Genomic DNA, 144179 nt, shown 5'->3' on the forward strand with positions numbered 1-144179 from the left:
GCCGCATTTTATGATTATGAGATCTGGCAAATGGATGTCAAAACGGCATTCCTGAACATCTTTCTTAAGGAAGAATTGTATATGATACAACCGGAAGGTTTTGTCGATCCTAATAATGCTGACAAGGTATACAAGCTCCATCACTCCATCTATGGGCTGGTGCAAGCATCTCGGAGTTGGAACATTCACTTTGATGAGGTGATCAAAGCATTTTGGTTTCTACAGACTTATGGAGAAGCATATATTTACAAGAAAGTGTGTGGGAGCTCTGTAGCATTTCTCATATTATATTTGGATGACATATTGTTGATGGGAAATGATATAGAAGGACCTTGGATGATCAAATCATAAAGGCCTGTTTGAGTAAGAGTTTTTCAATGAAGGACCTTGGAGAAGCTGCTTACATATTAGGCATCAAGATCTATAGAGATAGATCGAGACGCCTCATTGGTCTTTCACAAAGCACATACCTTGACAAGATATTGAAGAAGTTAAATGTGGATAAGGCCAAGAAGGGGTTCTTTCTGGTATTACAAGGTGTGAGGTTGAGTACGACTCAACGCCCGACCATGGCAGAAGATAGAGAAAAGATGAGTACCGTCCCCTATGCTTCAGCCATAGGCTCTGTTATGTATGCCATGCTGTGTATGAGACCTGATGTGAACCGTGCCATAATTTTGGTAGGGAGGTACCAAAGTGATACAGGAGTGGATCACTGGACAGCGGTCAAGAACATCCTTAAGTACGTGAAAAGGACTAAAGATATGTTTCTCGTTTATGGAGGTGCCGAAGAGCTCGTCGTAAAGGGTTACGTCGATGCTAGCTTCGACACAGATACGGATGACTCCAAGTCACAAACCGGATACGTGTATAATTTTGAATAATGGGGCAGTCAGCTGGTGCGGTTGCAAGTAAAGCATGCTAGCGGCATCTACATGTGAAGTAGAGTACATAGCTACTTCCGAAGTAGCACACGAAGGAGTGTGGATGAAGGAGTTCATCACCGACCTAGGAGTGATTCCCAGTGCGTCGGGCACGATGACTCTCTTTTTTGACAACATTGGAGCTATTGGCATTGCCAAGCAGCCCAGGTTTCACAAGAAGACCAAGTACATCAAGCGTTGCGTCAAATCCATTCGTGGATACATCCAGGATGGAGATATAGATATTTGTAAAGTACATACGGATGTGAATGTCGCAGATCCGTTGACTAAACCTCTTCCACGAGCGAAACATGATCAGCACCAAAACTCTATGGGTGTTCGATTCATCACAATGTAACTCGATTATTGACTCTAGTGCAAGTGCGAGACTGTTGGAAATATGCCCTACATGCAATAATAAAGTGGTTATTATTATATTTCCTAGTTCATGATAATTGTCAATTATTCATGCTATAATTGTATTAACCGGAAACCGTAATGCATGTGTGAATACATAGATCACAATGTGTCCCTAGTGAGCCTCTAGTTGGCTAGCTCGTTGACCAATAGATGATCATGGTTTCCTGATCATGGACATTTTATGTCATTGATAATGGGATCACATCATTAGGAGAATGATGTGATGGACAAGACCCAATCCTAAGCATAGCACTAGATCGTATTGTTCGTCTGCTAAAGATTTTCTAATGTCAAGTATCTTTTCCTTAGACCATGAGATTGTGCAACTCCCGAATACCGTAGGAGTGCTTTGGGTGTATCAAACGTCACAATGTAACTGGGTGATTATAAAGGTCCACTACAACTATCTCCGAAAGTGTCTGTTGGGTTGGTACGAATCGAGACTAGGATTTGTCACTCCGTGTGACGAAGAGGTATCAGTGGGCCCACACGGCAATGCATCATCATAATGAGCTCAGTGTGACTAAGGAGTTAGTCTCAGGATGATGTGTTACAGAATGAGTAAAGAGACTTGCCGTTAATGAGATTGAACAAGGTATAGGTATACCGACGATTGAATCTTGGGCAAGTATCACACCGGTAGACAAAGGGAATTGCGTACGGGATTGGTTAAATCCCCAACATCGTGGTTCATCCGATGAGATCATCGTGGAACATGTGGGAGCCAATATGGATATCCAGACCCCCGTTGTTCGTTATTGACCGGAGAGGTGTCTCGGTCATGTCTGCATGGTTCCCGAACACGTAGGGTCTACACACTTAAGGTTCGATGACGCTAGGGTTGTTATGGGAATAGTATGCGTGGTTACTGAAGGTTGTTCAGAGTCTCGGATGAGATCCTGGACATCACGAGGAGTTCCAGAATGGTCCGGAGCTAAAGATTCATATATAGGAAGTGGAGTTTTGATCACCAGAAGAGTTTCGAAGATCGTCGGTATTGTACCGGGACCACCGGAAGGGTTCCGGGGGTCCACCGGGAAGGGCTACCAGCCCCGAAAGGCTACATGGGCCAAAAGTGGAAGGGAACCAGCCCCTAGATGGGCTGGTGCGCCTCCCACCGCATCCCAAGGGGCAAGAGAGGGCCAACCTCAGGGCATGGGGGCTGCCTTGGGCAGCAAGCCCACCCCTAGGGCACCGCCCCTACACCACTTGGCCGCCGGCCCTCCCCATCTAGCATTGCCGCACCACCTAGGGTGGAAACCCTAGGGGTGGTGCACCCGCCTCGCTCTCCTCCTATATAAACCTAAGGGCTTTGGGGCTGCACATACAATTCATCTCTCTCTCTCTCGGCACAGACCTACCTCTCCTCCTCCTCGTCCTCCGTAGTTCTTGTCGAAGCCCTCTTGGAGTACCACCCAGCTCCACCGTCACCACGCCGTCGTGTTGCAGGAGTTCTCCCTCAACCTCTCGTCTCTCCTTGCTGGACCAAGGCATTGGAAACGTCACCGGGATGTACATGTGTTGAACTCAGAGGCACCGTTGTTCGGCGCTTAGATCGAAATCCATCACGATCTGAATTGCTACGAGTACGACTCCATCAACCGGGTTCTACTAACGCTTCCGCTTAGCGATCTTCAAAGGTATCAAGATGCTCTACCCCATTGCTCGTTGTTGGTTTCTCCTAGATAGATCCTTGTGAAGCGTTGAGGGTTCGAGAACTACCAAAATATTTATCGGTTATGCTATCAGGTTGAGGGTCCGAGAACCTACTCAATGTAATCAGCTGCATGACCTTTCCCGCAACAATCAACACATATCCGAGAAGTTCCGCAAACTCATCTACCTCAGACCTTCGAAAAACAAACATACTAGACTTGTTAGATCATCCGAGCTATCTCCACCAGTACTGCAGAAAATTCACGGCACTATTTGCCAACAAGAAAAGTATTGAAGCGTTTCGATGTCCGTGTCCTGAGATACTAAGGAAGTTGAACGTTAACGATGTGTCGACAACCCCTTGGATCTCTACTCCTCGTTAACAAGAGGAACCAAGTCAGAACTCCGTCACATCAACATCATATAGATTCAAAAATACTCGAGTGATCCTAATTTTTTTTTTGAGCGAGAAGAGTTGTAGAATTAAAATTCCTAAGTCATAATTCCTCACCAGAGCAAGGAAGAGGAGTAAAAAGTATCATACTCTCTGATATATAACTAGACTCAAAGTAGTTTTTCACTAGACTTGACTCGACCAATTTTGATCAATCGAGGGGGCTCCAAGGTTCATACTGCTCTGATACCAACTTGTAACACCGAAGATGCGATCCTATCCTTATTTGGGCTCGAGGGCCTTGAGAGGGGTAGAATCGCATCTCGTTGTTTCGCACGAATGAATATCATTACAAGTACATGTAAAGAAGAGACGAGTATATGGAATTGGCTTGCACTCGCCACAAGCTAATTATGATCATCTTAATACAAAATTATATTCAATCACAATTTAGAAGAGCAGGGACCGACTAAAACGAAATCAAACGAGTAAAAACAACATCCATCCTTGCTATCCTAGGCTGCCGGCATGGAACCCATCCTATGATCGATGATGATGAAGAAGAAGAAACTCCAAATAGAACAATCATCACGGTCACATCAAAGTATTGCTTTACCTATACCTGCAACTAACGTTGTAGTAATCTATGAGCCACACGGACTCACGATCTCATTTTCAAAGGTATCAAGACTAGCAAAGCTTAATGGGTGAGGTATAGTTAAGTGGTGAGGCTGTAGCAAGCACTAAACATTTATTTGAGTGCCTAACATGCAAGTACAAGAATAAGAAGGGGTCTACGCATAAACGAACGTGAGATAAAAATGATCAAGAAATGATCCCGAACACGTACTTATGAGTCAAACGTAACCCCACCGTGTCCTTTCTCGGAATCAGAACTCACGAGTAGAGACTGTCACGGTTACGCACACAGTTGGCATATTTTTATTAAGAATACTTCAAGTTTGCTATGAACGGGTGTTAAACAAAGTTTCCAAGTTACCACATAACCGCGGGTACGCCTCTCTCAGAATGATTAAACCCTGGAGGGGTGCTCCAACTAGTCCATCACAAACTACCACAAGCTTCATCGAATAACCTCAACTATGGAAGACCCGTAGTCTTCTTGAACATTCCAATGGAAAACCTCAACCTCGAGATAGCCCAAAGTATCCCCGGAATCCCGCAACCAAGACGTTCGAGAAAGGTAAAACAAATCCAGCAAGGCTGCCCGACATATCGACGAACCCGATAGGAGCGGCGTTTCTCCACTAGTAGAAAATGCCCCATTTGTCCCGGATCCAGAGGCCCATTAGCCCTGGTTCTTGAACCGAGACTAAATGGTCGGGACTAAAGCCCATAACCTTTAGTCCCGGTTCCCTTACTAACCGGGACAGAAGGGTCTCCAAGTGGCCTCTGCAGGTAGCTCGGGCAGGAGGTTCTTTAGTCTCGGTTGGTCACACCAATCGGGCAACATGGCATCCACGAGCCAGCATCTGGTCAGAGCTGGGGTTTTTGTTTTGTTTTGAAATGGGGGAGGGGTGGGTTTGGGGGGGGGGGGGGGGGGGGTTGGAGCGTTAATTTAGTGGTTTCATATTGTGTTAGCTAGCTAATAGAGAGAAGTGTCCTCTGTTTCTCCATGCTTGGTCGAACAACAAGTTTTTGTATATCTATCCGACGCTATTACATATATACAATATAACATCTTTTACAATTAATCCAAAACATCAACTAATTAATAACCAATGACAAATCCACATGGCATTCTCCGTCTTTAGGTATGACGTGATCAACAAAGAATCCCGCAAATTCCTCTTGAATTGCTCGTATGCGATCATATGGTAGGAGTTGATCCCGCATCTCGTAGATCTAATTTAAAGAAGGGGGTCAATACATGTATATATATGAATAAAACTCAACACAATTGTGAATATTATTTCCATACTTGAAATTGTTTCTCATAGAAGACGCGCTCAGAGGTCGAGTGGCGAATGAACTCACATATGTAGTATGCACATAAAACAGTGCCTTCTTTCTGGTACATACACTTTACGAGAATAGAGTTCAATCAAACTGATAAGCAAGCATGGTAATGATATATTGATGAAAATTTGAATCAATTAGAGATGCGCGGAACTAGCTAGTACTACTTACTTTGGGGTGCCTAAATCGCAACTCTTTGTTTAGACCGGGAACCATATTAGCGAAATTCGTCCAAACCCTGCCAGGCAAAGAAAATGATTACTTGATATCAGGAAATTAACGAAAGTTGCATGCTGATATGGTCTCGGTATATTGACTGAACTTACTTCTTGAGCATTGTAGTAATTTCCTCATAATCCTCTTCGGCTTTATGTCTTGAGTCTAAGACATTTACTACTACCCTTCCAACGTGAATGGATAGCAGAAAAAGTGGTCTCTGCGCACACATATATAACTCATCAATTACATTACTTAATTAACCTCGAGTAAGCGAAACCGAGTTTACACAAAAGACAACAACACTCACTTGAAGTTGTAAGGAAAGATTATTTCCACTTTTTTATATATAAGGAACGAGTTTAGAAAGTTCTCCTCCGTCTCTTTGATTGAGTTTCGTACCGTCAATTCATTTACGACATATGGGCTAATGAACCCAACGTCGATGATTCCTTCTTTTTTTAATTCGACGATCTTCAATCTGCATAATATATATAGTGAGGATAATTATATATACATGCAATGAACGAGCTGAGCTAGAGACTTAACTATAGAAGTAATACTTACAAACAGTAGGAAGCCATGAGTTGTTTGTCGAGGGCCAGTTGATTGTATAACTGAAATAACTCCTCAAATTGAATAGTAATCATGGGAAGTCCAATGAATTCATGCTCTGGTTTCACTACCACATACATAGCTTTTTTCCCAAACTCCCTACAGGTTTTCATGTACCACTCATGCAATATGTGCATCATCGTTGTTAGAGCAGGATGACCAGGTTTGACGAGACGCTTCCCGTGCACGTATTTATATTGTTCTTTTGTTACATCATCCCCCAAGTAATCATCAGGATTGGTACCGGGCACCATCTCAGGATGATTAGCAACGATCATATCGAGCTCGGGAATAGTTTTCCCACTTCTTCGTTCTGCTAACCTTGCATCACTAGAAGTAGTTCCCAACCGCACCACTTGTGCATATGTCTTTTTAAGAATGCGGTCATAGTTGGAATCCGGCGGAGGCGATGGTGGACGCAGCAGTTGATTGATAGTGCGCTCCACTCTTACCGGATCTAGCTTCTCCTTCGGAGGTGGAGTTTTCTTTGCAAAATGGGCCCTCAATTCGGCACGACATATCTCCTCGTTTTCCTCCTTGGTCCTCTCATATGGTAACTTTTCCAGATGCTTGAGAGATGGACCGAATTTCCCGCCTCTGCTTGTACTACTAGACGCCAGCGAGAAGGAGGCGTATCTCTTCCGCTTAAGAGAAGGAGGCAGACTGCTCTGGCGCACCGGACGAGCCGGAGCGGCGGCGTTTGTCTTCCGACGTTGCCGACGAGGCGAAGGAGGAGACGGACTGCTCTGACGCGCTGGAGTAGGCAAAGTGCCCTCACGCGTCGGAGGAGTGGAGAAGGAGGTAGAGTGCCCTGATCACTCGCCGGAGGAGGAAGAGCAGGAGGAGGGGGAGGAGGCGGAGTGCCCTGACTAGTCAGAGGAGGAGGAGGAGGCGGAGGCGTCTAGTTTGGAAGCTTGACGAACTTCTTCTTCCATAGACATGTACTCCCCACAACACGAACCAACTGAATCTCCCCTTCACCTGTAGGGTGGTCAAGCTCGAGGTGCTCAAAATTCTCCATTACTTGATCCACCATCACAACAGCATAGCCATGTGGAATCAGAAAGCAGTGAGAAGTTCCGTTGGGTTGAGGCGGTTCAACAGAGCCGACAACCGCCATGAAAGTGAGGTTCTGACATTTCATCATAAGCTCGCAACGTTGAGCCTCCGTGATAGTATCCACGGGGTATCTAGGAGCCGTGAAGTCATGCTAAACAGGCTCCGTGGAAGCCACGCCGCTTCTTCGCTAGGATGGTGGGGTACCTTCTAGGATAGCTTTGTGCCACTCAGATGGTTGGTCGGCAGCTCGCTGGCTCTAAGTTCCTCTAGCTTTTGCAGTCTTGCTTTGATCTGTTGCATGTCGCTCAGCTCCGCTTTCTTCTTTCTCTCCCAGCTTCTGTAACCGCTTGCGTTAGGAAACCCAAACTTCCATGGAACGGAGCCTGGTGTGCCTCGTGTTCGTCCAGAGTGCTCAGCATTCCCTAGGGCCTCAGTCAGCTCGTCATTCTCTCTGTCTGGAATGAACGTCCCTTCCTGTGCTGCGGCGATACACTTCTGAAGCTTGATCATGGGTATTGCAAGTTGCTCATCCGTCCAATGACACTTCCCTGTTTCAGGGTCCAAAGTTCACCCAACCCCAAAGAACCAAGTCCTTGAACGCTCTGGCCAGTTCATTGTCTGTGGTGGGACCCCTTTAGCAATCAGGTCATTCTCAGCTTTGTCCGAGAACGGTCGGGCTTTGAGGTAGCCACCTGACCCCGTGTGATGGTGATACTGCTTCTTTGCGGCATTGTTCTTGTTTGTCTCTGACATTTTCTTACTCTTCTTTGCTGACTTGTAGGCCACAAATGCGGGCCAGTGATCTCTTATCTTCTCAAATCGTCTGACAAATTCTGGAGTCTTCCTTTTGTCGACAAACAATGATTTCAAATCATTATTCCACTTCCCGAGTAGGTGTGCCATCTTATTAAGAGCACACGCCTTGACAAGTGGCTCTAGAACTGGCTTATTCAGATCTTCCTCCGGCGGTAGGGTGAAACTTGCCTTCAACGCGGTCCAAAGATAATCTTTCTTCCTATCGGTGACATAATCACCTTCAGGAACGTCGTTGCCCTTAGGCTTTTTCCATTCCTTGACGCCGATCGGGATGTTGTACCTAACAATAGCTCCGCACTGAGCATAAAAATGCGTCCTTGGTTAGCTAGGGTTCAATCGGTAGTTCATCGGCCACGATTACTGTGATTGTGAAATTTTCATCCATGCGCAACCTTCTCTTCGGGCCTCGTCTCTTTACCAAAGTTTGGCTCGATCCGGAGGGCTATAAAAGAATAAAGAATGAAGTGTTAATATATGTACATACCTTCGGGCTTAATTAATATATATACCTCGCCAGACTTTGCAACATCTCCCTCCTTCGTTCGGTCACCGAAGTCGTCATCATGGTCTCCTTCTTCCTCCGGCCTTCGGTCACCAGAGCCATCATGATCATGTCCTTCCTCCTCCATTGTTAGATCATCCGAGCCGTCATTCTCTCCTTCCAGACCATCGGTGTCGTTGAGATACGAAAAATAATCACCGACCATTATCTCCCCTAACAACTGTTCTCTTTGATCCATATAGTTTGTGCAAATAATCACCGAGCATTATCTCTCCCCAACAACTTTTTATCAGTATAATGAAATTTTATATATTAAGATTTTGTTAAATCTCAGGTAACCTCAAATATTTCAAAGCTAGCAACATATAGATATAAAACAACATCGGTCGATCTAGCGAGCTACATTAAAATAGATAATTTGTATCTTTCTTATATTATCCGTTTAGTGCTACATGACTAGAATAGATAACCTTTTCTATTTCACCTACAAAAATGCCGTTTAAAAATGTCGTTTGATATGTATTTTTTCTAGACTTTGGCATGTGTCTCCCTGGCGCCAGATGACACTGTCTGGATGCTGCACCATTGGGAACTTTTGTCGAACTGATGAATCCTACTTTATACTTTGCTAGAGTTGCACGTTACAAGATATTTTATTGTTCTCCTCTCCTGTTGCAACGCACGGGCCTGCTTACTAGTGATATACAATGCAATAGATCTCAAGAGGGAAAAAAGGTTTTGTTTTAGTTAGAACTTATAATCAACTTAATACATCTCGAATTTAATCTCGAATACATCTCTAGTATAATCTATATATGAACAAAATTTGTATGAACAGCAATATGCACGGGCGGCGGCGGCAACAAGCAGAGCATGCGCAAAGGAGGATCTCACCGGGGCCAACGGCCTCGGGGCGGCAACGATGACGGGCTCGGGGCGGCAACGACGACGGGCTCGAGGCGGCAACGACGATGGGCTCGGGGCGACGGCGATGGGCTCGGGGCGTCGACGGCGGCGAGGAGGACTAGATCGGGGGCGACGACGACGGGCTCGGGGACGGCGGCGACGAGGAGGAGGACTGGATCGGGGGCGGCGACGACGAGGACTGGCTCGGGGGTGGCGGCGAGCAATGGGAGAGTTTTGGGGGAAATTCCGACAACTCCCGCCTATATGCAAAAACCTTTTGTCCCGGTTGGTGGCCCGAACCGGCACCAATACCATTCTTTCGTCCCGGTTGACTCAGCAAACCGGGACTAAAGGTCAAATATCAGTTGCCAAATGGCGGGGAAGAAGATACCTTTACTCCCGGTTTGCGGAACCAACCGGGACGAAAGGGTGCCATTTTTCCCGATTTGTTCCACCAACCAACACTAAAGTCCTTTTCTGGTCCCGGTTTGTGCCACAAACCAACACGAAAGGCATGTGCCTGGCATAGCCGCGGTGCGGTTAGATGTTTAGTCCCACCTCGCTAGCCGAGGAAGATGTGTAGTGGTTTATAAGCGCTTGTGCGCACACTATCTCAAGCTCCTCACATATGCACGCTTCCGGGCCTAATCTGTCACTAGCTATTGGGTTTTCTGCGGGCCTGAATCCTGGCCCAACTGTCTAGTTGGGTTTGTAGTCGTATTCAGGCCGTGGTGGCCCATTAGTTGACAATTGTTTTAAAGAATATAGTTTTTTGTTCCTACTTACTGTTTTTCAGTGATTCTTTCATTTTTTGGAATTATTTGAACTCCAGACCTTTTGTGTGTTCTAAATGCACCATTCAAAGCCACATCATCAATTTTCAACTATTTCTAACTTCATTTGGTATTTTCCATGCATTTATTGATTTTTTTGAGCTAAATGACCCAAAACTTGAAAAGCACTACAAATGAACTCTAAAAATGTTGAAGGTTGGCATGGTATCATCATTTCACCCACATAGCATGTGCTAGAAATTTGAGAGGGTTGCGGCAAAAACTGGACGCACTTCATGTACAAATCGGACAATCTCTTTCGAAGTATCACGTTTCATACGAAAACTCATCTGTTACAAAAGGGATTTCATTTTTTGGAATTATTTGAACTCCAGTCCTTTTGTGTATTCAAAATGCACCATTCAAACCCACATCACCAATTTTCAACTATTTCTGACATCATTTGTAATTTTTCGTGCATTTATTGATATTTTTTTAGCTAAGCGACCCAGAAATTGAATAGCACTAAAATTAACTCTGAATAGGATGAAAGTTGGCATGGTATCATCAATTCACCCACATAGCATGTGCTAAAAAGTTGAGAGGGTTGCGAAAAAACTGGACGTACTTCGTGTACTAATCGGACAATCTCTTTCGAAGTATGAGGGTTTCGTGTGAAAACTCATCTGTTACAAAAGGGATTTCATTTTTTGGAATTATTTGAATTCCCGACCTTATGTGTGTTGAAAATGCACCATTCAAAGCTACATCATCAATTTTCAACTATTTCTTACTTCATTTGGTATTGTTTCGTGCATTTATTGCTTTTTTTAGCTAAATGACCTAGAAATTGAAAAGCACTACAAATGAACTCTGAAAATGTTGAAAGTTGGCATGGTATCATTATTTCACCCACATAGCATGTGCTAAAAAGTTGAGAGGGTTGCGGCAAAAACTGGACGCACTTCGTGTACAAATCGGACAAACTCTTTTGAAGTATGAGGGTTTCATACGAAAACTCATCTATTACAAAAGGGATTTCATTTTTTGGAATTATTTGAACTCCAGATATTTTGTGTGTTCAAAATGCACCATTGGAAGCTACACCATCAATTTTGAACTATTTCTGACTTCATTTGGTATTTTTCATGCATTTATTGTTTTTGTGAGCCAAATGACCCAGATATTGAAAAGCACTACAAGTGAACTCTCAATACGTTGAAAGTTGGCATGGTATAATCATTTCACCCACATAGCATGTGATAAAAAGTTGAGATGGTTGCGGCAAAAACTGGACGCACTTCGTGTACAAAATCGGACAATCTCTTTCGAAGTATCACGGTTTCATACACTCGTCTATTACAAAAGGGATTTCATTTTTTGGAATTATTTGAACTCCAAAACATTTGTGTGTTCAAAATGCACCATTGAAAGCCACGTCATCAATTTTCAACTATTTCTGACTTTATTTCGTATTTTTCATGCATTTATAGATTTTTTGAGCTAAATGACCCAGAAATTGAAAAGCGCTACAAATGAACTCTGAAAATGTTGAAAGTTGGTATGGTATCATCATTTCACCCACATAGCAAGTCTAAAAAGTTGAGAGGGTTGCGGCAAAAACTGGACGCACTTCATGTACAAATTGGACAATCTCTTTCGAAGTATCACAGTTTCATACGAAAACTCATCTGTTACAAAAGGGATTTCATTTTCTGGAATTATTTAAACCCCAGACCTATTGTGTGTTCAAAATGCACCATTCAAAGCCACGTCATCAATTTTCGACTATTTCTGACTTCATTTGGTCTTTTTCTTGCATTTATTGATTTTTGTTAGCTAAATGACCCAGAAATAGAAAAGCACTACAAATGAACTCTGAATAGGTTCAAAGTTGGCATGATATCATCATTTCACCCACATAGCATGTGCTAAAAACTTGAGAGTGTTGCGGCAAAAACTGGACGCACTTCGTATACAAATCGGACAATCTCTTTTGAAGTATCAGGGTTTCATACGAAAACTCATCTCTTACAAAACAGATTTCATTTTTTGGAATTATTTGAACTCCATACCTTTTGTGTATTCAAAATGCACCATTCAAAGCCACATCATCAATTTTCAACTATTTCTGACTTCATTTGGTATTTTTCATGCATTTATTGATTTTTTTAGCTAAATGGCCCAAAGTTGAAAAGCACTACAAATGAACTCTGAATAGGTTGAAAGTTGGCATGGTATCATCATTTCACCCACATAGCATGTGCTAAAAATTTGGGAGGGTTGCGGCAAAAACTGGACGCACTTCATGTACAAATCGGACAATCTCTTTCGAAGTATTAGGGTTTCATACGAAAATTCATCTATTACAAAAGGGATTTCATTTTTTGGAATTATTTGAACTCCACACATTTTGTGTGTTCAAAATGCACCATTCAAAGCCACATCATCAATTTTCAACTGTTTCTGACTTCATTTGATATTTTTCACGCATTTATTGATTTTTTTAGGTAAATGACCCAGAAATTGAAAAGCACTACAAATGAACTCTAAGTAGGTTGAAAGTTGGCATGGTATCATCATTTCACCCGCATAGCATGTGCTAGAAAGTTGAGAGGGTTGTGACAAAAACTGGAGGCACTTCGTGTACAAATCGGACAAACCCTTTCGAAGTATCACGGTTTCATACGAAAACTCATTAGTTACAAAAGGGATTTCATTTTTTGGAATTATTTAAACTCCAGACCTTTTGTGTATTCAAAATGCACCATTCAAAGCCACATCATCAATTTTGAACTGTTTCTAAGTTCATTTTGTATTTTTCAGGCATTTATTGATTTTTTTTTAGCTAAATGACCTAGAAATTGAAAAGCACTACAAATGAACTGTGAATAGGTTGAAAGTTGGCATGGTATCATCATATCACCCACATAGCATGTGCTAAATAGTTGAAAGGGTTGCGGCAAAAACTGGACGCACTTCGTGTAGAAATCAGACAATGTCTTTCGAAGTATCACGGTTTCATACGAAAACTCATCTGTTACAAAAGGGATTTCATTTTTTGCAATTATTTGAACTCCAGACCTTTCGTGTGTTCAAAATGCACCATTGAAAGCCACATCATCAATTTTCAACTATTTCTGACTTCATTTGGTATTTTTCATGCATTTATTGAATTTTTCGAGGTAAATGACCCAGAAATTGAAAAGCACTACAAATGAACTCTTAATAGGTTGAAAGTTGGCATGATATCATCATTTCACCCACATAGCATGTGCTAAAAATTTGGGAGAGCTGCGGCAAAAACTAGACGCACTTCATGTACAAATCGGACAATCTCTTTCGATGTATCAGGGTTTCATTCAAAAACTCATCTGTTACAAAAAGGATTTCATTTTTTGGAATTATTTGAACTCCAGACCTTTTTTGTGTTCAAAATGCACCATTCAAGGCCACATCATCAATTTTCAACTATTTTTGACTTCATTTGGTATTCTTCATGCATTTACTGGTTTGTTTTTTGAACTAAATGACCCAGAAATTGAAAAGTACTACAAATGAACTATGAATAGGTTGAAAGTTGGCATGGTATCATCGTTTCACCAACATAGCATTTTGTGTTTGCGCCAACTAAGACCTTTGGGATGGTCCACGGTGTTTGCAAATTAGTCTTGCTGAAAAAACAGAAACTTTCGACCTCAGTCCACTAATTTTTTAAATTCACTCAAACGTGCTTTTGATCTCAATTTTTTACACAAGATTCATAGGCAATTTACCCAGATTGTCTTAATTTTTCATAATTTTTGGAGTTACATAAGTATTTGAATTATACAAATGACTTCCGACTATTCTGTTTTTGACAGATTCTTTTTTCTTTGTGTTGTTTGCATATATTGATTTATCTATGGGTTGTATCGGGGGGTATGAACCATGGAGAAGTTTGAATACAGTAAATATTACACCAATATGAATAAAGAATTAGTTCACAACAATACCTAAAGTGGTGATGAATAAAGAAAGGGCTAAATAACCATTCAAATTTGGAAACTCTATATAATGGAACAAACAGAAACTAGATATATATAAATTGGTGCAAGAAGTACATAATAATACATGCAAGCAATACATAATAATAGCTAGCATACATATATATACAAGTGTTCGCCGTTCTAAACACTACTCGTCTGTATCTGAATCTGCATCAGAATGTGCCAAAGCTGGTTCTTCGAGGTGACGCTAGCCATATCTCACGGTTTTAATCTTGCGTTACAAGTCTTTTGCAACGTATGCATCTTTTGCTGCATACTCAAGGTTGATAGGGTCAAGTGGGGTCTTCCCACACTTCTTGTGCTGAGCCTTCGGGAAAGCCTTCTTCATATCATGGTACTCCTCATCGATCAACGCGACAGCCATATCAGCCATCGAAGTCCTCGGATAATCAAGCAGGAATAGGCCTTGGAGATCAATGTGGCACGCAGCTGGTATCTCAATACCAAAGTTGCGCCTCATATTCATCATGTCGTTCGTTATGTCAACGCTAGTGAAACGTATGACGCTGCGAAGGAAGTCCATCAGTTCTGTACATTGCTTGTCACTACTGCAACATCAACAAATTAAAAATGAAACAAATGTTACATACTTCTCCAACAAGGAAAAATGTTTCAATACAACTAAACAGAAATTTATCATAACGATTCAAATGGAACATATTGCTATTCTATGCAATTCTCATATCCTATGCCAATATTGTAACATATTGCTATCCAATGCATTTTTCATATCCTTGGATCAAAGAAAGCCTATGTTGTAATATATCCAATGGAACCTAGGGAGATCAATATATGATATCCAATGGAACCTAGGGAGATCAATATATCCAATGTTGTAACACATATTGCTATCCTATGCAATTTTTTATTGTTATCAAATGGAACATAGAAACTCCATATTGCTATCAAATGGAACCTAGAGAAGATCAATACATGCAATGTGTATATCCTTGGATCAAAGAAAGCCTATGTTGCAATATATCCAATGGAACCTAGGGAGATCAATATATGCTATCCAATGGAACCTAGGGAGATGAATAATCGAATGTTGTAACACATATTGCTATCCTATGCAATTTTCATATTGCTATCAAATGGAACATATAAAGAAACTCCATATTGCTATCAAATGGAACCTAGAGAAGATCAATACATGCAATTTTCATAACCTTGGATCTAAGAAAGAAACTCCATATTGCTATCAAATGGAACCTAGAGAAGATCAATACATGCAATTTTCATAACCTTGGATCTAAGAAAGACTATGTTGTAATTTATCCAATGGAACCTAGGAAGATCAATATATGCTATCCAATGGAACCTAGGGAGATCAATATATCCAATGTTGTAACACATATTGCTATCCTATGCAATTTTCATATTGCTGTCAAATGGAACATATAAAGAAACTCCATATTGCTAACAAATGGGACCTAGAGAAGATCAATACATGCAATTTTCGTAACCTTGGATCAAAGAAAGACACAAAACTTACCTCGCCCATTGGAAGATCAAGACATACTATTTGAAATACAGTTGGATGACGGCAACACCTTGATGGTTGGGCGTGAACTCCAGTTCAAGCCCCTAGAACGCCTCATGCTCCGGCGCGGCGTCAACCCACTCCCGGAACCATGACATAAAATTTGGCACCACCCTGCTCTCGTTCGTGTACCCGCACGTGAGCCAAGTCGTGCCATGTGCACGCACCTCTCCGACTAGATATGTCATAGTGGAAGAAGAATGGAAGAAGAGAGGGGAAGAAGAGAGGAAGAAGAAAAACAGAGGAGAGGAGAAGAACAGAGAATGGCGAGAGACTCTGCTTCAGTTGCAGTTTTCATCGCTGAAAACGAAGCGGGAGGGCGAACCGTTTAGACCTTTAGTCCCGGGTTGGACGAAAAAACGACACTAAAGGGGTGATTCGAAGAGCCGCCACCCCGGTTTGATCCACCAACCGGGACTAAAGGTCCATACGAACGGTTGCACGAATGCCCGCCACCACACCTTAGTCCCGGTTTGATCCACCAACCGGGACTAAAGGGGATATGAACGGTTGTCGGCCTATTAGTCCCGGTTCTTGACTGGAACCGAGACAAAAGGGGTGAGACGAACCGGGACCAATGTCCCATGATGCCCGGCCGGTGCCCTGGCCTCACGAACCGGGACCAATGTCACCATAGGTCCCGGTTCGTATGTGAACCGGGACTAATAGGATTTCAGGACCTGGACCAAAGCCGTCTTTTCTACTAGTGCTCGTTCCCAGGACACGATAGATGAGCACAGCGTATAGTGACCTGATAGAAATCTCCCGAGTTGCCCGAGGTTGGCCCCGCACACAGCTCTAGTTTGTACCAACTGTCGGCGTCAAAACCGGCAGATCTCGGGTAGGGTGTCCCAAACCGTGGACCTTAGATTGATGGATTGCACGAAAGTGGGGGAGACAAAATTTACCCAAGTTCGGGCCCTCTCGAGGAGGTAAAACCCTACGTCATGCTTGATTATATTGATGTGGATGATGATTAGAGAGTCTACCTTGAGATCGTGTATACTAAACCCAAGGTGGAATAATATATCTACATGGACGAGGAGCCTCGGTTTATATAGTCACCGGGGGGCTATGGTTACATACAACCGACCGAGTCTACTTTACTTGGTTTCCACGTCGTTCTTTAGTGTTTTCGTTCTTGTGTACGAGACAACCGCATAGCCCGGCCCATCATATGCACGGCCCATCAAACCTACCTCTTCGTAGTAAGCCGATTACCTGAGGACCCATTAATCCCGGACTCCCTCACCAACACTCATGAGGAGCACTGGCCCGAGGGTTGCTACTTCTTCAGCTTGCATTGGTTTTCCCTTGAAGAGGAAAGGGTGATGCAACAAAGTAGATAATTATTTCCCTCAGTTTGTTGAGAACCAAGGTATCAATCCAGTAGGAGGAACAGGCAAAGCCTCAATCTTAGCACCTACACAAACAATCATACACTTCCACCCAACGCTAAAAAGCGGTTGTCAATCCCTTCACGGTTATTTGCAAGGATGAGATCTGATAGATATAGATATAAAAGATTGCTAGAACTAAAAGTAAAATAAAAGTAAATAAATGCCACCAATACATTTTTGGTATTTTTGGTTTATAGATCTGAAAGTATAATATGGAAAATAGACCCGGGGGCCATACGTTTCACTAGTGGCTTCTCTCATGAAGGAAAATAATACGATGGGTGAACAAATTACTGTCGAGCAATTGATAGAAAAGCGAATAATTATGAAGATACCCAAGGCAATGATTATGCATATAGGCATCACGTCTGTGTCAAGTAGACCGTAATGATTCCGCATCTACTACAATTACTCCACACATCGACCGACTCCTGCCTGCATCTAGAGTATTAAGTTCATGAAGAACATAGTAACGCATTAGGTTAGATGACATGATGTAGAAGGATAAACTCAAGCAATATGTTGAAAACCTCATCTTTCTATCCTAGATGGCAACAATGCAATATGTGCCTCGCTACCCCTACTTTGTCACTCGGTGAGGACACCGCAAGATTAAACCCAAAACTAAGCACTTCTCCCATTGCAAGAATTACCAATCTAGTTGCACAAACCAAACCAATAACTCGAAGAGACTTGCTAAGATATGAAATCGTGCATATAAGAATTCAGAGAAGATTCAGATAATATTCATAGATAATCTGACCATAAACCCACAATTCATCGGATCTCGACAAACACACCGAAAAGAGTATTACATCAGATAGAACTCCATGAAGATCATGAAGAACATGGCATTGAAGAACAAAGAGAGAGAAGAAGCCATCTAGCTACTACTATGGACTCGTAGGTCTCTGGTGAACAACTCACGCATCATCGGAGAGGCAATGGAGTTGATGTAGATGCTCTCCGTGATCGATTCCCCCTCCAGTAGATTACTGGAAAAGGCTCCCAGATTGGATCTCATGGGAATAGAGGCTCCGAGGGACAGAAAAGTATTTTTTGGTGGCGCTTGGGTATTGGGTGAATATTTGGGAATTTATAGGACGAAGATTAGGGTTAGGAGGCCTGCAGGGGGCCCACAAGCCAGGGGCGCCCCCTAGGGTGCGCCCTGCAGGCTTGTCGTCTCCCAACAGGTCTCCTGTCCCCTTCTCCAAGTCTCGCAGGTTTTTTCTGGTCCAAGAAAAATTATTCTGGAGATTTTATTCCGTTTGGACTCCGTTTAATATCCCTTATCTACAATACTCAAAAACATGGGAAAAACAAAAACTGGCACTAGCCTCTAGGTTAATAGGTTAGTCCCCAAAATAATATAAAATAGCATATTCATGAATATAAACATCCAAAACAGATAATATAATAGCATGGAACAATCAAAAATTATAGATACATTGGAGACGTATCAAGGGTTCATTAATTATCCACGGGGTCTAGAAAGTCCCTATGCAATTTTATAAGTTATTAGGCAAATGTAGTACCAATGTTGGGCCTTGCGAGAAGAGTTTTATCCCAAAACGAAAATCAAGGGGGGCCCATAACAACCCGAAGCATGTTCCGAGGGCTCAATACAAAACATAACATCGGTACACAAGAAACTAGGGCGGCAAATATGGCACAAAACACCGAGCTAGAAAACCAAGCCTTCCACCTTTTACCAAGTATATAGCTGCATTAAATGAAATAGCGATAATATGGTGATATATCAACGAATCCATGTTGTCACATGGAAGGCAACTGCACCTGCAACTAGCAACGCTATAAGAAGGGTTGAGCAAGCAGTAACATTGCCAAACAAAGGTTTGCTTGGATGTTGAGGGGGTTAGAGGCTTTTCATGGCAAAGTTGGGAGGCTTGACATAACAGGTGGTAGGCAGCGAGACATAGCGATAGAAAGGAGACAACTAGCATAGCAATGACAGTTGTGGTATCTAGGGAAATGATCATCTTGCTTAAGATCCCGCTTGGAAGAGGAACAAATCTATGAAGTAGATGAACCAACATAGTCGAACGAATCCTCACACTCTGCAACAATTTCGGAACTCTATCGAGGAGAAACAATCCGGAAACAAACAAATGACACGGTAAACACCACACCATATTCATAGCATGATGCACAACCAAATATGATGCATGTTCACTTAATTATGCATGACATGACAAAGCACAACAATTTCTTACTATATAGGATGTGCAAATGACGAAAAGAATTAGGTGTCACGACGGCGAATCCGAAAATGATGCCACGACAACATTCCGGTGATCTAGCAACTCATGGAGAAATAGGTGCAAAAGAAACATAGGATGTGCAAACGCGCAAGTGATGGTGGGGTGATCCCGGTTACCGGGTTCCCACATGTCGCTGGCATAAAAATGGAGGTACTTGCAACGAAGATGGCATCTACAAAACGAACAACGACACAAATCATAAAACAATGCATTAACCCATGGGCATCGACTCGACGGATACCTTCGAAATGTGCAATCGCGGCGGATTGGGTCGTCGATGGAAGTAGTCTTTCACGTCGTCGTCGACATCATGCAAGTATTTGCATCTGTGATCTTGTCAGTTCCATGGCAACAGTAGACTAGGTTCGGTTCTGTGACACTTGACGTCCGTGTAGTCGATCTTGCGGTGGTCGGGGCGATCTTAGCGTTCTTTGGACTTGGTGATGGGGCCTCAGTCTTGCGGTGAGAGGTGAAGCGGAACTAGAAAATGACCCAAATCGAAGAAACACAAAGGCCTTGGGTCAACCGTGAATTTTTTGGTCGAAGCGTCCAAATGGCCAATGTGTACCAACTGCATCCAATGACAGAAGAGGGGGACGACAACAACGGCTACAACAGGCAGTGGCGGCAAGAAGTGGAAGGGGGCGTGCAGGGTCAATCGTGCACGTAGTCAAAGGGAGGCAGCGGGAGCGGCTGAAGATGTTGGTGGCTGTGGTGCATGGGTAGAGCAGTCGAACGTCGAAGGGATATCGCACAACACGAGCAAGAGGCGGCCTGACAAAGGGTGCGGCTAGGAGGCGTAGGTGGTGGCGGCTGCAGGTGAGCAGCGGGGCTCCCAGGCCGGAGTTGAGAAGGAGGAGGCAGGGTTGGAAGAGGCGCTAGGTTTGAGGAGCTTGCTCCGGCGGCTCGGTCGGGTTCTTGGGATGGCCGACAAGTCTCCGAAGCAACAAGCAGAGGACGTCGCAAGGATCGGAGAAGAGGGCCAAAGGGCGTGGACAAGGAGGAGGCTAGAGGGGCGACGAGGTCCATTAGCGACGATGTCGGTTGCTGGCGCTCGGGCACGGGCGCCCCTCGGGAGCGAGCGGGAGGAGGCGTCTCCGCACTCCAGCAAAGAGTAGAGGAGGATGTAGGAGGAATCGGAGAGGGGCAAGGGACGGTGTGCTGGTCGGAGGGTTTGCGGGAGCTTGGCAAGGAGGAGTCAGGTCGGGAAAGGGGCGCTTTGGGCGAGGAAAGGTCGGGCGCGGGATGAAAGAACTCGCGAGCGGGATCTTCTGTGTGTCGGTGTGTGTGCGCCAGCGCTGTCAGGAGGAGAGCGAGGGGTTCGAGGGAGATCGAGAGGAGGGGGGACGAGGGGATCGGGAGGTCACTCCTGGTGACGGTGCTAGGAGGGAGGAAGGGATCGATTGGATGCTCTCCATGGCGCTACGGTTAGAAGTGGTTGGTCTGGGCCTAATGGAACCAAACGAAGCCATACTGGCTGGGTGTTCTCTTTCTCTTCCTTCTCAAATCTTATCTTACCTCTTATACCTACTAATAAAGCAAATAGTGCTTCTTCTATACGTCATCCAAATTACCTTCAAAGTTGACTAAAATTACCCACCAATGCCACCTATAAGTCATAAAAAACGTTTCAAACAGAAAAATCTCCTGACTGGGCCGGCGCATGTAGGCACCTCCTATATTACGCTCGCGTTGAAAAAGATGTAGCACACCTGTTTGGGCCTGCCCATGTGTGGACGCCTGTTTTTTTAGTTTATTTTTTTAATTTTTCTTTTCAGTTCCATTTTGTTTTTCTACTTTAAATAATTTAGAACTTCAAACATATTTTCTCAATTTTAAGAAACTAGGAATTTCGTAATAAAATATCCAAAAAACATTTTGTTTTTGAGAATTCAAAAACTACTCTGGAGTTTTGAAATTTTTTTGCATATAAAAAATGTTTAAACTGTGATAAAATGTCCGTAAAATAAAAAAGTCAACGATTTTAAACAAAATTCCGTGTAAAAATCTTAAAAACAGTTTGTGCCTCTGTTTTTTGTCTCATTTTTTATTTTTATTTTTCTGTTCCATTTTTTAGTGAACTTTGAAAAAAGTGAACTTTGAAAAACTTTTGCAATTTATAAAACTGGGAATTTTGAAATAAAAGTTTGAAGAAAATATAAAATGTTTGTGAATTCAAAAAATGCTCAGGATTTTTGTAAAAATATTCACATATTCAGAAAAATGTTCATAATTTTGAGAACAATGTTGGTGAAAACTATAAAAGTCCATGATTTTGAAAAAAAGTTTGTGTGTTATTTTTTAAGTGCAATTGAAAAAAATGTTTGCTAATTCAAAACATGTTCATGCATTTCAAGAAATGTCCTAAAATTTTAAAGACATAATATGATCAGCACCATTGCAGATTATAATTGTTTTTCTTCCGTTGCAACGCACGGGTCCTCTTGCTAGTCTTCTCTAATTACAGAAAATATTAAAGAAAGAAAAGGAGAGAAAAGAAGAAATTAGCGAAGGAATTTGGGATGGAGGTAATTTTCCCAAACACAAAAATGATTTTGATCGAGGAAAATAGAAATAGACACAAGTGTGAAGTTGAATTCAAAATCATTGGAATTAAATTCAAATAGGTTTTAATAGGAGGTGGGTGCTACGAAGTTTAACAAAATTTGAGAATTTTTTGTAGATCTTGAGAAAGTGATGAAACAATTAATGGGCAAAGTTTGAAGGCAAGAATTGAGATAGAGAAAGCATGGATTTTATTTTGCAAATCCGGTAACGTTAATTCCAGTTAAAGGAATATTCGTTATAGCTTGCTAAAATATTGGGAGGATATGATATAAAGAGAAATCACCGTGTGAATTTCCCTCACTTTAAATGGATCAAAGATTCATACAATTTATTTATTTAAGTTGCAAAAACTAATGGCATGATGGCACGATGAAATGATGCAATGCAAAAATAAATAATTAAAACGGCGGTCACGACAAACATGGAAGGCATCTAGAGCTTCGGTTCCGGGCTATTACAGGCGCAAAGCACGATGTTGTCTGATGCGAGTAGCCGATCGGGGATGAACACGTCCCCGGTGTGGATGTCATCGTTGACGAATACTCGAGCCATCGATCCTTTGGCGACCCAATAGAGGAACCCTCAATGTAAGCACCAATGTGAGTGTCAAAACCGCCGGATCTCGGGTAGAGTGTCCCAAGTTGTGGGTCTTGGATCAATGGGAAACAGTGAACGGAGACACGGTATTTACCCAGGTCTAGGCCCTCTCGTGGAGGTAAAACCCAATGTCGTGCTTGATTGTATTGATTGTGTGTATGATGATTACAGATATGAGATAAACCCTAGATGATGGTTTTGTCGATGTCCCTATGAACTATAACCCACTGGCTTATATAGACACCAGGGGTTCATAGGGTTACATATGGTCGGTTACATCAGGAGATAAACATGTCGATCCGACCATCTTCTCTTGGAGGACACACCAAGGCACAAAAGGTTTCCTCCTTGAATACGAAGTTATTTGATAGATCGACCTTCACGCAATAGCCACAAAGCAGCCCACCAGCCTGGCCCATGGGAGATAGGCCGACGGCCCGAGGACCCCTTAGTCTAGGACTCCCTCACCCTCACCTCGTCCCTATTTCCCCAGTTCATCATCGATGACTCGATCAACGTGATCGACATCCTAAGCCCGACACATCACCTCACACCCCCTTAGTTGTACGACTCTACAGAACTACTATCGAGTACCGAGGGTGACACCTTGTAACACAATTCTGATGCTAACTACGTCTGAGCAGTCCCCCTCGCGCTCATCGGGGAGGCGTCTCCTTTCACCATCGTTGGAAACATTTTAGATTGAATACGTTTATGCAGGCCGGGGGTAATGGTTCCTTTGCTACTAAGCCAAGCCAAAATTTGGCGCGAAGGATTTTTCATTTCATCATCGCAAATGGTTGTGTATGATGACTCGTGTGCTTAGTACATACAATGAGTTTAGATTTCCATTTGTAGAATTGGGTAAATTGCCATTTCTCAAATTGGAAACATTGGCATTTGTCTATCTAGTAAAATTTACATTTAACATCATTGTAACACTAGAAATTGTCAAATTTCGCAGGAACAAAATCACTATTATAGTGCAATTTTGCAACTGAAATTCAGTACACATAGATTACATTCATAGATGAAGTAGTGGTCTTTGTACAAAACAGTTCAACACGGCAGCTGAACCGAACAATCTTTTCCTCAATTATTGCCAACCACGTACTAAAATAGCAAGTTCAACTATATATACTAGCCTATTTAAAGTATGTGGTACAGTTCAATGAACTGAACAAAATAGCCCCTAAATACTAGTACTATGGAGGGGCTTTGTACTACTTCCAACAACCTCTCCTTTTCCAAGCGCGTTTAGTAAGAGTTAGAGGAGGATGATCCTACCAACGAGTTGGAGGAGTCAAATCCACCACCAGTCGTTGCTGCCCTCCGCCGCTCCTGACGCGCCTCCTCGAAGCGGCGGGACTCGGCGTGGATCTTTTCATTTCGCACAACCACTGGTGCATGAGCTGCGGCCACCGCAGCGGTGAGCCTCTTTGTTCTCGACCTGCACTCCTTCAACTCATGTAGGAACTTGATGTAGCGCGCAAGGCCGTTGACGCAAAATCAAAGCGGCTGGACATTGTCGGCGGCCTCCTCCTCCCGCCTTCGGGCCGCGATGGCGGAGCGGGCGATAGTCGTGGTGGCCGACAGTGGGGTGGCGAAGCGTGTGGTGGGTGGCGTGTGCACACCCAACAAGGACGCCATGCGCACTACACGCTTTTGCGGACTCCACCACCGATGTGGTGCAGCCTCCGAGCTCGAGTTGTCCTCTCGCGGAGTTACGGTGCGACGATAACGGACGGGTGCCATTGGCGATCTGGGGACAAGAAAATTAGAGAAGCTACAAGGAGAGAGGGGATGAATGCGGTTGTAGACACCGTACATGAGGGGTAATAAAGTAGGCAGCCAATCATTGGGGGTTTGTGGGATTTCGGCGAGCCGGACGGGAAGCTTGCGTGGGAACTTGCGCGGTTGCACGGGAATGGGAAGGCCTAAAGAAACGCGTGCATGCTCCCCAAGCGTGCATTGGAATCCTCAAGGGGCAACGTGGTGACAAGACGGGACAAAGGAGGGATAAATGACAATGGTTAATAATAAAAAAATGTTTGCATTTTATTACATAGCAAACGAACATTTTGTACGCACCGTCACGAACTGCTCTACGTATGAGGCGACAGATTGAGGCGACCGCGGCTCGCTCTGCCCGCATCCATGCGTGAGCGCTGTGTGAGCATCCCTCCATGTTTGGTGCGCCATATACACATGGTTGCGATGCACCCGGTGTCGTGGTGCAGTTATACGTGCGCCACCATGCACTTAAGGGCTGCAAAAACTGCCATGCGGACGTGCCGAAATGCTAGGCCGTCCGATGCCCACCCATTAATTCCTACGGCCATTTACCTTCATCTCTTCCACCTTTTGATCGTGCCACACAACACAAGAAGCACACCCACAATGAGAAATAATGGAGAGAGGATGCACATCTCTTCATCACTTCAACCTTAACGCACGGATCCAATTGCGGCTGCCGGCGTAGGGCGACAATTCACCATTATTGTCAAAGTGCACACCCACATTAGGAAGACATACCTATCGGTGGCATACATCAATGACCTGGTCTATGTGGAGAAATCCATCAACAAATTGGAGCATCTGCTTGTTGAGGATTGATAACCCACAAGTATATGGGATCGCGATAGTTTTCGATGGTAGAGTATTCAACCCAAATTTATAGATTCGACACAAGGGGGGCCAAAAAATATTTGCAGGTATTAGCGGCTAAGTGGCCAATTCAACCACACTTGGAGATTTGGTATCTGCAGCACATTGATCAGTAGCATAGTAATATGATAGTAGTAGTAACAGTAGCAGCAGTAACGGTAAAAGTGATAGCAGTTTTGTAGTAGTTGTAATAGCAGTAGCAACAATAGTAACTTAGTAAGCACAATATGTGGAAAACTCGTAGGCACTGTATCGGTGACATTGCCGGATAATGTTCATCATATAACAGTCACAACATAGGGCAACACAGAACTAGCTCACATTCATCAATCTAATGTAGGCACGTATTTCGTAAATAGCCATATGTGCTTATGGAAAAGAACTTGCATGGCATATTTTTTCCTACCCTCCCATGGCAGCGGGGTCCATAAGGATACTAAGGGATATTAAGGCCTCCTTTTAATAGAGAACTCGTGAAAGGACGTGGATGTCGCCTAGAGGGGGGGTGAATAGGCGCTTTAAAATAATTACGGTTTAGGCTTGAACAAATGCGGAATAAAACTAACGTTTAATTTGTCAAGCACAAAACCTACAACAACTAGGCTCACCTATGTGCACCAACAACTTATGCTAAGCAAGATAAACAACTAAGTGATAGCAAGATATATGACAATAAACAGTATGGCTATCACAAAGTAAAGTGCATAAGTAACGGGTTCGGGTAAGAGATAACCGAGGCACACGGAGACGATGATGTATCCCGAAGTTCGCACCCTTGCGGATGCTAATCTCTGTTGGAGCGGTGTGGAGGCACAATGCTCCCCAAGATGCCACTAAGGCCACCGTAATCTCCTCACGTCCTCGCACAATGCTAGATGCCGTGATTCCACTAAGGGACCCTTGAGGGAGGTCACCGAACCCATACAAATGGCAAACCTTGGGGGCGGTCACCGGTACCCGTACAAATTGCTCGGGGCAATCTCCACAACCTAATTGGAGACCCCGACGCTTGACCGGAGCTTTACACCACAATGATTGAGCTCCGAGACACCACCAAGCTTCTAAGAAGCCAAAGCATCCACGAAGAACAATATCTAGGGTACTAAGTACCAAAGGTAATAAGCTTCTCAAACTTCAATTCCACGTATCACCGTGGAGAACTCAAACTGATGCAACTAATGCAATGGCAAGAACACACGAAGTGGAAAAGTCCCTCACACTCAAATACCTCCACAACAACAAAAGCTATGGAGAAATATAAGAGGAAGAACAAGGAGCTCACAAAGAACTCCAAGATCTAGATCCAAGGGGTTTCCCTCACATAGAGGAGAAAGTGATTGGTGGAGATGTGGATCTAGATCTCCTCTCTCTTTTCCCTCAAGAACAAGCAAGAATCATTAGAGGGATTGAGATTTAGCAAGCTCTAAGAAGGTCAACAATGGGGGAAGAACACCAGCTCAACGGATAGAATTGACCAAGGGGGAAGAAGACCCCCTTTATATAGTGGGGGAAGGAGTCAGACCGTTACCCCCACTTACAGCCCGAGACCAATAGTACTGCCGCTGGCTGCAGTGGTACTACCGCTGACCCTCCAGCGGTACTACAGCTTACCCTCCAGCGGTACTACCACTGGCTGCAGCGGTACTACCGCTGACCCTCCAGCGGTACTACCGCTGGCTGCAGCGGTACTACCGCTGGGTCCATGGTAGCGTAAAGATACTACCGGGCCAACCACCGCCAAGAAAGTCTTCGCAAAAAGTCCGACGTAGTACAGCCGCAAGGATGACGGTACTAAAGTCCTGGAGTGGTACTACCGCTGACCAGGGGCGGTACTACCGCTGGGCCAGCGGTACTACCGCCAGCTCTAGCGGTACTACCGCTATGGCGAGCAGTATTACCGTTGAGCCCATGAAAAAGCCATAACTTTCGCATACGAGCTCCGAATCGAGCAAACCCAAGCTTGTTGGATTCAGGACGACAAGAGCTATCCGGCATAAGAGCGGAAATCTTAAGACCATACAGATATGAAAATGCCAATGATATAGAGATGTGAGACCTCTATGAATGAAGAACCGGTAAAAACTCCAACATCGGAAACATCATAGTAGATGCATATGGACTCCGTTTTCGATGAATTCGAGCTTGTCATGAAGATGACCATAAGCTCTAAAACTCACAAAGAGAAACACCAAATAAGAACCAAGAAGTATGATGAAGGATGGAAATGGTTTGAGCTCTCAACGAACGATACGATCAAGCTACTCACTTGAGAGCCCCCCTTGACAGAACATCAATCTATCCTAAAACAGAAAACCTATCAAGGGCAAACCTATACCATGCACCTCGTCCTCTTGAGCTAGATGATGATGATCTTGGCTTCCTCAAGATGGACCACCTTTCTTGATTGTGTTGGCTTGATGAAGACCAGTTGATTGCTCCCCCATACTCATTATGGGTGAGCCACTTTTCAGCATATCTTCACAAGTCCATTGCCACCACAATGGACGGCAAGCTTCAAGCATGATATATTCTTGCTGATCCACTTGAACTTGCACACCACAATCTTGATGACGATCACCACTTGACGTCATCCTTCATGGTTTGTATGAGATCTTCCTTTTGACGCAAGCCCATGGAAACACACCTAACCCCCCACATAGAACTTTCACGAAGACCATGGGTTAGTACACAAACACGTAGTGGACAATGCTTACCATACCATGGGATCACTTGATCCCTCTCGGTACATCTTGTACGCTTTGTGTGTTGATCATCCTGATTTACTCTTTGTCTGAGATCTTGATTAACCTTGTTTCTCTATGACCATTCTTTGGATAATACCTTGAATACCATCTTGGTCATCATATAAACTCCTTGAACCCAACAGATGAACTTCAAGAAGTGCCTATGGACAAATCCTATAAATATAACTTAAGGCAACCATTAGTCCATAGGAATTGTCATCAATTACCAAAACCACATATGGAGATATATGCTCTAACAACTGGAACAAAGCATTAACACATAATGAATACATGAACTCCTCAAACTACGGTAATCACCGAAATGAATCCCACTTATTGTCACTTTGCGGTATGCAGATCATAACACATAATAGGTGCATATAACTTGCAAGATCGAATCAGGAGCATAGATATATTGATGAAGACATAAACATTGCAGATCTGAAATTATGGCCCTAGTGACAAGCATTAAGCATAGCAAAGTCATAGCAACATCTATCTCCGAACATAGTGGAGGACCAAGCCCTAACAAAACTAACTCGATTACATGATGAATCTCATCCAGCTCTTCATCGGAATTGGCAATGGAGGAGGGTTGGTGATGACGAAGAACGAAGATTCCCCTCTCCGGAGTCCCAAACGGACTCCAGATTAGGCCTCCCAATGAAGAACAGGAGGTGGCGGTGACTCCATATCATCAAACACGATGAAACTTCATCTCTGATTTTTTTTCTCTCCGAAAATAGGAATTTATAGCGTTGGAATTAGAGTCAGAGGAGACATGTGGGCCCCACTAGACACCAGTCCACGCCAGTGGGGCCTGGCGTGCCCTGATATCTAGTGGACTGTCATGGCTCCCCTCATGTGGATCCTGGTTCCAATATTTTTTATATATTTCATAAAAAATCTCCAAAAAGTTTCGTTCCATTCCGAAAACTTCTATTTCTGTACAAAAACAACACCATGGTAGTTCTGCTGAAAACAGCGTCAGCTCGGGTTAGTTTCATTCAAATCATGCAAATTAGAGTCCAAAACAAGAGCAAATGCGATAGGAAAAGTAGATACGATGGAGACGTATAAACTTCCCCAAGCTTAACACATCGCTTGTCCTCAAGCAATTCAGTTGACAAACTGAAAGTGATAAAGAAAAACTTTTATGAACTCTTTTGTTCTTGTTTACATATACATGCTTAGAGAGCACTCAAGTTTTCAGCATAAATCATGACTAACCATATCGACAATAACCCTTAGAAACTCGATTAGCTCATATCAATGTCATAATCAACTAGCAAGCAATAATAAGATATCTCAAACATCAACACTTTGTCAAAATGATCAAGATATAGTATGACAATAATGGTATCTCGCTGGCCCTTTCTGAGTCCGCAAAACATAAATGCACAACACCTCTAAAGTTTAAGCAGCGACTAGACATTGTAATTGATGGTAAAAGAGATCCAGTCATGCTGCAAACAATGATTAACTAGACACAAAGCATAAGGATGACACTAGTTCTCTTAGGTATGGTCCTTATTTGAGAAGGTGATGACTCAAAGTAAAAATAAAGTAACAAAATAGAAAGTCCCTTCGCAGAGGGAACCAGGAATTTGCAGAGGCGTCAAAGCTCATGGTGAAAATAAGAGATAAATTATTTTGGGAGGTGCACCCTTTGTGTCAACGTTACAACCAAGAGTTATCGAAATCTTCCATGCTAAGCAAATTAGCGGCGGTTCCCATGCGGTAAAAGTAAAGGTTTACTCCCTCTCCACCAATCAAACAAACTCCATGGCTAGCCGAATCCACGGGCATCGTCCATACCAACAACAATCCAGGGGGAGTTTTGTTTAATTATTTTTAATTTATGAATCGGGATTTGGAGTCCCTATTACTAGCTCCTCTCGTGCAAGGACGAGTGAATAAACATTCATCATGAGAATAACCCACTTAGCATGGAAGATATAGACCACCGTCTGTCGCTCCATGTGCGATCAAGGCACACAAAACATAAGTTCGTTTGAAATATTAGAGGTGGCACATGCAAATTTACTTGGAACGACACGGTAATACCGCATATAGGTAGGTATGGTGGACTCGTCTGGAATAACTTTGTTTCAAGGATTTTGATGCAGAAGCAATTTTCCCGCTTAGTACACGTGAAGGCTAGCAAATAGGTTGGGAAGTGACTAACTAGAGATCGAAGACGGTCATGAACATGCTTTGTGAATGATCATCGTTGCGTACTAACTCCTGCTCGTCCTCGAGTAGGGAAGTGTAAATGAATGAATTTTTCATGTGGAATGCTACCTAGCATAGTTGTCCTTTGCAACTTCTTTCACGTGGCATGAATATTCAGATCTGTAAGATTCAAAACAATAGTTTGCTATTGACACGAAAACAGAAATACTTCTCTCATTTCTAACATGAAGGACATGGTGCTAACATGAAGCACAAGTGCGGAAAAAGATAGTAGCATTGTCCCTTCTCTCTTTTTCTCTCATTTCTCTTTTTTTTATTTGGGCTCTAGGCCTCTTTTTTTCTTTTTATTTTTTATTTCCTCACATGGGACAATGCTCTAATAATGATGATCATCACACTTTTATTTACTCACAGCTCAAAGACCGCAATTATAATGACTCCATAGGAAATGCCTCCGGCAGTGTACCGTGATGTGCAGCGATCTAGTATGATCATGCAAAGGCAATATGAGAGTGACGACACAAGTCATGAGACGGAACGGTGGTAGTTGCATGGCAATATATCTCGGAATGGCTATGAAAATGTCATAGTAGGTAGGTATGGTGGCTGTTTTGAGGAAGGAATTTCGTGGGTTTGTGCACCGGCGAGAATTGCGCGGCGCTAGAGAGGCTAGCAATGGTGGAAGGTGAAAGTGCATCTATACCATGGACTCACATTAGTAATAAATAAATCACATACTTGTTGCAAAAGTTTTTATTAGTAATCGAAACAAAGTGCTAAACGCATACTCCGAGGGGAAGGGTTGGTAGGTGTAAACCATCGCGCGATCCCGACCTCAACACAAAGGATGACAATCAATAGATCAATTATGCTCCGACTTCCTAACATAGCGGTTCACCATACGTGCATGCTACGTGAATCACTAATTTCAACACAAGTATTTCTAGATTCACAACACCCTACTAACATAGCTTTTAATATCACCGAATCCATGTCTCAAAACTAATTTAGAGGAATCGAAACTTTTCTTTCTACTCAATGCACATTAAAGATGGAGGTTTTTGCATCCTCTTTGGGTACCTAGCACATTTGGGACTACTTTCATAGCATAAGCCAACTACCAAATCATGCATCGCCGTGCTCTAAAGATATAAGTGAAGCACGAGAGCGAAAGTATCTAGCTCAAAAGATATAAGTGAAGCACAATAAGCAAAAGTATCTAGCTCAAAAGATATAAGTGAAGCACAATGAGCATTCTAGCAAAATCACGATGAGTGCATGTCTCTCTCTCTCAAAAAGGTGTGCAGCAAGGATGATTGTGACATAACAAAAAGAAAAGACTCCTATGGTACAAGACGCTCCAAGCAAAACACATATCATGTGGTGAATAAAAATATAGCTCCAAGTAATGTTACCGATGGATTGAAGACGAAAGAGGGGATGCCTTCCCGGGGCATCCCCAAGCTTAGGCTTTTTGGTGTCCTTCAATTTGGCTTGGGGGGGCTTGGGAATCCCCAAGCTTGATCTCTTTCCAATCCTTATCTCTTTGTCCATGAGAACGTCACCCAAAACTTGAAAACTTCACAACGCAAAACTTAAACAGAAACTTGTGATAACATTAGTACAAGAAAACAAACTACCACTTCTTTTGGTACTGTAGCAAACTTGAATTCCATGTATATTGGTTTTGGGCTACTGTATTCTCACTTTTCCATGGCTAGTACCCCCCGATACTAACCATAGTTTCATCAAAACAAGCAACCAACTCAACAAAAATAGAATCTATCAAAAACAGACCAGTCTGTAGCAATCTGTATACTTCGTATAATTCTGGTACCTAAAAAATCTGAAAAATTACGAAGGTCTGTGGAAAAAGCGTATCAATAAGAAGCAAAAAGAATCAACACAAAAGCTCTTTCTTAATAAAAATGAAAAATCATCTCGTGAGCGAAATGTTTCTGTCTTTTTCCAACAGGATCGAACAACCATCACCAAGACTAGTCATAAAGGTTTTGCTTGGCTCAAACACAAAAAACACAATCACAACAGAATTATGATGGTGTGGACGCAACAAAACAGAAAGAAAAAGATAAATTCATTGGGTTGCCTCCCAACAAGCGCTATTGTTTAACGCCCTTAGCTAGGCATTGATAAATCAATGATGCTCACACAAAAGACAAGAATTGAAGCACAACGAGAGCATCATAAAGCATGTGAAAATCACATATAAGTCTAACATACTTCCTATGCATAGGAATTTTATAGGAAAACAAATTGGCAAGACAACCAATAGTTACCAAATATAAGGAAGAAGAAATAGAAAATAGCAATCTCAACATAACAAGAGGTAATTTGGTAACAAGAAAGTTTCTACCACAATATTTCCCTCTCTCGTAATAATTACATGTGGGATCATATTCTAATTCAACAAGGTAACTATCACATAGGATATTCTTTTCATGATCCACATGCATGCAAAGTTGACGCTCTTTAAAAATAGTGGGATTATCATCAACTAAAGTCATGACTTTTCCAAACCCACTTTTAATAATATTGCAAATATCATATTCATCATGAGGCTTAAACAAATTTTCAAGATCATAAGAAAAATCATCGCCCCAGTCATGATCATTGCAACAAGTAGTGGACATAGCAAAACTAGCATCCCCAAGCTTAGGGTTTTGCATATTTTTAGCATGATTGTCACTAATAGAATTTATAGTGAAACCATTGCAATCATGCTTTTCATCCAAGGAGCCCTCGTGAATCACTTCATAAATTTCTTCCTCACAATTTTCATATTCACGCATCTCAAGCAAAACTCCATAAACATAGTCAAGTGCACTCAACTCACTAGCAATTGGATCAACATAATTGGATCTCTTAAAGAGATTAGCAAGTGGATGAGGATCCATATCACTAGATTTTCAACAAGCGAAGATGCAAGCATATTGAAGGCACATGGCACACAAGCGAACAGAAAGCAAGCGAGAGAAAAGGGCGAATGAAAAGGCGAACGAAAAAGGCAAATGAAGTGGGGGAGAGGAAAACGAGAGGCAACTCACGAACAAAGTAAATGCCAGAGATGAGTTTACGACACTTACTTGGATGAGTTCTTGACTTGATCTTCCTCCCCGGCAACGGCACCAAAAATCCTTCTTCTACTTCTCGAACAACAGCGCGAGAAATTGACATGTTGACGGATATTGGGCTTGCAATTGTTTATCCCTTGAAGAGGAAAGGGTGATGCAGCACAGGAGCAGTAAGTATTTCCCTCAGTTTGAGAACCAAGGTATCGATCCAGAAGGAGGGTCTCGTCAAGTCCAGAGTACCTACGCAAACACAAACAAGCTTGCACCCAACGCTTCAAAGGGGTGGTCAATCCCTTCAAGATTGTTTGCAAAGTGAGATCTGAAGGCAGAAAGTGCAACGAAGTAAAAAGGTGTAAGGCTGAAAATATGGTGTGGAGTAGACCCTGGGGGCCATAGTGTTCACTAGAGGCTTCTCTCAAAATAGCAAGTAATACGGTGGGTGAACAAATTACTGTCGAGCAATTGATAGAACCGCGCAAAGTCATGACGATATCTAAGGCAATGATCTAGCATATAGGCATCAAGTCCGAGACAAGTAGACCGATACTTCCTGCATCTACTACTATTACTCCACACATCGACTGCTATCCAGCATGCATCTAGTGTATTGAGTTCATGAAGAACGGAATAACGCTTTAAGCAAGATGACATGATGTAAAGGGATAATCTCAAACCAATGATGAAAACCCCATCTTTTTACCCTTGATGGCAACAACACGATACGTGCCTCGCTACCCCTTCTGTCACTGGGTGAGATCATCGCACGATATGAACCCAACCAAGCACTTCTCCCATTGCAAGAATCATAGATCTAGTTGGCCAAACAAAACCCACCACTCGAACAGAATTACAAGGATATGAAATCATGCATAAGAGAGATCAGAAGAAACTCAAATAAGATTCATAGATAATCTGATCATAAATCCATAATTCATTGGATCTCGACAAACACAACGCAAAAGACAATTACATCATATAGATCTCCATGAAGATCATGGAGAACTTTGTATTGAAGATCCAAGAGAGAGAAGAAGCCATCTAGTTACTAGCTATGGACCCGTAGGACTATGGTGAACTACTCACGCATCATCGGAGAGGTCATGGTGTTGATGGAGAAGCCTTCCGTGTCCGAATCCCCCCTCCCGCAGGGCACCAGGACGTGCCCCAGATGGGATCTTGCGGAGACAGAAGCTTGCGGCGGCGGAAAAGTGATTATGATGCTCCCCTGGTTTTTTTGGGAATATTTGGGAATTTATAGGCGCAAGATCTAGGTCAGGGGACCTCCAGGGGGCCACAAGCCTGCATGGTGCCCCCCTGGCCGCAGTGTGGGGGCTTGTGGGGCTCCTGGGGCTCTTCTGGCTTGGCTCCCAAGTCCCCCGATCTTCTTCCGTTCAAGAAAAAATCTTTTCGCGGATTTTCTTCCGTTTGGACTCCGTTTCAAAATCTCCTCTAAAAGGGGTAAAAATATGGAAAAAAAACAGGAACTGGCACTTGGCACTGAATTAATAAGTTAGTCCCAAAAAAAAGGCATGCAAAACATCCAAAGTTTGACAAGATAATAGCATGAAACCATCAAAAATTATAGATACGTTGGAGACGTATCACGTACTAGCATGAGTAGGATATAAACACCATGAACATAAATATTGTGGAGGCTCTGTTTGTTCTGATGCAACTACATGCATGAACGTCGGCCAAGTCAAGCCAGTCGAAAATAGGGGTATAACTCAAAGAATGGAAAATAAATTCAGAGAAACACACTAAATTTTTGTTGGAGTTTTTACTTTTTTTCAAGAAGAAAACAAATTAAAGTAGGCAACACTAAAAAAAGAAAACTATTTACACGGGAAAGCTCTCAACAAGTAAAAGGAAAAAATAGAAATATTTTTGGGTTTTCTTTCAATACTACAACTAAATTACTCTAGAAAGAAAAACCAAAAACAAGTGAGAAATATTTTTAGATTTTCTGCAAGTTTTTGAAACACACAAGAAGAAGGGAAGAAAATAAATCTAACAAGGATAGCACCATGCAAGAGTGTGAACACCGACAACTAGAATATGCAATCATGAAGGTAAAGTCGGTGGAAACACGTACTCCCCCAAGCTTAGGATTTTGGCCTAGTTGGTAATCACCACCAGTAGTAGCCGTCCAGCCTCATTTTGAAGTGTTTGGGTGGCGACACCAGAGAGTCCCACTCCTGAGGCTCCCACTCGGCCGCTGCGTGAGTGTTCTGGTAGGCAATAATGTCGTCAGGCATGATCCTCTATCCATTCCTAGCAATAGAATCAAATAAAACAGGTGCACGCAATGGGATAATATCTCAAGTAACCTCACTAAAGACTAGGTTATATGGGAGCTTAGCTAAGGAATCATCACTGTCAATAAATCGGTGATCTATCATAGAGTGGCGATCTAGATAAACTTGTGGTTAAAGATAGTCATCCTGACGGAAAGGGATGTTAAAGCATTTTGATTAGCGAGTGGCATAAATACCACCGTGGATTTTACCCTTAGATCTGTTATTGTGTAAACATCAAGCAATAATAGCTCCCAAATTAAACGTGTGATCATTATGGAGTGCTCGACGCAAAATGGCAAGATCAGGTGGGCTAAGGATACTACCCTTCTCCCTGGCAGTTAAACACTTCATGATAAATAAAGCAAAGTAGTGCACTGAAGGAAACTGCAGCCTTGGGGTTATGGCTTTCAACAGGCCCCTCGTCTCACCGACTGTTAAGGTGAGCGGCAATCCTCAAATTCACCTGGTTTGGGTTCTCTTAACTCCTCGTGAGAGGGAATTAAACATATCTCATAGAACTCAGTAAGCGGTATTTGGCGCATTTCAGCATAGAGTTTAAACTACACTAAAGGTGGATCATGCTTATTCAAGAAATAGAATGTTTGAACGAAGGGATTAGTGAGGGTATGGTATTGGTCACACTCATCTATGATGAAGTTGGTCAACCCGGTGTGGGGACCCTGACTTGTAAGTCAAGATTGCCGAATGCACGTGTACAGCGATCCCAAAGATCAATGCTCACTGAACACACAGAAACTGAATAACAAGAGTCTTACATCCATACATACCACTTTGCTCGGATATGGCTATTATTGCCAAGTCTTCATATACACTAGAATAGAAATCTTCAAGGATAGTGTGAATCCATGCCATCTGCCTTAACCCTACATGCATTTTGATTAGGAAGCGTCCTAGCTCGCAGGAATGTCACCAAGGTATTCTTCACCATCTCATGTTCTCTCTTACGTGGTCAATGAAATAACCAGTGGCAAGCCAATGAGTACTTTGAATGTACTCACAAACAACCCAGGTTTGGAACGAGGCAACAACTATACGTGCTATAGCACTAAGTAGGTAATTTGTGAAAATCTAATTTGAGTGCAATGTCATGATCAATCAGCTTGTAAGAGCATGCATCAAGAGGTAAACGATATCCATACGATCAGGTTTCATATATCAATATCAAGAAAGGGTCGAACATCTTGATACATCTCAAACGTATCTATAATTTTTGATGGTTTCACGCTGTTATCTTGTCAACTTTGGATGTTTTGTTTACCTTTTATATCTTTTTTGGGACTAACTTATTAACTCAATGCCAAGCGTCAGTTCCTGTTTTTTCTGTGTTTTTGACTCTTTTCAGATCTGATTTTGGAATGGAGTACAAACGGAATAATTCTTTCGCGATGATTTTTTATGGAAAATATCAAAAATACCGGAAGAAAAAGATACCGGAGGGGGGCCCCGAGGGCGCCACAAGCCCTATCGCCGCGCCCACCCCCTAGGTCATGCCAATCAAGCTTGTGAGCCCCTCGGGGGCCCACTTGATGCAACTCCACCGCCATATGGTCCTATAAATTCAGAAACCTCCAGAAAGAAACCTAGATTGGGAGTTCCGCCGCCGCAAGTTCCTGTTTCCGCGAGATCTCATCTGGAGACCCTTCCCGGTGCCCTGCCGGAGGGGACTTTGGAGTTGGAGGGCCTCTTCATCAACATCATCGCCCCTCCAATGACTCGTGAGTAGTTCACTTCAGACCTACGGGACCGTAGTTAGTAGCTAGATGGCTTCTTCTCTCTCTTGGATCTTCAATACTAAGTTCTCCATGATCTTCATGGAGATCTATCCAATGTAATCCTCTTTGGCGGTGTGTTTGTCGAGATCCGATGAATTGCGGATTTGTGATCAGATTATCTATGATATATATTTGAGTCTTTGCTGATTTCTAATATGCATGATTTGATATCCTTCTAAGCCTCTCCGAGTCTTGGGTTTTGTTTGGCAAACTAGATCTATGATTCTTGCAATGGGAGAAGTGCTTGGTTTTGGGTTCTTACCGTGTGGTGACCTTTCCCAGTGACAGTAGGGGCAGCAAGGCACACATCATGTAGTTTCTGTCAAGGGTAACAAGGTGGGCTTTGTCGTAGATATGAGATTGTCCATCTACATCATGTCATCTTGCTTAAGGCGTTACTCTGTTCTTTTGGACTTAATACACTAGATGCATGCTGGCTAGCGGTCGACGTCTGGAGTAATAGTAGTAGATGCAGAAAGTATCGGTCTACTTGTTTTGGACGTGATGCCTATAGATATAATCATTGCCATAGATATCGTCACGACTTTGCGCGGTTCTATCAATTGCTCGACAGTAATTCGTTCACCCACCGTCTACTTGCTTTCATGAGAGAAGCCACTAGTAAACACTACGGCCCCCATGTCTATTCACACCCATCGTTTACACCTCCACTTTTACATTGTTTTGTTACTTTCTTGCTTTCAGTTCTCACTTGGCAAACAATCTATAAGGGATTGACAACCCCTTCATAGCGTTGGGAGCAAGCTCTTTGTGTTTATGCAAGCACATGTGATACTCCTTCACTGGATCGATACCTTGGTTCTCAAAACTGAGAAAAATACTTACCGCCGCTGTGCTACATCACCCTTTCCGCTTCGAGGGAACACCAATGCAAGGCTCCAAGGCCATGAGGGAATCCTTTTCATATTTGCCTAGGAAGTCCCTAAGGCGTAGCCGCTGCAGCAGGATTCTTGGCGCCGTACCAAGGAAGGTCTGTTGTCGCAGTAGCAAGAAGAATTTCTGGCACCGTTGCCGGGGAAGGAGAGATCTATCCAAGTAGGTCTCACAAACTCATCTCTTGCATTTACTTTTTTGCCAGTTGCCTCTCGTTTTCTTCTCCCCCACTTCGCATTTGTCGTTTTCATTTGCCTTTCTCCTTTGCTGTTTTCTTTTGCCTTTTGCCTTTTTTCCGTTTTCCTTTGCCGGTTTTCCTTTGCTTGTGTGCCATGTGCCTTCATTATGCTTACATCTTCGCTTGCTAAAAATCTAGTGATATGGATCCTCACCCACTTGCTAATCTCTTTAAGAGATCCAATTATGTTGATCCAATTGCTAGTAAGTTGAGGGCACTTGACTATTTTTATGGAGTTTTGCTTGAGATGTGTGAATCTGAAAATTGTGAGGAAGAAATTTATGAAGTGTTTCACGAGGGATCCTTGGATGAAAAGCATGATTGCAATGGTTTCACTATAAATTCTATTAATGACAATCATGCTGAAAATATGCAAAACCCTAAGCTTGGGGATGCTAGTTTTGCTATGTCCACTACTTGTTGCAATAATCATGATTGGGGTGATGATCTTTCTTATGATCTTGAAAATTTGTTCAAACCTCATGATGAATATGATATTTGCAACAATATTGAAAGTGGGATTGGAAAAGTCATGACTTTAGTTGATGATAATCCCACTATTTTTGAAGAGCGTCAACTTTGCATGCATGTGGATCATGAAAAGAATATCCTATGGGATAGCTATATTGTTGAATTTGAATATGATCCCACATGTAATTGCTATGAGAGAGGAAAATATTGTGGTAGAAACCTTCATGTTACCAAATCACCTCTCGTGATGTTGAGATTGCTCTTGTCCTTTTCTTCTTCCTTGCATATGGCAGCTATTGGTTGTCTTGACAATCTGTTTTCCTATAAAATGCCTATGCATAGGAAGTATGTTAGACTTAGATGTGATTTTCACATGCTTTATGATGCTCTCGTTGTGCTTCAATTCTTGTCTTTTGTGTGAGCATCATTGAATTATCAATGCCTAGCTAAGGGCGTTAAACAATAGCGCTTGTTGGGAGGCAACCCAACGAATCTATCCTTTTTCTTTCTGTTTTGTGTTTTCCACACTTTCATAATTCTGTTATGATTGTGTTTTTTGTGTTTCTTTTTGCGTTTGTGCCAAGCAAAACCGTTATGATTAGTCTTGGGGATGATCTTTGGTCATGCTGGAAAAGACAGAAACTTTGTGCTCACGAAAATAATTTTCATTTTTTTTCTGTAAGAGCTTTTGAGTTGATTCGTTTTTCTGATAATTTCTACGCAAATTCTTCATACTGTCGTAATTGTTCAGAATTTTTGAAGTACTATAAATATACAAAATATACAGATTTCTACAGACTGGTCTGCTGTTAACAGATTCTGTTTTTGTTGTGTTGGTTTCTTATTTTGATGAAACTATGGATAGTATCGGGGGGTATTAGCCATGGAGCATTGAAAATAAAGTAACCCAACATCAGCATAAGTAGAATTTAAGTTTGCTACAGTACCTAAGGAAGTGGTGGTTTGCTTTCTTATACTAATTTTATCACGAGTTTCTGTTTAAGTTTCGTGTTGTGAAGTTTTCAAGTTTTGGGTGAAGTTCTTATGGACAAAGAGATAAGGAGTGGCAAGATCTCAAGCTTGGGGATGCCCAAAGCACCCCACGAGATTCAAGGATGCCGTAAAAGCCTAAGCTTGGGGATGCCCTGGGAAGGCATCCCCTCTCTCGTCTTCAATCCATCGGTAACGTTACTTGGGGCTATATTTTTCTTCACCACATGTTATGTGTTTTTGCTTGGAGCGTCTTGCATCGTAGGAGTCTTTTATTTTTGTTGTGTCACAATCATCCTTGCTGCACACCTAGAGAGAGAGACATGCACTCACCGTGATTTTGTCGAGCTTCACTTATATCCTTTGGTAGACAATTCAGCTCACATGTGCTTCACTTATATCTTTTGAGCTAGATACTTTTGCTCTATGTGCTTCACTTATATCTTTTAGAGCACAGCAGTGCATGGCTTGGCAGTTGATCTATGCTTTGAAAGTAGTCTCAAAAGGGGTAGTTACCCAAAGGGATACGAAAACGTCCACCTTCATGTGCATTGAATAGTTAGAGAAGTTTGATTCATCTCAATTAGTTTTGAGTTGAGGTTTTGGTAATATTGAAGTTATATTAGTAAGGTGTTGTGAATCTAGAAATACTTGTGTTAAAGTTAGTGATTCCCGTAGCATGCACGTATGGTGAACCACTATGTGATGAAGTCTGAGCATGATTAGTCTATTGATTGTCATCCTTTGTGTGGCGGTCGGGATCGCGCGATGGTTTATACCTAACAACCCTTCCCCTAGGAGTATGCATTGAATGCTTTGTTTCGATTACTAATAAAACTTTTGCAACAAGTATATGAGTTCTTCATGACTAATGTTGAGTCCATGGTTTAGATGCACTTTCACCTTCCACCATCACTATCTTCTTTAGTGTCGTGCAACTTTCGCCGGTGCACAAAACCCACCATTAGCCTTCCTCAAAACAGCCACCATACCTACCTACTATGGCTTTTTCAAAGTCATTCCAAGATATATTTCCATGCAAGTACCACCATGACATGTGCCACCACGTCTATATTGCCATTGCATGATCGTAAGATAGCTAGCATGATGTTTCCATTAATGTCTATGCCTTGCTAGATCATTGTCACGGTACACTACCAAAGGCATTCCATATAGAGTCATCGTTGCTCTAAGTTTTGAGTTGAAAGTGTGATGATCATCATTGATGGAGCATTGTCCCATGTGAGGAAATAAAAGAGGCCAAAGATGCCCACCAAAATAAATAAATAAAAAGAGGCCAAAGAGCCCACCAAAAAAATGAGAGAAAAAGAGAGAAGGGACAATGCTACCACCGTTCCACACTTGTGCATATTAAGCACCATGATCTTCATGATTGAGAGTCTCTCGTTTTGTCACCACCATATAGCTAGTGGCAAATTTTCATTATATATAACTTGGCTTGTATATTCCAATGATAGGCTTCCTCAAAATTGCCTTAGGTCTTCGTGAGCAAGCAAGTTGGATGCAGAGCTTTCACATACTCCTAGCTCTAATGCATCATTTGTATGGCAATCCCTACTCATTCACGTTGATATCTATTGATGAGCATCTCCATAGCTCATTGATATGCCTAGTCAATGTGACCACCTTCTCCTTGTTTGGCTTGAGACCTCCACCACACTCCACACCACTTATAGTGCTAAAACCATGGCTCACACTCATGTATTGCGTGAGAGTTGAAAAGGTTTGAGAAAGTAAAGGTGTGAAAACAATTACTTGGCCAATACCGGGGTTGTGCATGATTTAAATTCGTTGTGCAATGATGATAGAGCATAGCCAGACTATATGATTTTATAGGGTTAATTTTCTTTCGGCCTTGTTATTTTGAAAGTTCATGATTACTTTTCTAGTTTGCTTGAAGTATTATTGTTTCCACGTCAATAGAAAACTATTGTTTTGAATCTAATGGATCTGAACATTCACGTCACATAAGAGGAGTTACAAAGGACATCTATGCTAGGTAGCATGAAAGCATCAAAAATTCATTTTTTATCACTTCCCTACTCGAGGACGAGCAGGAGTTAAGCTTGGTGATGCTTGATATGTCTCAAACGTATCTATATTTTTTTATGGTTTCACGTTGTTATCTTGTCAACTTTGGATGTTTTGTTTACCTTTTATATCTTTTTTGGGACTAACTTATTAACTCAGTGCCAAGCGCCAGTTCCTGTTTTTTCTGTGTTTTTGACTCTTTTCATATCTGATTTTGGAATGGAGTCCAAACGGAATAATTCTTTCGCGATGATTTTTTATGGAAAATATCAAAAATACCGGAAGAAAAAGATACCGGAGGGGGGCCAAGAGGGCGCCACAAGCCCTGTCGCCGCCCCCCTAGGTCGCGCCAATCAAGCTTGTGGGACCCTCGGGGGCCCACTTGATGCAACTCCACCGCCATATGGTCCTATAAATTCATAAACCTCTAGAAAGAAACCTAGAGCGGGAGTTCCGCCGCCGCAAGTTCCTGTTTCCGCGAGATCTCATCTGGAGACCCTTCCCGGTGCCCTGTCGGAGGGGACTTTGGAGTTGGAGGGCCTCTTCATCAACATCACCGCCCCTCCAATGACTCGTGAGTAGTTTACTTCAGACCTACGGGTCCGTATTTAGTAGCTAGATGGCTTCTTCTCTCTCTTGGATCTTCAATACGAAGTTCTCCATGATCTTCATGGAGATCTATCCGTTGTAATCCTCTTTGGTGGTGTGTTTGTCGAGATCCGATGAATTGTGGATTTGTGATCAGATTATCTATGATATATATTTGAGTCTTTGCTGATTTCTAATATGCATGATTTGATATCCTTGTAAGTCTCTTCGAGTCTTGGGTTTTGTTTGGCCGACTAGATCTATGATTCTTGCAATGGAGAAGTGCTTGGTTTTGGGTTCTTACCGTGTGGTGACCTTTCCCAGTGATAGTAGGGGCAGCAAGGCACACATCATGTAGTTGCCATCAAGGGTAACAAGGTGGACTTTGTCGTAGATATGAGATTGTCCATCTACATCATGTCATCTTGCTTAAGGCGTTACTCTGTTCTTTTGGACTTAATACACTAGATGCATGCTGGATAGCGGTCGACGTGTGGAGTAATAGTAGTAGATGCAGAAAGTATCGGTCTACTTGTTTTGGACGTGAGGCCTATAGATATAATCAGTGCCATAGTTATTGTCACGACTTTGCGCGGTTCTATCAATTGCTCGACAGTAATTCGTTCACCCACCGTCTACTTGCTTTCATGAGAGAAGCCACTAGTAAACACTACGGCCCCCGGGTCTATTCACACCCATCGTTTACACCTCCGCTTTTACTTTGCTTTGTTACTTTGTTGCTTTCAGTTCTCACTTGGCAAACAATCTATAAGGGATTGACAACCCCTTCATATCGTTGGGAGCAAGCTCTTTGTGTTTGTGCGAGCACTTGTGATACTCCTTCACTGGATCGATACCTTGGTTCTCAAAACTGAGGGAAATACTTACCACCGCTGTGCTACATCACCCTTTCTGCTTCGAGGGAACACCAACGCAAGGCTCCAAGGCCACGGGGGAATCCTTTGCATATTTGCCTAGAAAGTCCCTAAGGTGTAGCCACTGCAGCAGGATTCCTGGCGCCGTACCAGGGAAGGTCTATTGTCGCAGTAGCACATCCCATGTTCACCCATCATGCCAACTCATCTGAGTTAGATCATCATTCATACTGCCACCATACCCCCCCCCACACACACACACTTGGTTTATACGAAAACTCCTAGACGTAGTTTAAGCAGCACCATCCAAATTCCCTCGACTACGGACATGGATATTCGAATAGTTTTACACTCTGCGGAGTTTGCACAATTTACCCACAAGATTTGGGAAACTACCTTGTCAGCACATGACTCACGGTATTTATCATACCCGAGGTAAGTACCCGAATATCACATTTCCCATGATGATACTATCAAGGAGTCCACTCGTTGGTGACGGTCCATCGTGATGTACATCACACGTACCATCCACGACGACACGCAACAGTGTGCCCGATGTCTCTAAAAATAGCCCACGATCATCCTTTATCCTGGCACGGCCCCGTCCCGAGAGTGACCACGTCATTCCCGCCACTAGTAATGCAAGCTCTCTACTAGCCCCGACCATAGTAATCAGCACAGCTCCATCTCATAAGGGGTGTTGTGGTAGTACATGTAAGGTTGGGATGGTCGACAAATCTTAAATCTAATCCAGTTTTTAGAAAACCCACTCACACAACTCGCATCGTTATACCACTCTCTCATCAAGTGCTTACCTAGCTCAACACATCACCCTCCAGCATTAGTGGCACCGGATGGGGTTCTCATAAAACAATTGAAATCACCTCCTTTTACCGTCTCCATGCATGCACCCAATTCCATGCATAGCACTACCAACAACCTAACTACTTCCCACCCGCACAACCCTCATAGGAAGCTAGGGTCATGCCCAGGTGCAAGTAGCAACAAGGAGTTTCCAAAGACAACCCATTAACATGGTCACCTACTCAATATGATTCAATGCATCAGAATGAAGTGCAAATTGACATGCACAAAAGTAGTTTCTTAGACATGGTCAAAGGGATGCTTGCCCGACTTAGCAAATTCTTCGAGATCTTCATGAGCTTCTCGTCCACTCCGAGCAGCTTGCCTACTTGGTCAACTATCGTCGGAAACAACCACGATAAGCCACACCACAAGCAGAAACACAAAGTGCTCAATAAATAGGAGTCTTATTTTTCTTGGACATCTCTGGTCATGAGAGAAATCCCTAAGCTTGTTCTAAGAGATTTGGATCACCGGAGAATTTTGAATGGTGGAAAAGTAGGAATTGGTGATCCTATAAGAAGTCTACAGAAAACATTTTTATAAACAGGAGCGGATGTGCCCACCAAACAGGGCACGATTTTCAAAACATTTAGGAAGTGCTTTCATTGGATTTGGAGTTGGTATGAATTACCTATGGATTTACTAAGATGGATTAAGTGGAAACACGTGCTAATAATCTGTCCTATCAAAAATAATCTGTCCTATCACTCCGGAGCCCGGGCTCACATGAGCCCGGTGACAAGTAACATGGTTAAAAATGGAAAAACAGTTCAAAAAATTCAAAAACAAATTGTGGTGTATATGTTCTAGTGCGTGAACTCCGTGCAAAATTTTGGAAAGTTTGGACATTCTAAGAGCTCCCGGCAAAAAAGACAAATCACACATGAATAGTGTAATTTTCAATAGTTTTTCAAACATCCAAAATTTGTCTTTTTTACCACAAGATCCTTGAATGTCCAAACATCACAAAATTTTGCACGGAGTTTGTGCACAGGAGCATATTGCACTACAAAAAAATTGATTTTTTTGAACCATTTTTAAGTTAAAATCATGGGTATTGTTCACGCCCGGCCTCATCTGAGCCCGGGCACCAAAATTCCACTTTGAAAAATGTTCACCTTGGCTACAAAAATAGAGAATGATTTTAGAGTCATCTAGAAATTGGAATCACTCCATTTAGAGTTGATTTGGATGTTGTATGAATTTTATAAAGTGGGGTTGTAATAAATCAAATTTTAATTTGAATTTGATCTCTATAGAAAATGGTTCTAGAAAAATTTGCAATCCGCATATATCGATAGGCCTTGATTTTAGAAACTCCTAGAAATTTGGATCAGTTAATTTGGAGATCATATGATTTAAATATGAATTATATGAGCTTTCAAAAAAAGTAGGGTATACCAGAGGGCTATAACGCACCCACGGCGCCTGGTAGGCAACTTGGCCTGCCCACCAGCTCGAGCCATGTGCGAACGAGGCCACGCTGAAGGTGCCTTCCTAGAAGACGCTTTCTTCGTAGGGAGGCACGGTCTAGGCGGAGGCGCGACCACTTAAAAAGGGGCCCCAGATCTTAGCGATTTACTCACGGGCCCCGCTATCAGATCCACCCCTACCTCCTGCCAGAGCCGGGGAGAGGCGGGGGAGCTTGACCGAGCACGCGCCGACGCCCGCCCCGCGGATCCAGCTGCCTCCGGCGGCCCTACGGACACTGTTGCGCCTGGGGGCGGCCTGACGCACCCGCTAGGGTGTCTCCTGGCCCCGGGGATGGTATGGGACGACCATGGCTCCGTCCATGGGGGAGAAAAGTGACGGCGGAGCTGGGCGTTGAGGAGCGGCCATCGGGAGGAGGAAAATGGGCCACGGGGAGGAGGGAGGAGGCATTGGAGGGTCCACGCGAGTCTTCTAGGAGAGAAGGGGCTAGGGGAAGCTCGAATGTGAGCGAGGCCGTGGCGGCGCTAGGGAGGCCTTGGGATAAGGAGGAGAGGGTGGGAGCCCAGCGGCTTCACACACGAGCTCCATGGGAAAGAGATGGGTGTATCGGGCGGTCGAGGGGGCTCGGGAGAAGGATAAAGCAAGAGGGGGCGATGGGTGAGCTCAAGAGCGCCTCGGGAGCTCTCGGCACGGCGGGACACGCGGCCTGAGGAGCTTTGGAGGCAAGATGGTGTTGGGGAGCAGCGTGGGAGGTTGAAAGGAGATGCTAGGCGCGTGAGGACAACTTTCGACATATTGCCACGGGCTACATGATGAGTACAAGTGGCAGAGCGCCAATTCTGCATGCCAGCAGGGTGGACACCACGACCACTCATGTCTACATTAACATTTTGGTCAGTCAAAGATGGCTGGCATGCAAGGCATCCGTGCAGGGGAGTGATGATGGAGTTTGGTCTCATCTAGGATGGTGTAGGTGGGGTTTAATCTCTGTTTAAGTTTGTAGAATCAAACTTGGGGCTAGCATAAAGTGTTTTTACTGGGAGGCATTTTAAAAGAAACCTTGTATAGTAGTCATAGGCATGGAGAAACTACAAGACTACCAAATTTCAGCTTAGGGAGAGGGGTATAGCTCACACTTGTAGTTCAAAGCTTCGTTTGTGCCAAAAATCAAGTTTTAGAAGGGCTACTCATATTTTCCACATGAGCATCTAATATGTTTGTTTGAAATGGTGCATTAGCACATTATAGGTGATGTGAAAACAATTGGGAGCATTTGCATGAACAGAATTAATGAAACACGGGTAAACGAGGTGTTGCCTTGGTGAAAAGGAGAGGAAAAGAGAGGGAGTTACCCTCCAATAATTGATTAGGGGCCTTGGCGAAGTTACTAAAGGTGGTAGAGGGCTAGAAAATGTTGTGGTAAAAATTTGAGCTCAAGGAGAATATTAGAAGCACTACTGGAATTTAGAATTTTGTCGTCTGCCATGGCGGACGGCAAAAGGGGGGAACAACGGACGGCAAAGGCTTTGCCGTCCGTCAGCAGATGGCAAAAAAAATCTGGTGAAGAGGTTATTTGCCGTCCGCTTTTGCAAAGCAGACGGCAAAGAATCTTTGCCATGAGGGGGCAGACGGCAAATTAAATGGGACGGCAGATCCACCAACGGTCCCGTTAAGTGTTAACGGCAAGCCTCCCCTCTTTGCCATCAGCCCTCCCCCCTTTGACATGAGGGGGCTGACGGCAAAGGGGGGAACCAGCCCCTCTCTCTCCCCTTTTTGTCGTCTTCCCTCCCCCTTTTGCCATGAGAGGGCTGACGGCAAAGGGGAGAACCGGCCCCTCTCTCTCCCCTCTTTGCCGTATGCCCTCCCCCCTTTGCCATGAGGTGGCTGACGGCAAAGGGGGGAACCAGCCCCTCTCTCACCCCTCTTTGCCGTCTTCCCTCCCCCTTTGCCATGAGGGGGCAGACGGCAAAGGGGGGAACCAGCCCCTCTCTCTCCCCTCTTTGCCGTCTGCTCTCCACCCTTTGCCATGAGGGGGCAGACGGCAAAGGCTGAAAACAACCCCTTTTTATTTTATTTCTTATTATATCTAGCAAGTTTCACAATAATCAGGATATATATATATATATATATATTTCACAAAAATAAATTTGTTTCCGTACTCATAAGCATATTAAAATAACTTTCATCCATAGTACATACATATTATGCAAGTTGCATCCGTACCAAACCATATATTACACCAGTTTCATCCACATGCATACAAAGTTTCATATATATCCATATACTACAATAGTTTCAATACAAGCTTCCGTGAAGCCATGGTACAAGAAATCATATTCAAGCATTCCATCAATATAATCCAAGCTCCCGTGAAGTGAATGTAATCTGCAAAGTGACAAATAAGAAAGTTAGAAGAAGAATACTAGATGAAGAAGTATATATAGGTTATTTCAGAGAGAACTTAACTAAGTATAGGCCATTTAATAGCTAAGTTAGGTGGAATAGTTCATCTTGTAGCTACATAGCCTTATTATGTCATTTAGGAAAGAACTTAGCTAAGTATAGGTCATTCTAGAGCTAACTTGGATATAATATGTCATTTTGTAACCAACTATGATTATTAATCCATTTTGACCTTATTATGTCATTTTGGAGCTAAATTAGTCATTTTAATGAGCTAACCAACGTTCTTATGATGTTTTTACCTAACTATGTTAATTATGTCATTTTGCAGGATAATTAGCTAATTATGTCATTTTGTAGGATAATTAGATAATTTAGTCTTTGTTGGATGAGTCTAACTTAAGTAGAAGAAGAGAAAGAGAAGAAGCAAGAACGGAAGAAGAAGTAAAAGAAGAAGAAGAAGGAGGAGGAGGAGGAGAAGGAGAAGGAAGAGGAGAAGAAGAAGAAAAGAAGAAGGACAAGAAGAAGGAGAAGAAGGAGGAGAAGAAGGAGAAGGAGCATCTCTCCTTCTTCTCCTTCTTCCTCCTTCTCCTTCTCCTTCTTCTTCTCTTCTTCTTCTTCTCTTCTTATTCTTCTTCCTTCTTTTCATTTTTCCTCTTTCTTCTCCTCTTGTCCCCTTCATCGGGCTAAATTAGCTAAGAATGCCTTTTTGGAGCTAATTATGTCATTTCGAGGAAATTATCTAAGTATAGGTCATGTTTTATTAAATAGACCATTTTGGAGCTAAGTAAGCTAATTATGTCATTTAGGTGGAAGCCTAGCTAACTATAGGTCATTTCGGAGCTAACTTGGGTAAAATAGGTCATTTCGGAGCAAACTATGCTTATTAAGCCATTTTGGATCTAGCTAAGCTAATTATAGGCCATTTAATACCTAAGTTAGGGGGAATAGGTCATCTTGGAGCTATGTAAGCCTTATTATGTTATTTAGGAGAGAACTTAGCTAATTATAGGTCATTTTTTATTAAATAGGTCATTTTGGAGCTAACTAAGCTAATTATGTCATTTAGCTGGAAGCCTAGCTAACTATAGGTCGTTTTGGAGCTCACTTGGGTTAAATATGTCATTTAGGAGCTAACTATGCTTATTAAGCCATATTGAAGCTAAATTGGCTAATTATATCATTTAGGTGGAAGACAAGCTAAGTATATAATATTCATGAGCTAACCAAGGTTCTTATGCCATTTTGAGCTTATTATTTCATTTTTAGCTAAATTGGTAATTTTAATGAGCTAACCAAGGTTCTTATGATGTTTTCAACTTACTAAGCTAATTATGTCATTTTGTAGGATAATTAGCCAATTTAGTCTTTGTTGGATGAGTCTAAGCTACGTAGAAGAAGAGAAAGAGAAGAAGCAAGAAGAGAAGAAGAAGTAAAAGAAGAAGGAGGAGGAGGAGGAGGAGGAGAAGGAGAAGGAAGAGGAGAAGCAGAAGAAAACAAGAAGGACAAGAAGAAGGAGAAGAATGAGAAGGAGCTTCTCTCCTCCTTCTCCTTCTTCTCCTTCTTCTTCCTCCTTCTCCTTCTCCTTCTTCTTCTCTTCTTTTTCGTCTCTTCTTCTTCTCTTCGTCTTCCTGCTTTTTATTTTTCCTCTTTCTTCTCCTCTTGTCCCCTTCTTCGGGCTAAATTAGCTAACAATGCCTTTTTCGAGCTAATTATGTCATTTCGAGGATAATTAGCTAAGTATAGGTCATGTTTTATTAAATAGACCATTTTGGAGCTAACTAAGCTAATTATGTCATTTAGGTGGAAGCCTAGCTAACTATAGGTCATTTCGGAGCTAACTTGGGTAAAATGTGTCATTCCGGAGCAAACTATGCTTATTAAGCCATTTTGGATCTAGCTAAGCTAATTATAGGCCATTTAATACCTAAGTTATGGGGAATAGGTCATCTTGGAGCTAAGTTAGCCTTATTATGTCATTTAGGAGAGAACTTAGCTAAGTATAGGTCATTTTTTATTAAATAGGTCATTTTGGAGCTAACTAAGCTAATTATGTCATTTAGGTGGAAGCCTAGCTAACTATATGTCGTTTCGGAGCTAACTTGGGTTAAATATGTCATTTTGGAGGATAATTAGCTAAGAATGCCTTTTCGGAGCTAATTATGTCATTCCGAGGCTAATTAGCTAAGTATAGGTCATGTTTTATTAAATAGACCATTTTGGAGCTAACTAAGCTAATTATGTAATTTAGGTGGAAGCCTAGTTAACTATAGGTCATTTCGGAACTAACTTGGGTAAAATAGGTCATTCCGGAGCAAACTATGCTTATTAAGCCATTTTTGATCGAGCTAAGCTAATTATAAGCCATTTAATACCTAAGTTAGGGGGAATAGGTCATCTTGGAGCTACCTAAGCCTTATTATGTCATTTAGGAGAGAACTTAACTAAGTATATGTCATTTTTATTAAAACACTAGAAATAACATACCATTATCGTCATCACGGCGGTGAAGCACGGTGGCTCTAGCTTGTTTCACCTGGAGAAGGATGCCCTGGAGAAGGCTCCACTGTAGAAGGGTCGTGCGATGCGTTTCGGGAGATATTCTGCACCAAACATCGTTTGCAATGTGTTGTTAGCATGAGGACACTCTTAAGATCATTGCACTGAAATGGAACTCACCGTCCCTGCCATGTTAATGACTGGCATCGCCAGAGGGACTTGGCCGGTCTTCTCGCACATAGACTGTACATTTGGTTTCGACAAGTCAAACTTTTTAGTTATTAATGAAACGGACATTAAAATGCAAGATTTGAAATAATATGAAGAAGAAATTTACCACGAAGAGCTCGTATATGGCCCTGTTAGACGCATCATTCCGTGCCCTCTCCGCCTCCACCAATGCAGTCGTCCTCTCCTCCAGCTCCCTCATCTCCTTATCCTTCTCCGCCATAACCACCTGCATTGCCTCTCTCTCTCTCTTTCAGAATAGCAGCCTCCAATATAACTCATTGTTAGCATTGTAATCATATTGGTTCCAACGCACAACATAATGCGGAAAGATAGTTGAGTCCATTAAACTAACCTCGATGGCGAGCTAGACTGGCCATGGACGAGGTGTTATCTCCGGACAGGAGCTCGTTTAGCGTGCCTTTATCTGCGGGAGAGTGCTAGGACAACGTATAAGGTCATCTCCAATGGCGATCGAGCCATGGGGCCTCCCATTGCCAGCTATCATCACCAGCTCTGGATCAATAGGCCCCTCGCTCGGGTTAAACTCCTCCCCTTTCTCGCCTTCTTGTGATCTCTGTACTTCACGAGCTTGTGGTGGGAGGAGATGTTGGTGAAGTTTTGTGGATGCTCGAGGTCAGACTCAGAGAATGCCTTGACCTTCTTATACGAGGCAGTATGGGCCATCGCATACAGGTCGTACATCTGTGGCACCTCCGTCTTATTGTGACGCGCCTAAAAGAGAGAGAGAGGAAAATTGTATTAGTAAAGGGCTCAAGATAGCATTAAGAATGAATTGCATGAGGCATGAAGCAAACCACATACCCAGTTCTCGCCAAATTGGATTAAGTTGACACTCCCTTGATGGTGTGGCACACCAACCATTTTGCCATGCCTCTCCTTGGCGTTGTTGTGGCTGGCCTCCCACGTTTCGGAGCACCAGTGATCCACCAAGGCCTCCCAACAATCCATCTTATCCACACACCATCTCGGGGGCACCTAAGTTAATAAAGAGAAATTTGAGCGCGTAAGAACCAAATCAAGGAAACTAACTACAAAGCCTTAATAATATGTAATTACCTTCATGTAATGCTCCTTCTCCATCTTAGAATCACGGCACTTCGCCTTATCCTTCCTAATACGCCGCGTGGCATAGTAGTCTCGAACAGCCTGCACCCGAGCCTCGTGCCGAAAGTTTTGAAGTAGGCGGCGACATTCGGTTTCGATAACCTTTGCCGCGTCCTCCTCGTATCCCTCCTCACACGTGTAGTAGGTATGCAAACGAGACAACACCGGTTAGTACAATAACTAGTTATGGTTTATTTATAATTTTGTGAAGGACAAATTACCCAGAACTGTCGGATCACCATGTCGGCCCTCGTGTGGCACAAAACACCGTTGATCTCCACCTCCGGCGGGGCCGGGGCACCCAAGTAGTGCTCCCAGGTCATTCCTACCTCTCGCTCCCGACCGGGCAACGTAACAAACCCTGGGAAGTTTTGACGGCAAAGCACACCAAGGACGCTGTTGGGCTTGCGGACACCCTTGGCAACAATCCAACCCCTACGGTATGACAAATTAAAGCCAAAACATTAGACATTTGAGAAAACGTGAAGGGAAAAGGTTAAATAAGAGTAAATTAACTTAGTTGTCCCCATTTCGCTTAATCGACCACCTCTGCTTGCGGGTCGCCGGCACGAGCGGGAGCCCCGAACTACCAAGCTGGTAGACGGTAGCCCCCTCACCCAGCTCCTCGTCGCTACCAGCATGGCCACTTGGCTCAGCCCAGGTATCCCACTGGGTCACTGGGGATGTACCATCATCCCTGCTTTGCTCCGGAGTCGCGTGGAACGAAGCCTCTGGGACACGAGTCGACCCGAGGCTCGTGAGCCGGAGACAATGTAGCCTCCACCTCAGACGAATCCACCCTAGAAATCCTGTGCTCAGATGAATCAGCTTGGGTTGGTGGCGGAGACCGTGTAGCCTCCACCTCAGAAGGCGTGGCAGCCACCGCCTTACCTCTCCCGCTGCCACGTGTACCTTTAGTACAACACAAATACCAACATGAGTAATAAAATGTATATAAATACCAATATGCATACAACATGAGTACAACATAAATACCAACATGAATACAACGTGTACCTTTAGTACCTCTCGGCTGCGCGGGGGGTCGACCTCCTCTCAAGGGGGGCGCTCCTTGCTGAGTAGAGAGCAACGCTCTCCGAAGAGGCGAGGCAGGAATGGAAGTACCCATCCCATCACCTGCCGGCAAAGAAGGAGCCACAGAGTTCTTTCGACCCTTTCCCACCATCTTTCGACACCTGTCATGACAAAGAGTAAATGAAATTAGTACAACATAAATACCAACATGAGTAATAAAATGTATATAATTTAAGTGTATCATCGTCATAAATACCAACATGACTAATAAAAATTGGATACCTAACATGAACTCAAAATTTATATATAGTAATACTTGAATACCTGACATGAACTAATAACAATCGTGCTCGTCTATATATGCTTCGGAGTCAATAAATGCATCATGATCATCACTATCATCAATAAATGCATGAAATCATCATCACTATCAGGAAGAACATGAGGAAGGCCACCATTATGTAATCGGTCAAGAAGTGACAGGTCATCCGCAGCAGTAACCTCTTCTTCTTCTAGCTCTTCCTGTTCGGGCTCAAGGGTTAAGACGGATTCACTGTCGCTGTCTACTTCAATGTTTTGGGGTGAAGTAGAGCGGTTCTTGAAACGTTTCTTGGACATACGTGTTTCTTGGAAGAATTCTCCTTCATATGTGTCTCAGTTAATGTGAGGTTCGTAATCCTCTTCATTGAGGTTAGGTGGTCTAAAATGTGGTGGCACTTCATAAACGACATCCCAACCTTTGAGATTTGGATCAGTTTGGCAGGCCCACGGTAGATTAAAAAACTTGTGTCGCCTGTTGAGCCGTAATATAGACATCGGGAACATCTAAGTCGGTGTATTGGTTGATTTCGACTAGTACTATATGTTCATGAGTCCTTCTAGTCTCCCTCAGCTCAAACCAATAACATTTGAAGACTACGACGGTCGGTGGGTTTTCACCATAGAATAGAACTTCATAAATTGCTTCAACTCTTCCATAACACTCGATGCCTCCTTCGTCGATAACAGAGACAGAACAATTTGTAGTCTTTAGGTCGGGCATAGATAGCTCTTTGCCAAAGGTACGAAAGTGATACCCGTTGATGTGGTATTTGTCAAATGAACGGACCATATAGTCAAAACCATTAGCGACTTGTCTCAACTCGGCGTCCATAGACTCTGCATCAGCCTACAAGTTTAAAACGAAAGAATGGATGTATTAGCCGCAAATTAGACCAAGAAATCAAATGGTCCCTTAATGGTAATTAACTACCCTTTGTTTGAACCAAGAGATGAAACCGGGATAGTCGCATCCATGCTTTGCGAGAAGCTCATACTCTTTGACGGAATCCTTTTCGACAACCGCTCCATCCGAGAATTCGGCGACGTATCAACTATATCAAATATCCGGGAATAAGAGTAGTTCAAAGCAATTAGAAGTTGCGGAACAATAATTTACCGAGAACTTACTCGATGTACGGCCGCACTTCTGTTAGGTTAGTGAAGATATACAATGAAATGGTCCGCCATTCTTCGACATCCAACGATTTCCCTTTCGAAGCACTGGATGGTGCGAGCTTACCTTTGATTAGGCTGAGGTTGGATCGAACTTTTTTTGGATCGCCATCATTGTACCGAGGCTTCAGGTTATGCAAATGATGATTTTTGGCTTCGTAGTGTGCTTCCATGAAGTTTGCCGCCTCCTTAGTAATGAATGCCTCAGCCATCGATGCTTCAATTCTATGTTTATTTGTACACTTAGCTTGAAGCGTCTTCTGCATCCTCTCAGTTGAGTAGCACCATCGATTTTGAACGGGCCCCCCATTCTTGCCTCGATCGAGAGATGCAAAATCAAATGTTGCATTGGATTAAAGAAGCCCAGTGGAAACATCTTTTCTAATTTGCAGATCAACTCCGCCACCAACTCTTCCATTTCATCTAGCACGCCAGGCGATAGTTCTTACACACAAAGAGAACGGAAGAAATAGCTCATCTCTGTCAGTACTAGCCATTCATCCTCAGGGATAAAGCCACGCAACATCACCGGCATTACCCGCTCAATCCATATGTGCCAATCATGACTCTTGAGACCAAATATTTTCAATTTCTCAAGACTCGCTCCCCTCTTTAGATTCGCAGCATACCCATCGCGGAACATCAACCGCATTTTCACCCACAATAGCATTTCCCTCATAGCTGGCCTTTCAAGATTGAACCATGCCTTTGGCTTCGCTATGCTTTGCTTTCCTTTCCGTTGTCGCAAGTTTTGCAACGGTCTATCACATAGAGCCTCCAGGTCGATTCTAGCCTTAGGATTATCTTTGACTTCCCCTCTATGCCGAACAATGTACCAAAAATGGCCTCCGCAATATTCTTTTCGGTGTGCATCACGTCGATGTTGTGTGGGCAAAGGAGGTCTTTGAAGTATGGAAGATCCCATAAGCATGACTTGTGAGTCCAGGCGTGTTCCGTATTATACCCTTTGAAGTATCCTAGATGCAAAGGATCAGGCTCGAGAGCGTTTAACTGATCAAGGGTCTGTTGGCCTGTCAACGCAGCTGGTGCAGTGTTTTTGACAACTCTAGCTTTGATGAAATTCTTCTTGTCTTTTCTGAACTTATGGACAGGATCCAGGAATTGTCTATGCATGTCGAAGCAAGAAAACTTGCGACCAGCCTGCAGCCAATGAAACTGAAGAGCTGCCTTGCATGTGGCGCACGGGAACCTTCCATGCACACACCAGCCAGCGAATAGCGCAAATGCCGGATAATCATGCGTCGAGTACATGAACCACACATGCACTTTGAAATTTGTTTTCGTAGCCGCGTCGTAGGTCTTGATCCCATTATCCCAGGCTTCTTGCAACTCATCCTTAAGCGGCTGCATGTACACATTCATATTCTTCCCCGGATAGTTGGGCCCTGGAATTTTCAACGTCAGGAAAATGTTCTTTCTTTTCATAATCTCTCCGGGTGGCAAATTGAGTGGAATGACAAATACAGGCCAACAACTCTATTGTGTTGCTGTCATACCATACACATTGAACCCATCCGTGTTGATGGCAACTCCAGGTTGCCTTGGATCTTACGATTTATCCTTATGTAATGCATCAAAGTGCCTCCACGCAAAACCATCTGAAGTGCGTACCATCATCTTGTTCCCATCCGCATCTAGTTCGGTTCTTTTGCCCAATTTGTGCCATGTCATCTGTTTGGCCATCTTTTCAACCATGAAAAGACGTTGAAGTCTTGGTATGATTGGCAGATACCGAAGAACACTAATGGGGATTTTGGTCTGATTCTTCTCACCCATACCATTGTCTACCACAATATACCTGGAAGAATTGCAAATGGGGCAATAGTTCAAGGCCGCATACTCAAGCCTAAATAAGGCACATCCATTCTCACAGGCATGTATCTTCTCATAGGGCATCTTAAGTACACGGAGGATTTTATCTGACTGGTACAGGTTTGCAGGCAGTACATGGCCTTTGGGTAGAGAGCGTCCAAATATCGTCATCATCGCGTCGTAGCATTCTCTGCCTAGGTTGAATTGAGCCTTCAGAGCCATTACTTGCGCAATGGAATCCAGCTGACAAAGCTTAGTCTACTCATGGAGAGGACGTTTTGAAGACTCCAACATTTCATAGAAGGCCTTTGCAGATTCCTCCATCTCATCGTCCGAATCCCGAGCATCATCAAAGTCTTGCACCATGTCTTCAATCTCGGTACCATGCTCGTCGGTGCGACGACGAATCACCTCAGCTGTGGCACGTTGGTCAGACACACCATGAAAAGTCCACACCGTATAATTAGGCGTAAAACCCCACTTCTGCAGGTGTTTACCCATTTCAAACAGTGTCTTCTTTTTCCAGTTGTCGCATTTGGGACAGGGGCACCATGTTTTTTGCTGGCCATTTGCAAATGCGGCTCTCACAAACCCCCTGGGTTTTGTTAACCATTCATGGGTCATGTCTTTCTGACTAGGGTGACCATTGTACATCCAAGCACGATCACTCATGTTGCCTAGCTACCTATGGGCACAAAAGAAATAAATATATAATTCATCATCTATATTCATATGCTAATCAAGTTTGTCAGTTTTATTATGTCCATGCAACCTACACGCTAATAGGTAAAGATAGGTCCTAATCCCATCCGAGTATGTGTAGATTGGGTTCGTTTTCCCATGCTCTGCTCCAGATGCGACGCAGAATTTCGGCAGCACCTCCCCGTTGTTCCCCTGATACACGTCTCGACAATAAGCAGAGAGGATGTGTACCCGGAGAACAACAGGGAGGCACTAACGAAATTCTGTATCGGATCCAGAGCACAACATACGGGAAAACGAACCCAATCTACACATACTCGGGTTGTCCATGGATAATGTTGGACAATTCGAAAGGATGACGGTTATAAATATGCAAAGAAATGCATATTTGTAGATGTCACCCTTTCGAACGGGAGACGCATACTGGTCACGCATACTCATGACTGAAGAAACCTATAGCTAGCAAGTTTTATCGGCACGAAGACCGGGACAGAGCAAATTAAGGGGGTAGGAGGAGAAGTCATTTGTGCTCACCAACAAACGCAGGGGCGGAGCTCGTCCAACACACGTGGAGGTCGTCGAACAACTAGACATTGAAATTCACACGATCAACACAAATATGATGTTTTTATAATTAACATAATCGGAAAAATATATGACCTAACTCATAATTTACAAAACTATGACCCTGTGGGCCTCTAGAAGGCCGAAAAGCACCTTCTCGTTCAACAATAAGTAGAAGAGGTGTCGGGGATCGGGGCTTAGTGGCGTCGACGGTCGGTGGTGTCGGGTATCGGTGGTCGGGAGTCGGGTTAAATGCGTCGATGGTCGGGGGTCAGTGTCGTCAGGGGTCGAGGGTCACTAGCATTGGGGGTTGGGGTCTTTTCAATCAACAAGAGGCCAAAGAGGTGTCAGGGGTCCGGGGTTGGGGGTTAGTAGCGTCGGGGGTCGGGGGTAGGGGGTCAGGGGTCGGGGGTCGAGGGTCAGTGGCGTCGGGGGTTGGGGGTCGGGGGTCGAGGGTCAGTGGCGTCGGGAGTCAAGGGTCAATGGCGTCAGGCATCAGGGGTCGGGGGTCGAGGGCCAGTGGCGTCAGGAGTCGAGGGTTTGTGGCGTCGCGCGTCGGGGGTCGGGGGTTAGTGGAGTCGGGGTCGGGGGTCGGGCGTCAGTGGTGTCGGGCTTCGGGGGTCGGGTGTCAGTGGCGTCGGGGATCGGGGGTTGGTGGCGTCGGGCATCGGGGGTCGTGGGCGTGGGGTCGGGGTCCTCTTCTTTCTTCTTCTCCTCTCTCCTCTTTTTATTTTTCTTCGTCTTCTTCTTCTTCTTCTTTATCATCTTATTACTATTATTATTATTCTTTTTTCTCCTCCTCCTCCTCCTCCTCCTCCTCTTCTTCTTTCTTTTCTCTTTCTCCTCCTCTCCTCTTTGTTCTTCTTCTTCTTCTTCTTCTTCTAGTTTATTATTCTCTTATTTTCTTCTATGTTTTTTTCTTTTCTATCTATTTTTTCTTTTCTATCTACTTTTTCTACCTAATAAACTAACTATCTAATTTAACATAAAAACATAAGAAAAAAAACTAACCTTCCAATTTAACAGAAAAAAGAAAATAAGCTAACTATCTAAATTAACTATCTAATTTAAAAAAAATAGGAAATAAAGCCAAAAAGGAAAAAAAAAACTCACCTGATACAGGGGCAGTGGGCAGTCGGGGCACAGGGGCAGTGTGCGGCCGGGGCAGTGGCGTCGGGCGGGGGCAGGGCGCGGGGAGGAGGGGCGTGGGGAGGAGGGGGATGGGGCGGAGGGGGCTGGGGCGGAGGGGGCTGGGGTGGCGCGGGAGGAGGGGAGGGCAACTCCGGCGGCGGGGAGGGGGGGCTTGGGGAGGAGGGGAGGGCGCGGGGAGGAGGGGCCTGGGGAGGAGGGGTGGGGGCGGCGCAGGGGGCGGGGACGGCGCAGGTGGCGGGAGCAGGGGGCTCCGCCGGTGGTGCTGGAGCGAGGCGGGGCGACGGCGGGGGCGAGTGAGGTGAGGGGAGAGAGATAGTGGGGGGAGAGAGAGAAAGTGAGCGAGGGGGAGTTGACGGCCGTTATAGGGTCGACCCCTTTGCCGTCCGCCCCCGACGGCAAAGGGCCCCATGGCGGACGACAAAGGCCCCCGGATGGCAAAGTTTGCCTTTCGTTGGACACGGCAGGCATGGGACCCACCCGTCCTCTTTGTCGTCTGCCTTGGGTCTCTTTGTCGTCCGCTGGCAGACGGCAAAGGGCCGACACATGGCAAATAGTATGTTTGCCATCAGTCAGCCCTTTGTCGTCTGCTTGGTGTAAACTGACGGCAAAGAGGTTCTTTGCCATCAGCCAGCAGACGACAAAAAACGGATTCTAGTAGTGAAGGGGTCAAAGCAACAAATTTGGTAAGTGAGCCGAAGGTGTTTGATGGGTGTTAGGAATAGCAAATGGAGTCCACTTGCTATCGTAACTACATTTCTGCCAAAAATCATCTAGGATAGTGTAGGTGGGGTTTCATCTCTGTTTAAGTTTTTATAACCAAACTTGGGGCTAGCATTGTAGACTTTTGGGATTTAACATGTTAGGTGAAAATGAGGTTGGACACCAAATTTGGGATTTGTTGGAGAAAGTTTCCACTGTAGACTTGAAAAACCCTAGAAATGGGCAGAATTTGTTTTCTGGATACAGATTCATGGAAATTAATTCCCACTAATTCACCACTAGGTGTGGTGGCTTTATTTGAGTATTAGATCATGCCCAAAATTTTTGGGATCAATTGGGGAAACTTTATAATGTAAAGTTTCCCAATTCAAGAAATTAGCACGAGTGGTTTTGAGGGGCTTGGGACAAGTTATTCTAATCTCCTTGATGCACCACCGGGTGTGGATGCATTATTAGAGTATAAGAACGCGTCCAAAATATTTGAGCACAATTGGAGACACTTGGCAATGTAGAATTCCTCAAATTAGATCCTAAGACAAACAGGGTTTTGGAATATTTAGGTGAACCAAATCAACTTGGATTAAGATGGAACATCGCAAGATCATCACATCTATCATGTCTAACTTGCTATATTTTCTTAGAATTTATTGAGAATATTTCTTGTAGAAATATTTCAAAAGATTGAAATAGGCACAAGGGGTTTTGAAGGGTTTTGTCCAATATTTTGACCATGACCACATGTTGAAACTCTTATATATGGAATATATGTCCACTGAGTTTCCCTATATTTTCTCAAGTATTTTACAAGCAAGAAAAATAGTTTTCCTTCATAAAATACCATTGGTGGCCTCAGAAAAGGGTATTTAAATAAAATAGTAAAATAACTTTTAAAATAATATATTTTTTGTTTTGGGAAGTCTTTTCATAATGGTATTTAAACAAAAAAAATTAGGGCAAAACAACTTCCCTAATTTTTAGGACTTGTAACACAAATCCCCAGCTAGGGGTTTTTGAAGGCCTAAATTAAATAAATGTTTTTGGTCAAAATAAAATTTGGTAAAAAATTACGTCCTATACACATGGTATGGTCATAGGGAAAAGACATGGGCAAGGAGGTAAGTCAAGAGAGTAGGGGAAAGTTTTTTTATTTAAAGCACGACAATCAAACAAGCAGACAACAACCACCTTAAGCATCACATGCACTCACAAATAATTTAATTGGACCTAATTTCTGATCTATGTTAATTTAGCCAGGAGAGTCAAAACACAGGGTGTGGCAGACCCTACCCCCTTAAGAAAAATCTCGTCCTCGAGATTTGCTATGGTGGTTGCAAAAGGCTACTCCTACTATGATGTGCGGAATAATATGAAAACGAGATATTTAAACATGCGGTCCGACGTGGTTACCATAAAAGTGTCGATGATTGGTGTAGCTGGGGTGTGATTCTGGTGCCGCGAATAAAATATATGGTTGGGCAATCGAGACATTGCTGCTTAGGGTTATGCCAATTTTCGGAAAAGGAAAATTTCCAAATTCAAAATAGCGCTTCTTGTACCCGGGTGCACAGAGCTCTCTGTGGCTGACATGTGGGCCCAGGGACCACTGTGAGTCTCTTCTCCCTTCCTCTGACTCTCCTCTTCCTTCTACTTCTTGCGCGCTCCTTGCGCTTTCTCCACTTACGGCACCTAGCGCCTAGGGTGCCTAGGGTCGTACTGTTGTAGTGCGCGGCGTGCTAGTGAAAGCACAATTGTTCCCTAAAGTGGTTTTGGTAATTAATCACAACATATGCATCATTGGACTAATAAATTTATCCAAGTACATTTCAGAAAAGTTCAAAGATGCTTTGGTTATAAGATTGTGTGGAGATGCCCCTTTGATGCAATGAAGGAATAGGATTGGCTAAAGCTTGAAGCAAGAAGACTCTTCATTTAAACTTTGTGAGAAATCACTTTGAGTCCATAGGAAAGCCAATACTATTAAAAGGGGATCGGGTATTATGATGAATTGTGTCGAGACCCCGATCCTAAGTCATAGGAATCCAGCCTATAACACATCGCATCCCATTGCGGTCTCACACACGGTTAACTCCACGGCTGCAACCTTACCTTAGCCGGGACCGTTTGCGCCTTTTGACTCACGTATGCAATTGTGTCACTAGCATTCCAATGTCAAAGAACCCGGATCGACAAGTCTAGTCATAAACCAAAGTGGCAGTACCGCACAAGGACAGGCATACATGACCCAACAAAGCAGGTGTCGGTCACCAGCGAGTGTAGACGAGTCGTAGCAAGCTACAAGGACTCCATTACATCACGTGACATTTCCCCAAAGGGGACAGACACAGCAGCTAAGAAGGACACATGCCGGTCAACCAATGTGTCCAGAGCAGTAGCGAGCTACCATGGCTCGTTGGATCACAAAGGGGCATTTCCCTGTAAGGAGTGCTACTAAAGTTCACGGCTAGGTAATCGAACCCCATACATATCAAGTACGACACACGTACGCATGGCATACCAATATGTATGGATACATCGATGGCATCACAACATAACCATAAACATACAAGCTTTATTTAAGAGGCTCGGAAGAGCCACACATATAATATTACACATTAAGGGTCTCACGACCCATCATAGCAGTCATTCAGCTACAAGCCAGCGGAAGTGTTTAAAGCTGTCTGAGTACATACGGGTGCAACTAGAAGGCACATGGCCTGACTATACTACAGACCCAACCTAGGGCCAGATCGTAGCTAGCACACGAGCTACTCGTCGTCGTCGATGTCTATGAAGAACCCTCCGTTAGGGTCATTTGCAGCCTCTGCAACATTTATTAAGCAAACATAAGTACGGAGGTTCTCAGCAAGACTTTAGGATAACTATCTACTCATGCAATGTATCAATAAGGTATTGTGGGGTTTCATGCGGAAAGCCAGCATTTGACTCGTGGCTAGACAACTTGCATTTTAAAATAATTTTGACAACTTGATTTCTCGCACACGAGTCCACTAACATCACAACAATACACCATCGTGGAATCATTCCGTCTCCATATGGAAATGCCGTCCACGACACTCACGCTTATCTTGACAATTTTATGAGTAGCCATTTAAGTTATCTATGAACAACATATGTCTCCAAGTAGTCCATATCCCAGAGGCTGGCCCCACACGTTAGTGGCTCAGGCCAGCTGAGATCCACCGGCGGCGAGGTCGTCCTCGCCGCCGGGGAGCCTCCGGCGAGCACCAGTACGTCGGAGGGGCTCGGAAACGGCGCACAGGGGCCAAACTCGGCGCGGAGAGCACCAGAGGAACGACACTTCTCCCGCGGGTTCATTTTTGCACTTGGCTGGGGCTGATCTGGCCGGAGATGACGCCGACGACGAGCTTGGCGGTGGCCAAGGTTCGGGCGTCATCGGGGTCTTCGATATAGAGGGAGTTACGCACGGGACTTAGCTCCTACGGCATCTACGCGACGGCCTGAAGCTGCTGGTGGCCTCGGAAGGACGAGCTGATCACCGGAGGGCTACCGGCGATGAGCTCCCGCGGCAGATCTCGTCGGGCTCCGATGGAACTAGGCCTAGAGGAGGGGATCGACGGGGAGATCTTAGGGGAAAGATGTGCAAGCTCACGAGGAGTGCAGTGGTGGCGCTAGCTTGCTCGGGGATGGCCTAGAGAGGAAAAACGCCGGCGACGAGCTTCGGTGACCTGAGGAAGAAGACGAATGCGTCTCGTCGTTTCACTGCGTCTCGGCGTCGGGCTCGTGTCTAGAAAGCTTCAGGGAGTTGCGGCGGACCTATTGCGCGGCTAAGGAGGGAGAAGGGTAGGCTAGAACGACGGCGAGCTCGAGCTCTGCTCGGGCTCCAATGGCGGCAGAAAGAAACGAGGCAGAGGGGGAGAATGAGCTGGGGAACAGATAGCTACGAGCGCGGGGAGGTTATCCCCGTGCTTGCGAGCGCGAAGCAGCGGCCAGGCAGCCAGGGAGCTGCGTGGAGGCGCGCGGCGACGCGGCGGCCACCTCCTGCTCCTACTGGCGAGGAGGAAGACGACAGAAGCAGATCGGTCGGGCCAGGTGAGCGTGAGGTAAGGTTTTTTCTCATTTTCTTTCTGATTTGTTTCTGTTTTGCTATTTCATTAACTTGCTATTTGTTTCAGCTCCCAAATAGTTTGTAAAAGCTATTTTAAACACACCAGAATATTTGTTGGAATATTTCCAACCATTCCCAAAGTTCTCAACATTTTTGAAAGTTTAAAGTTTCTGATTTCAAATTTAAAACGTGAAACCAGTAGCTTTTTGCATTTATTTAAAATGCTTAAAGTGTCAAGAAAAAGGTTTTCTTCATTGCTTATTACTTTCATGATTTATCAGAAAGATTGAACTTTTCTTGAGGCCATTTTGGGTTCATTGATTTTAACTAGTTTGAATTTCCTTTAATTTGAGAAGTGGCTAGGGTTTGTTGAATTTTCCTTCACCACTTACTTTGTTCTTGTTGAGAATGTCCTAGATGCAATGCAAAGAAAACATGAGCACAAAGCTAACTTGCTTAAGGGGTCAGGGATGTGACAACTCACCCCCACTCAAAAGAATCTCGTCCCGAGATTTAGAAGTCGTCGGGAATAACACAAGATACTCAAGTCGGAGAAGATCCTCTCTTTCCCAAGTTGCATCCTTTTCAGAATGATTTGACCATTGAACTTTAAGAAACTTGAGGTTTCGACGTCGAGTGGTACGCTCAGCTTGATCAAGAATACGCACGGGGTATTCTCGGTATGAAAGGTTATCTTGGAGATCAAGCGTTTCGTGGTCCACTTCACGGATAGGATCCAAAATGCAACGCCTGAGTTGCGAGACGTGGAAGACATCATGAACCTTGGAAAGATGCGGAGGAAGTTCCAACTGGTAGGCAACTTCTCCTCGTTTGGCAAGAATGCGAAAAGGACCAATGTAATGAGGAGCCAACTTGCCCTTGATACCGAATTGATGGGTACCCTTCAAAGGTGTAACCCGAAGGTAAGCCTTCTCGTCAACTTCAAAGATCACAGCCTTATGATGACGATCATATTGGCTCTTTTGACGAGACTGGGCTGTTTTCGACTTTTCACGAATAATGCGAACCTGCTCTTCTGCATCCTGGATCATATCCGGGCCAAAGAGTTGCCTCTCTCCGGTTTCTGACCAATTAGGAGGTGTTCGACAGAGCTTTGCTCAAGCTTGATTGATAACTATTGTTATAAGAGAATTCGGCGAATGGAAGGCACTTCTCCCAATTCATACCGAATGATATAACACAAGATCGGAGCGTATCTTCTAGGATTTGATTCACTCTTTCTACTTGGCCACTTGATTGGGGATGGAAAGCATTGCTAAAAGATAAGTGAGTCCCCATGGCATTCTGAAAACTTTCCGAGAAGCGAGAAGTAAAGGTACTCCCACGGTCCAAGTTAATCTCCAAGGGAACACCATGAAGAGACACTATTCGAGAGATATATAACTCTGCTAGCTGGCTAGCTGTTATACTCTCACGAACGGGAAGAAAATGAGCCACCTTGGAAAGACGGTCAATGACCACAAAGATAGCATTATTTCCTTTCTTGGTCTTTGGAAATCCGGTAATGAAATCCATGCAAACTTTATCCCATTTCCATTCAGGAATAGCTAGAGGTTGAAGGGTGCCAGCAGGCCTTTGATGTTCTGCCTTAACTCGACGACAAACATCGCAGTTAGCAACGAACTCAGCAATTTCTCTCTTCATCCTAGTCCACCAGAACCTCTGGCGTAGGTCCTGATACATCTTAGTACTACCGGGATGAATGGTGAGAGGAGAATCATGGGCCTCCTTAAGGATTAACTGCCTTAGATGTGGGTTCTTAGGAACCACTAGACGATTCTGGAAGAACACAACACCTTAATCGTTCATGGAAAATTCTTTAGCGTTTCCGCTAAAAATATTCTCCTTGATCCGTGATATACCCTTGTCACGCTTTTGGCGAGCTATAATTTGATCCTTAAGGGTAGGCTTCGCCACCAGGGTAGAAAGGAATCCTTGAGGAACAATATGTAAGTTATCCCTAAGTCGTAATCCGAGATCAACTCAACCCACCGTCTTTGCCTGAGATTCAAATCCGGCTGGGTGAAGATATATTTCAGACTTTGGTGATCAGTGAATATTTCGCTACGATTACCCAAAAGGTAATGTCGCCAGGTTTTCAGTGCATGGACCACAGCTGCAAGCTCAAGGTCATGTGTGGGATAATTATCCTCATGTGGACGCAACTGTCGAGATGCGTATGCGATCACATGACGATCTTGCATGAGAATGCAACATAATCCTTGTCGCGAGGCGTCGCAATAGATAACAAAGTCCTTAGAAAAATCTGGTGGTAGCAACACAGGTGCGGAAGTCAGGCGTCTTTTCAGTTCCTGAAAACTATGCTCACACTGTGGTGTCCACTCAAACTTTTTATCCTTCTTGAGGAGTTCAGTTAGAGGCTTTGCAACCTTGGAGAAATTCTCGACAAAGCGGCGACAATAGCTCGCTAGACCAAGAAAACTCCTAACTTGCTTAACCGGTTCAGGTTGAGTCCAATCAAGGACAGCTTGAACTCTCTCGGGATTGACAGCAATACCCTTACCAGAGATTACATGACCTAGATAGGTCACTTCTGGTAACCAAAATTCACATTTTGAAAACTTGGCATAAAGGCGATGCTCTCGAAGTTTCATCAATACCAGCCTTAGATGCTCGACATGTTCTTGTTCGTTCTTCGAGTAGATGAGAATATCATCGAGGTATACCACGACGAATTTATCCAAATACTCCATGAAGATTGAATTCATCAAACGAGAGAAGGTGGCTGGGGCATTGGTTAAACCGAAGGACATGACAGTGTACTCGTATTGGCCATAACGAGTAACAAAAGCCGTTTTTGGAATGTCCCCGTTCTTGATCTTGATTTGATGGTATCCCAACCTCAAATCCATTTTGGAAAAGACCGAGGATCCAGCGAGCTGATCATACAGATCGTTGATCCTGGGGAGCGGGTACTTGTTCTTTATGGTGACCAGATTAACTGGTCGGTAATCTACAACCATCCGATCCGTTCCGTCTTTCTTCTTGATGAAGAGGATGGGGCAAGCCCAAGGAGAAGAGCTAGGACGAATGAAACCTTTATTCAAGGCCTCATCTAGTTGCTTCTTAAGTTCGGCTAGCTCCAGGGGTGCCATCTTATATGGTCTTCTGGCTATTGGGACGGTCCCTGGAACAAGATCTATCACAAACTCTACATCTCTGTCAGGTGGAATTCCTGGCAGTTCCTCTGGAAAGACATCCGGGAAGTCACGGACTACCAGAATGTCTTCAAGTTCCAGAAGAGGGTTGGCATTTAAGGAATAGAGTTGGCATTTGGCAACTCGAGTAGAGACATTTACTATCTCACTCGAGGGATGGGTAAGCTGGACATTTCTAGAATGAGTATCAATCTTGGCATAGTGAGCTGACATCCAGTCCATGCCCAAGATGATATTAATATCCAAAGATTTCAATGCTATCAATGAGGCTAGAAAAACTAGCCTGTCTACTAGAATTTCATTGTCATTGGTTATCCTAGAGGTTTGCCATTTACTACCAGGAGTTTGGACAACCAACGGAATTGGCATATCACAAAAAGACATGTTATGCAACTGTGCATAACTTTCTGAAATGAAGGAATGGGAAGACCCGGTGTCAAAGAGAACAGACGTTGGGTGATGGTTAACAAGAAGCGTACCCAGTATGACGTCGGGATCCTCTGCAGCTTCTTCTGCTGAGACATAGTTCACACGGCCACGTGCAGGAGTTGGCTTCACATAGTAAGCTTTGCCCGACGGACTTTCCGGGTTGCTTGGCACCCACATTTTGAGGACACTCACGGGAGTAGTGCCCTGGTTCTCCACACTTGTAGCATATCACTTGGTTGGCACGTGGTGCAGCATTGCTAGCTGGACCACCATAGGTTTTTGCTGGAGGGTTGGTCTGATTCGTCTGAGGCGCCACGTAGGATGGTATCGGAGTGTATCTTGGCGGCAGAGAACTGTTCAGAACCCATAGCCTGCATTTTGGGAACGCGGAACCAGAAGACGAGCCAAAGTCACGGGAGTGCTTCCTTGTGGCTTCAAAGTCAGTATGACCAGTCTCGGCACTGATCGCCTTGTTGACCAGGGCTTGAAAGCTTGCACACTTGTGGAGACGCAGATCACGACGAAGCTCAGGGCTCAGACCCTTACGGAATCTTGCTTGCTTCTTGGCGTCAGTAGACACCTCCTCTGTTGCATAGCGGGTGAAGTTACCGAACTCGCGGCTATAGGCATCCATGGTCAACTTGCCCTGAGTGAAGGCACAAAACTCCTCTCTCTTCCTGTCCATCAGGCCCTCTGGAATATGGTGCAGACGAAAAGCTGCACTGAAGTCTGCCCATGTGGCTGCTGGTTCAGTGGGACACATAGCTTCAAAGTTCTCCCACAACAGATTGGCGGGTCCTTCCAGGAAGTACGCCGCAAAGGTCACCTTGTCGGCCTCAGAAACATTCGCAGAGCGAATCTTGCGTGCGATGCTGCACAGCCAGTCATCAGCGTCGAGGGGATCGACGGAATGATGAAACTTTGGAGGATTCAGCTTCACAAAGTCGTTACGGGACACTGCAGCATTCCTAGGCTGACGAGCCGTATTCTGCTCAATACGCTCTAACAGTCGGTTGGTCTCCCTTTTGTTTCTCTCTGCCTCAAGCATAACTTCCGCCAGAGAGGGCGGGTGAGGCAGGTCTTCCTGCGACGCTTGACTACCCTCGCCTTGCTCATGACCAGGGGCACGGTTCAACCTGGTGAACACCATCCTGACAAACAAACTCACACCTTAGACCAATATCATATCAATACTAGCTATGGATTAAGAATGTACTGAACACACAGAAGGAGGAAATGAATATCCGAACAACATGGTAACAAGCAACTGCTATATATACACCATGGTTCATACACACCCTTACATAGTTCAGTACAACCTTAACCGAAGAGCAAACTACTGAAATTATGAAACTACTCATCAGAGGCTTACAAGCTTCCTATACATTATTTATCTAGGCCTCCCGAATTCGTTTCACATCACAGGCATACTTCACAAGTCACGCAGGACTGTGAACGTACGGCTACTACCATCATATCCTGCCGCTCACAGCTCAGGCATCCGCATAGAACATCTCATAGAGATTACCTCCATGACCTGGAAGCTCAACCTGCGGATCAGGAAACACTCTAGCCTGAGATCCCTGGGATCCATAAGGACACAGATGTGGCCTTGGTCCCCTGACTGGTGGTAAGAGGGGCCCCCGAAGAGGGGTGACTCCTCCTATAGCTGGCCAGTCAACTTGGGCCGCAAGATGTGTCCTAACAGGGTTCAGCATCTCCATATCCCCGTACCCTGCCTGGACTACCGGTGCCAGCTGCGTCAAAGCCGTCCATAGACGGGCACATGTAGCATAAAGCTTCATGCGGAGAGCACGAGCATCCCTGTCTCTGTTCTCTAGCATCTCAACAGTGGACCGCAGTAGTGGATCCTCCATAGAAGAATCAAAATAGACTCCGCTGAGGTATCCCTCTTCACCAGGCTGAGAGGCCGGAACATAGCAGAACTCTGAATTCTGCGGCAGTGCATGTCTCGCTCTCATAATGGTCAGCATTGAATAGGCAGCATCTTGTACTGCCATGTCAACAGTGACTCCCAACCCATAGGACCAATTGGCTCCTCAGCTCCACGGTAGTCTGGAAATACCCTAACAGTGCAGATGTACTGGCTCTGGTTGAAGTCTCGGTACTGTTCCTCCACTATGTACTCGGGGTACCAGCGGTAACCGCACACCGACATCACCCTGACCAGCATGGTCGTATGACCTGGTACATCAATGCACCTGGTCAGACGTACCACCTGACAAGAAGGACGGCCAGACATCTGTAAATAGAGAGTAATGCAAAAGCATTAGAGCTCCGAATGCAAAATTGGGCAGCATAACGGCTGTAAATGCTCAAAAACAAATTTTGAGACAACCCAAAATGGAATAGCGTAACCACTCAACTATCAAGTTCAACTCTCTGATCATCAAACTTACTTCCCTTTTCCTAGGAATGGAAGAAACCCAATATCTCTTGACTCGTAGTCCTATAATCTATCGATCAAAAACACGAGCCTAGAAGAAGATGAGTAACCTAGTCCTTAATTCCCGCAGAAAAGACGAGGATGACCAGAATAGAATAACTTGAGAAGAGAACAAGAGCCTTACGTTCCCTTCCACAAACAATTCCCTTATATATAACTAAAGCAATTCTAGACTCAACTTCGACCAGTTTGGCTTAGTAATCCTACAGTCAGTCAGTCTCTGATACCAACGCTGTCGGGACCCCAATCCTAAGTCATAGGAATCCAGCCTGTAACACATCGCATCCCTTTGCGGTCTCACGCACGGTTAACTCCACGGCTGCAACCTTACCTTAGCCGGGACCATTTGCGCCTTTTGACTCACGTATGCAATTGTGTCGCTAGCATTCCAATGTCAAAGAACCCGGATCGACAAGTCTAGTCATAAACCAAAGTGGCAGTACCGCACAAGGACATGCATACATGACCCAACAAAGCAGGTGTCGGTCACCAGCGAGTGTAGACGAGTCGTAGCAAGCTACAAGGACTCCATTACATCGCGTGACATTTCCCCAAAGGGGACAGACACAGCAGCTAAGAAGGACACATGTCGGTCAACCAATGTGTCCAGAGCAGTAGCGAGCTACCATGGCTCGTTGGATCACAAAGGGGCATTTCCTTGTAAGGAGTGCTACTAAAGTTCACGGCTAGGTAATCGAACCCCATACATATCAAGTACGACACACGTACGCATGGCATACCAATATGTATAGATACATCGATGGCATCACAACATAACCATAAACATACAAGCTTTATTTAAGAGGCTCGGAAGAGCCACACATATAATATTACACATTAAGGGTCTCACGACCCATCATAGCAGTCATTCAGCTACAAGCCAGCGGAAGTGTTTAAAACTGTCTGAGTACAGACAGGTGCAACTAGAAGGCACATGGCCTGACTATACTACAGACCCAACCTAGGGCCAGATCGTAGCTGGGACACGAGCTACTCGTCGTCGTCGATGTCTATGAAGAACCCTCCGTTAGGGTCATTTGCAGCCTCTGCAACATTTATTAAGCAAACATGAGTACGGAGGTTCTCAGCAAGACTTTAGGATAACTATCTACTCATGCAATGTATCAATAAGGTATTGTGGGGTTTCATGCGGAAAGCCAGCATTTGACTCGTGGCTAGACAACTTGCATTTTAAAATAATTTTGACAACTTGATTTCTCGCACACGAGTCCACTAACACCACAACAATACACCATCGTGGAATCATTCCGTCTCCATACGGAAATGCCGTCCACGACACTCACGCTTATCTGGACAATTTTATGAGTAGCCATTTAAGTTATCTATGAACAACATATGTCTCCAAGTAGTCCATATCTACGGACGCGGCTATTCGAATAGATCATCACCCTGCAGGTGTGTACTTCGTCACACACACTCTCGCCACTTATCGCCATGTGCACGTCATGCACCTCGGCAACCTTCAAGCGGAAGCCCAGCGAGGGAGTCGGCCACGACCGTTAACCACATTAGTACCTAGTCCAGGTTTATCGCCTATCTGAGTAACCCGTACGGAAGTCCGGCCGAGGTTTCCGCCACGGCCTCAAACGATGTGCGCAGGGTTCCCAAGCCCACCATCCGGGTGCCACTTGGTACATCGTGCCACTTCCTACCGCATCACAGCCCACCTCTCAGGTCAGCGCTATGCACGGCCTCCAGCATGACTATAAACACCAGAAACTACTTGCAACTCCTGGACCGAGTACTAAGCGATTAATAAGTCGAGCGGGGTCATATTTCAGGGCCCAGCATGTGGTAGTATCTTGTCTTGGATTACATACACGGAACTCAGTTCCTAAGGACGGTTCCAATGAAACAACCCGCCATGTACTCCTACACAGCCTTTCACCGGTACCTTTACCAAATCAGGTTCAACACACAACCTTTGCTTACCGAACACATTCTCACAATTCTGTTCATCTCCCAGATGACAGACCATAGACAACTCTAAGCATAGCATGCATAGCAGGATAAGGCACATCATGGCTCAAGCAACTACCAGGTATGCTAGGTTGCAAGGTTCAGCTATTTACTGTGACAAGGATAGGTCATGCAAAGGAAGTGGGTTCAACTAACGTGGCAAAAGCATTTGAAGCATTTGATCCTAATGCAATAAGTAAGTGCAGGAGCAAGAACATGGGATTTATCGGGATGATCAAAATGGTTGCTTGCCTTGTTTCTCAGAGGAGTGACAATATCCGTCGGACGGATATTCGGTGGAATCCGGGGGAGCGGAGCCTACCGAAAGGAATGACATCAATCAATATCAAGCATATGCAATCAAGATGATGCATGAGCATGGCATGAGAATGCAAGGTGATATACTATTATAACTAACATGTATTAGGTTTGAAGTTGATTTGAATCAAATTCAAATATCACTTCAAACGAGGTATTCTCGGATACCATTTTAATTGATTCGACATGATGCTCAGATCAACTTGATGTTAACATGCATGGAATGACATGTTAGGTTGCTGGTTTGTAATTAGGACAGTATTTGATCATGTCAATCATAGTGAAATTTAAATATTTTCCATATTCCATTTATAAAGTATTTATAAGAATTGACTTATTCATTAATCTACATGTTTGGGTTCTCTAACATTTTCAAACATGTCTGAAAATGGCATATTCAGATTCCTTGGATTTTTCTGATACTTTTTCATATATAAATTATTTTCATTGGAGTTACAGATTAATTTCTATGAATTTTTGAAGTTTTAAAAATTTCTGAAATTATTCTTATACTGGAAAATCCCTTTACTGCATCAGCATGACATCAGCAGGTCCAACTGGCCGTTGAAAGTCAAACCTGACCAGTGGGACCCACTGGTCAGTGTCTCTCGTCAGTTTTAGATTAAAATTAAACTTAATTAGCTAATTAATCTCACTGGACCCACATGTCAGTGACTTATCAAATTATTTGATTTTATTTTTATTATTTCTAAACTCCCAGAGGCTGGCCCCACATGTCAGTGGCTCAGGCCAGCTGAGATCCACCGGCGGTGAGGTCGTCCTCGTCGGCGGGGAGCCTCCGGCGAGCACCAGTACGTCGGAGGGGCTCAGAAACGGCGCACAGGGGGCCAAAGTCGGCGCGGAGAGCACGAGAGGAACGACACTTCTCCCGCGGGTTCATTTTTGCACTTGGCTGGGGCTGATCTGGCCGGAGATGACGCCAGCGACGAGCTTGGCGGCGGCCAAGGTTCGGGCGTCATCGGGGTCTTCGATACAAAGGGAGTTACGCACGGGAATTAGCTCCTACGGCATCTACGCGGTGGCCTGAAGCTGCTGGTGGCCTCAGAAGGATGAGCTGATCACCGGAGGGCTACCGGCGACGAGCTCCCGCGGCAGATCTCATCGGGCTCCGATGGAACTAGGCCTAGAGGAGGGGATCGACGGGGAGATCTTAGGGGAAAGATGCGCAAGCTCACGAGGAGTGCAGTGGTGGCGCTAGCTTGCTCGGGGACGGCCTGGAGAGGAAGAACGCCGGCGACGAGCTTCGGTGACCCGAGGAAGAAGACGACCGCGTCTCGTCGTTCCACTGCGTCTCGGCGTCGGGCTCGTGGCTAGAGAGCTTCAGGGAGTTGCGGCGGACCTATTGTGCGGCTCAGGAGGGAGAAGAGTAGGCTAGAATGACGGCGAGCTCGAGCTCTGCTCGGGCTGCAATGGCGGCAGAAAGAAACGAGGCGGAGGGGGAGAATGAGCTGGGGAACGGATAGCTACGAGCTCGGGGAGGTTATCCCCGTTCTTGCCAGCGCGAAGCGGCGGCCAGGCAGCCAGGGAGCTGCGTGGAGGCGCGCGGCGACGCGGCGGCCACCTCCTGCGAGGAAGACGACAGGAGCAGATGGGCCGGGCCAGGTCAGCGTCAGGTAAGGTTTTTTCTCATTTTCTTTCTGATTTGTTTCTGTTTTGCTATTTCATTAACTTGCTATTTATTTCAGCTCCCAAATAGTTTGTAAAAGCTATTTTAAACACACCAGAATATTTGTTGGAATATTTCCAACCATTCCCAAAGTTTTCAAAAAAATTGAAAGTTTAAAGTTTCTGATTTCAAATTTAAAACTTGAAACTAGTAGCTTTTTGCATTTATTTAAAATGCTTAAAGTGTCAAGAAAAAGGTTTTCTTCATTGCTTATTACTTTCATGATTTATCAGAAAGATTGAACTTTTCTTGAGGCCGTTTTGGGTTCATTGATTTTAACTAGTTTGAATTTCCTTTAATTTGAGAAGCGGCTAGGGTTTGTTGAATTTTCCTTCACCACTTACTTTGTTCTTGTTGAGAATGTCCTAGATGCAATGCAAAGAAAACATGAGCACAAAGCTAACTTGCTTAAGGGGTCAGGGATGTGACAAATTGGTTGCTCAAGTGCTTAGATATAGCCACCAAAAATACTCAGCCACTTTCCCACAACATATATGTGTACCAAAGGCAAATATGCAAAATTGGTGCCACCAATATTTCCCACTCGGCCATACCGATTTTACACTTACACAGATCCTATGCCAATCCCACCATATCGGTACAACCAACATTCCTATCAGTGCCACCAAGATTGGGTGACCAACATTCTGTTGATATAACTTCAAGTTTCAGAATTTATGAGTAGTCGATCTCACCGAGTTTGGGAACCAGTCTAGGTCATCATATTGGTACCACCGAGATTCCTATATCGGTCTCACCGAGAATTCAAAGTTGCCACATTTACTTCAACTCGGTACCACCGAGATTACCATTTCGGTGTCACCAAGTTGGGTAATAATGTTGTAACGGTTGGAGTTTGGGGATCCCTATATATACCCCTCCACCTACCTCTCATTCATAGAGAAAGCACTCAGAACACACTTACACTTGGCAGATCCATTTTTCTAAGAGAGAGAGAGAGAGCCACCTATTCATGTGTTGAGATCAAGAGATTCCATTCCAACTATTTGAACCTTGATTTCTAGCATCCCAAGTTGCTTTCCACAAGATCAGTATCTCCTACCCTTGCCAAATCTAAGAGAGAGTGATCGAGTGTTAAGGAGACTATCTTTAGAGGCACAAGAGCAATGAGTTCATCGTTCTACCACATCTATTACCTTTTAGAGGGCGGTGCCTCCTAGATTGGATAGGTGTTGCTTGGGAGCCTCCTACTTTGTGTTGTGGAGTTGAACCAAGATGTTTGTAAGGGAAAGGAGATCGCCTACTTTGTGAAGATCTACCGTGAGTGAGGCTAGTCCCGTGTGGATGGAAGCTGTGGTGGAATAGACAAGGCCGCTTCTTCGTGGACCCCTTGTGGGTGGAGCCCTTTGTGGACTCTTGCAGACGTTACACTCTGTGGGTTGAAGTCTCCACTAACATGGAAGTACGATATCCCACCTATCGGAACCATGCCAAAAATCGTCGTGTCAACCTTTGCGTTTGATCTCCCTACCTTACCCTCTGTCTACACTTGCATGTTTTACTTTACGCTGCAATACTCTTAGATATGCATGTCTAGGGTGTACTTGACTAGTCATAATTGATAAAACTGGACCACACTAAAAATTGGGAAATGGCTAAGTTTTTAACTTGTCAAGTACTCTAATCACCCCCTCTAGACATACTTTCGATCCTATAGCTAGCTGCCAGCGCAGCGTGCACTCACCTCATGGGTCAGTGCCGTGTCGGCATTCCTTGCGGATTCGCCTCTGATCACCAACGATCGAGCGACGAGCACGGCTGGTAGACTTCACCCGTCGTGCACCGAACTCGAGCTATAAAACGACCATGGCATTCCTCTCTTCTTCCTCACACCCGACCTCGCTCCTACTTCTTCCTCCGTCTTATTTTTTGCTTGTAGGAGCTCGAGGCAAGGCTCTATTGGCAGACAAGCTTCTCGGGTGGCTTACGATCATCCTAGCTGGAGCGGCAGCGGCGCTGATCGGGTTCTCGATGTTGTACTGCATGATCATCCAGGATGACCGTCGTGATGATGCTGCTCGAGTGGTGGCTCTCCGTGGCAGCAGTGTCCATGATGACTAGGAAAATGTGTAGCGTGCGAGTGGGTGCTAGTGTGTCGGCACCAACTCTAGAAAAATAAAATACCCACAATGTTTCCTTTTGAAAAACTGTGGCGTGCTAGAGAGGTAATCAGTTAGGTGCTAAATGCGTGCGTGGTTCTGCACTTAGTGCATGTGTCATAGTGAGTGTGGTTATGATTCAGTTGGATGTATGTTTCCGGTGTGCCTTCACACACTTGGTCTTCTAGCCTCTTTGTAGAATTCTTGCATAGTTGATGTTGTCGGCAGGGGAGTGGTGGTGAACTCTTGTTGTCTCTTCTTCGTTGTCATGGCTTATCAGCCGTGGTCGCTCTTCACCTAACTTGCGTAGGATTGTCTTCTGTTGCTTGGAGGGTGCTTCGAGGAGTCCATCTCTACCAGGGTAAAACCTTACACTTCTGAGGCATCGCGATCGAGGTTTCCGAGGGCTTATCCAAACAGGACTAAGGTGATTCTCACTTCTCTTGGATAAATAAGCTTGTCATCCATAGGACAACACCCTATTTTTCCAACCATCACACAAGAATTATGATCGTGGAATGTGTGAGAGGAGCAGGTACTTCTCCTGTGTGGTCCCTTGCCCAGGGGTTTAGTGGCGGTCGAGGGGGAGTATTGGCTACAGTCCAATGACTTAGAACCAAAACCTACAGTCACAATCCAGCCATTTTTTGGCTAGGTAAAGCTTCGGGGTTTTAAGGAACTTAGGATGTGAGTGAAGATCCATCACCTTATCCTTGAGCACACTTAGTTAGATGCCAATGGTCCTACCAAATCCTCCAAACCGAATCATCTAATGTCATAAAAGGTACCATGCCATATAGGTCAGCTCCAGCATCACTATGCTACTCAACCCCAAGGTTTGAGAGAAGGACTAAACCAAAACCACGTAAGTATGCTATAACTGGCTCATGTGTATCCCTATGTAAGAATCCTCGGGAAGCATACAAGCTACTAATCTTGGCGAATATAGTACAATCCAAGTGCTTATTAAAATTATCCAAGGTCTAAGGTACTATATTTCTATGCTAAGGAAACATGTATTATACCAATCCAAGATCTTGTTCCTCACTAAAAATCCAATTAAGAGGTTCATCAATACCATCAATCCTCACTGGACCTATCACTCCTATAAATTGAATATCGATGGGGTTCTACCTAATCACCTAGAGTCCTTTTATTAATCCACCTATCCTAGCAAGGACTATACCACAGTATATCCACCAATTTTCCATACCATGACCAATCAAGCTGGTCACGCTTATATAGATTCATAATTCAATTCAACTACTCAAATTAATTCTACTATCACTCACGGAGGCACATGCTATCATGACCAAGATCATCGGACCACATCTAATTTACTCTGAACCATGTGGTATCATTTATCATCGACACTCTATTAGAATTACCTATTTAAATCCAATTCGCATGGCCGACGAGAACTCCCACTTGCTTCTCCATGTCATTAATAAGCCATGACTGCTACTTGACAAAGTCAATTTATTATATCACCAAGAGTTTTAACTCGCAATCATAATTTCCGTATGTACCCAAACTTACTCCAGGAACATGTAGGTATTGATACTATATCACCTTATTAAACCAAGTTCACCTACCAACTTAAGGGTCTTACGACCCGCTAAGAGAACCTAGCTACATCAGCGAGACACTTACTGTAGTCATCTCAAATCATTTTCTGTGGGTCGTATACCCTTTGAACAATCCTTCCTATGGCGTCAAGGTCGTGGGGCTAGCTTAATAGTGAAGGATATTTGTTCACTCTGATCACTTGTTCCATAATAAACCCAATGCTAAGCAAGGGGGGTTATCGGGACTCAACGGGTGCTGTGGTAAACCCGTGTATTAATCACACGATCAAAGGTTTAAGCTAGGGAATCTTGTGGGGTTTTAGGTTGGTCTAGAGAGGGGCTTCCAACCTTGAGGGAAAAGGACAAAGCTACGGGGTTACGTCTGGTTGAGCACGTCGTAGTCAGAGTCTTGATTGTTAGTAGTCCGTCGAGGTGGATCCTTGGTGCATCTTGTCCTTCTCGCCTTCGTTTGTCGAGGAAGGTGAGAGAGAGAGAAAGGAAGCATAGAGGGGAGTGCCTAAGGGGGCAGTATAGTGCAAGTGCAATCAAACAAGTGCCGAAAGTCCAAACACAAACACCAAGATGATGTAGGTGATATAGTCGTGTGCTTGCTGCCTGGGAAAAAGTGCGAGTTATATCAAGGCACAAACAACAAGAAACACACAATATGGATCCACTCGAACCATCACACGGACTCGGCTTCTCATAGGGGATACACAGCTCATCCTATCCTAAGGGTTCTCGGACTCAATAGTCATGCTTACTTCGTGTATCATTGGGGGAGTCCACTTAGTCTTCTAGGTCTTCTTTAGGTGTCGCGTGCCTCATGTTGTTGTCCGTCGAGACGACTCAAGTTGAGCTGGAAAGAGTCCTTGACAATTTCTCATCTGGTGAGCTGTCGACGAGGGTGGCTCTTCATGGTTGTCGTTGGACAAGGACTTCTGTTGTCTTTGTAATCCCGCCGATATCTCCTTGTCTTCGAAGGTGTCGAGTGTTCCAAGTGGACAATCCTTTATGCAATGACATCAAGAGGGCATGGTAGAGTTTTGTCGTGACAGTTATGTTGCTGACAATATCGACTTCAAGAGCGAGGGACAAAGAGAACCGCTTTTCCTTCTCACTATGGTGAGTTTGACCAAATGGCGAGGTTCTCATCCACCGGTGGTTGTCGACACAACAACGGTAACGACAGGGTCACTCTATTTGCGATGCATATCATGATCTTGCATATCTTATGTCCTGATCATCGTAGTCCAAGGTTGTACCGCTCTGAGGCGGGGTCGAGGGTGTCACCATCTTCTCAGTCTCGATGTACTCATTTGTCGAGAGAGTAGCTTCTTTTGGTGTCGTCTGGTCGTAGCGTTCCCAATCTTGTCTTAGAAACATGTGAGTGATCTTTTGGCAAGGTTGTTTCCTTTCAAGTTACCCACCAAGATTTCAAGGAAACTAGTGGTTAGGGTCATAAGGGTTCTAGCTACCGTTTGCTGCTTTGAAAAGCAAGTGAGGAGCGTTGAAGGAACAAGGGTGGAAGTGCTAAGGTAAAAACCTTGGCTTGCAATGAAGATTTAGGAGAGGTGAGAAATATTTAGGTTTTGAAAATGATTGGAAGGGCCTGAAAAACAAATGTGTCCTAACTAACGTCTGTGCTAACTAAGGGCTTCCTCCAGTCAGGATGGCTCGGATACCAGCTCTGTGGGGACCCCGACTTGTAAGTCGAGATCGTCGAATGCACGTGTGCAGTGATCCCAGAGATCAATGCTCACGGAACACACATAAACTGGATAACAAGTGTCTTGCATCCATACATACCGCTTATCTCGGATATGGCCGTTATGGCCAAGTCTTCATATACACTCCAACGGAAATCTTCAAGGATAGTGTGAATCCATGCCACTTGTCTTAGCCCGACATGCATTCTGGATGGGAAGCGTCCTAGCTCGCAGGAACGTCAGCAAGGTATTCTTCACCATCTATTGTTCTCTCTTACCTGGTCAATGAAATCACCAGTTGCAAGCCAATGAGTACTTCAAATGTACTCGTAAACAAACAATGTTTGGAATGAGGCAACAACAATACATGATATAGTACTAAGCAGTTAATTTGCGGAAAGCTAATTTGAGTGCAATGCCATGATCAATCAGCTTGTAAGAGCGTGCATCAACACGTAGACGATATACATACGATCAGATATCAGATATCAATATCAATAGAGGGTTGAACATCCCATGTTCACCCATCATGCCAAGTCATCTGACTTAGCTCATCATTCATATTGCCGCCATACCCCCCCCACACACACACACAAACTTGGTTAATACGAAAACTCCTGGACGTAGTTTAAGTAGCACCACCCAAATGTCCTTGGCCATGGACACGACTATTCGAGTAGTTTTACACTCTGCGGAGGCTACAAACTTTACCCACAAGATTCGAGAGAATCCCGTGTTAGCACATGACTCACGGTATTTATCATACCCGGGGTAAGTACCCGAACATCACCTTTCCCATGACGATACTATCAAGGAGTCCACTCGTTGGTGATAGTCCCTCGTGATGTACATCACACGTACCATCCACGAGGGCACGCAACTGTGTGCTCGATGTTTGTAAAAACATCACATGGTCTCCCTTTATCTTGTCACGACCCCGTCTCGAGAGTGACCACGTCACTCCTGCCACTAGTAATGTAGGCTCTCTACTAGCACCGACCATAGTAATCAATAAAGCCCCATCCCATAAGGGGTATTGTGGTCGTACTTGTAAGGTTGGTACGGGTGAGGAATCTTAAATCTAATCCGGTTTTTAGAAAACCCACTCACACAACTGGCCTCGGTATACAACTCTCTGATCAAGTGGTTACCTAGATCAAAAAATCGCCCTCGAGCATTAGTGGCACCCGACGGGGTTCTCGTGAAACATTTGAAATCACCTCCTTTTACCATCTCCATGCATGCACCCAATCCCATGCGTAGCACTACCAACAACCTAACTACTTCGCACTCGTAGAACCCTGATAGGAAGGTAGGGTCATTCCTAGGTACAAGTAGCAACGAGGAGTTTCCACAGACAACCCATTAAGATGGTCACCAACTCAATATGATTCAATACATCAGAACGAAGTGCAAATTACCATGCACAAAAGTAGTTTCTCAGACATGGTCAAAGGGATGCTTGCCTAGTTCATCAAAGTCATCGAGGTCTTCATGAGCTTCTCGTCCACCCCGAGCGGCTTGCCTACTTCGTCAACAATAATCGAAAACAACCACGATAAGCCACACTACAAGCAGAAACACAAACTGCTCAATAAATAGATGTCTTATTTTTCTTGGACATCACTGGTCATGAGGGAAATCCCTAAGCTTGTTCTAAGAGATTTGGATCACCATAGAATTTTGAATGGTGTAAAAGGAGGAATTGGTGATCCTATAAGAAGTCGACAGAAAGCATTTTTATAAATAGGAGTTGATGTGCCCACCGAAGAGGGCATGATTTTTGAAACATTTAGGAAGTGGTTTCATTGGATTTTGTGTTGGTATGAATTCGCTATGGATTTACTAAGATGGATTAAATGGAAATATGTGCTAATAATCTGGCCTACCAGAAATGATGTATGAGAAAAATCTTCACCTATGCTAGAAAAATAGAGAATGATTTTAGACTCATCTAGAAATTGGAATCACTCCATTTGGAGTTGATTTGGATGATGGATGAATTTTACAAAGTGGGGTTTGAATAAATCAAATTTGAATTTGATCTCTAAAAAAATGTTTCTGGACAAATGTGCAATGCACATATTTGAATATACCTTGATTTTAGAAAATCATAGAAATTTGAATTAGTTAATTTGGAGCTCATATGATTTTATTATGAATTATATGAGCTTTCAAAAAAAGAAAAAAGGGGAAAAGGGGGGGTATGCCAGAGGACTATAAGGCGCGAGGGTGCCTAGTAGGCAGCTGGGCCGTCCCAGCGGGTCCAGCCGCGTGCGCAGGAGGCCACGCCAAAGGCACCTTCCTGGAAGATGATTTCTTCGTGGGGAGGCACGATCCAGCGGGAGGTGCGACCACTTAAATAGGGGGCCCGGATCTTAGCCACTGAACGGCGAGCCCCACTGTCAGATCCATCCCTACCACCCACCAGAGTAGGGAGAGGCAAGGGAGCTCGACCGAGCGCGTGTCGGCGCCCGCCTCGGCTGCTCCAGCCGCCTCCGGTGGATCTACGGCCACCGTTGGGCCCTGGGGGCGGCCTGCCACACCCGCCAGGGTGTCTCCTGATCCCGGGGACGGCCGGGGACGACCATAGCTCCGGCCATGGCGGAGAGAAGCGACAGCGGAGCTGGGCATGGAGGAGCGGCCGTCGGGAGGAGGAAAACGGTCCATGGGGAGGAGGGAGGAGGCAGTGGAGGGTCCAAGCGAGTCTTGGAGGAGAGGATGGGGTCGGGGAAGCCTGAATTCGAGCTAGGTCGTGGCGTTGCTAGGGAGGCCATGGGAGGAGGAGGAGAGGGTGGGAGCCCTGAAGTCTTGACCCACGAGCTGCATGGGAAAGAGATGGGTGCATCGGGGGGGTTGAGGGGGCTTAGGAGAGGAATAAAGCAGGTGGGGACGATGTGTGAGCTTGAGAGCACCTCGTGTGGTCTGGGCACGGCGGGACACGCGGCCTGAGTAGCTTTGGAGGCAATCTCGTGTTGGGGAGCGGCATGGGTGGTTGAAATGAGATGCCAGTCGCGTGAGGACAACTTTCCACAGCTTGCCATGAGCTGCAGGACGAGTACAAGTGGTAGAGCGCCAATTCTGTATGCGAGGAGGATGGTCACCATTACCATTCATTTTCACATTAACATTTTGGTCAGTCAAAGATATCTCACATGCAAGGCATTTGTGCAGGGAAGTGATGGAGGGGTTTGGTTTCATCAGGGGTTGTGTAGGTGGGGTTTCATCTTTGTTTAAGTTTGCATCAGCAAACTTGGGGCTAGCATAAAGGTTTCTTACTAGGAGGCATTTGAAAAGAAACCTCATCGAGTAGTCATAGGCATGGAGGAACTACAAGACCGCCAAGTTTCAGCTCACGGAGAGGAGTGTAGCTGGCACTTGTAGTTCAAAGCTTCATTTCTACCAAAAGTCAAGTTTTAGAAGCGATGCTCATATTTTCCACATGAGCATGTAAAATGGTGCATTAACACAATAGAGATGCCGTGAAAAGGATTGGGGGCATTTGCATGAACAAAATTAATGGAAGAGGGGTAAAACAGGTGCTGCCATGGTGAAAAGGAGAGGAAAAGAGAGGGAGTTAACCTCCATTAATTGATTAGGGGCCTTGGAAAAGTTACTGGAGGTGGTAGATGGCTAGAAAAGTTGTGGTGAAAATTTGAGCTCATGGAGAATAGTAGAAGGGGCCAAAGCAACAAATTTGGTAACCGAGCCAAAGGTGTTTGATGAGTGTTAGGGCTAGCAAATGGAGTCCACTTGCTATGAAACTTAACAAGATAACATATTAGGTGAAAATGAGGTTGTACACCAAATTTAGGATTTATTGGAGAAAGTTTCCAATGTAGACTTGAAAACTCCTAGAAATGGGCAGAATTGGTTTTCTGGATATACATTCATGCAAATTAATTCCCACTAATGCACCACTTGGTGTGGTGGCACTATTAGAGTATGAGATCATGCCCAAAAGTTTTGGGATCAACTGAGGAAACTTTATAATGTAAAGTTTCCCTATTCCAGAAATCAGAAGGAGTGGTTTTGAGGGGCTTGGGACAAGTTATTCTCATCTCCTTGATGCACCACCAGGTGTGGATGCATTATTAGAGTATCAGAACATGTCCACTAAATTTGAGCACAGTTGGAGACACTTGTCAATGTAGAGTTGCTAAAATTTGGTTCTCGACACATAGGGTTTTGGAATATTTAGTTGAACCAAATCAACTTGGATTGAGATGGAACATGGCAAGATCATCACATATATCATGTGTGACTTTCTATAATTTTATTGGAATTTATTGAGAATATTTCCTGTATAAATATTTCAAAAGATTGAAATAGGCAAAAGGGGTTTTGAAGGGTTTTGTACAACATTTTGACCATGACCATGTGTTGAAACTCTTATATATGGAATATATATGTCCACTGAGTTTTCCTTAATTTTCTCAAATATAATAGAACCAAGAAAAATAGTTTTCCTTCATAAAAGACCATTTCTAACCTCAAAAAAGGTATATAAATAAAATAGTAAAATAACTTTCAAAATAATAATTTTGTTGTTTTGGGAAGTCTTTGGAAAATGGGATTTAAATAAAATGTTTAGGGCAAAACAATTTCCCTAATTTAGAGGACTTGCAGCACAAATCCCAACCTAGGGGTTTTTGAAAGCCTAAATTAAATAAATGCTTTTGGTCAAAATGTTATTTGGTAAAAACATTTTGATGTCCTATACACATGGTATGGTCATTGGGCAAAGACCTCGGCAAGGAGGTGAGTCAAGAGAGTAGGGGAAAGTTTTATGATTTAAAGCATGACAAGCAACCAAGAAGACAACAACCACCTTAAGCATCACATGCAATCACGAAAGATTTAATTGGACCTAATTTTTGAGCTATGTTAATTTAGCCAGGAGAGTCAAAACAGAGGGTGTGAGACCCGGAATTTGCCATGAATTGTGCAAACTCATGGTAAAATTCGGCCTTTTCCATGAAATTAGTGTGTGTGACCATTCGCACGGCTGGACTTTCGTCAATCGCGGAGTGGTGGGTCCAAGAGCGAACGATTCACAAAGAACCCCCTTGGCATTCTTCTTGGATGAATTCCTCCTGAAGAGGTTCATTTTTCCAATAACAAATTTCTGAAATATTTTGGGTCACAAACTAAAGTTAACGAGACTTCACAAGAATGGTAGCAACTACTCATAGGGATGCCTAGAGCCTAAAACAAGCATTCAAACTACTTGGAAATCCAAGAATTCAACATGCAAGCTCATCTACATTAGCACCTAGAGTAGCTAATTACTCCTAAGATAAACCAATAGAGCAAAAACTAATTGGAGGAGTAGGGGAATTACTTACAAGGAGCAATCCCCAAAAACAGTTTCGGAAATGGAGTTTCGAGCAAAGAGATCGAAATCCATGGTTTTGAGAGCAAAAACACGAGAAAGAGAGCTAAATGGATTTTTTCTGGAGGTGAGTGATGAAGTGGGATGCAGAATTAAGTGACGGTACCCCCGAGGGGCCCACTAGACACCTGGCCGCATGAGGGGGCTCGCGCGCCCTGGTGTCTAGTGGCCACCTGGGTCACCCCCCGTAGTGTTTTTAGTGCTAGAAATACTCAACTATTCAGAAACAATTCATGTAAAAATTTCAGATCATTTGAAGAACTTTTATTTTTGGGCACTTTATATTGTATGGGAAAATTCAAAAAATAGGATATATGACTTTAATTATAACTAGCTAAAAATAACATGGAAAATAAAGTGGGTATAGAGGGCATACTAAATTCATCGACCTCATGCTTCTCGAAAATGATTCATTAATAAGGTTAATCAAGTCTTATTAACAACCACTTCCAACTTCAGAATCTCGAAGAGTTTTCCTAAAACACGAAGTTACCTCCATGGGATGTGCATCTCCCCAACAATAAGTATCTCATATTTGTTTTTGGCTATAGGTAGAAGTAGTTGAAAATTTTCATTGATGGTAGACGGAGAATTTTCAATAAAATTAACTCCGTTCACTTGAAATTGTTTCCGCGGAAAATGCGCCGTATGTTCTTTACCATTGACATGAAAAGTGACCTTGATTTTGTTGCAATCAATAACAGCCCCTGCACTATTTAAGAAAGATCTACCGAGGATAATTGACATATTGTCATCCTCAGGCATTCAAGTATAACAAAGTGTGTTAAGATAGTAACATTGACAACAACAATTGGTACATACTCACAAATACCGATAGGTATGGCTGTTGATTTGTCAGCCATTTGCAATGAAACTTAAGTATGTGTGAGTTTATTCAAGTCAAGTCTTTTGTATAAAGAGAAAGACATAACACTAACACCAGCTCCTAGATCACATATAGCAGTTTTCAAATAGTTGTTTTTGATGGAACATGGTATAGTTGGTATTCGTGGATCTCCTAGTTTTTTTGGTACTCCATCCTTTCATGTACCATCAAAAGTATAATTAGCAAGCATGGTAGAGATTTAAGCTTTAGGTATCTTTCTTTTATTAGTGATGGTGTCTTTCATGTACTTACCATAAGGAGCCATCTTCAAAAGATGTGTTAAACGAGTACGCAGACAGACTGGCCTAAGCATTTCAGCAAAGCGTTAAAATTATTCATCATCCTTTCTCTTAGTTGGTTCAGGTGGATAAGGCGTGGGTTTTTGAACCCATGTCTCTCTTTCTTTACCCTCCTTTCTAGCAACAAAATCACTTTTATCATAACGCTTATTCTTAGGTTGTGAGTTATGAAGATCAACAGCAGGTTCTATCTCAACATCATTATCTGTTTCTTTATCATTGTCAGGTTGAGAATCTACATTAGCATCATCATTATCACTAGGTGCTTGTTCACTACCATATTGAGTTTATGCATCAGAGATAGAGATATCATTAGCACTATCAGAAGGTTTCTCTAATTCAGGTTCACTAGAGGTATGCAAGGTCCTATCATTTTTATTTTTATTTTTATTCATAGAATGACTAGGTGCATCAATATTAATTCTTTGTGGATCTTGTTCAGTTCTTTTAGGATGACCTTCTCGATATAGTGGATCTTCAGTCAGAGTTCCTCCTCTAGTCATTACTCTCACATCATGATCATTCATATTATTAGTCATTTCATGAAGTAGCTCACTTTGAGATTTAGCAACTTGTCCTAATTGGGTTTGAACCTTAGAAGCATGTTTTCCTACACCTCTTAGATCATTAGTGATTCTAAATAACAGGTCACTTAAGCGAGCAATTATATCATAGTTTTGTTTCAGTTGTTTCATGACATAGGAATTTAAATGATCTTGCTTCATAATATAATTATCAAACTCATATAAGCATTGACAAGGAGGTTTATTGTAAGGGATGTCACCTTCATCAAACTTTAGAAGACAATTTACCTCCAGCACGTGTGGTGGTGTTTGGAGACCATGTATATCTTTGATAGGTGGTAAATTCTTGACATCTTCAGCTTTAGTGACCTTTCCTTCATACATTTCTTAGTCTCTTGCATAGTTTTAGGATTAAGGAATAAGATACCCATGTTCTTTTGAGTAGGTTTAGGCGGCGGTTCAGGAAGTGTCCATTCATCATGATTCTTCAATATATGAGTCAATAATTCCTCAGCTTGTTTGATGGTTCGTTCCCTGAAAACACAACCAGCACAACTATCTAGGTGGTCCCTAGAAGCAACGATTAGTCCATTATAAAATATATCAAGTATCTCATTTTTCTTAAGAGGATGATCATGCAAAGAATTTAGTAATTGGAGAAGCCTCCCCCAAGCTTCTGGGAGACTCTCTTCTTCAATTTGCGCAAAGTTAAATATTTCCTATAAGGAAGCTTGTTTCTTATGAGTAGGAAAATATTTTTCACAAAAGTACTAAATCATATCCTCAGGACTACGCACACAACGAGGAGCGGGAGTATTGTACCAAATCTCAGCATCGCCCTTTAATGAGAACGGAAATAATTTGACTATATAGTAGTAGCGAATTTTCTCATCATTAGTAAATAGGGTGGGTATATCTTTTAGCTTAGTGAGATGTGCCACAACAGTTTCATTTTCATGGCCATGAAAAATATTAGATTCAACCAGAGTTATTATATCTCGGTCGATAGAGAATTCATAATCCTTATCGGTAACAAAGATAGGTGAAGTAGCAAACTTAGGATCATATTTTTTTCTAGCATTCAAGGATTTTTCTTTTAACTTGCATAGTAGTTTCCTAGGATCTTCTCTATCCTGACAAGCAAGAAAGTCTCTAGCTATTTCCTCATACATAACGTAACCTTCATGTATTTCAGGCATTTCAGTTCTAGAATAATCATGTCTAAAAGGTATTTCAATATTTTCAGTTGCAAAGACTTCATATATTTCAATAGTATCATCAGTTTTAGCATGATCATTTTTTAGCTCTAGCAAGTTGTTCATCAAGAAATTCACCTGGTGGTACACTATCATCAAGCAAGGTACGAGCATCATCATAAGCATCATTCATAGCAGAGGCAGCATCATCAATAACTTGCGGCATATCACGATTAATAGCATGTGGTTGTGGTGTTGCAACTCTATTCAAAACAGAGGGTGAATCAAGTGCAGAGCTAGATGGTAGTTCCTTACCTCTCGTTGTCTTAGAGGGAACGCTCTTGGTTCTTGGATCTCTCAGATTGTTCATAGTGATAAATAAATAGATATCCCAAGTGACTCAGCAAATATATCTATGCTCCCGGAAACGGCGCCAGAAAACATTCTTGATAACACACAAGTATATGGGATCGCAATAGTTTTTTAGGGTAGAGTATTCAACCCAAATTTATAGATTCGACACAAGGGGGGCCAAAGAATATTTGCACGTATTAGTAGTTGAGTTGTTAATTCAACCAAACTTGGAGATTTAGTATCTATAGCACAATGATCAGTGGCACAGTAATATGATATTTTTGATAGCAGTGGTAACAGTAGCAACAGTAATGGTAGCAATGATAGCAGTTTTGTAGCAGTTGTAACTGTTGGAATTATTCCCTAGAGGCAATAATAAATGTATAGTTATTATTATAATTCCTGTATCAAGATGATAGTTTATTATCCATGCTATAATTGTATTGAATGAAGACTCATTTACATGTGTGGATACATAGACAAAACACCGTCCCTAGCATGCCTCTAGTTGGCTAGCTAGTTGATCGATGATAGTCAGTGTCTTCTGATTATGAACAAGGTGTTGTTGCTTGATAACTGGATCACGTCATTGGGAGAATCACGTGATGGACTAGACCCAAACTAATAGACGTAGCATGTTGATCGTGTCATTTTGTTGCTACTGTTTTCTGCGTGTCAAGTATTTATTCCTATGACCATGAGATCATATAACTCACTGACACCGGAGGAATGCTTTGTGTGTATCAAACGTCGCAACGTAACTGGGTGACTATAAAGATGCTCTACAGGTATCTCCGAAGGTGTTAGTTGAGTTAGTATGGATCAAGACTGTGATTTGTCACTTTGTATGACGGAGAGGTATCTCGGGGCCCACTCGGTAATACAACATCACACATAAGCCTTGCAAGCAATGTAACTTAGTGTGAGTTGCGGGATCTCGTATTACGGAACGAGTAAAGAGACTTGTCGGTAAACGAGATTGAAATAGGTATGCGGATACTGACGATCGAATCTCGGGCAAGTAACATACCGAAGGACAAAGGGAATGACATACGGGATTATACGAATCCTTGGCACTGAGGTTCAAACGATAAGATCTTCGTAGAATATGTAGGATCCAATATGGGCATCCAGGTCCAGCTATTGGATATTGACCGAGGAGTCTCTCGGGTCATGTCTACATAGTTCTCGAACCCGCAGGGTCTGCACACTTAAGGTTCGACGTTGTTTTATGCGTATTTGAGTTATATGGTTGGTTACCGAATGTTGTTCGAAGTCCCGGATGAGATCACGGACGTCACGAGGGTTTCCGGAATGGTCCGGAAACGAAGATTGATATATAGGATGACCTCATTTGATTACCGGAAGGTTTTCGGAGTTACCGGGAATGTACCGGGAATGACGAATGGGTTCCGGGAGTTCACCGGGGGGGGGGGGGCAACCCACCCCGGGGAAGCCCATAGGCTTTGGGGAGACACATCAGCCCTTAGTGGGCTGGTGGGACATCCCCAAGGGGGCCTATGCGCCAAGAAAAAGAAATCAAAGGAAAAGAAAAAAAAAGGAGGGAGGAAGTGGGAAGGGAGGGGGACTCCTCCCACCAAACCAAGTCCAACTCGGTTTGGGGGGGGGGGGAGTCCTCCCCCCCTTGGCTCGGCCGACCCCTTGAGGGTCCCTTGGACCCCAAGGCAAGGCCCCCTCCCTCCTCCTATATATATGGAGCAATTAGGGCTGATTTGAGACGACTTTCTCACGGCTGCCCGACCACATACCTCCATAGTTTTTCCTCTAGATCGCGTTTCTGCGGAGCTCGGGCAGAGCCCTGCTGAGACAAGATCATCACCAACCTCCGGAGCGCCGTCACGCTGCCGGAGAACTCTTCTACCTCTCCGTCTCCCTTGCTGGATCAAGAAGGCCGAGATCATCGTCGAGCTGTACGTGTGCTGAACGCGGAGGTGCCGTCCGTTCGGTACTAGATCGTGGGACTGATCGCGGGATTGTTCGCGGGGCGGATCGAGGGACGTGAGGATGTTCCACTACATCAACCGCGTTCTGTAACGCTTCTGCTGTACGATCTACAAGGGTACGTAGATCACTCATCCCCTCTCGTAGATGGACATCACCATGATAGGTCTTCGTGCGCGTAGGAAAATTTTTGTTTCCCATGCGACGTTCCCCAACAGTGGCATCATGAGCTAGGTTCAAGCGTAGATGTCTTCTCGAGTAGAACACAAAAGTTTTTGTGGGCGGTGATGTGCGTTTTGCTGCCCTCCTTAGTCTTTTCTTGATTCCGCGGTATTGTTGGATTGAAGCGGCTTGGACCGACATTACTCGTACGCTTACGAGAGACTGGTTTCATCGTTACGAGTAACCCCCTTTGCTCAAAGATGACTGGCAAGTGACGGTTTCTCCAACTTTAGTTGAATCGGATTTGACTGAGGAGGTCCTTGGATGAGGTTAAATAGCAACTCATATATCTCCGTTGTGGTGTTTGCGTAAGTAAGATGCGATCCTACTAGATACCGTTGGTCACCATGTAAAACATGCAACAACAAAATTAGAGGACGTCTAACTTGTTTTTGCAGGGTTAGATTGTGATGTGATATGGCCAACGATGTGATGTGATATATTGGATGTATGAGATGATCATGTTGTAATAGAAATATCGACTTGCACGTCGATGGTACGGCAGCCTGCAGGAGCCATAGGGTTGTCTTTATACTAACATATGTGCTTGCAGATGCGTTTACTATTTTGCTAGGATGTAGCTTTAGTAGTAATAGCATAAGTAGCACGACAACCCCGATGGCAACACGTTGATGGATGATCATGGTGTGGAGCCGGTGACAAGAAGATCGTGCCGGTGCTTTGGTGATGGAGATCAAGAAGCACGAGATGATGGCCATATCATGTCACTTATGAATTGCATGTGATGTTAATCCTTTTATGCACCTTATTTTGCTTAGAACGACGGTAGCATTATGAGGTGATCTCTCACTAAAATTTCAAGATGAAATTGTGTTCTCCCCGACTGTGCACCGTTGCTACAGTTCGTCGTTTCGAGACACCACGTGATGATCGGGTGTGATAGACTCAACGTTCACATACAACGGGTGCAAAACAGTTGCGCACGCGGAACACTCGGGTTAAGCTTGACGAGCCTAGCATGTGCAGACATGGCCTCGAAACACGTGAGACCGAAAGGTCGATCATGAATCATATAGTTGATATGATTAGCATAGGGATGCTTACCACTGAAACTATACTCAACTCACGTGATGATCGGACTTGGGATAGTGTAAGTGGATCATGAACCACTCAAATGACTAGAGAGATGTACTTTTTGAGTGGGAGTTTAGCATATAATTTGATTAAGTTAAACTCTAATTATCTTGAACATAGTCTAAGTCCACTTTGAATATATTTGTGTTGTAGATCATGGCTCACGCGAGTGTCATCCTGAATTTTAATACGTTCCTAGAGAAAGCTAAGTTGAAAGATGATGGAAGCAACTTTGTAGACTGGGCTCATAATCTTAAGCTAATCTTACAAGCTGGGAAGAAGGATTATGTCCTTAATGCTGCGCTAGGAGATGAACCACCCGCTACGGCTGATCAGGATGTTAGGAACGCTTGGTTAGCGCGTAAGGAGGACTACTCAATAGTTCAATGTGTAGTCTTGTATGGCTTAGAACCGGGACTTCAACGTCGCTTTGAGCATCATGGAGCATTTGAGATGTTCCAGGAGTTGAAGTTTATCTTTCAGAAGAACGCCCGGATCGAGAGGTATGAGACCTCCGATAAATTCTATGCTTGCAAGATGGAGGAAAACTCGTCTGTCAGTGAACATGTGCTCAAAATGTCTGGGTACTCAAACCGTCTGGCTGAGCTGGGGATTGAACTCCCTCAAGAGGCTATCACTGACAGAATCCTTCAATCACTGCCGCCAAGCTGTAAAGGCTTTGTGTTGAACTACAACATGCAAGGGATGAACAAGTCTCCCGGCGAGTTGTTTGCGATGCTGAAAGTCGCAGAGTCTGAACTCCGTAAAGAGCATCAAGTGTTGATGGTGAGCAAGACCACTAGTTTCAAGAGAAACGGAAAAGGCAAGAAGGGCAATTCGAAGAAGAGCGGCAAGCCTGTTGCCAATCCGCCGAAGAAACCCAAGGCTGGACCTAAGCCCGAAACAGAGTGCTTCTATTGCAAGGGTATGGGTCACTAGAAGCGCAATTGCCCCAAGTATCTGGCAGATAAGAAGGCGGGCAAAGAGAAATCAGGTATATTTGATATACATGTTATTGATGTGTACTTAACCGACTCTCGTAGTAGTGCCTGGGTATTCGATACCGGTTCTGTTGCTCACATTTGCAACTCGAAACAGGAACTGCAGAATAGACGAAGGCTGGCGAAAGACGAAGTGACGATGCGCGTAGGAAATGGTTCCAAGGTTGATGCAATCGCCGTCGGCACAGTGTCACTTCAGCTACCATCGGGATTAGTGATGAACTTAAATCATTGTTATTTAGTGCCTGCGTTGAGCATGAACATTATATCTGGATCTTGTTTATTGCGAGACGGTTACTCTTTTAAGTCTGAGAATAATGGTTGTTCTATTTTTATGAGTAACATCTTTTATGGTCATGCACCGAATGTGAGAGGATTGTTCATATTGAATCTTGATAGCGATACGCATATACATAACATTGAGACCAAAAGAGTTAGAGTAAACAATGATAGCGCCATATTTTTGTGGCACTGCCGCTTGGGTCATATTGGTGTAAAGCGCATGAAGAAACTCCATGCTGATGGGCTTTTGGAGTCACTTGACTTTGATTCACTTGACACGTCCGAACCATGCCTCATGGGCAAGATGACTAAGACTCCGTTCTCCGGAACAATGGAGCGTGCAAGTGACTTGTTGGAAATCATACATACCGATGTGTGTGGTCCAATGAGCGTGGAGGCACGCGGCGGATATCTTTATTTCCTCACCTTCACTGACGACTTAAGTAGATATGGTTATGTCTACTTGATGAAGCACAAGTCTGAAACATTTGAAAAGTTCAAGCAATTTCAGAGTGAAGTGGAAAATCATCGTAACAAGAAGATCAAGTTCCTACGTCTGATCGTGGGGGTGAATATCTGAGTTTCGAGTTTGGTACTCACTTAAGACAATGTGGAATTGTTTCGCAGTTAACACCGCCTGGAACACCACAGCGTAATGGTGTGTCCGAACGTCGTAATCGTACGTTGTTAGAGATGGTGCGATCTATGATGTCTCTTACTGATTTGCCGTTATCATTTTGGGGTTATGCATTAGAAACAGCTGCATTCACTTTAAATAGGGCACCATCAAAATCCGTTGAGACGACACCATACGAACTGTGGTATGGCAAAAGGCCAAAGTTGTCATTTCTTAAAGTTTGGGGATGTGATGCTTATGTCAAAAAGCTTCAGCCTGAAAAGCTGGAACCCAAAGCAGAAAAATGCGTCTTCATAGGTTACCCAAAAGAGACAGTTGGGTACACCTTCTATCTCAAATCCGAGGGCAAAGTGTTTGTTGCTAAGAACGGAACTTTTCTCGAGAAGGAGTTTCTCTCGAGAGAATTGAGTGGGAGGAAGATAGAACTTGACGAGGTTGTCAAACCTCTCATCCCTCTGGATGGTGGCGCAGGGCAGGGGGAAACCTCCGTCGTTGCGACGCCGGTTGAGGAGGAAGTTAATGATGATGATCATGAAACTCCAGTTCAAGTTTCTGTTGAACCCCACAGGTCGACGAGATCACGCGCTGCTCCAGAGTGGTACGGTAATCCCGTCTTATCAATCATGTTGTTAGACAACAATGAACCTGCAAATTATGAAGAAGCAATGGTGGGCCCAGATTCCAACAAATGGCTAGAAGCCATGAAATCCGAGATAGGATCCAGGTATGAGAACAAAGTGTGGACTTTGGAGATACTACCTGAGGGCCGCAAGGCTATTCAGAACAAATGGATCTTTGAGAATAAGACGGACGCTGACGGTGTGACCGTTTATAAAGCTCGACTTGTGGCAAAGGGTTTTCCACAAGTTCCAGGAGTTGACTACTATGAGACCTTCTCACCCGTAGCGATGCTTAAGTCCGTCAGAATCATGTTAGCAATAGCTGCATTTTTCGATTATGAAATCTGGCAGATGGATGTCAAAACGGCGTTCCTTAACGGTTTCCTTAAGGAAGAGTTGTATATGATGCAACCCGAAGGTTTTGTCGATCCTAAAAATGCTGACAAGGTGTGCAAGCTCCAGCGATCCATTTATGGACTGGTGCAAGCATCTCGGAGTTGGAACAAACGCTTTGATGAGGTGATCAAAGCATTTGGGTTTATACAAGTGGTTGGAGAATCTTGTATTTACAAGAAAGTGAGTGGGAGCTCTGTGGCGTTTCTAATATTATATGTGGATGACATATTACTGATTGGAAACAACGTAGAGCTTTTGGAGAGCATAAAAGGTTACTTGAATAAAAGTTTCTCTATGAAGGACCTAGGAGAAGCTGCTTACATTCTAGGCATTAAGATCTATAGGGATAGATCAAAACGCCTGATAGGACTTTCACAAAGCACATACCTTGATAAAGTTTTGAAGAGGTTCAAAATGGAACAGTCCAAGAAAGGGTTCTTGCCAGTTTTACAAGGTACGAGATTGAGTAAGACTCAGTGCCCAGCAACTGATGAAGATAGAGAGCATATGCTCTCCATCCCCTATGCTTCAGCCATAGGTTCTATCATGTATGCGATGCTGTGCACTAGACCGGATGTTAGCCTGGCCATAAGTATGGCAGGTAGGTTCCAGAGTAATCCAGGAGTGGATCACTAGACAGCGGTCAAGAATATCTTGAAGTATCTGAAAAGGACTAAGGAGATGTTTCTCGTGTATGGAGGTGACGAAGAGCTCGCCGTAAAAGGTTACGTTGATGCAAGCTTTGACACAGATCCGGACGACTCTAAGTCGCAAACCGGATACGTATTTATTCTTAATGGGGGTGCAGTAAGCTGGTGCAGTTCCAAGCAAAGCGTCGTAGCAGATTCTACATGTGAAGCAGAGTACATGGCTGCCTCGGAGGCGGCTAAGGAGGGTGTCTGGATGAAGCAGTTCATGACGGATCTTGGAGTTGTGCCAAGTGCACTGGATCCAATAACCTTGTTCTGTGACAACACTGGTGCCATTGCCCTGGCAAAGGAACCAAGGTTTCACAAGAAGACCAAACACATCAAACGACGCTTCAACCTCATCCGCAACTACGTCGAGGAGGAGGACGTAAATATATGCAAGGTGCACACGAATCTGAATGTAGCAGACCCGCTGACTAAACCTCTTCCACGGCCAAAACATGATCGACACCAGAACTGTATGGGTGTTAGATTTATTACAATGTAATTCACATGGTGAGGACTAGATTATTGACTCTAGTGCAAGTGGGAGACTGTTGGAATTATGCCCTAGAGGCAATAATAAATGTATAGTTATTATTATAATTCCTGTATCAAGATGATAGTTTATTATCCATGCTATAATTGTATTGAATGAAGACTCATTTACATGTGTGGATACATAGACAAAACACCGTCCCTAGCATGCCTCTAGTTGGCTAGCCAGTTGATCGATGATAGTCAGTGTCTTCTGATTATGAACAAGGTGTTGTTGCTTGATAACTGGATCACGTCATTGGGAGAATCACGTGATGGACTAGACCCAAACTAATAGACGTAGCATGTTGATCGTGTCATTTTGTTGCTACTGTTTTCTGCGTGTCAAGTATTTATTCCTATGACCATGAGATCATATAACTCACTGACACCGGAGGAATGCTTTGTGTGTATCAAACGTCGCAACGTAACTGGGTGACTATAAAGATGCTCTGCAGGTATCTCCGAAGGTGTTAGTTGAGTTAGTATGGATCAAGACTGGGATTTGTCACTTCGTATGACGGAGAGGTATGTCGGGGCCCACTCGGTAATACAACATCACACATAAGCCTTGCAAGCAATGTAACTTAGTGTAAGTTGCGGGATCTTGTATTACGGAACGAGTAAAGAGACTTGTCGGTAAACGAGATTGAAATAGGTATGCGGATACTGACGATCGAATCTCGGGCAAGTAACATACCGAAGGACAAAGGGAATGACATACGGGATTATACGAATCCTTGGCACTGAGGTTCAAACGATAAGATCTTCGTAGAATATGTAGGATCCAATATGGGCATCCAGGTCCCGCTATTGGATATTGACCGAGGAGTCTCTCGGGTCATGTCTACATAGTTCTCGAACCCGCAGGGTCTGCACACTTAAGGTTCGACGTTGTTTTATGCGTATTTGAGTTATATGGTTGGTTACCGAATGTTGTTCGGAGTCCCGGATGAGATCACGGACGTCACGAGGGTTTCCGGAATGGTCCGGAAACGAAGATTGATATATAGGATGACCTCATTTGATTACCGGAAGGTTTTCGGAGTTACCGGGAATGTACCGGGAATGACGAATGGGTTCCGGGAGTTCACCGGGGGGGGGGGGGGGCAACCCACCCCGGGGAAGCCCATAGGCTTTGGGAGACACACCAGCCCTTAGTGGGCTGGTGGGACAGCCCCAAGGGGGCCTATGCGCCAAGAAAAAGAAATCAAAGGAAAAGAAAAAAAAAGGAGGGAGGAAGTGGGAAGGGAGGGGGACTCCTCCCACCAAACCAAGTCCAACTCGGTTTGGGGGGGGGATTCCTCCCCCCCTTGGCTCGACCGACCCCTTGAGGGTCCCTTGGACCCCAAGGCAAGGTCCCCCTCCCTCCTCCTATATATATGGAGCAATTAGGGCTGATTTGAGACGACTTTCTCACGGCTGCCCGACCACATACCTCCATAGTTTTTCCTCTAGATCGCGTTTCTGCGGAGCTCGGGCGGAGCCCTGCTGAGACAAGATCATCACCAACCTCCGGAGCGCCGTCACGCTGCCGGAGAACTCTTCTACCTCTCCGTCTCTCTTGCTGGATCAAGAAGGCCGAGATCATCGTCGAGCTGTACGTGTGCTGAACGCGGAGGTGCCGTCCGTTCGGTACTAGATCGTGGGACTGATCGCGGGATTGTTCGCGGGGCGGATCGAGGGACGTGAGGACGTTCCACTACATCAACCGCGTTCTCTAACGCTTCTGCTGTACGATCTACAAGGGTACATAGATCACTCATCCCCTCTCGTAGATGGACATCACCATGATAGGTCTTCGTGCGTGTAGGAAAATTTTTGTTTCCCATGCGACGTTCCCCAACAGTAACAGTAGTAGCAACACTAGTAACTTAGCAAGAACAATATGTGGAAAACTCGTAGGCACTAGATCGGTGCTATTGTTGGATAATATTCAGCATGTATCAGTCATAACATAGGGCAACACGGAACTAGTTCCCGTTCATCGATATAATGTAGGCATGTATTCCGTAAATAGTCAAACGCGTTTATGGAAAAGAACTTGCATCACATATTTTGTTCTACCCTCCCGTGGAAGCAGGGTCCATAAGGAAACTAAGGGACATTAAGGCCTCCTTTTAATAGAGAACCGGAACCAAGAATTAACACACAGCGAATACATGAACTCCTCATGCAAAGAATCCCAATTATTATCACTTTGAGGTATACGGATCCTAACGCGTAGTAGGTGCATATAACTTGCAAGATCGAATAAAGAACATAGATATAATGGTGAAAACATAAATCATTCAGATCTGAAATCATAGCACTCGGGCCCTAGTGACAAGCATTAAGCATGGGAAAGTCATAGCAACATCAATCTCCAAAATAGTGGATAATGGGGATTAAGCCCTAACAAAACTAACTCGATTACATGATGAATCTCATCCAGCTCTTCACCAACCAGCAAGCCTACGAAGGGATTACTCACTCCCGGTGGAGAGCATCATGGAGTTGGCGATGAAGGAGGTTTGGTGGTGACGAAGACCAAATATTCCCCTCTCTGGAGCCCCAAACGGACTCCAAATTTGGCCTCCCGATGAGGAATGGGGGGTGGTTATACGTCTCCAACGTATCTATAATTCTTGATGGTTTCATGCTATTATCTTGTCAAACTTTGGATGTTTTGCATGCCTTTTATATATTTTCTGGGACTAACTTATTAACTCAGTGCCAAGTGCCAGTTCCTATTTTTTCCATGTTTTTGACCCCTTTCAGAGGAGATTTTGAAACGGAGTCCAAACGGAAGAAAATCCCCGAAAATATTTTTTTCGGAACGGAAGAAGATCGGGAAGCTTGGGAGCCAAGGCAGGGGAGCCTCAGGGGCCCCACAAGCCCCCACCCCGCGGCCAGGGGGTAGGCCACGGCCTACAGGCTTGTGGGCCCCCTGAGCGCCCCCTGACCTAGGGGTTGCGCCTATAAATTCCCTAAAAATCCCAAAAAAAATGAGGAGATCATCGAAATCACTTTTCCGCCGCCGCAAGCTTGTGTCTCCGCAAAATCCCATCTGGGGCACGTTTTGGTGCCCTGCCGGAGGGGGGATTCGGACACGGAGGGCTTCTCCATCAACACCATGATCTCTCCGATGATGCGTGAGTAGTTCACCATAGACCTACGGGTCCATAGCTAGTAACTAGATGGCCTCCTCTCTCTCTTGGATCTTCAATACAAAGTTCTCCATGATCCTCATGGAGATCTACCCGATGTAATCTTCTTTTGCGGTGTGTTTGTCGAGATCCGATGAATTGTGGATTTATGATTAGATTATCTATGAATCTTATTTGAGTTTCTTCTGATCTCTCTTATGCATGATTTCATATGCTTGTAATTCTCTTCGAGTTGTGGGTTTTGTTTGGCCAACTAGATCTATGATTCTTGCAATGGGAGAAGAGCTTGGTTTTGGGTTCATACTGTGCGGTGACCTCACCCAGTGACAGAAGGGGTAGCGAGGCACGCATCATGTTGTTGCCATCAAGGGTAAAAAGATGGGGTTTTCATCATTGGTTTGACATTATCCCTCTACATCATGTCATCTTGCTTAAGGCGTTACTCTGTTTGTCATGAACTCAATACACTAGATGCATGCTGGATAGCGGTCGATGTGTGGAGTAATAGTAGGAGATGCAGGAAGTATTGGTCTACTTGTCTCGGACGTGATGCCTATATGTATGATCACTGCCTTAGATATCGTCATGACTTTGTGCGGTTCTATCAATTGCTCGATAGTAATTTGTTCACCCACCGTGATATTTGCTATTATGTGAGAAGCCTCTAGTGAACACTATGGCCCCCAGGGTCTACTCCACACCATATTTTCAGCCTTACACTTTTTACTTCATTGCACTTTCCACCTTCAGATCTCACTTTGCAAACAATCTTGAAGGGATTGAAAACCCCTTTGAAGCGTTGGGTGCAAGCTTGTTTGTGTTTATGCAGGTACTCTGGACTTGACGAGGCCCTCCTTCTGGATCGATACCTTGGTTCTCAAACTGAGGGAAATACTTACTGCTCCTGTGCTGAATCACCCTTTCCTCTTCAAGGGAAAAACCGACGCAAACCAGAGAAGTAACAAGAAGAATTCCTAGCGCCACGGAAGGACTTTTGTTGCCGCAGCAGAAGAATTTCTGGCGCCGCTGCCGGGGAGTAAGATCAAGTCAAGGACTCATCCAAGTAGGTGTTGCAAACTCATATCTTGCATTTACTTTGTTTTCCAGTTGCCTCTCATTTTCCTCTCCCCCACTTCACCAATTTGCCTTTTTCCTTTGCCTTTTTCCGTTTGCCTTTTCGTTCGCCTTTTCTCTCGCTTGCTCTCTGTTCGTCTGTGTGGGATAGTCTACCCATCCTCATGGCTAGATCCACCACTTCGAACGATACTCCCGAGAGCGAAGTCCTCAATTTCAAACAAATTGAGGAAGAAAACTTAAATGACGCTTGGTATAGGATTTGCAATGCTTAGAGTAGATCTACTCATAAGCAATCCACTACCGTCTTGCTTCGCAGTTTTTATGTGGGTGCTTCTCCCTGGAATAGGTATATTCTTGACACCATCGTAGGTGGAAATTTCTTGGGTAGCCATACCGTTGATTCTTATGGAGCTATGATAAATTTGGTAGGATCACCCCCACTCATGGTTAATGGAACTACCTTAAATCTGGAACATGTGATGCGTAGGCTGGACGTCATTGAAAATAAAGTTGCTACGATCGAACTCATTGAGAATTTGGATAAAAAGATCCGCAATCAAATCACTCAGTATGGATATAAGGTGAGCATGGTTTTGAAAAATTTAAAGGAGAAAGAACCCACAGTTAATGAAAAACTAGGTCATGATTCCGCTAGGATTAGCAAACTAGAGGATGTTATAACCAACCTGGGTTCCGCTTTTGCTGTTGTGCAGAATACTCCAAACTTTGCCCACAATAAAGTCACCAAATCTGTTTTTGTTCCCAAAAATAGTGGTGAATCTTCTAGCAAGAAAGATGAAAGCCTTAGGATGATCTGCGATCACGCCACTTATGGTTTGAGCACCAAAGACGACGATACGTGATTCTATCGCTTCAATGCCTAGCTAAGGGCGTTAAACAATAGCGCTTGTTGGGAGGCAACCCAATGACTTTATCTTTTTCTTTCTGTTTTGTTGCGTCCACACCATCACAATTATGTTGTGATTATGTTTTTGTGTTTCTTTTTGTGTTTGAGCCAAGCAAAACCTTTATGACTAGTCTTGGTAATGGTTGTTTGATCCTGCTGGAAAAAGACAAAAACTTTGCGCTCACGAGATGATTTTTAATTTTTATTCAGAAAGATATTTTTAGTTGATTCTTTTTGCTGCTGGTTGATGTGCCTTTTTCCTAGGCAGTCGTAATTTGTCAGACTTTTTGAGGTACGAGAAGTATACGAAGTATACAAATTGCTACAGACTGGTCTGTTTTTGACATATTCTGTTTTTGTTGAGTTGGTTGCCTGTTTTGGTGAAACTATGGTTAGTATCGGGGGGTACTAGCCATGGAAAAGTTATAATACAGTAGCCCAACAAAAATGTAGATAGAATTCAAGTTTGCTACAGTACCAAAAGAAGTGGTAGTTTGTTTTCTTGTGCTAATGTTATCACGAGTTTCTGTTTTAGTTTTGTGTTGTGAAGTTTTCAAGTTTTGGGTGATGTTCTCATGGACAAAGAGATAAGGAGTGGAAAGAGCTCAAGCTTGGGGATGCCCAAGGCATCCCAAGCCAAATTCAAGGACACCAAAAAGCCTAAGCTTGGGGATGCCCCGGGAAGGCATCCCATCTTTCGTCTTCAATCCATCGGTAACATTACTTGGAGCTATATTTTTATTCACCACATGATATGTGTTTTGCTTGGAGCGTCTTGTATCGTAGGAGTCTTTTCTTTTTGTTGTGTCAGAATCATCCTTGCTGCACACCTTTTTGAGAGAGAGAGACATGCACTCATCGTGATTTTTCTAGAATACTCATAGTGCTTCACTTATATCTTTTGAGCTAGATACTTTTTCTCTAATGCTTCACTTATATCTTTTAGAGCACGGCGGTGTATGATTTGGTAGTTCGGTTATGCTATGAAAGTAGTCCCAAAAGTGATAGATACCTAAAGAGGATGCGAAAACCTCCATCTTCATGTGCATTGAGTAGAAAGAGAAGTTTCGATTCCTCTCAATTAGTTTTGAGACGTGGATTCGGTAATATTGAGAGCTAGGTTAGTAGGTTGTTGTGAATCTAGAGATACTTGTGTTGAAGTTAGTGATTCCCGTAGCATGCACGTATGGTGAACCGCTATGTTAGGAAGTCAGAGCATAATTGATCTATTGATTGTCATCCATTGTGTTGAGGTCGGGATCGCGCGATGGTTAACACCTACCAACCCTTCCCCTCGGAGTATGCGTTTAGCACTTTGTTTCGATTACTAATAAAAACTTTCGCAACAAGTATGTGAGTTCTTCATGACTAATGTGAGACCATGGTATAGATCCACTTTCACCTTCCACCATTGCTAGCCTCTCTAGTGCCGCACAATTCTCGCCGGTGCACAAACCCACCAAATTCCTTCCTCAAAACAACCACCATATCTACCTACTACGGCATCTTCATAGTCATTCCGAGATATATTGCCGTGCAACTCCCACTGTTCCGTCTCATGACTTGTGCCGTCACTCTCATATTTCCATTACATGATCGTAAGATAGCTAGCAAGATTGTTCAATGTCATATGCCATGCTAGATCGTTGCACATCCTGGTACACTGCGGGAGGCATTTCCTATGGAGTCATCATCATTGTGTTCTTTGAGGTGTGAGTAAATAAAAGTGTGATAATCATCATTATTGGAGCATTGTCCCATGTGAGGAAATAAAAAAAGAGGCCAAAGAGCCCAAAAACAAAACAAAAAGGAGAAAAAAGAGAAAAAAGAGGCGTAAGAGCCCAAATGAAAAAAAGAGAGAAAAGAGAGAAGGGACAATGCTACTATTTTTTCCACACTTGTGCTTCATGATAGCACCATGTTCTTCATGATGAGAGCTTCTTGCTTCGTCACCACCATATGCTAGTGGGAATCTTCATTATATAACTTGGCTTGTATATTCCAATAATGGGCTTCCTCAAAATTGCCCTAGGTCTTCGTGAGCAAGCAAGTTGGATGCACACCCACTAGTTCTCCTTTTGAGCTTTCACATACTTATAGCTCTAGTGCATCCTTTTGTATGGCAATCCCTACTCGTTCACATTGATATCTATTAATGGGCATCTCCATAGCATATTGATACGCCGAGTCAATGTGACCATCTCCTCATTTTTGTCTCACAACAACCACCACACTCTATTCCACCTATAGTGCTATATCCATGGCTCACGCTCATGTATTGCGTGATAGTTATAAAAAGTTTGAGAAAGTAAGAGTGCAAAAACAATTACTTGGCCAATACCGGGGTTGTGCATGATTTACATAAGTTGTCTGAGGATGATGGAGCATAGCCAGACTATATGATTTTGTAGGGATAACTTTCTTTGGTCATGTTATTTTGAAAGTTCATGATTACCTTGCTAGTTTGCTTGAAGTATTATTGTTTTCATGTTAATAGCAAACTATTGCTTTGAATCTTACAGATCTGAACATTCATGTCACGTGAAAGAAGTTTCAAAGGACAACTATGCTAGGTAGCATTCCACATCAAAAATTCATTCTTTATCACTTACCTACTCGAGGACGAGCAGGAGTTAAGCTTCGGGATGCTTGATATGTCTCCAACGTATCTATAATTTTTTATGGCTTCATGCTATTATCTTGTCAAACTTTGGATGTTTTGCAAGCCTTTTATATATTTTTTGGGACTAACTTATTAACTCAGTGCCAAGTGCCAGTTCCTATTTTTTTCCATGTTTTTGACTCCTTTCAGAGGAGATTTTGAAATGGAGTCCAAACTAAAGAAAATCCTCGAAAAGATTTTTTTCAAAACGGAAGAAGATAGGGAAGCTTGGGAGCCAAGGCAGGGGAGTCTCAGGGCCCCCACAAGCCCCCACCCCGCTGCCAGGGGGGTAGGCCGCGACATACAGGCTTGTGGGCCCCCTGAGCACCCCTGACCTAGGGGTTGCGCCTATAAGTTCCCTAAAAATCCCAAAAAAATGAGGAGATCATCGAAATCACTTTTCCGCCGCCGCAAGTTTCTGTCTCCTCAAGATCCCATCTGGGGCACGTTCTGGTGCCCTGCCGAAGGGGGGATTCCGACACGGAGGGCTTCTCCATCAACACCATGACCTCTCCGATGATGCGTGAGTAGTTCACCATAGACCTACGGGTCCATAGCTAGTAACTAGATGGCTTCCTCTCTCTCTTGGATCTTCAATACAAAGTTCTCCATGATCTTCATGGAGATCTATGCGATCTAATCTTATTTTGCGGTGTGTTTGTCGAGATCCGATGAATTGTGGATTTATGATCAGATTATCTATGAATCTTATTTGAGTTTCTTCTGATATCTCTTATGCATGATTTCATATCCTTGTAATTCTCTTCGAGTTGTGGGTTTTGTTTGGCCAACTAGATGTATGACTCTTGCAATGGGAGAAGTGCTTGATTTTGGGTTCATACCATGCGGTGACCTCACCAAGTGACAGAAGGGGTAGCGAGGCACGCATCATGTTTTTGGCATCAATGGTAAAAAGATGGGGTTTTCATCATTGGTTTGAGATTATCCCTCTACATCATGTCATCTTGCTTAAGGCGTTACTCTGTTCGTCATGAACTCAATACACTAGATGCATGCTGGATAGCGGTCGATGTGTGGAGTAATAGTAGTAGATGCAGAAAGTATCGGTCTACTTGTCTCGGACGTGATGCCTATATGTATGATCATTGCCTTAGATATCGTCATGACTTAGCGCGGTTCTATCAATTGCTCGACAGTAATTTGTTCACCCACCGTGATATTTGCTATTATGAGAGAAGCCTCTAGTGAACACTATGGCCCCGAGGGTCTACTCCACACCATATTTTCAGCCTTACACTTTTTACTTCGTTGCACTTTCCGCCTTCAGATCTCACTTTGCAAACAATCTTGAAGGGATTGACAACCCCTTTGAAGCGTTGGGTGCAAGCTTGTTTGTGTTTGCGTAGGTACTCTGGACTTGACGAGGCCCTCCTTCTGGATTGATACCTTGGTTCTCAAACTGAGGGAAATACTTACTGCTCCTGTGCTGAATCACCCTTTCTTCTTCAAGGGAAAAACCGACGCAAACTAGAGAAGTAACAAGAAGAATTCCTAGCGCCAAGGAAGGACTTTTGTTGCCGTAGCAGGTGGCGGTGGCTCCGTATTGTGAAACGCGATGAAATTTCCTCTTTGGTTTTTTCTCTGGAAATAGGATTATAAAGCGCTGGAATTAGGGTCAGCGAAGCCTCGTGGGCCCCACTAGACACGAGACCGCACCACGGGGGCTGGTGCGCCCTCATTCCTAGTGGGCGCGTGGGGCCTCCCCTCCCGTGGGTCTTAGTCCCACTATTTTTCTTTTATTTCATAAAAATTCTCCAAAAAGTTTTGTTCTATTCCGAGAACTTTTATTTCTGCACAAAAACAACACCATGGTAGTTATGCTGAAAACAACGTCACTGTGGGTTAGTTCATTCAAATCATGCAAATTAGAGTCCAAAACAAGAGCAAAAGCGTTAGGAAAAGTAGATACAATGGAGACATATCAGGCGGCAAGAAGAAGTAGAAGGACTCTCTGGTTGACCTCGTCGTCGCCTTCATCGACCCCTACTATAGAAACATGAAGGCTGAGTGCGACAAGGACAAGTCTGCGTGGAACAAGGCCTGGGTGAATGAACTGGATGAAGAACACATCAAGTATGCGACTAAGGACGCATACACAAGCTACGAGATGTACAGGAGGATCGTTGACATGAGGAAGTGCCTCCTTCCTACGGACGGTGAGAGATAGCCAAAAGCAGAGCAGTTGCAACAACCGTCGTCAGAACAACAATATGATTTGGTGATCTTCCACTTCTTGTAAACTTATATTGAGGTGCAGTCACTTATGTAATTAGATGTTAAAGTTGTTTATTATGCAACAACATTGTCGATGTTCTGTAGTCAGAGCATAGATGTTGTGCAAATAGAGCAAATCGCATCTCATACAATTGTTTAGCAGCAATCGTCTGAACACAACACACACAGCTTGTTAGCATGAATCATTTGGGTTAGTATTGGTCTTCCCAGAAGATTCTGATGAATGGACTGTTTGCTTGGTGAGGGAGTCCTGGATTAAGGAGTCCTCGGGGCGTGGGCCCATGGACCGAATCATCAGAGTCCAGATAGTTGACAACTTCGTACACAGGAAGGAAGATCCCGGGACTCGTGTGAATTCCAAGCTTAGAAGGACTAGGTTGGCTCATCTATCCCTGACTAATAGTCGGTAACTTGTAAACCCTAGGGTCCCTGGTGTCTATATAAACTAGAGACCCCTATACATGTAGAGGAGGTTGAATCATCTAGGGTTTAGCATATACGATCTCGAGGTAGATCTACTCTGTAACCATCTTCGTCGATACTATCAAGCAGGACATAGGTATTGCCTCCATAGGAGGGCCCGAACCTGGGTAAACCGTTGTCTCCCCCTTCCTCCTAGAACCCATCGATCCAAGGTCCATAGTGCAGGACCCCCTACCCGAGATCTGCCGGTTTTGACACTGACATTGGTGCTTCCATTAAGAGTCCCACTCCAGGATCGCCAAAAGGTTCGATGGCACATCTGGTGATCAGCGATGAGGTCTACAACATGGACAAGTTCGTCCGTGGACAAGTCTTCGCGTTCGGAAGCATCTTCTACACGCTGATCCGGCCGGCCACCTCGCTCAGATCAGAAAATTTGCCCCCGGTGAGGAAGTCAGGTTCGGGAGACTAGAGTTCACCGTCGACCCCCGGGGAGACCTTCTGTTAACACGGATCATTTTATCATTGAAGGAGCACACATACCTCGATGCTTTGTCCTCCGAGGCCATGAACCCAATCAACGAGACAAACTTCATCCATGATCCGGCCTTAAAGTCTGACAGGCTCAGGGCGTACGAACTCGCATCAACCGAGCTCCCACCAAGTACGACCTCAAGTACCACCGAGGGATCGGGGACACCAGCTGCCCCCGAGCACTCAAGCTGTCCAAGCACCGCCGAAACCCCAACATTGCACATGTTACTCGACCAGATCCAAGCTTTGGGCATGGCTAGTGGTCACGGCACGATCTATGATCGGATCGGGATCAGACCCGACGATAGGGAAATCCACATCCCGCCCGTCACGCATCTGGTTAGTACTATCGAATTCCCAATCGAGGGCCCCTCATACCAATCGTTGGAACTAAGAACGGTGCACATCCGAGTTGCCGACCGCCCGGACAAACTCAATGACCCAAAGCTTCTATCCAGCTTTTCGAGCACCTAGCTCGTCACCAGGTTCAAACCTTCGCGAAACTATCAAACCTGGTACTGAAGTAATGTGCCATGGAGAGCACCTAGAAAACGCAAAAGATGTGCATCAAGCCTAATTACACCGAGCAGAGCAGGCGAATTTGGATAAGGCAGTCACCCACATTTATGGGACACGCTACCTTCGAGCATGGAGAAAAGAGAAATAAATCAAAATCAAGGGACAAGTCGATCCTAGACATGCTATTGTACAAGCCATGCCCCATACACTTTGTCCCGCCGGACACACTTTCCTCACACAGCCTTCGTGTTGGAAATATGCCCTAGAGGCAATAATAAAATGGTTATTATCATATTTCCTTCTTCATGATAATCGTCTATTGTTCATGCTATAATTGTATTAACAGGAAACAGTAATACATGTGTGAATAAATAGATCACAATGTGTCCCTAGCAATCCTCTAGTTGGCTAGCTCGTTAATCAATAGATGATCATGGTTTCCTGATCATGGACATTAGATGTCATTGATAACGGGATCACATCATTGGGAGAATGATGTGATGGACAAGACCCAATCCTAAGCATAGCACTAGATCGTATTGTTCGTATGCTAAAGCTTTTCTAAATGTCAAGTGTCTTTTCCTTCGACCGTGAGATTGTGCAACTCCCGGATACCGTGGGAGTGCTTTGGGTGTATCAAACGTCACAACGTAACTGGGTGACTATAAAGGTGCACTACGGGTACCTCCGAAAGTGTTTGTTGGGTTGGCACGAATCGAGATCAGGATTTGTCACTCCGTGTGACGGAGAGGTATCTCTGGGCCCACTCGGTAGAACATCATCATGAGCTCAATGTGTTTAAGGAGTTAGTCACAGGATGACGTGCTACGGAACGAGTAAAGAGACTTACCGGTAATGAGATTGAACAAGGTATAGGTATGCCGACGATCGAATCTCGGGCAGGTTCTATACCGACAGACAAAGGGAATTGTATACGGGATTGATTGAATCCTTGACATCGTGGTTCATCCAATGAGATCATCGTGGAACATGTGGGAGCCACCATGGGTATCCAGATCCCGCTGATGGTTATTGGCTGGAGAGTGTCTCGGTCATGTCTGCATGCCTCCCGAACCCGTAGAATGTACACACTTAAGGTTTGATGACGCTAGAGTTATAAGGAATTGTTATAAGTGGTTACTGAAAGTTGTTTGGAGTCCCGGATGAGATCCCAGACGTCATGAGGAGCTCCGGAATAGTCCGGAGGTAAAGATTGATATATAGGATGGATGGGTTTGGACACTGGAAATGTTTCGGGCATCACCGGTAGGGTACCGGGACCACCGGGACCACTGGAAATGGTTCCGGGAATCCACCGGGAGGGGCCACCAGCCCCAAGAGGTAGCATGGGCCAAAAGGTGGAGGACAACCAGCCCAAAGTGGGCTGGTTCGCCACCCACAAAGGGGCCCAAGGCGTAGGAGGTGGAAGGGGGGCAAACCCTAGGCGCTAGTGGGCCTAAGGCCCACCTAGGGGTGCGCCACCCCCTCTCCCTGCCCTGGCCGCCGCGCCTCCCATCTCGGGGGCTGCCGCACAACCTAGGGTGGGAACCCTAGGGGTGGCACACCCCCTCCCCTCCTCCTATATATAGAGAGGGTTTTGGGGCTGTTTTGCACACAGTTTTCCCTCTCCCTCGGCGCAGCCCTGCTCCCCTCCTTCCTCCTCTCGCATGGTGCTTGGCGAAGCCCTGCCGGGAGACCTTGTCTCTCCATCAACACCACGCCATCATGCTGCCGTAGATCTTCCCCAACCTCTCCCTCCTTGCTGGATTAAGGTGGGCAGACGTCACCGGGCTGCACGTGTGTTGAATGCGGAGGTGCCGTGGTTTGGTACTAGATCGGAATCACACCGCGATCTGAATCGCCGCGAGTATGACTCCATCAACCGCGTTCTAGCAAACGCTTCCGCTTAGCAATCTTCAAAGGTACGAAGATGCACTCACCCCTCTCTTGTTGCTGGTCTCTCCATAGGAAGATATGAATATGGCGTAGGAAAATTTTGAATTTATGCTACGTTGCCCAACACTTCGAGCCCGTTGGGTTGTCTGACAAGTCGTGAAAAGTGGGGAAGTAATCCTCCAGACATCAATACAAGAAGGGCCTGGAGTACCACCGAGCAATAGTATGGAGATCCTAACGATCTACGAAACATTCTTCTCGGCAAACCGGCGAAAGAGAACCTTTCGAGAGGTCAATCAAATCAACCATATAGTGGAGACAAACCCCCGGTCAAACACACCTATTACCTTCGACCAAGATGACGAGCCGGTAACGAACACTAGCCGGACACCTTCCGCCCTAGTTCTCAATCCCATCATAGACGGCTACAGACTAAGCAAACTACTCATGGACAGGGGAAGCAGCCTTAACCTCATTTATGAGGATATGCTCGATAAAATGCAGTTAGACCAATCTAGGATTAGGTAAAGCTCAACCACCTTCCGAGGCATTGTCCGTGGCAAAGAGGCACGCTGCATAGGACGCATTACGCTCGACGTCGTATTCGGTAACCCCGGTAACTACCGATCCGAAGAACTCCTATTCCACATCATGCCATTCCACAGTGGCTACCACGCCATATTAGGACGGGAGGCCTACACAAGATTCCAGGCCATACCACACTACAGGTATATGAAGCTGAAGATGCCAGGGCCAAATGGTATACTCACCATAGAAAGTGATCCCCATCGGGAGCTCCGAGCCAAAAATAAGACGGCATCCCTAGCCTTGGAGGTACTGGCCAAAACCCTAGCCGCATAAGAACTAACAGCCCTGCAGGCCAAGGTGGACAAAGATGACATAGTCCTCGGCAAGCGACCCAAATCTACATCTTTCAAGCCGACGGACAAAACTATCAAATTCCTGGTACACCCAACAGACCCCCAATGAAACCTCATCCATTGGAGCTCACGTGGAATCTGCAGTAGACGAAGCACTACGCGTCTTCCTATGCGAGAACTGGGATATATTTTCCTGGCATCCTTCAGATATGCGAGGGATCCCTAGGGGCTGCCAAGCATAGCCTAAACATAATAGAAGGATTTAAGCAAGTTAAACAAACCCTGCGATGATTTTTTGAACCTAAGCGTGAAGCCATGGTGGGAGAACTGGCCAAGTTATTGGAGGCCGGTTTCATCAAAGACATTAAATACCCTGACTAGCTGGCAAATTTGGTCATGCTACAAAAGAAGGATAAATCTTGGCAAAGCATGCCCAAAGGACCCTTTTCCTTTACCCCAAATAGATCAGATCATCGATGCAACAGTCGAACATGACTCCCTGTGCTTCCTTGATGCCTACTCCGGATACCATCAGATCAAAATGAATGAATCCGATCAGGCCGCAACTGCCTTCATGACCCCATACGGGTCGTTCTGCTTTAACACAATGATTCTCGGGTTAAAAAATGCAAGCGCCACTTACCAGCACATGATCTAGACATGTGTGGGAAAACAAATTGGCAAAACCATGGAGGCATATGTGGAAGATGTAGTCGTCAAGACCCGCCACATTAGCCAGCTGGTAGACGATCTCAGACTAATGTTCGCCAGCCTACGGGCATACGACATTTGGCTTAATACGTACAAATGCGTCTTTGAGTCCTAGCCGGCAAAATCCTTGGGTTTATAGTGTCACAGTGCGGAATCGAGGCCAATCCTGCCGAAATCCGAGCTCTTCCCGAACAAGCTATCCCAACAGAGCTACCGCACGTCCAAAAATTGACAAACTGCATGGCGGCTCTAAGCCGGTTCATCTCTCGCATCGGCGAGAAGGCACTCCCACTCTAAAGGTTGTTATAGAAGACTAAAAACCTCAAATGGACCGAGGAGGCCATGACGGTCCTGGAGGAAATCAAAACACTACTGGCCATTAACCCTATACTCGCCGCACCTTACCCAGGGGAACCAATGCTTCTATACAACGAGGCACTAATCAAGTGGTATGTGCGGTCCTCGTCCTAGAACGAGAAGCTGAGGGCCACTAGTTACAGATACAAAGACATGTCTACTACGTATCTGAGGTACTTACCGCATGCAATACCAAATACCCACACTACCAGAAAATCGCTTACACAGTGTTCATGTCGCTGTGCAAACTCACACACTATTTTCAGGAGTGCATGGTGACGGTGACATCAAAGGTGCCCCTGAACGATATAATTTACAACAAGGATTCCAATGGCTGAATTGCCAAGTGGGCCATCGAGTTATAAGCCGTGAAGAGCTATCAAATCTCAAGTGCTGGCCGACTTCGCTGCGGAATGGACGGAGGCCAAACTCCGCAATGAGTATAACACCTATGCTCATTCGATCATGTACTTTGACAGATCCAAAACCCTTGCCGATCTAGGAGCCGGGGTAATCCTCACATCTCCTACCGGGGACAATGTCCGATACGTGCTACAAATCATGTACACCGACTCTAAAAATGCGGTTGCATAGGAAGCATTGCTGCATGGTCTTTGGTTGGGAGTCTCAATGGGTATACAACATCTTGAGGTACAGGAGACTCCAACCTCGCCATATCACAAATTAACATCGAATTCAATGCCAAAAACTCGAAGATGGCAGCATACAGAGATGACATACTCAAGATATCTGCCCAATTCAAGGGAGTGGAATTCCACCACGTCTCAAGAGACAACAATCAAGTTGCAGACGTTCTCGCCCACTTAGGCGCTTCATGCAACCCCGTCCCCAATAACATATACATGGAAAGGCTCTTTAATCCATCCGTGACATGGCACAACAAGTATGGGAGCAAAGTAGCCGACGATGTGGAGCAAACCATACCCCTCGCCATAGCCTAGCAAGACGATTAAGTCATCGGCGGGCCTTCCATTGAGGAAACACCCTCAGCACATGAGGTCATGGCAGTAATCGCTGCATGGACTGAACCATTCCTTGCCTATTTGTTAAGCAAAGAGCTACCCAAGGACCAAACTGAGGCACGACGCATTATCCGCTGATCTAAGGCCTATAAGGTCCATGAGGGTGAGTTATATAAAAGAGCACCACTGAATACTTCAACGGTGCATATCCGGCGATGAAGGGAAGCAATTGTTGGTTGAAGTACACTCAGGCATGGGCAACCATCATGCATCAATTCAGGCCTTGGTCAGCAAGGCTTTTCAAGCTAGTTTATTTTGGCATACAGCTCCAGAAGATGCCCACGCACTTGTTCAGCATTGCACGGGATGCCAACTCTTCGCGAATCAAAGCCATATGCCCCAACTACCCTTTGGACGATTCCGATCACTTGGCCCTTTGCGGTCTCAGGTATGGACATGGTCGACCCACTTAAAGGGGGGACCAAGAAAAATAAACATCTCCTCGTGATGGTCGATAAGTTCACCAAGTTGATCGAGGCAAAGCCGGTCAGTTCCGCTAAGGCCAAGCCGGTTATCGATTTCATATCAGGCGTCATGCACCGTTATGGTGTCCCACACAGCATAATCACCAACAATGGATCCAATTTCACCACCCAGGAGGTGAAGGATTGGTGTGGAAATCTAGGCATAAAGCTCGATTACGCCTTAGTTTACCACCCACAAACTAACAGAGAAGTCGAACGAGCTAATGGGCTCATCATGAGTGGTATTATACCACGTCCGGTACGCTCTCTTACACAGTCCAATTGTCATTGGGTGGAGGAACTCGATTCCGTACTATGGGGCTTGCGTACCACCCGGAACCGTTCCATAGGATGCACGCCATTTTTTATGGTATATGGGTCCAAACCGGTCCTTCCCTGTGATATCATCCATGAAGCACCCCATGTGCGTATGTATGAGGAAAAGGAAGCCGAGCTAGATCGGCAAGATGACATGGACGCCTTAGAAGGAGAGTGTGACATTGCTCGGGCCCGATCAACCTTTTACCAACAGCAAGCTCGACGCTATCAAAGCACAGAAGTTCGGGCCAAGGCATAAAATGAGGGCGAACTCGTGCTTCGCCTCCCAGAAAAGTAGAATCATAAACTTCACCCAAAATGGGAAGGCCCCTTCATAATAGACGCATGTTTAACGGGAGGAGCTTATCGTCTGTGCAATCCAGGAGACAATCGCTTGGAGCCAAACCCATGGAATGCTGCTCACCTTCGGTGGTTCTACGGCTAGACCATAATCGTTACCTCTGTATTTTTTTCCTTTCTCTCTATTTTTCGAACATTTCCTGTTTCTTTTTTTCTTTGTAGGATCTTCCTAGATTATCTCCAGGTGAGTTTGATTTAACCAAGCACTAGGTTTTTCCTGAATACTCATGTAAAATCGAATATTCAAGTATGACACGTGGGGCCTTCGTAACGAAGCAATCGAATATGCTTAAACATACCCGTCCCGTATAAACCTCGACTCGAAGTAAACTCGTGCCATGGTATTCATCAATTGGACTTAAGATCTTTGCAAGGTTGGGTTACCTTGCTCATGTGCTTACTCTCTACATTCCCGATCTGTTCGGCTAGAGTGTAAAGGGAGCACCTCCGTGATTGATACGACCAGTTCACCTGGACTCGTCCCTCACATAGGTGAAGCCAAAAGCTAGCGTCCTTAATATACAACTTGATCAGTAGCAAACAAGGTCAATTTAATCGATAGTCCTCACCATCGCAGATTCGTGTTAATGGGAAATTGCTACCCCTTGAGCTTGCGTTGGTTATTCCCTTGAAGAGGAAAGGGTGATGCAGCACAGTAGTAGTAAGTATTTCCCTCAGTTTGAGAACCAAGGTATCAATCCAGTAGGATTATCAAGCCAAGTCTCCAAAGTACCTGCGCAAAAACAGCAAACTTGCACCCAACGCTACAAAGGGGTTGTCAATCCCTTCACGATGGATTGCAAGGTGAGATCTGAAGGTGAAAAGTGCAACGAAGTAATTTTGTGGAACTGAAAATAGGATGTGAAGTAGACCTGGGGCCATAGTGTTCACTAGAGGCTTCTCTCATGATAGCAAGTATTACGGTGGGTGAACGAATTACATTCGAGCAATTGATAGAATCGCACAAAGTCATGATGATATCTAAGGCAATGATTATACATATAGGCATCACGTCCGAGACAAGTAGACCGATACTTTCTGCATCTACTACTATTACTCCACACATCGACCGCTATCCAGCATGCATCTAGTGTATTGAGTTCATAACAAACAGAGTAACGCCTTAAGCAAGATGACATGATGTAGAGGGATAAATTCATACAATAGATATAAACCCCATCTTTTTACCCTTGATGGCAACAACATGATGCGTGCCTCGCTACCCCTTCTGTCACTGGGTGAGGTCACCGCATGGTATGAACCCAAAACCAAGCACTTCTCCCATTGCAAGAATTATAGGTCAAGTTGGCCAAACGAAACCCACAACTCGAAGAGAATTACAAGGATATGAAATCATGCATATAAGAGATTAGAAGAAACTCAAATAAGATTCATAGATAATCTGATCATAAATCCACAATTCATCGAATCTCGACAAACACACCGCAAAAGAGGATTACATCGGATATATCTCCATGAAGATCATGGAGAACTTTTTATCAAAGATCCAAGAGAGAGAAGAAGCCATCTAGCTACTAGCTATGGTCCCGAAGGTCTGTGGTGAACTACTCACGCATCATCGGAGAGGCAATGGTATTGATGAAGAAGCCCTCCGTGTCCGATTCTCCCCTCCGACAGGGCACCAGAACGTGCCCCAGATGGGATCTTGCGGAGACAGAAGCTTGCGACGGCGGAAAAGTATTTTCGTGGCTCTCTTCTGTGGTCTTAGATTTTTCGGGGATTTATAGGCGGAAGAAGTAGGGAAAAGGAGCCACAGGGGGCCCACAAGCCTGCTAGGCGCCCCCCAGGCCGTGGCTAGGGGGCTTGTGGCCTCCCCTGGTGCCCTTTGCCTTGGTTCTCAAGCTCCCTGCGTATCTTCTGTTCCGGAAAAAATCTTTTCAGAGGTTTTATTCCGTTTGGACTCTGTTTAATATTCTCCTTTGAAAAAGGTCAAAAACACGGAAAAAAACAGGAACTGGCACTTGGCACTCAGTTAATAGGTTAGTCCCAAAAAAGATATAAAAATGCATACAAAACATCCAAAGTTGACAAGATAATAGCATGGAACCATAAAAAATTATAGATACGTTGGAGACGTATCAAGCATCCCCAAGCTTAACTCCTGCCCGTCCTCGAGTAGGGAAGTGATAAAGACTGAATTTTTTATGTAAATTGCTACCTAACATATTTTTCCTTTGCAACTTCTTTCATGTGACATGAATGTTCAGATCCGTAAGATTCAAAATAATAGTTTGCTATTGACATGAAAACAATAATACTTCAAGCAAACTAGCAAGGTAATCATGAACTTTCAAAATAACAAGGCCAAAGAAAGTTATGCCTGCAAAATCATATAGTCTCGCTATGCTCCATCATCCCCACAAAACGAATTTAAATCATGCACAACCCCGGTATTGGCCAAGTAATTAATTTTGCACTCTTACTTCCTCAAGCCTTTTTCAACTCTCACACAATGTATGAGCGTGAGCCATGGATATAGCACTATAGGTGAAATAGAGTGTGGTGGAGGTTGTGAGGCAAAAAGGAGGAGATGGTCACATCGACTCGGCGTATCAACGGGCTATGGAGATGTCCATCAATAGATATCAATGTGAATGAGTAGGGATTACCATGCAACAGATGCACTTAGAGCTATAAATGTGTGAAAGCTCAAAAGAGGAACTAGTGGGTGTGCATCCAACTTGCTTGCTCACGAAGACCTAGGGCAATTTTGAGGAAGCCCATCATTGGAATATACAAGCCAACTTATATAATGAAGATTCCCACTAGTATATGGTGGCGACAAAACAAGAGACTCTCAATCATGAAGAGCATGGTGTTATTGTGAAGCACAAGTGTGGAAAAAGATAGTAGCATTGTCCCTTTTTTTGGGGGCTCTTTGGCCTCTTTCCATTTTTTTGTGGGCATCTTTGGCCTCTTTTTTATTATTATTTCCTCACATGGGACAATGCTCTCATAATGATGATCATCACACTTTTAATTACTTACAGCTCAATGATTAGAACAATGATGACTCTTACAGGAAATGCCTCCGGCAGTGTACCGGGATGTGCAACGATCTAGCTTAGCGTATGACGTTGAAACATCTCGCTAGCTATCTTACGATCATGCAATGGCAATATGAAAGTGACGGAACAAGTCATGAGACGGAACGATGGGAGTTGCATGGCAATATATCTCAGAATGGCTATGAAAAGGCCATAATAGGTAGATATGGTGGTTGTTTTGAGGAAGGTATATGGTGGGTTTGTGCACCGGCGAAAGTTGCGCGGCACTAGAGAGGCTAGCAATGGTGGAAGGTGAAAGTGCATCTATACCATGGACTCACATTAGTCATGAAGAACTCATATAATTATTGTGAAAGTTTTTATTAGTAATCGAAACAAAGTGCTAAACGCATACTCCTAGGGGAAGGGTTGGTAGGTGTTAACCATCGCGTGATCCCGACCGCCACACAAAGGATGACAATCAATAATTCAATTATGCTCTGACTTCCTAGCATAGCGGTTCACCATACGTGCATGCTACGGGAATCACTAACTTCAACACAAGTATTCCTAGATTCACAACACCCTACTAACATAACTCTAATATTATCATATCCATGTCTCAAAACTAATTGAGAGGAATCAAACTTCTCTTTACTAATCAAAGCACGTGAATATGGAAGTTTATTATATCCTCTTTGGATATCTATCATCTTTAGGACTACTTTCATAGCACAAGCCAATTACCAAGTTACTCAGTGAGAGCACTCTCAAAAAGATATAAGTGAAGATCGAGAGTTCTTATTTCTCCAAAATATGACACCGTCGTGCTCTAAAAAGATCTAAGTGAAGAACTAGAGCAAAGTTATCTAGCTCAAAAATATATAAGTGAAGCTCATGCAAGCTAAATTGCCTAACTCAAAAGATATAAGCGAAGCTCAATGAGTATTCTAGCTAATTCGCGATGAGTGCATGTCTCTCTCAAAAGGGTGTGCAGCAAGGATGATTGTGACACAACAAAAAGAAAAGACTCCTGTAATACACGACGCTCGAAGCAAAACACATATCATGTGGTGAATAAAAATATAGCTCCAAGTAACGTTACCGATGGATTGAAGACGAAAGAGGGGATGCCTTCCCGGGGCGTCCCCAAGCTTAGGCTTTTTGGTGTCCTTGAATTTGGCTTGGGATGCCTTGGGCATCCCCAAGCTTGAGCTCTTTCCACTCTTTATCCCATTGTCCATGAGAACATCACCCAAAACTTGAAAACTTCACAACACAAAACTTAAACAGAAACTCGTGATATCATTAGCACAAGAAAACAAACTACCAACTCTTTAGGTACTGTAGCAAACTCGATTTCTATTTATATTGGTGTTAGATTACTGTATTCTCACTTTTCCATGGCTAGTACCCCCCGATACTATCCATAGTTTCATGAAAATAAGCAATCAACACAACAAAAACAGAATCTGTCAAAAACAGACCAGTCTATAGCAATCTGTATACTTCGTATACTTCTGGTAGCTCACAAATTCTGAAAAATTACGAAACTTTGGGCAGTTGGCATATCAACCAGAAGCAAAAAGAATCAAATAAAAAGCTCTTTCCGGATAAGAATGAAAAAATATTTCGTGAGCAAAAAGTTTTTGTCTTTTTCAGCACGATGAAACAACCATCACCAAACTAGTCATAAAGGTTTTACTTGGCTCAAACACAAAAAGAAACAAAAAAAACACAATCATAACAGAATTTTGATGGTGTGGACGCAACAAAACAGAAAGAAAAAATCAAAGATAAATTCATTGGGTTGCCTCCCAACAAGCGCTATTGTTTAACGCCCTTAGCCAGGCATAAGGCGATAGAATCACGTATCGTCGTCTTTGGTGCTTAAACCATAAGTAGCCCTCATCATGGATTCATAAGGCAATCTTATTTGCTTTCTAGGAAAATGTTCCATGCCTTCTTTAATGGAAATTGAAATCTAATATTCCCTTCCTTCATATCGATGACAACACCAATAGTCCTTCGGAAAGGTCTACCAAGAATGATAGGACACATCGGATTGCAATCAATATCAAGCACAATGAAACCCATGGCTACATAGTTCCTATTTGCAATAATAAGAACATCATTGATCCTTCCCATGGGTTTCTTAACAGTAGAATCCGCAAGATGCAAATTAAGAGAGCACTCATCAATCTCATTGAAGCCTAGAACATCACATAAAGACTTTGGAATAGCGGAAACACTAGCACCCAAATCACATAAAGCATTGCATTCATAGTTTTTATCTTGATTTGATAGTAGGTTCCCACTCATCATGAAGTTTTCTAGGGATAGAAACTTCCAACTCAAGTTTCTCTTCAAGAGATTTCATCATAGCATCGACGATATGATCGGTAAAGGCCTTGTTTTGGCTATAAGTGTGTGGAGAGTTTAGCATGGATTGCATCAAGGAAATACATTCAATCAAAGAGAAACTATCACAATTGAATTCCTTGAAATCCAAAGTAGTAGTTTCATTACTACTCAAAGTTTTGATATCCTCTACTCCACTTTCAATGCTTTTAGCATTAAGATAGATAGACTCCGAATCATTGGGGCGTTTCTCAAACAAAGTGGATTCATATCCAGCCCCATCATCATTAGGATTGACATTAAAAAACAAGGATTCAATGGGAGTCACACCAAGCATTTTAAGATCTTCGTGATTCTCATCACAAATTTCAGTTTTAGCAGCCATTTTATTGACTAAGGTAGCCTGTTTATCAGAAATTTGGCCTACCAATTTTTCAAGACGAGCGAACTGAGAATTTAGCGCAAGGAATTCTTTGGCCATATCATCAACTTCTTTATTCATAAAAGCCATAAAAGAATTTTGCTCCCTTAGTTCTCTACGAAAGTAACTATTATAATAAAACTGTGTAGACATGAGGCCTTTAACACCAGTTTCAATCTCTTCCAACCTTGTATAGTAAGCATCATAATCTTTTGGTTGGGCCATACAGGCCTTAGCAGGCAGACAAGCACACAAGCGAACATATAGGAAACGAAAGAAAAGGGCGAACAAAAAAGGAAAATATTTTTGTAAATTTTTGTTTTTCAGAAGTGGGGGAGAGGAAAACGAGAGGCAAAAAAGTAAATGCAAGATATGAGTTTGCGACAGTTACTTGGGTAAGCTTCACTTAGAACAGTCCCTCGTGCCAGATATTGACACGTTGGAGGATGACTATTCTTGACTTCATGCTCCCCGGCAATGGCGCCAGAAATTGGTGCGTTGACGGGAGACTATTCTTGACTTGATCCTCCTTGCCGGCAACGGCGCCACAAATTCTTCTTGCTACCTCTTCAGCTTGCGTTGGTTTTTCCCTTAAAGAGGAAACGGTGATGCAACACAGTAGCAGTAAGTATTACCCTCAGTTTGAGAACCAAGGTATCAATCCAGTAGGAGTATCAAGCCAAGTCTCCAAAGTACCTGTGCAAAAACAGCAAACTTGCACCAACCGCTACAAAGGGGTTGTCAATCCCTTCACGATTGATTGCAAGGTGAGATCTGAAGGTGAAAAGTGCAACAAAGTAATTTTGTGAAACTGAAAATAGGATGTGAAGTAGACCCGGGGGCCATAGTGTTCACTAGAGGCTTCTCTCATGATAGCAAGTATTACGGTGGGTGAACGAATTACTGTCGAGCAATTGATAGAATCGCGCAAAGTCATGATGATATCTAAGGCAATGATCATACATATAGGCATCACGTCCAAGACAAGTAGACCGATACTTTCTGCATCTACTACTATTACTCCACACATCGACTGCTATCTGGCATGCATCTAGTATATTGAGTTCATAACAAACAGAGTAACGCCTTAAGCAAGATGACATGATGTAGAGGGATAAGTTCATGCAATAGATATAAACCCCATCTTTTTACCCTTGATGGCAACAACACGATGCGTGCCTCGCTACCCCTTCTGTCACTTGGTGAGGTCACCGCACGGTATGAACCCAAAACCAAGCACTTCTCCCATTGTAAGAATTATAGGTCAAGTTGGCCAAACGAAACCCACAACTCGAAGAGAATTACAAGGATATGAAATCATGCATATAAGAGATTATAAGAAACTCAAATATGATTCATAGATAATCTGATCATAAATCCGCAATTCATCGGATCTCGACAAACACACCGCAAAAGAAGATTACATCGGATATATCTCCATGAAGATCATGGAGAACTTTGTATTGAAGATCCAAGAGAGAGAAGAAGTCATCTAGCTACTAGCTATGGACCCGAAGGTCTGTGGTGAACTACTCACGCATCATCGGAGAGGCAATGGTGTTGATGAAGAATCCCTCCGTGTCTGAATCCCCCCTCCGGCAGGGCACCAGAACATGCCCCAGATGGTATCTTGCGGAGACAGAAGCTTGCGGTGGCGGAAAAGTATTTTCGTGGCTCTCTCCCGTGGTTTCAGATTTTTCGGGGATTTATAGGTGGAAGAAGTAGGGCATAGGAGCCACGGGGGGCCCACAAGCCTGCTAGGCCCCCCCACCCAAGGCCGCGGCTAGGGGGCTTGTGGCATCCCCTGGTGCCCTTTGCCTTGGTTCTCAAGCTCCCTGCGTATCTTCTGTTTCGGAAAAAATCTTTTCGGAGGTTTTATTCCGTTTGGACTCCATTTAATATTCTCCTCTGAAAAAGGTCAAAAACACGAAAAAACAGGAACTGGCACTTGGCACTGAGTTAATAGGTTAGTCCCAAAAAAGATATAAAAATGCATACAAAGCATCCAAAGTTGACAAGATAATAGCATGGAACCATAAAAAATTATAGATACCTTGGAGACTTATCAGAAATACATTCTCAACAACTATAGATTATGTAGCAACCCGGAAAAAGGAACCCATAAAGGAACTATTTTTTCCGGAAGATGTTTCTTACGCTTCATCGTAATATAACATAATCCCGTCATACGGTCTTTGTTTGTTCATACCACATTGCCGGATTGGCTTGTTCTCAAAAATTGATTCCTGCTATCATCGGGAATAAAGTACGAAACACTGTCGGGTTATTTAAACACGGGAGGTAGAAGTCGATGGCCGGTTTATGAAAAACGTTACAAATTTGAAGGGAAATGTCTTGGTACACAAAATATAAACATTACACATGGTTACCCCCTTGGTTGGTCAAGATCATCTATTATAGTATCAAATGCAAAGTCTTCGTGTGATAGACGGGTAGCTGGAATCACTTGGTCGTACATCAGGTGTAGAGATATCTCCGCGCCATCAGGGCCTACTGGACCAACTTGGGCCATGTGTTCGGGATCAAGACGGTTGAAGCAGATTTTCACCATGGCCCATGCTTCTCGAGCTCATTCTCGGCACGCTGAAATCTTCCACTGCTCGAAATGTCTCCGAGCTCTTTTGTACAGCTTGGATAGTCGACCTTCCCTTGTGGCAGAGTTTGGTCCGGCCACAAGGGTCGGATCATATTCCGCATGGCTTTTCAAGCCTGCTCATGAACAGCGGAAATCTCATGTACCATATCCCCTTCATAGGAATCGGCTTCTGTCATAGGACGTCCAGTCAAGAGACCTTTTCAGGAACAAAGAACAACAGAAGTCTTTTAGTATACTGATATCACATAGTGATTTATCAAAACAGGTCAGCGATTTTTACTTACAATATAAACCGCTCTTTAGTTGTTGATTCTCTTTGTTGTTATGCGCCAGTTGAGCTGTTAAAGCTTAAATCTCTTCAGCTTGATTTTTCTTCTCCTCCTTGAGCTGGTGTTTTTCTTCGTAGTACCTTGCTATTACGCGATGACCAGCTTCAAGCTAGGATTCAGCGTACCTTCCAGAATCACGAGCTGAGTCTAGATCCTTCTGCATATGGCTTATGGATTCGCGTGTTACATCAAAAAAACCTCTGATAAAGTAAGTGGCCCTATGTAATTCGCCGCACCATCAATCAAATTCCCTTACCATGAGTTACCCTAGTAAATTTCTTAACATCCTCAAGCCCTGCCCTACTGGCTTGAAGTTCGGTTTGCATTTGTTGCACATCCTTGGGCATTTTGTTATTCTCCTGCTTCAAAGGCTCGAAAGGCAGGATCAATTGTCACGTCGAGCCTTAACTCAGCCGTTCTGGCAAAATTAAGGCTCGGGGGATACTAGGACCGAACTTCGGCTCAAATTACTAAAATACCAATGAATACATGTAGTTTGGCTCACGTCTGCAAGGCTACTTCTTTGAGAGTGTTCCGCGCAGCGTCAAGATAGGCATCGGTCGAGTTTAGAGCATTAAACTCTTGCTCGGAGAATATAGAGTGTCGTAAGGACTCCTTGTGCTGCTAATGATTCATGGCACTCTCAATTTCAGAGTTTGTCGCTGAAACATCATTGGCAGGGCCAGTCGTTGGGCAAGTGTTCGGAGCCCTAGCGTTGGCTGAATACCGTGGGTTGGGTTGGCTTTCCAATACCTCGGCCATATTTTTAGACGAGGAGGGTCACGCTGGTTTTCTATGATTATTGGCAAAAGTTTTGTAAGTACACCAAAGAAGTCGTTGTTATTGTAAAGGCAAATGGTGGGTATGTGTACCTGGCTGAAGGGATGGTCGGATTATTGCGTGCCACCTCTTGTTCAGGAACTTGTTCCTCAGTCAACGTAACCCCGGTCGGGGGGAGACCGGACGCTGTTTGGCGCGTGCTCCGATGACGTTTTCGAACAGTCCCGCGATGAGTGGCCACCTTCCGCTTGCTTGCCGATGGTGGGAGGGACCTAGGGTTATTGGACAAAAGGGCCACCACGTGTCCGTCAAGGCTCTCGTGGTAAAATACCCCATCTTCAAAAATAATGGAGATTTCTTGATCCTCGTGGAATCAAGGGTCATCGTCCCGAGAAGAGTTCTCGGGATGGGGAGCGGGGCATTTCAATGTTTCAATCTAAGGCCTACAATCCTGCAAGCAAAGGGTCAAGGGGCTTACGTCTGTCGATAACGTAATCGAACGAGATAACTACAAATGTGTCCATACTTACCCATGGAATGGGGTTATACGATGCAAAGCCTTCCCTGAAGGCGAGACGGTCGAAATCTTCCTTTTCCCCTTGAAAAAATCAGCCAGAATAACTGCTAAGTTTTCGTGGGTGTCTTGTCCTTGCCGCTTGGAGCGTGTCGAGTCATTTGTCCCGCTGTATTGGTGTATGCGATGCTGAAGCGGTTGGACGCACCTGGTGATTATGGTGGCCATCACTTGTACGATGGTCAGACCACCGTGAGCCAGCATTTTTACCTGGGTGGCTAGGCGCTCCACTTCCGAGCTCTCCTCTTCGGACGAATTCTTCGGACGCTGACATAATCGTTTCTTCAAAGGAGCCACAGAGTACTCGGGAAGGCCCCGCCGAACTGGCTCAAATCAAGGAACATCGTCGATATAGAACCACTCTGAATACCATTCATCGGTCTCCTCATTCGGTGTACCAACTGGGTATCCGGTGGCTGCTATGCGCCACACCTCAGCCTCGCCTATTTCCCGAATGGATGCTCCATCATTCCGGGGGACAATACAGAAGTATTTTCTCCACAAAAAAAAGCGAGGTTCGCAGCCTAAAAACATCTCACACAAGGCTACGAAGCATGAGATGTGGAGAATAGAACCTCAGGTCAGATTATGGAGCTGCAACCTGTAAAACTCCAACAGACCCCTCAGAAACGGGTGAATGGGAAATCCCAACCCACACGGCAGGAAAGAAGTAAACCAGATCCTTTAGCATCTTTGCGAGGCGGGGGATTTATCTGCAAGGGTGACACCATTGTAGGCGTTTAGGCCGGCACGCGTGGGTGCGAGATTAGACAAGGGAAGTTACCCCTCGATTTCAAGGTCTCGCAACCGAATATGGGAAATAGAGCAACTGGCCCAATCACCTGGTTGAGGGCCAAAGGGACAAGAGGAGGAGCCCGCCATGGACCTAAGTGATGGGATTCTAGGGTTTCGTGGCAACACTTGTAGAGGAGGGAATGACGATAAGGCCTTAGACCTGAGTCCATGTCTATTTATAAGGAAGGTCGCCTCCCCGCACGTCTATAAAAGATAGTTCTGTTGAATTGTTGGGACGTGTGCTTACTTTAAGAAGCACAACGTCCAATGATTACTATTACAATTTAAGGACATGATTGAAAGTTATGGGTCCCTCGGCGCTTCGATATTCATGGATTCACCGAAGACTAGTTTGTCATGTTACAACTTGGAGGAGGAACTCGCCTTTCAAGCCAACTACGAGCAACATCTGAAAGTTGCCGAAGACTATACACAATGGCGTGGAAGGCTAGTGCGGGGGCTAGTAAGGGAGTCCTGGATTAGCGGGTCGTCGGGGCGTTGGCCCATGGACCGAATCATCACAGTCCGGATAGTTGACAACTTCCTACGCAGGAAGGAAGGTTCTCGGGACTGGCGTGATTTCCATGTTTAGAAGGACTAGGTCGTCTCATCTATCCCCGACTAATAGTCGATAACTTGTAAACCCTAGGGTCCCTGGTGTCTATATAAACTAGGTACCCCTATCCGTGTAGAGGAGGCTGAATCGTCTAGGGTTTAGCATATACGATCTCGAGGTAGATCTACTCTGTAATCATCTTCAACAATACAATCAAGCAGGAGGTAGGGTATTACCTCCATAGGAGGGCCCAAACCTCGGTAAACCGATGTCTCCCTCTTCTTCCTACAACCCATCGATCCAAGGTCCACAGTTCCGGAACCCCTACCCGAGATCTGCTGGTTTTGACACCGACACGTGGTATCACACACACCTTGTTATGGTAACTTGTTTGTGTTCTAGCTGGATCAATGCAAACAGTTTGTCTGAGTGAATTGTATGCCATACTTCGCACACATATGCATTTTGTGAACCATTTGTGTTATATTGTCTAATAGTAAACAGTTCATAAGCACCAACTGTATGCCTTGCATCACACACGCTAGTCTCATCTCAAACGTGTTTGTTGGACCATTCATTGCCCACATTTTTTTCTTTACTGGTGATGGAGCTATAACTATACCGTTTATGATGGCTCGATCGCACACAGTTTGGTCGAAGGGTCTCTGATTGATGTGTCATATTTGGACCTACCTGCAGTAGTGATGACAAGTTTGCTCATCAAAACTTGGGGAACTAAAAATATCATCTTCATCAAACATAGCATCCCCAAGCTTGTGGCTTTGCATATCATTAACTTCATGGATATTCATGGAATTCATACTAACAGCATTGTTGTTATCCTCATGAATCAAATATTTAGTGCCAAACATTTTATTGAATTCTTCTTCTTGCACTTTGGCACAATTTTCCGAACCATCATTTTCGTAGAAGACAATATAAAGATGAAGTAAGTGAGGCAACCTAAACTCCATTTTTTGTAGTTTTCTTTTACAAACCAAACTAGTGATAAATAAGAAACTAAAAGATTAAATTGCAAGATGTAAATATATACCTTCAAGCACTCACCTCCACGACAACGACGCCAGAAAAGAGATTGATGTCTACTACACAACTTTATTCTTGTACACTCTATTAGGCCTCCAAGCGCACACTTTTGTAGGACATTAGCAATTTTCTCTCTAGTGGATGACCTAAGGATTATCAATCCGTGGGAGGTATGGTTTGAAGATGGTCTCTCTGAAACAACCCTGCAATCAAATACAAGAAATCTCCTGTGTCCCCAACACACCTAGTACAATGGCAAATTATATAGGTGCACTAGTTCGGCGAAGAGATGGTGACACAAGTGTAATATGCATAGTAGAGATATGTATTTGTAATTTGAAAATATAAAAACTGCATGGTAAAAAGTTGTAAATAGCAAGAAAACTTTATATAAATGCTTGGAAATAAGGTGTAGGGTTCATACTTCCACTATTGCAGTCTCTCAACAATGCTAACATAATAGAATCATATAATCACCCCTCGACATTCAACAAGGAATCACTCCAAAGTTCCTATAATGCGAAGAACATAAGATGGAATTATTGTAGGTAGTAGAACCACCTCAAAGTTATTATTTCTGATTAATCTATTGAGCTATTCTATTAGTATCACAATGTTGGATCGATAGAAGGGGTGTCTAGAGGGGTGAATAGACTACTTGCATAAATTAAAATCCTAGCCTTTTCCAATTTTAGTGGTTGGCAGATTTTAGCATTTCAAACAAGTCTAGCGCACTCTACACATGCTAGTCAACAAATGTGGCAGTAGAAAGTAAAGACTTTGCACATGTAGAAAGGAATAGAGTTTAGGAAGATTAAACTCAAAGAAGTTGACACGACAATTTTTTGCATGGTTTCGATAGGTGGCGCTATCGTGCATTCATGTTAGTGGAGACTTCAATCCACGGAGGGTAACAACTGCGAGAGTCCACGGAGGGCTCCACCCACAAGGGGTCCACAAAGAAGCGGCCTTGTCTATTCCACCACGGCTTCCGTCCACACATGACTAGCCTCACTTACGGTAGATCTTCATGAAGTAGGCGATCTCCTTGCCCGTACAAACTTCTTGGTTCAACTCAACAACACGAAGTAGGAGGCTTCCAAGCGACACCTAACCAATCTAGGAGGCACTACCCTCCAAAAGGTAATAGATGCGGTAGAACGATGAATTCCTCTCTCTTGTGCTTTAAAAGATAGTCTTGTCAACACACAATCACTCTCTCACAGGTTGTGCATGGGTAGGAGAGATTGATATTGTGGAAAGAAACTTGGGGAGGCTAGATATCAAGTTTCAAATGGTTGGAGTGGAATCTCATGATCTCAACACATGAGTAGGTGGCTCTCTCTCAGAAAAATGGATCTCGCAAGTGTAAGTGTGTTATGAGTGCTTCCTCTACGAATGAGAGGAGGTGGAGGGGTATATATAGGCATCTCCCAAATTCCAACCGTTACAACATTATTGCCCAACTCGATGACACCAAAATGAATCTCGGTGGTACCGAGTTGCACTAAATGTGGCAACTTTTGAATTCTCGATGATACAATGACTGCTTCCTCTTGAGCTTGCCTTGATTTTTCTTTGAAGAGGAAAGGGTGATGCAGCAAAGTAGATAAGTATTTCCCTCAGTTTGTTGAGAACCAAGGTATCAATCCAGTAGGAGGAAAAAGCAAGGCACCAATCGTAGTACCTACACAAACAATCAAACACTTGCACCTAAGCTAAAAAGGGGTTGTCAATCCCTTGAGAGTTATTTGCAAGGATGAGATCTAATAGAGATAGATATAAAAGATTGATAGATCTGAAAGTAAAACAAAAGTAAATAAATAGAAGCAATATATTTTTGGTATTTTTGGTTTATAGATCTTAAAGTAGGTTTCACTAGAGGCTTCTCTCATAAAGGAAATTAATACGGTGGGTGAAGAAATTACTATCGAGCAACTGATAGAAAAGCAAATAATTATGAAGATATCCAAGGCAATGATGATGCATATAGGCATCACGTCAGTGTCAAGTAGACCGAAACGATTCTGTGTCTACTACTATTACTCCACACATTGGTCGACTCCTCCCTACATCTGGAGTATTAAGTTCATGAAGAACAGAGTAACGCATTAAGCAAGGTGACATGATGTAGAGGGATAAACTCAAGCAATATGATGACTTACCAATGCAGAAAAGTATTTTGTCGTCTCCTTTTCGCAATGGGGGAATATTTGGGAATTTATAGGACGAGGATTAGGGTTAGGAGACCTGCAGGGGGCCCACAAGCCAGGGGGCGTGCCCCCGGCAAGTGTCATGCCCCCTATTCCAAGTCTGGTAGGTTTCTTTCGGTCCAAGAAAAAATTCTGAATATTTTATTCCGTTTGGACTCCATTTAATATACCTTATGTGCAATACTCAAAAACATAGAAAAAACAGAAATTGGCACTAGGCTCTAGATTAATAGGTTAGAAAAAAAAAATATAAAATAGCATATTAATGCATATAAAACATCCAAAATAGATAATATAATAGCATGGAACAATAAAAAATTATAGATACATTGGAGACGTATCAATGACCTAGACCAGTTGTCAAATCTCGGTGAGACCGATTTCAAACTCAGAAATTCCGATTCTTGAAATCTTCTAAAAAAAATTGTCACTTAATCTCGGTGGCACTAATATGAAAGTTGATGGTACTCAGATGGAAGGGTTTGGCATAGGATCTGTCAAGCGTAAAATCGGTAGGGCTGAATGGAAATAGTTGGTGGCACCGATTTTGTTGGTTTGGCTTTGGACAAAGATATATGGAAGAATGGCTAAGTATTTTTGTGGCTACCTCTAAGCACTTGAGGAACCAATTCATCATAATATACCTCACCCCCTTTTAATAGCATTGGCTTTCCTATGGACTCAAAGTGATTTCTCACAAATGTAAAATGTAGAGTCTTCTTGCTTGAAGCTTGAGCCAATCCTATTCCTTCTTTGCATCAAGGGGCTTATCCACACAATCCTTTAGCCAATGCTCTCTATGGACTATACCTGAAATATACTAGGTAAAAGTGTTAGTCCAAGAGACAATGTATGTTGTCATGAATTATCAAAACCACCAAGGGAGCATATGTGCTTTGATTCGTCTCCCACGTATCTTCTTTTCCTAACGCTTTTCCTCTTGTTTTGGACTCTAATTTGCATGATTTGAATGAAACTAACCCCGGACTGATGTTGTTTTCAGCAGAAGTACCATGGTGTTGTTTTTGTGCAGAAATAAAAGTTCTCGGAATGGAACGGAACTTTGCGAGGATTTTTTATATCAATAAAGAGAATTTCTGGAGCCAAGAGACACCTGAGGGGGGCACCTGGGCGGGAACAACCCACCAGGGTGCCCCCCCTCGAAGCGCGACCCGGTGGGTTGTCCCCACCTGGTGGCCCTTATGACCTTGAAAGCGACGCTATAAAATCACATTATTCCAGAAAGAAAATGTGGGAAAAATAATTACCGCATTTCGCGAGACAGATTTGCCGTCATCTCTTGTTCTTCATCGGGATGCCAGATCTGGAGTCCGTTTGGGGCTCAGAGAGGGGGGTCTTCGATCTTCGTCATCACCAACACATCTCCATCGCCAATTCCATGATGGTCCCCACCGGGACTGAGCAATTCCTTCGTAGGCTTGCTAGTCTGTGAGGAGTTGGATGAGATTCATCTTGTAATCGAGTTAGTTTTGTTAGGGTCTGATCCCTAGTATCCACTATGTTCTGAGATTGATGTTGCTATGACTTTGCCATGCTTAGTGCTTGTCACTTTGGGCCCGGGTGCCATGATTTCAGATCTTAACCGTTTATGTTATCACCATTGTATCCATGTTCTAGATCTAATTTTGCAATTTATAGTCACCTACTACGTGTTATGATCCGACAACCCCGGAGTGACAATAGTCGGGACCACTCCCGGTGATGACCGTAGTTTGAGGAGTTCATGTATTCACCGTGTGTTAATGCTTTGTTCCGGTTCTCTATTAAAAGAAGGCCTTAATATCCCTTAGTTTCCAATAGGACCCCGCTTCCACAGGACGGTAGGACAAAAGATGTCATGCAAGTTCTTTCCATAAGCACGTATGACTATTTACGGAATACATGCCTACATTATATTTATGAACTGGAGCTAGTGCCGTAACGCCCTAGGTTATAACTGTCTCATGATGAATATCATCCAAGGAGTCACCGATCCAATGCCTATGAATTTACCTTATATTGTTCTTGCTAAGTTACTATTGTTGCTACTGCTATCGTTACTGCTACAAAATCACTATCAATGTTATCGTTATTATTGCTGCTGCTACTATCATAAAAAATATCATATTACTGTGCTACTAATCACTTTGATGTAGATAATTAATCTCCAGGTGTGGTTGAATTGACAACTCAGCTGCTAATACCTTCAAATATTCTTTGGCTCCCCTTGTGTCGAATCTATAAATTTGGGTTAAATACTCTACCCTCGAAAACTGTTGAGATCCCCTATACTTGTGGGTTATCAAGACCTTTTTCTGGCGCCGTTGCCGGGGAGCATAACAATATTTGTTGAGTCACTTGGGATTATTATTATATTATCACTACAAAGAATCTAAAGGATGCTAAGACTAAGAGTTTCCCCTCTAAGAGGAGAGGAGGTAAGGAACTACCATCCAGCTCTGCTTTAGATTCACCTTCTGTTATAAGTAAACTTGCAACACCACAACATGCTGTTAATTCTGATATGTCGCGAGTTATTGATGATGCTACTTCTGCTATGAATAATACTCATGATGATGCTAGTACCTTGCTTAATGATGATGCGCCACTAGGTGAATTTCTTTATGAACAAATTGCTAGAGTAAGACATCATGATATTGTTGAATCTAATGATGAACTTGAAACTGAGAATCTTGAAACACCTACTAGAACTAGTCCTCCTAGATATGAATTGCCAAAGGTACCGAAAGGTTATACTCTGAGTGGGGAGGCAACTAGAGATATTCTTGCTTGTAAGGATAGAGATGATCTAGAGAAATTATTATGCAAGTATAATAAAAAATCTCCGAATGCTAAAATGAAATGTGATCCTGAGTTTTCTACTTCACTTATCCTTATTGATGATAAGGATTTTGAATTCTCTGTCGACCCAGAGTTAATCACTTTGGTTGAATCTGATCCTTTCCATTGTTATGAAACTAAAACTGTTGTGGCACATCTTACTAAATTGAATGATGTAGCCACCTTTTTTGCTCATGATGAGAAGATTCGTTATTACTATATTCTCAAGCTATTTCCGTTCTCATTAAAGGATGATGCTAAAGCTTGGTACAATACTCTTGCTCCTTGTTGTGTGCGTAATCCCCAGGATATGATTTATTACTTCTCTAAAAAAATATGTCCCTGCTCATAAGAAACAAGCTGCCAGCTTGCAGGAAATTTTTAACTTTGTGCAAATTGAAGAAGAGAGTCTCACACAAGCTTGGGGGGAGGCTTCTCCAATTGCCTAATGCTTTGCCTGATCACCCTCTTAAGAAAAATGAAATACTTGGTATCTTCTATAATGGACTAAGCGATGCTTCTAGGGATTTCATAGATAGTTGTGCTGGTTGTGTTTTTAGGGAACGAACTATTGGTCAAGCCAAAGAATTGTTGAATAACATATTAAAAATTATGATGATCGGACTCCTCCTCGAACACCTATTAGACCCATTCCGAAGAAGAGGGGTATCTTATATCTCAGTTCTGAAGATATGCAAGAGGCAAAGAAAACTATGAATAAAAAGGTATTAAAGCCGAAGATGTTAAAAATTTACCACCTATCGATGAAATACATGAGCTTGAAGCACCACCACCACCTAAGGTGGTAGAGGTAAAATCTTTAATGAAATTCAATGATAGTGATGATCCTCGTAATAAACATCCTAGTCAATGCCTTTATGAGTTTGATAATTACATTAGAAAGCAAGATCATTTCAATGCAAATGTTATGAAACAACTGAAATACAACTCTGATATGATTGCTCGCTTAAGTGACTTGTTATTTAGAATCTCGAAAGATATTAGAGGTGTAGGAAAGCATGCCTCTATGGTTCAAACTCAATTAGAACAAGTTGCTAAATCTCAAAGGGGGTTACTTGATGAAATGAACAATAATATAAGTGACTGTGTTGTTAGAGTAGCCACTAGAGGAGGTAAAATGACTCAGGAACCACTCTATCCTGATGGACACCCAAAGAGAATTGAACAAGACTCTCAAAGAATTAACACTCATGCACCTAGTCCTTCTAAAAAGAAAAAGAAGAATAAAAATAATTGGACTTTGCCTACCTCTAGTGAACCTGAAATAGAAAAACCTCTTGATAATGATAATGAAGTTTCTATCTCTCATGCTGAAACTCAATCTGGTAATGAACACTCACCTTCTGATAATGAAAAAGATAATGATGAGGTTCATGAAGACACTCAAACAAATGATAAAGAACCAGATAAAGATGTTGAGATAGAACCAGTTGTTGATCTTGATAACCCACAACCCAAGAATAAAAGATATGATAAAAGAGACTTTGTGGCTAGAAAACATGGAAAGGAAAGAGAACCATGGGTTCAAAAGCCTATGCCCTTTCCACCTAAGTCAACTAAAAAGAAAGATGATGAAGACTTTGAACGCTTTGCTGAAATGTTGAGGCGAGTCTTTTTGCGAACTCGCTTGACTGATATCTTAAAAATGCCTCCTTATGCAAAGTATATGAAAGACATCATCACCAATAACAGAAAAATACCGGAAGCTAAAATCTCCACTATGCTTGCTAATTATACTTTTAAACATGGAGTACCTAGAAAACTTGGAGATCTTGGAATACCAACTATACCTTGCTCCATTAAAAGAAATTATGTGAAAACTGCTTTATGTAATTTGGAAGCTCGTGTTAGTGTTATGCCTTTATCTTCATATAAAAGACTTGATTTGAATAAACTCACACCTACTGAAATATCTATGCAAATGGCTGACAAATCAACTGCCATACCTATCGGTATTTGTGAGGATGTGCTCGTTGTTGTTGCTAATGTTACTATTTTGACTGACTTTGTTATACTTGAGATGCCCGAGGACGACAACATGTCGATTATCCTTGGTAGACCCTTCTTGAATACTGCAGGGGCTGTTATTTATTGCAATAAAAGCAAGGTCACTTTTCATATAAATGGTAATGAGCATACGATGCACTTTCCGAAGAAACAATTCCAAGTGAATGGTATTAATGTTATTGAAAAATCTCCGAAAATCAATATTGGAAGTTTTGAACTACCTCTACCTACTGTTAAAAAGAAATATGAAATGCTTATTGTGGGGGACATTCATATCACCATTCAGGTAACTTAGTGATTTCGAAAGTTCTTCGGTTTCATATCAATTGAAAGTGGTTGTTAATAAGACTTCATCAACCTTATTAATGGATCATTTTTAGAGGTATGAAGTTGATGAATTTAGTGAGACTACCTTCTGTCCCTAGCTTTTGTTTTCTATTTTTCTTAGTTAAATAAAATAAAATGCCATGCTTTTCCTGTTTTCTGAGTTTTCCGTGCAATAAAAAATGACCCAAAAATAAAAGTCCTCAAAATGCCCTGAAAATTTAACAAGGTTTTTTTTCTGAATATTTATGAATTTCTGATGCAAATAATATCAGAGGGAGGTGCACCAGGTGGGCACAACCCACCTAGGCGCGCCAGGACCCCCAAGCGCGCCCTCGTTGGTTGTGGTCCCCACGTGGGCCCCCTCACTTACTTCTTCCCACATCACTCCATTCATCCAGAAAAAATCACTATCACTCTCTCTCTCTGTTCTTGCTCTCGAAACCGCGGATTTCGATCTGTTTGCTCAAAGCACCGTTTCCGAAATTGTTTTGGGGATTTGTTGCTTGGTATGTGACTCCTCCATGTGTCCAATTAGTTTTTGTTTTAGTGGTTTATATTTGGAATAATTAGCTACTCTTGGTGCTGCTATAGATGAGCTTGCATGTTGAATTCTTAGAGTTCCAAGTACTTTGAATGCTTTCTATGGCCTCTATACATCCCCAAGAGTAGTTGCTATCATTTTTGTGAAGTTTTGTTGAGAAAAATTTTGTGGACCAAAAATTTCAGAATTTTGTTTAGAGGAAGAAAGATGAGTTTCTTTAGGAAGTTTGCTTCCATGAAGAACTCCAGCGGGGTTATTGGGGAGTCATCTGACAATGATCTCCATACCTGGAGGTTGGCGGAACTACCGCCGTCCGAGTGGCCGCATAATGTGTTCATGGAAGGGGCTGGAATCCTTCAAGAGTTCACACAATATGTTGCTAATGTCGGCCTCACCGACTTCATGGCAACTGAGTGCAAATAGTATTATCTCCTCACAAAATCATTCGCGGAAAACTTTCATTTTGATTCTAGGAATAATCCCGTTGAGGTGCAATTTAATTTATATGTTGAAACCCGCCAGGTACCACTTAATAAATTTTGTGACTTATGCATGCTTCCTTCTGATGGGGATTTGGTAGAGCCTAAGCCCTCAGAGTTCGAAGGTTTTTACCGTACTCTGATAGTGGGGGATGAGATAGGAGTATCGAGCACCACCGTTGTTAGCTTGCAGTTCCCTGCCCTGCATTATTTTGCCGTATTTATTGCAAAGTGCTTGCTAGCGAGAGAGAAGGTGGGTGCACTTAGCACCCCAGACTTTGCTGTTTTGCGTCGCGCAATTTATGCCGACTACACTTATAGCTTGGGAGATATTATGGCATGTCGCCTCCACCTTAACAGATCCAAGGGCAAAATACATGAGGGCATTTAGGCTACTCGCTTGGTGACTCACTTCAACGTGCAGATACGCCAGCATGATCATCCTTTGCCCAAAGCTTACCTAGATATAACAGCTATGGAGGACCACCAGTTTATTGCTACTGATTACCCTAATATTGATATGTCGTAAAACTTTGTTTTCAGTGAAAACACTCGTGATATTATTCCCCTGTCTGCACCTGCTTTGTTTGATCATGTTGCCAGGGGCGGATACAGGATTATGCCTGAGGACATTGTCGCTTACCAGAACAACCTGGCTGCAGCACATGAGGAGCCTCAGCAATGGGACCCTATGGTGCCTGCACCCCAGCACCTCACGGCTTCTACGACTGGTGATTACCAAGTTAGGCCAAAAGCCTACGCTTGGGGGGTGTGTATTCCCACCGACATTACATTCATGTTCACACATTTCATCCGAGTTGTCGGTGTCCACACTTTTTCATTGTATCATCCATGCTTACTTTATTTTCTCGCTTTCTTCTTGTGTGTTTGAAAAACTTTGAGAAAATCCAAAAATATGTTTCTTGCTACTTTTTGATTTTTTTCTTCCTAGTTTAAATTGTTGTAGCACTAAAAACAAAACCCAAAAATATTTCCTTGTTCTTCTTTCACTTGTTGGGAGCTTTCCCGTGTAAATAGTTTTTCTCGTTCTTGCTTTTCTCTTTTCATTTGCTCGTTTGCGAAAAAACAAAAACTCCAAAATATTTTGGTGTGTTTCTCTGAGTTTATTTTCTTTTTATTGAGTCATACCAAGGAGAAGACCACGATGAAATATTAAGTGGCTCTCATTTGCATCATTATTGATCTGATAACGAGCCCATATTACCTTGTCTTCTCCTCTTGAATAATTTTTTTGTAGATTCCAGCTTAGTCCATGGCACTCTTGCACTATTATTATTTTCAAATAGTTCGGTCGTGCAAGTGAAAGGCAATAATGACGATATTAGATGAACTGGACATGGCAGAGAGAAACGGGTATGAACTCGACTTGTTCTGTTTTTGTGAATATGTTTAACCTAGTATCCATGATTCGGCCTATTATGATCAAACATGTTTGCAATGACAATTATAGATTATAGTTCCTCATGCCATGCATAACTAGCTAGGAGTGAATAATGACTTATCTTGGATATCAACATTGCATTAAAATGATTGGGATGTAGTATGATGATATGGTATCCTCCTCTGAATGTTCGAGTGGCTTGACTTGGCACATGTTCATGCATCTAGTTGAATCAAAACCAACATAGCCTCTATGATATTTATGTTCATGGTGTTCTTATCCTACTCATGCTAGTATCCAATGTTACTTATGCATAATGCATGTTCATGACCGTTGTTGCTCTCTAGCTGGCCGCTTCTCAACCTATTTGCTAGCTTTCGCCTGTACTAAGTGGGAACTCTGCTTGTACATCTAAAACCTGAAACCCAAATTATTCTAGATGAGTCCACCATACCTACATATATGCGGTATTACCATTCCGTCCGAAGTAAATTTGCATGTGCCATCTCTAAAAACTTCAAATAAATATCCTTTTTGTGTGCCTCGATCGTTCATGGCACGACAGGAGGTAGTCGGTATCTTCCATGCTAAGCGGGTTTTTCTCAGGTCGAGTGTTTATTCACTGGCCATCACACGAGAAAAGGGCGGTAATAGGGATGCCTAGTCCCAAACTTTAAAAGAATTGATCTCACAAATAATCAAACAAAAACTTCCAATGGAGTCATAACCTTTACCTTTCCGCTTGGGAACCGCCACTAGCGTGCTTAGCATGGGAGATATTGATAACTGATGGTCGTGATGTAAATGGGAAGGGTGCATGTCTCAAAATTTCATTTACCTCTGTTTTAAAAACTTGAGCTCTGGTACCTCTACAAATCACTGCTTCCCTCTACGAAGGGACTATCTATTAACTTTTATTTTGTGTCATCACCTTCTAAAATAAGCGCCAGAACCTGAGAGCACTTCTGTCATGTTGATGCATTATGTGTAGCTAATATTGGGTGCATCATGTTGATCTTTTCTACCATGAATTACAATGTTTAGTCGATGCTTGAACTTTGGGGGTTCTCTGCATGTATGTTTTGCGGTCTCAGAAAGGGCTAGCGAGATACCACTATTGTCATATTGTTGTTGGAATTATGCCCTAGAGGCAATAATAAAAGTATAGTTATTATTATAATTCCTGTATCAAGATAATAGTTTATTATCCATGCTATAATTGTATTGAATGAAGACTCATTTACATGTGTGGATACATAGACAAAACACCGTCCCTAGCATGCCTCTAGTTGGCTAGCCAGTTGATCGATGATAATCAGTGTCTTCTGATTATGAACAAGGTGTTGTTTCTTGATAACTGGATCACGTCATTAGGAGAATCACGTGATGGACTAGACCCAAACTAATAGACGTAGCATGTTGATCGTGCCATTTTGTTGCTACTGTTTTCTGCGTGTCAAGTATTTATTCCTATGACCATGAGATCATATAACTCACTGACACCGGAGGAATGCTTTATGTGTATCAAACGTCGCAACGTAACTGGGTGACTATAAAGATGCTCTACAGGTATCTCCGAAGGTGTTAGTTGAGTTAGTATGGATCAAGACTGGGATTTGTCACTCTGTGTGACGGAGAGGTATCTCGGGGCCCACTCGGTAATACAACATCACACACAAGCCTTGCAAGCAATGTAACTTAGTGTAAGTTACGGGATCTTGTATTACGGAACGAGTAAAGAGACTTGCCGGTAAACGAGATTGAAATAGGTATGCGGATACTGACGATCGAATCTCGGGCAAGTAACATACCGAAGGACAAAGGGAATGACATACGGGATTATACGAATCCTTGGCACTGAGGTTCAAACGATAAGATCTTCGTAGAATATGTAGGATCCAATATGGGCATCCAGGTCCCGCTATTGGATATTGACCGAGGAGTCTCTCGGGTCATGTCTGCATAGTTCTCGAACCCGCAGGGTCTGCACACTTAAGGTTCGACGTTGTTTTATGCGTATTTGAGTTATATGGTTGGTTACCGAATGTTGTTCGGAGTCCCGGATGAGATCATGGACGTCACGAGGGTTTCCGGAATGGTCCGGAAACGAAGATTGATATATAGGATGACTTCATTTGATTACCGGAAGGTTTTCGAAGTTACCGGGAATGTACCGGGAATGACGAATGGGTTCCGGGAGTTCACAGGAGGGGGGCAACCCACTCCGGGGAAGCCCATAGGCATTTGGGGGGGGGGTCACACCAGCCCTTAGTGGGCTGGTGGGACAGCCCACCAATCCCCTATGCGCCAAGAGAGAAAAAATCAAAGGAAAGAAAAAAAAAGGGGGAAGTGGGAAAGGGGAAGGACTCCCTCCCACCAAACCAAGTAGGACTCGGTTTGGGGGGGAGAGTCCTCCCCCCTGGCTCGGCCGACCCCTTGGGGATCCCTTGGACCCCAAGGCAAGGTCCCCCTCCCTCCTCCTATATATATGGGGCTTTTAGGGCAGATTTGAGACGACTTTCTCACGGCTGCCCGACCACATACCTCCATAGTTTTTCCTCTAGATCGCGTTTCTGCGGAGCTCGGGCGGAGCCCTGCTGAGACGAGATCATCACCAACCTCCGGAGCGCCGTCACGCTGCCGGAGAACTCTTCTACCTCTCCGTCTCTCTTGCTGGATCAAGAAGGCCGAGATCATCGTCGAGCTGTACGTGTGCTGAACGCGGAGGTGCCGTCCGTTCGGTACTAGATCGTGGGACTGATCGCGGGATTGTTCGCGGGGCGGATCGAGGGACGTGAGGACGTTCCACTACATCAACCGCGTTCTCTAACGCTTCTGCTGTACGATCTACAAGGGTACGTAGATCACTCATCCCCTCTCGTAGATGGACATCACCATGATAGGTCTTCGTGCGCGTAGGAAATTTTTTGTTTCCCATGCGACGTTCCCCATCAGTGGCATCATGAGCTAGGTTCATGCGTAGATGTCTTCTCGAGTAGAACACAAAAGGTTTTGTGGGCGGTGATGTGCGTTTTGCTGCCCTCCTTAGTCTTTTCTTGATTCCGCGGTATTGTTGGATTGAAGCGGCTTGGACCGACATTACTCGTACGCTTACGAGAGACTGGTTTCATCGTTACGAGTAACCCCCTTTGCTCAAAGATGACTGGCAAGTGACGGTTTCTCCAACTTTAGTTGAATCGGATTTGACCGAGGAGGTCCTTGGATGAGGTTAAATAGCAACTCATATATCTCCGTTGTGGTGTTTGCGTAAGTAAGATGCGATCCTACTAGATACCCTTAGTCACCACGTAAAACTTGCAACAACAAAATTAGAGGACGTCTAACTTGTTTTTGCAGGGTATGATTGTGATGTGATATGGCCAATGATGTGATGTGATATATTGGATGTATGAGATGATCATGTTGTAATAGAAATATCGACTTGCACGTCGATGGTACGGCAACCGGCAGGAGCCATAGGGTTGTCGTTATACTAACATATTTGTGCTTGCAGATGCGTTTACTATTTTGCTAGGATGTAGCTTTAGTAGTAATAGCATAAGTAGCACGACAACCCCGATGGCAACACGTTGATGGATGATCATGGTGTGGCGCCGGTGACAACAGGATCGTACCGGTGCTTTGGTGATGGAGATCAAGAAGCACGTGATAATGGCCATATCATGTCACTTATGAATTGCATGTGATGTTAATCCTTTTATGCACCTTATTTTGCTTAGAACGACGGTAGCATTATGAGGTGATCTCTCACTAAAATTTCAAGACGAAATTGTGTTCTCCCCGACTGTGCACCGTTGCTACAGTTCGTCGTTTCGAGACACCATGTGATGATCGGGTGTGATAGACTCAACGTTCACATACAACGGGTGCAAAACAGTTGCGCACGCGGAACACTCGGGTTAAGCTTGACGAGCCTAGCATGTGCAGACATGGCCTCGGAACACATGAGACCGAAAGGTCGATCATGAATCATATAGCTGATATGATTAGCATAGGGATGCTTACCACTGAAACTACTCTCGACTCACGTGATGATCGGACTTGGGATAGTGTAAGTGGATCATGAACCACTCAAATGACTAGAGAGATGTACTTTTTGAGTGGGAGTTTAGCATATAATTTGATTAAGTTGAACTCTAATTATCTTGAACATAGTCTAAGTCCATTTTGAATATATTTGTGTTGTAGATCATGGCTCACGCAAGTGTCATCCTCAATTTTAATACGTTCCTAGAGAAAGCTAAGTTGAAAGATGATGGAAGCAACTTTGTAGACTGGGCTCGTAATCTTAAGCTAATCTTACAAGCTGGAAAGAAGGATTATGTCCTTAATGCTGCGCTAGGAGATGAACCACCCGCTACGGCTGATCAGGATGTTAAGAACGCTTGGTTAGCGCGTAAGGAGGACTACTCAATAGTTCAATGTGCAGTCTTGTATGGCTTAGAACCGGGACTTCAACGTCGCTTTGAGCGTCATGGAGCATTTGAGATGTTCCAGGAGTTGAAGTTTATCTTTCAGAAGAACGCCCGGATCGAGAGGTATGAGACCTCCGATAAATTCTATGCTTGCAAGATGGAGGAAAACTCGTCTGTCAGTGAACATGTGCTCAAAATGTCTGGGTACTCAAACCGTCTAGCTGAACTGGGGATTGAACTCCCGCAAGAAGCTATCACTGACAGAATCCTTCAATCACTGCCGCCAAGCTATAAAGGCTTTGTGTTGAACTACAACATGCAAGGGATGAACAAGTCTCCCGGCGAGTTGTTTGCGATGCTGAAAGTCGCAGAGTCTGAACTCCGTAAAGAGCATCAAGTGTTGATGGTGAGCAAGACCACTAGTTTCAAGAGAAACGGCAAAGGCAAGAAGGGCAATTCCAAGAAGAGCGGCAAGCCTGTTGCCAATCCACCGAAGAAGCCCAAGGCTGGACCTAAGCCTGAAACAGAGTGCTTCTATTGCAAGGGTATGGGTCACTGGAAGCGCAATTGCCCCAAGTATCTGGCAGATAAGAAGGCGGGCAAAGAAAAATCAGGTATATTTGATATACATGTTATTGATGTGTACTTAACCGGCTCTCGTAGTAGTGCCTGGGTATTCGATACCGGTTCTGTTGCTCACATTTGCAACTCGAAGCAGGAACTGCGGAATAGACGAAGGCTGGCGAAAGACGAAGTGACGATGCGCGTAGGAAACGGTTCCAAGGTTGATGCAATCGCCGTCGGCACAGTGTCACTTCAACTACCATCGGGATTAGTGATGAACTTAAATCATTGTTATTTAGTGCCTGCGTTGAGCATGAACATTATATCTGGATCTTGTTTAATGCGAGACGGTTACTCTTTTAAGTCTGAGAATAATGGTTGTTCTATTTCTATGAGTAACATCTTTTATGGTCATGCACCGAATGTGAGAGGATTGTTCATATTGAATCTTGATAGAGATACGCATATACATAACATTGAGACCAAAAGAGTTAGAGTAAACAATGATAGCGCCATATTTTTGTGGCACTGTCGCTTGGGTCATATTGGTGTAAAGCGCATGAAGAAACTCCATGCTGATGGACTTTTGGAGTCACTTGACTTTGATTCACTTGACACGTGCGAACCATGCCTCATGGGCAAGATGACTAAGACTCCGTTCTACGGAACAATGGAGCGTGCAAGTGACTTGTTGGAAATCATACATATCGATGTGTGTGGTCCAATGAGCGTGGAGGCACGCGGCGGATATCGTTACTTTCTCACCTTCACTGACGATTTAAGTAGATATGGTTATGTCTACTTGATGAAGCACAAGTCTGAAACATTTGAAAAGTTCAAGCAATTTCAGAGTGAAGTGGAAAATCATCGTAACAAGAAGATCAAGTTCCTACGGTCTGATCGTGGGGGTGAATATCTGAGTTTCGAGTTTGGTACTCACTTAAAACAATGTGGAATTGTTTCGCAATTAACACCGCCTGGAACACCACAGCGTAATGGTGTGTCCGAACGTCGTAATCGTACTTTTTTAGAAATGGTGCGATCTATGATGTCTCTTACTGATTTGCCGTTATCGTTTTGGGGTTATGCATTAGAAACAGCTGCATTCACTTTAAATAGGGCACCATCGAAATCCGTTGAGACGACACCATACGAACTGTGGTATGGCAAAAGGCCAAAGTTGTCGTTCCTTAAAGTTTGGGGATGTGATGCTTATGTCAAAAAGCTTCAGCCTGAAAAGCTGGAACCCAAAGCGGAAAAGTGCGTCTTCATAGGTTACCCAAAAGAGACAGTTGGGTACACCTTCTATCTCAAATCCGAGGGCAAAGTGTTTGTTGCTAAGAACGGAACTTTTCTCGAGAAGGAGTTTCTCTCGAGAGAATTGAGTGGAAGGAAGATAGAACTTGACGAGGTTGTCGAACCTCTCATCCCTCTGGATGGTGGCGCGGGGCAAGGGGAAACCTCTGTCATTGCGACGCCGGTTGAGGAGGAAGTTAATGATGATGATCATGAAACTCCAGTTCAAGTTTCTGTTGAACCACGCAGGTCGACGAGATCATGCGCTGCTCCAGAGTGGTACGGTAATCCCGTCTTATCAATCATGTTGTTAGACAACAATGAACCTGCAAATTATGAAGAAGCAATGGTGGGCCCAGATTCCAACAAATGGCTAGAAGCCATGAAATCCGAGATAGGATCCATGTATGAGAACAAAGTGTGGACTTTGGAGATGCTGCCTGAAGGCCGCAAGGCTATTCAGAACAAATGGATTTTTAAGAAGAAGACGGACGCTGACGGTAATGTGACCGTTTATAAAGCTCGACTTGTGGCAAAGGGTTTTTCACAAGTTCCAGGAATTGACTACGATGAGACTTTCTCTCCCGTAGCGATGCTTAAGTCCGTCAGAATCATGTTAGCAATAGCTGCATTTTTCGATTATGAAATCTGGCAGATGGATGTCAAAACGGCGTTCCTTAACGGTTTCCTTAAGGAAGAGTTGTATATGATACAACCCGAAGGTTTTGTCGATCCTAAAAATGCTGACAGGGTGTGCAAGCTCCAGCGATCCATTTATGGACTGGTGCAAGCATCTCGGAGTTGGAACAAACGCTTTGATGAGGTGATCAAAGCATTTGGGTTTATACAAGTGGTTGGAGAATCTTGTATTTACAAGAAAGTGAGTGGGAGCTCTGTGGCGTTTCTGATATTATATGTGGATGACATATTACTGATTGGGAACAACGTAGAGCTTTTGGAGAGCATAAAAGGTTACTTGAATAAAAGTTTCTCTATGAAGGACCTAGGAGAAGCTGCTTACATTCTAGGTATTAAGATCTATAGGGATAGATCAAAACGCCTAATAGGACTTTCACAAAGCACATACCTTGATAAAGTTTTGAAGAGGTTCAAAATGGAACAGTCCAAGAAAGGATTCTTGCCAGTGTTACAAGGTACGAGATTGAGTAAGACTCAGTGCCCAGCAACTGATGAAGATAGAGAGCATATGCGCTCCGTCCCCTATGCTTCAGCCATAGGCTCTATCATGTATGCAATGCTGTGCACTAGACCGGATGTTAGCCTGGCCATAAGTATGGCAGGTAGGTTCCACAGTAATCCACGAGTGGATCACTGGACGGCGGTCAAGAATATCCTGAAGTACCTGAGAAGGACTAAGGAGATGTTTCTCGTGTATGGAGGTGACGAAGAGCTCGCCATAAAAGGTTACGTCGATGCAAGCTTTGACACAGATCCAGACGACTCTAAGTCGCAAACCGGATACGTATTTATTCTTAATGGGGGTGCAGTTCCAAGCAAAGCGTCGTAGCAGATTCTACATGTGAAGCGGAGTACATGGCTGCCTCGGAGGCGGCTAAGGAGGGTGTCTGGATGAAGCAGTTCATGACGGATCTCGGAGTGGTGCCAAGTGCACTGGATCCAATAACCTTGTTCTGTGACAACACTGGTGCCATTGCCTTAGCAAAGGAACCAAGGTTTCACAAGAAGACCAGACACATCAAACGACGCTTCAACCTCATCCGCGACTACGTCGAGGAGGAGGACGTAAATATATGCAAAGTGCACACGGATCTGAATGTAGCAGACCCGCTGACTAAACCTCTTCCATGGCCAAAACATGATCGACACCAGAACTGTATGGGTGTTAGATTTATTACAATGTAATTCACATGGTGATGTGAGGGCTAGATTATTGACTCTAGTGCAAGTGGGAGACTGTTGGAATTATGCCCTAGAGGCAATAATAAATGTATAGTTATTATTATAATTCCTGTATCAAGATAATAGTTTATTATCCATGCTATAATTGTATTGAATGAAGACTCATTTACATGTGTGGATACATAGACAAAACACCGTCCCTAGCATGCCTCTAGTTGGCTAGCCAGTTGATCGATGATAATCAGTGTCTTCTGATTATGAACAAGGTGTTGTTGCTTGATAACTGGATCACGTCATTAGGAGAATCACGTGATGGACTAGACCCAAACTAATAGACGTAGCATGTTGATCGTGCCATTTTGTTGCTACTGTTTTCTGCGTGTCAAGTATTTATTCCTATGACCATGAGATCATATAACTCACTGACACCGGAGGAATGCTTTGTGTGTATCAAACGTCGCAACGTAACTGGGTGACTATAAAGATGCTCTACAGGTATCTCCGAAGGTGTTAGTTGAGTTAGTATGGATCAAGACTGGGATTTGTCACTCCGTGTGACGGAGAGGTATCTCGGGGCCCACTCGGTAATACAACATCACACACAAGCCTTGCAAGCAATGTAACTTAGTGTAAGTTACGGGATCTTGTATTACGGAACGAGTAAAGAGACTTGCCGGTAAACGAGATTGAAATAGGTATGCGGATACTGACGATCGAATCTCGGGCAAGTAACATACCGAAGGACAAAGGGAATGACATACGGGATTATACGAATCCTTGGCACTGAGGTTCAAACGATAAGATCTTCGTA

This window comes from Hordeum vulgare, chromosome 7H (genome assembly GCF_904849725.1).
Source record: "Hordeum vulgare subsp. vulgare chromosome 7H, MorexV3_pseudomolecules_assembly, whole genome shotgun sequence".
Lineage (NCBI taxonomy): Eukaryota > Viridiplantae > Streptophyta > Magnoliopsida > Poales > Poaceae > Hordeum > Hordeum vulgare.